This window comes from Eretmochelys imbricata, chromosome 1 (genome assembly GCF_965152235.1).
Source record: "Eretmochelys imbricata isolate rEreImb1 chromosome 1, rEreImb1.hap1, whole genome shotgun sequence".
In the NCBI taxonomy this organism is placed as follows: Eukaryota; Metazoa; Chordata; order Testudines; family Cheloniidae; genus Eretmochelys; species Eretmochelys imbricata.
The window spans coordinates 205,355,411-205,484,620 of NC_135572.1; the positions used below are offsets into that span (position 1 = coordinate 205,355,411).

Here is a 129,210-nt window from a genome sequence, read left to right on the forward strand (position 1 = left end):
ATCCTTGAAGTGCTCCTCCTCCAGCCTTGGAACCCACTACTGGAATCTGAGATACACAGCTTTGCACCAGGCAATGCGCCCCACCCTGAGATCAGTTGAAATGCAGTAATCTCAGTGGTCAGGAGCACTTCAGAGCAGGTGAGCCCATCAAGGGGGTGTCAATACTGATGATCTCATCTCTCCAGTATGTTCTGTTAGAGCCAGTCCCTGCCACAGTGTCAGTTTCCCTAGCTCTGCCAGGGCTTTCCGAGCCAGGCTCTGTTGGTGTCAGAGGTGGGCCCAAGCCAAAGGATTCAGATCCTGATCTGGATATCAACCTCTTCTCCCAAAGATGGGGAGGTCTAGGTGCTGGGGTCTAGGGGGTTGGTTCAGACCCGTCCCTAGTTGATACAGTGATAACAAAGCAGGGTCATGGGGATTGTCAGCAAAGCAGCTGATCTCCCACGAGGGAAGTGCAATGGATATCTGGACTGTACTTCGCAGGGGTTATGGGGACAATTCCCTAGTTGTCCTGGGTTTACTCCCTCTGCCTGTGAGTATGAGGGAAAGAAAGAGGTTCCCAGGTCTCCCTGAGCACTCACTAAATAATGTGCCCATTATAAACACTAGAGATGGGGCTGAGGTGCTAAGTTCAGAACCAGATTTCACACACCCCAGTGTCTTGGAGTGTCTATATCCTGGGTTTTGGTTTGATCTTCACTAGGGATGGGGGTTCAGATTCCAAACCTCCCCAAAGTTTGGGGTTGATAAGATTAAAAAAATTGGTTCAGGTCCCTCTCTACCTGCGAACTTCAATACAGGCTGAAATTAGGCAGCCTGAGAGAAAATGTGGGTAATGACTAAGGGATTCATCCAAAACCCAGTTAAGTCCATGGGAATCTTTCCATTAACTTCAATGGCCTCTGAATCAGGTCCTAAAAATACTAAATCTATTTAATGGGTTGGAGCAGAGAGACCCAGGGGATGAGGGAACATGATGAGTGCCAATAAATCTACTGTAGAACAGTTTAATGAGAGAATAAGAATTATTCACAGCCTTAGAGGGGGATAGAATAAGGAGCAATGGCCCAAAGCCAGGGAGGGAAACATTGAGCTGAGACATTAAGGGAAATGTACTAGCATTAGAAGCAATTGATTACTGTATTAAGCTAGCAAGAGGAGGTACCATCAGTGCAGAGATTAAAGAACAGGTGAGATAAGGTTTTTAGCACAAGTGGGAGGCATTAGAGGATGTGAGCTAGTCCCCATATAAAGTTATTAAACATTTTCTCTTCTTTCCCTATTTCTATTTTTGTCGTCTTTTCACAAAGTCTGTTTCCTATCTGTCTCTTGTCTTGTCTTTTCATTTGTCTCTTGATGCATTGCTCTTCTGGTCCTGATCTGTTTGCCCTTTATTAATAATTGCAAAACATCTTAGTTAAATACTTGACTATTTGATTGTAAATAATAAAATGATCTGAGGGTTTGTGTGTTTTTTGCCCCATCTGTATTTTGAGTCTAGGAAATTCAATCCTTTGAACTGAAGACACAGATGAACAGGGACTCCAGTCGGATGGGAGTTTTGTAAGGGAATAGACAGATGCCAATGATGTACTGGGAGAAATATCAGTCGAAATGCATCAGTGCTCACTCATTGGCCAGCTGCAGTCCTAGTTTTAAGAGTTGGTAATAATGGTAACACTAGGGTGTCACACTGGGAATGACACCTGTCAAGGTTCCTTCCCCACTCTGAACTTTAGGGTACAGATGTGGAGACCTCCATGAAAGACCCCCTAAGCTTATTCTTACCAGCTTAGGTTAAAAACTTCCTCAAGGTACAAACTTTGCCTTGTCCTTGAACCCTATACTGCCACCACCAAGCATGTTAAACAAAGAACAGGGAAAGAGCCCACTTGGAGACATCTTGCCCCCAAGCCCTACACCCCTTTTCCTGGGGAAGGCTTGATTAAAAATCCTCACCAGTTTGCATAGGTGAACACAGACCCAAACCCTCAAAAGAAGAATTTTAATTAAAGAAAAGGTAAAAGAATCACCTCTATAAAATCAGGATGGTAAATACCTTATAGGGTAATTACATTCAAAACACAGAGAATCCCTCTAGGCAAAACCTTACGTTACAAAAACAGGAATATACATTCTATTCAGCACAGCTATTTTACCAGCCATTAAACAAAAGAAATCTAATGCATTTCTAGCTAGATTACTTACTATTTACAAGAGTTCTGAGTTGCATTCCTGATCTGTTCCCTGCAAAAGCATCACACAGACAGACAGACCCTTTGTTCCCCCCTCCTCCCCCCAGCTTTTGAAAGTATCTTGTCTCCTCATGGTCATTTTGGTCAGGTGCTAGCGAGGTTATCTTAGCTTCTTAACCCTTTACAGGTGAAAGGGTTTTGCCTCTGGCCAGCAGGGATTTTATAGTTTTGTACACAGAAAGGTAGTTACCCTTCTCTTTATATTTATGACAACACCATATTTCCATAATTTACTCTCTTGTGCCCCTGTCAGTGTGAGGTCAGGTGAAGGCTTAGCAAGTGTCAATATTTTTGCTATAATAAAGAAAAATTTTCTATAGGTCTCATGGTACATAAGAATCTTGAACCTATACGTACAGAGAGTGCTACAGCGGAGATTAGAGCCCACCAATAAAATTCATGGGACTCTCAGGGCAACTCCAAAAGCCTACCTTGCAGCTACTGCTGGCAGAGAAGCTGATCGTGTGTGTTTGTTGTTTGTCATATCTTCTTTAATCTGTAAACCCTTTGGGGCAAGGGTAAGACTTGTCTGGGGTTTGTAAAGATATTTACAGCGCTACAGATGTAAATATAACCATAACCCTGTGCCACATCCCTCGGTTCTGCTCCATGGAAAGGAGATAAACACATCCCAGCATTCCTCACTTCCAAACCCCTTTTTTGCTTCCACCTTCTTTACATTTGTAACTATTTTGCTAAGATAATAAGGAGAATGTACTAAGTACAAAGTAATGCACGTCGCAAAACATAATCCCAACTATGCATATAAAATGATGGGGTCTAAATTAGCTGTTACCATTAAGAAAGAGATCTTGGAGTCCTTGTGGATGTTTTCAGAGAACTATCCACTCAATGTGCAGCGGCAGTCAAAAAAGCTAACAGAATGTTGGGAATTATAGGGAAACGGATAGATAATAAGACAGAAAATATCATATTGCCTCTATATAAATCCATGATACACCCACATCTTGAATACTGCATGCAGATATGGTTGCCCCATCTCAAAAAAGATATATTGGAATTGGAAAAGGTTCAGAAAAGGGCAACAAAAATGGTTAGGGGTATGGAATGGCTTCTGTAGGGGGAGAGAGTAATAAAACTGGGACTTTTCAGCTTGGAAAAGAGATGACTAAGGAGGGATATGATTGTGGTCTACAAAATCATGACTGGTGTGGAGAAAGTAAATAAGGAAGTGTTATTTACTCCTTCTCATAACACAAGAACCAGGGGTCACCAAATAAAATGAATAGGCAGCAGGTTTAAAACAAACAAAAGGAAGTAATTCTTCACACAATGCACAGTCAACCTGTGGAACTCTTTGCCAGAGGATGCTGTGAAGGCCAAGATTATAACAGGGTTCAAAAAAGGACTAGATAAAATAATGGAGGATAGGTCCATCAATGGTTATTAGCCAGGATGGACAGGGATGATGTCCCTAGCTTCTGTTTGCCAGAAGCTGGGAATAAGTGACAGGGAAAGGATCACTTGATGATTACCTGTTCTGTTCATTCCCCCTGGGGCACCTGGCATTGGCCGCTGTCAGAAGACAGGATACTGGACTAGATGGACTTTGGTCTGACCCAGTATGGCCGCTTTTACATTAATCAAGTGCCAGGCTTCAGGGCTTCAGCTGTTCTTTAGCAGAGATCAGGAAGGAATCCCCCCAATTCACAATTGGCCAGAATTGACCAGATGAAATCAGGGAGGTGGTGTGTACACCCTTCAGGGTAGCAAATCTTGGCCTGGGCTGAAAGCAGGACATCAGTCCAGGAACAGCAATGGTCTGAGGCAGGAAGAGTAAATCCTATGAGCCTAGATGCTTAGCTGCATGCTCAGAGTTAAACTGACCACCAAATTTGGGGTCAGGAAGGAATTTTTCTCCAACTAAGGTTCGTGCAGACTTTGGAAGGATTTTGCTTTCATCTGCAGCACTCAGCAGGTTCATCTTCTAGGATCACCTGGGCCTATTGCACACAACTAGCTTCCTCTCATTGCAGATGCCTCGGGCATTGGCAGCATCTCGGCCCTGCTTGGTTTCCAGCTGTGGCTAAGAACAGTTTTAGTCGCCTGAAGACTCCAAATTTTGCAGAATAATTGGCCCTATTTTGGACTTTATACTGAGAATTTGGTGCAATAAAATTTGTTGGGAAAGATTCTAGTATGATATGTTTTTATATATAGTCATCATTACTGGGCAGCACAGAGTTACTGCTTCAGAGACTAAAGCCACAGAGTCTGCAGCCAGAGATGAGATGGCATTTGCCCGTCAGTGGCTGCTCCCAGAAGAGGCTGGTGAACTAAGGGCACAAAGGAGGAAATGTTTTAATAAATGGATGGAGATGGTGCAGGCCCAGAGCTTGAATACTGGTGACTGGGCCCCCTTACTGCTTTTAGGGGCTACCTCACTTTTGTCTTATGGCCCCTGCCTTCTCACTACCATTTCAAATCAAAGCAAGTCACCTGACATTCAGGGGCCTCCTAGGATTTCCAGCTTTCTAATTGCACAAAACCGAACACCCTTACCCCACCCCCTGCCATGCCCCTTCTCTGAGGCCCCACCCCTGCTCATTACAGCCCCCCATCCTTCATCACTCACTCTCCCTGATCCTCACTCACTTTCACTGGGCTAGAGTAGGGGTGCAGGAGGGCTCCAGCTGGGGGTGTGGTCTCCAGGGGGGTCCAGAAATGAGGGGTTCAGAGTGCGAGAGGGGGCTCTGGGCTGGGGCAGGAGGTTGGGGTGCAGGAGGGGGTGAGGGCTCTGGCTGGGGGTGCAGGCTCTGGGCTGGGGCCAAGGGGTTTGGAGTGCAGGAGTGGGCTGAGGGCTGGGGCAAGAGGTTGGAGTGCAGGAGGCGGTGCAGGCTCAGGCTGGGGGTGCAGGCTCTGGGGTGGGGCTGGGGATGAAGGATTTGAGGTGCAGGAGGGGGCTCTGGGCTCGGGCCAAGAGGTTTGGAGTGCGGGAGGGGGCTCAGGGCTGGGGTAGGGGGTTGGGTGTGGGAGGGGTTGTGGGGTGTGGGCGCTGGGAGGGAATCTGGGTGCAGGAGAGGGTTCTGACCTGTGGCAGGGGGTTCAGGGTGCAGGTTCAGGCTGGTCAGTGCTTACCTCAGTGGCTCCCGGTTGGCAGTACAGAGGGGCTAAGGCAGGCTCCCTGCCTGCCCTGGCTCTGCGCTGCTGCTGGAAGCGGCCAGCATGTCCGGCCCCTAGGCGGAGGTGCGGCAAGGCGGCTCTAGTGCGTGCTGCCTGTACTTGCAGGGTCCGCCCCCACAGTTCCCACTGGCCGCAATTCCCAGCCAATGGGAGCTGTGGAGCCGGCACTGGGGGCAGCATGCAGAACTTCCCTGATTGCACCTGCACCTAGGGGCCGCAGGGACATGCCGGTCGCTTCTTGGGGGCTGTGCAGAGCCAGGGCAAGTATAGAGCCTGCCTTAGCTCCTCTGTGCCACCAACTGGACTTTTAATGGCCCAGTCAGCAGTGCATGATTTGAGCTGCCAGGGTCCCTTTTTGACCAGGCATTCTGGTAAAAAAACAGATGCCTGGCAACCCTAGGCCCCTGTATTTTCCCCCCATGATTTGAGCATGGTACAGGCTGACACCAGGGGGAAATGAGGGACACACAACCCTTCAAGCTCTCCTGAGAGGTGTCATGAAGGCTTTGGTGTGTATCCCTCCAAGAGGCTGCCTAACTGGCAAAGAGGATCCTGTCCACCAGAACTTGAGGTGCTGGCAGAGAAGGAGGAGGAAGACCACAGGGTCAGTGCGCAGCGACAGATCTGGGTAAAGTGAGGGCCAGTAATGCCACAGCCCAGCTCAGCTCTAGGCCAGGCCTATAAGGATAAAGCAAGGATAGAGGGGGAGAGGTGCAGTGTGGTCCAGGCATGGGTCACTTACCAGGGACTGTCCAGGTTGTGACAGGGGCCACTGTGGCAAATTCATAAAGTAAAGCCCTTAAAAAACCCATCTGCCAAACAGAACCATCTCCAGCTGATGCACATGAAAGGGAATCTGGTGCCAGAACTCTGGGACATGGGATCCATGTAGCATGCTAACTGGATCATAGAATCATAGAATATCAGGGTTGGAAGACACCTCAGGAAGTCATCTAGTCCAACCCCCTGCTCAAAGCAGGACCACCAAAATCATCCCAGCCAGGGCTTTGTCAAGCCAGACCTTAAAAACCTCTAAGGATGGAGATTCCACCACCTCCCTAGGTAACCCATTCCAGCGCTTCACCACCCTCCTAGAGAAATAGTGTTTCCTAATATCCAACCTAGACCTGTGGTTTTGGCTTATTTGATGGTGATTTGATGGTGATAGGTGTTGCGACAATGGATGTATAACCAGGACATAGGATGCTATGTGGTGATGCTGTTTTGTTTCATCTGATGGTGCTGGGACACAGCAAGAGGAAGAGAGCAGGGGAAAAGGGATGAATTCTACTGTAAGGTAACCCTGTCTTTAAAAGGTGTGGTTTGAATTATTTTTCAATGGGACAAGTTGGGTGGGAGTGTCAAATTAAAAAATAACAAGTGAGAGGTTGTATGCAAACTTAATGGAAAAAAAATCACCAGCAAGCAGACACTAGGCCAGCTAAATTTCAGCCCAAAGAGTGAAAGGTTTTGCTGCATGTGAAACCCAGAGATTAGAATGCAAACTCTGTAGGATGGTTAACCTCAACATTTCTTCCTTAGTGTCAGCGTATTGCTCCTGTCCTGCTTCATCTGGAACCACACACATCTATGTAACCATGAAGGTAGTTATAGCCTGTGGTTATGTCCCCGAGCCTCCTCTTTTCTAGATTATATCAGTTTAGTTCTCTCTATCTCATTCATATGTCTTATGACAAAACCTTTTGATATGGCAAAGATGCTTGCTCCTTTATTTTGCTGTGAGAGCTGATCACCCAGAGGGATTCTTTTTTGCAACCGCATCCCTCTGGTTTGAGACAGCATGTACTAGCTGGCCCACAAAGTCAACTTATGCTTCCCAAGGCATTTCATTAATTCAATAGATTATGATAGTCAATATTTAATTATTTGCTGCCACTCTGTGGCTAAACTGGTTATTACCTCTTCATTGAGAAGTTTCTCAGGGTATGTCAACACTGCAGCAAAACACCCACAGCTGACCCTCCCATCTAGGGGTCCCAGAACCCAGGCTCCAGTCTGAGCCTGAATGTCTACATTGCAGTTTTACAGTCCCACAGCCTGACCCACAGGAGCCTGAGTCAGCTGATATGGGCCTACTGTGAGTATTTTATTGCAATGTAGACATGCCTTGAATAAGCATGATTCTCCATTGTTTTGCCCCTTGTGCTGTCATTTACGCCTGGGCAAAGTGGGTGTAAATTGCTTCCCTATCATAATTTGCCACTTCTTCTCCATCAGCGGGATCTTCATTGCCTCCCGCAGATAGCAGACAGATTGCAGCTGAATTTTCTGTTGTCATTTTTGAGTTATAGAGCAAACTTTTTTTTTTACTTTTTAAATAAGCAACTCCCTATTTTTGTGGCATCTCATAGTGCAACACAACTTGGTTCCAAGATTTATTATACATTATTTTACAGCAGCAAAAGGTGCTTTAAAGAATATGTAGAGATATCTGCCTTGAAGGCCCCACAATCAAGTCAATGTGGAGGAGATGAATGGAATTAAGCCAAAAGGCTAATAAATGAGCAGCCACATTCAAGACATGTTTTGAGAGTTCCTTGGTTTCTTTCATTTTACATTTTATTTTGTTATTTGTGTTAGTACTTCCTAGGTGCAAGGGAGGAGGACCAGGACAGAAAGGCCTCATTAAAGAAGGGTATATTCAGGAATGAAAAGGGGGAAAGCCTAGAGGGGATAGCTAAAGAAGGGATTTAAGGTATGGGCAAGGGAATGGGAAAGAGTGGGAAAAGGACATGCAGGGAGGAAGAGGAGGTGGTAAGCCATGCAGTTTGGCTGAAGCAAAGGAGGAAAGGAGGGAGTAAAATGTGTAGGCAGCGGAAAGGTTGGTGGGAGTGGCATCACTGGAGTTGCTTCCACTCATACGAGAGCTAAAATTCACTCAGTGAAAAATTTTGTGATCTATTTGTAACTGTTGTGAAGCAAGCACAAGCCTGTTCCCGCTCCCTCTTTTGCCATTCATGCTTCAGAAGGTGTGATAACTCTCCCAGAAAGCATGTACATAACCCTCTGTCCTTCCCATTCTTTGTCCAGCATGTGCAAACCTGCCAGGGCCAAAATGCACAGAGGGATTCAGGGCTGGTCTGCACTACAAAGCTAGGTTGGTTTAATTATGTCACTCAGGGCTGTGAAATATTTCACACCCTGTGCAATGTAATTAAGATGACCTAGGTCCTGGTATAGATACTGCTAGGTCGATGGAAGCATTCTTTCTTTGACCCCTCTCTCAGGGATGTGGATTTACTAAAGTGATGGAAGAGCCCCTTTATTGTTGTAGTGAATATCTACTCTATACTAAAGTGATGCAGCTATAGCATTTCTTATATAGATGTACTCTTGGTGACAGAACTGGGATTAGAACTCCGGACTCCCTTCCTCTCAGTTACCTGCCTGGGCCATTAAACCACATTGCCTCTTATGTTATTGTGCTGCCCAAATTTATACCCAGAAGGCACTCTGACAACGCAGCAGAGGCACCTGCTCAACTGCAAGCAGACCCCGGTGGGCCTGTCTGCATTCCACCCTGGTTCCCTGGACCACCAGGGATATTAGTTGGCAGCTGCTTCATGGAGCCGTGAGCATGGGTGTGTACCTGGTGCAGTTCACTCCCCTTCCTGACACCTGCCCCTTCTGTGGCGTGAGGAAGACTCAGGTGTACATTTATATCGAGAGTGTCAGGTTGCAGCCCCTTTTCTGGTTCCTCCAGAATCTTCTCCTTAGGTTCTGACTGTACCTTTCCCCACAACTCCTCATTTATGTACACCCCATCCGTGGCCCCAGGTGAGACCTCCTTATCAACCCCCTTCTAGCATTGGCCAGGATGGCCGTCCACCATACCAGGAGGAGGATGCTGGATGGGGAGGTGCTCTGCGACTGTGGGGCCTATTTCTGCTCCTCCCTTAGTTTACGTCTCTGGGTAGAGTTCCTCTGGGCCGCGTCCACTGGTTCCCTGGACACCTTTGAGGAGCAGTAGGCACTGTCTGGGGTTCTCTGCTCAGTGTCCCCCTCTGGCTCCCTGTTTTTGACCCTGTGACCATAGGTGCTGACTTCTGCTCCCGCCAGTGGGTGCTCGACCCCCCCACTGCCACTGGCCCCGCCCCGCCTCCACCCCTGCCCCACCCCTATTCCAATCCCTTCCCCAAAGTTCCCGCCCCAACCCCGCCCCGTCCGTGCCCCTATTCCAACTCCTTCCCCAAATCCCCGCCCCGGCCCTGCCTGTTCCCCGCCTCCTCCCCTGAGCGTGCCACACTCCCACTCCTCCTCCTCCCTCCAAGCATGCAGCCAAAACAGCTGTTTGGCGGAGGCTAGGCGGGAAGCGCTGGGAGGTAGGCAGAGGAGCGGGGAAACGGTGCGTTCAGGGGAGGCGGTGGGGGCAGGGAGGCAAGCCTGGCTGCTGGTGGGTGCAGGGCACCCACTAATTTTTCCCTGTGGGTGCTCCAGCCCCGGAGCACCCACAGAGTCGGTGCCTATGCCTGTGACCCTCACGCCTGTCCCTATTTTCTCATTTGTTGTCCGCCGCATTCACTGGGTCCAGTGGCTCCTCCCCTCAGTCTGGGGGAGGGGCCTAAGTGCAACCAGCCAGGTGAGAGTGAGGCCACAGTAGGCAGCAGTAGCTCTGTCTGGTTTTAATGTTGCCAGCTCTCACAACGATATCGTAATTGTCAGGATAATTGGTGTATTTCTTAAAGCTCCAACTGCTGGAGTCACAGAATCACACAAGAATCTCATCTTTCATTTAAAAACAAGTATCTAGCTTTCATGGCTGCAGAGAGAAGCTTGAAAACCGTGACCTGAACACACCCTGAAGGCTCCAAACCCAGCAGGCAAAGAGAAGGAACCCAGCCTAGATTCTTGTTTTTAAATGTCATGATTTGTAAGCAAGTCTCAGAAGGCATTACGGGGCCTGGTGCTTGAGCTGAGTGCTTGGCCTTGGCAATACTGGGGGGTTTTCGTAGATCCTGAAAGCCAGTCCTGGGTGGGTGGCTGTAGAGGGCCGGGGCAGCGACTGAGGAACACAAAGTCTGTTTGTCTGTTTGTTTAAAAATCAGTGTCTGGCTTTCAGTTCCTAGAGATCAGCTGCCTTTGGGAGGCTCTTCACAAGCAGGAGGACTGGGAAACTGCCTCTTCCCAAGTGACAGCTGAGCTCCTGCTGTAGCTTTCCCGGTCCCCCCCTCCCCCCGTGTGGGGGAGGCAGGGGAGGGACAGAGCGGGCACCAAAGGCCAGTCCTGTGTGCCTAAGGGAGGGAATCGTGGGGGGGACGACGCCCCTCAGCAGGCTTTGCCACCACCAACATGGCTCCTCTCCCTGGCCGCCGCCCCTTTCCCTTCCTGGGCCGGCGGCTGCTGCTGCTGTCGCCCTGTGATGAGAGCATCAGCCCTCACTGCCACGTCTCTCCTGGGGAGCAGCCGCCGCCGCTGCAGCTGAGGGGGGGAAAAGGGAGCGGGCGAGAGCGGGGAAAGGTGGAGAGAGGAGGAGTGTGGGGGGGCTGGGCTAGGTTCTCCCGCCCCCTCCCTCCCCACTGCTCCCCCCCCCGGGGAGCTGCTGAACCCCCACCCCCTGCAGCTTGGCCCTGCTGGGCAGGTGGCTGCACCCGTCCGTTTGGCCCTGGTGGGTGCTGGCAGGGTGGGTAGGTGCTAGGCGAGTCCCCCCGCGGGGTGGGGAGCCGGAGCCAGGCTGCCCGCCCGTGCCACCCGGGCACCACGCTGCCCGCTGCTGCCAGGGCTGGGGAGGGACCCCGGGCTCTGCAGCGGCAGCTGCTGGTGTTGGGGGAGGGGGCTAGAGTGTGGCTCTTTGTTGCTGCTTGTGTGAAGGGGACCCTCCTCCTGGCTGATGTCTGAGCTGCACCACTACCTCCTCCATCTGCACTTCGATGTGTGAGTACCGGCTCCTGCGCCTTCTCCAGCCCCTGGGGCCCTTTTCCCCTCCCCCCCCAACACACTGTGAGCCCCATCTCTCTCACCTCCACCCTAAGGCCCTGGCTCCCTTTTCCCGCCCCCTTTTCCGCCATGGCTCTGTCAAGGCAACTTTTGTTCCTTTAATCACGAATTGCTGGGAGTTTGAAATGCATTAAACAGCGAGTTGGGGGAGGGGAGGGTTGGTTTTAGTCCATCTTTAGGGCTTCTGCCTGGGGCTTTCCTCCCCATTAATGGGGTGCTTGTGGCTCTGGGAGGGTTTCTACAAACCCAAACTGGGAATGTGTGAAGATCCTGCACGCTTATCCCAGGGAGTTACTCTTTAGATGCCTGTGGGCTGCAGGGTGTGTGGGGAAAATTACTGCCCCAGAGGAAAGGCTGCTACTTCTGAGGGGGACCAGTAATTCTAATGTTGCCTCTCTTTCTGGCCCAAGTACTCATTGTCTAAAAGAAGCCTTGAAATGCATGGTTGCAGCAGAGCTGATGAGATTTTTTTTAAACTTTATTTCAGCAGCTCTTCTAGAGATAGGCTTAAGTTGCAAAAGTGAGCTCCAGCTCTGGATTTCAGACACCCTGGGGATAGCGGGGTGCTTGGAAAAGAGATGAGAGATGTGCTTTTTGCAAAGTTAGTGTTTGGATTTTAAACACCACAAAGTTCATATGGGCTCATGTTTAGGGTTGGTGTTTTTTGTTTTTTAGAACACTATCCAACATTTTAAATGATCAAGGAAAATATGACAGATTGCGTAGGACATGGGATATATAGAACTGATCACAGCCACATATCATAAATGTTGAAACGTAATTAATCAAAGCCCATATAACCTGTGCTAAGACCCCATTCTCCAGAAGGTGGGAAGTGTGCTGTGCAACTCCCTGTACTCCTAAGAAAGCCCTGTATTGATTATCCTCCATTACGTGGAGTGGCAGTCGAGATGATGACTCTGTTTATTATAGGAGGCTGCATGCTAACTATTCTGGGGTCCCTTTAACAATGAATATTCAACTGAAACAGGGATAGCTTTGTTTCCAATGTATGATAGCTCTTGTGCATGATTTTTGGATGTGAACCGCAGGCCCCTCGTATCGCTTCCATCTGTGGTGACTATACATGAATGAATGAGATGTCCGTACTCCAAAGTGGTGGATTGTGAAGTTCTAAGAGAGAAGGCCTCATCTTAGCTGCCAACCCAGAAGACTGTGTATCTGCTGCCATCAGGAATTTTTGGATAGAGAAACTGTTGTACAGAGATGGGAAAGGGCGCCTCCAAGATCACACAGCATGTCAGTGGCAGAACAGGAAATAGAAGCTAAGCCCCTTACTCCCCATTCTGGTCCCCCTAAAATTCTTGATGTTTATGTCCATTCAAGTTGCTTTGTTGGTGCCTCTTACTCCCCACTCTAGGACATTTCTTTGAGTACTTGTGACACCTTAGAGACTAACCAATTTATTTGAGCACAAGCTTTTGTGAGCATCCGATGAAGTGAGCTGTAGCTCACGAAAGCTTATGCTCAAATAAATTGGTTAGTCTCTAAGGTGCCACAAGTACTCCTTTTCTTTTTGCGAATACAGACTAACACGGCTGCTACTCTGAAACATTTCTTTGAGTGTTACTTTAAAACACATCTTCATGCAAAGCACCATACTGTCTGGCCCTGTCAATACCCAATGGGTAAAATCCTGACTCTACTGATGTCAATGGGGTTTTGCCATTGACTTTTTTGAACCCAGGATTTTACCCAGTACCTCTAGGCCCTGATCATACTGGGATTCTCTAGGATGTGGACATTTCTGCTCGCATCTTGTTCTCAAGCAGCTGTCAATTTTCATTTTGCAGCCCAAACCAGCATATAGGATGGGAGTGCTGCCTATTGTTGAGAGCTGGGGACTAGGGGTCAGCGCTGCTGGTTTTTATTCTTTGCTCTGACACTGACTTAGTAGGTACACTTATGAAAACCAACTGGGTAGAACTTTTTAATAGTGGCTAGCAACATTGGGTGCTTAATTTGAGGCACTTTGGGAGGGATCCACAAAGTACTTATGTGCCTAAGTCCCAGTTTTGGCTCCACTGTGATCTACAAAACTGTTGATGAACTCTGTAGGCGCCTAAACTTGCTCGGTGCCTACATTTTCTGGGGAAAAGTTCCCTAGGAGCGTGTTTCTGCCTCTGGGCATGTGCATTGGTGTCTCTCTCTCTAGGTGTCCAGGTGCCTATCTCCTGCCTAAACACCCAAGTGTTTCATAAACCAGGAGAATACAGGCATTCAGCTGCCTAAGTTGCTTGTGGGACCCAATCTAGCAGGCGTGCTCAGAGGCCACCTGGCGGATCGGGGCCCATTTAAAAACAGTCTGGAGAAGGAGGTGGTGGCACTGCTGTCCTCCTTTTAGCCCAGTGTTTAGAGCACTTGCCTGAGATATGGGAAACTCAGGTTCAATTCCCATCTCTCTGCTAGAGGGGGAGAAAGGATTTGAGCTGGGGTCTCCCTCATCTCAGGAGAGATGCTCTGGGATATTCTGGTGTGCGGCTCCCTTAATCTCTCCTTTTGAAGCTGTTCCACTGCAGATAAATCATGAAAGAGTGATTGGAGACACGGAGTCTTCCGTCTCCCACATAGGTGCTCTAACCACTGGACTGCTGAGCCATTCTCTCTTTCTCTGGGCCAGTGACTACAGAAATCTGTCACTGCCTGGGCCAATGACTGACTCTTCCAGCCAGAGGGAGAGGGCAGAATGACTCTGCAGTCCAGTGGTTAGGGCATTCATCTGGGAGGTGCCTATCTCAGAAAGGGGCAGGCTTATCACACACCCCTATCATCAGCCTCTCCCAATTAGGTAGTTTAGGCAGCTCAGCACCTAGCATCCTGCTTTTGTGGATCCCTGCTTTTGTGTGGTGCGTCTGTCTCCACAGTCACAGTGTAGGGAGCCTGGGTGCTTAGCTTGGCTTTGTGGATCTGATTGTTGTTCCTTTGATTTTCTTGGTGCTTAAAAGTTAGGCACCGTGACACTCAGTGTTGCAATGTCTAAGTCCCTTCATGGATGCTGGCTTTGGGGCCTAATTTTTTTAGAAAGGCTGAGCCACCACAGTTCTGACTGTCTTCAGCTGGTGTTGCAGATGCCCAGTGCTTTTTTGAAAACAAGGTCCAAATTGTCTCAAGTTGAGCACCCAAAATTGATAATTTTGCAAATTTGGGCCTGACCTTCTCTGTGCCTCAGTTTTCCCATCTGTAAAAAGGGGATCATTTTTACCTTCCTACTTGAGCAGGGGTTTTGTGAGGGTAAATTAGTTCTTGTAAAGCTTCTTGAGTTCTTTAGATTAATAGCACTTGCAAGCTATCACTTTTCTAGTGATACTGATGGGATCCTGCTGTAGCTTAGGTTGCAATGTAGTTTCAGTGTAGATGGGACCAGGGTTGGGCATTTGATGGTTCCAAAAATAATTGGCCAATCGACTGGTCAAATATTGTCAAATAATGTCAGATATAGACGAATATTGTAAAGCACTAATTTATTAGAATAGTAACAACACTAACAAAACAGGTAAGAATTTATGGTCTCAAATAGGCTTAGTCTTAAATAGATACTTATGTGTAATTTCAAAAACCAAATTACTTACCTGAGTTGTTTTAACTCAGAAATGCAAAACACAGTGAAATGAAGTTATAAAAAATGAAGGAATAATTATTATTACATTTTTTAGCAATGTTAGGCTAGCATTTAAATGTGAACGTTACTCAAGATTGAATAGTTACAAAAGAAAAAATTGAAAATAAATAAAACAAACACAGAGCAACTATAAAAGGAGAAAAAATCATTTTTAAATCCACTTTTTCTAGGTAGGCGGTAGGCGTTCAAGTAGCTTAATGGCGGTGCTTCTTTCTCTTTGTGCTGGGGGAAAAGGTTTAATGACCGTGAACCCTCATCTCCCTCCCCTAGTCCCTTCTGAATGAATTTCTGTATGATTGTCTAGTCAGTTTAGATTGTATTCTCTTGGGGCAGGGACTCTCTGTCTTATTTAATGTGCGTTGTAAATTGCCATGTACATTGATGTCGTGTTTACGCATAAGGATATGGATACATACAGTATTGTTTCTAGAAGATTCTAGCCTATCAAGAGGCTCAACTTTTAATTAAAAAGAAAAGGAGGACTTGTGGCACCTTTAGAGACTAACAAATTTATTTGAGCATAAGCTTCACGAAAGCTTATGCTCAGATAAATTTGTTAGTCTCTAAGGTGCCACAAGTCCTCCTTTTTCTTTTTGCGGATACAGACTGACACGGCCACTACTTTGAAACTTTTAATTAGTTTGCCCTTTTCCCCCAACAGGTGGCATTAGCATGTAGTAAAGTAAGTGATCAGGGCTTTTAAATAGGGTTGCTAATAGATGGCAATAAAAAAGGTAGGTTGGGCCTACATCAGGGCATTCTTGCTGGAATATTTGGTGGTGGTTAAATGAGAAGTCAATTGACTGGTCAGTTGATCAGCTTGCCAGCCTAGGCCGGGCATTAGGAGGGAAATGTTTGCACTGGTGTAATTACATTGGTATATTGGTATAAATTACTCTAATGCACTGTTTTCTTACTCCTGTGTTTTTTGTGGGAACTTCTGGGCTGAACTTCTCGGAAGATTTTATGGTTTTCAATAAAGTTTGAGGAAAATCCTATCCAGTGTTTTGGATTTAGGAGAGGGTAAAAACAAACCACTTGTGTGGGTGTGTAAAACTCAAAACAGATGAACTTTGATCTATGATCTGTAATATGCCCCATTGAAGTTTCAAACTTCCCCTGAACACTGGACTCCAGAGTCATTCCCATGTGTGTACTCTCTGGCCCAATGACTATTCCACTGTGGAGAAATACTTAAATAGTCATTGGACTAGACAGAGAGAAAATGGGAATGAATCTGTAGTCCAGTGGTTAGGACACCAAGGTGGAAGACTCTGGGTCCAGTGTCCCTGCTCCACTCCTTCTTTCATTATTTATCCAGAGTATACCAGCTTCAACAGGAGAGATTGAGGGAGCCTCAGATCAGACTGTCTCGGATCCCAGTGGTTAGAGCACTCTCCTAGGATTTGAAGATGAGTCTTTCCCATCTCTTCTCCCCTGCTGGCAGAGAGGGGAGAATTGTTCCTGGGTCTTCCATATCCTAGGCAAGTGCTGTAGTGATGGACTAAAAGTTATAAGGTGGTTGCTGCCATCGCCTCCTCCCGGATTGCATCCCACATGTAATTTAGATGGCCAAATGCTTGTCTTCCCCTGATTTGTGAATCGCTCTGGGGCTTAGGTGGGGGACAGGCGTCCAGACACCTTGAGGGAGGCATCAGTGTGCCTGCCCAGAGGCAGGCAGGAACATAGATACTGAAGGAAATGTTGCGCTGAAAAACATAGATGCCGAGCGAGTTTATGCAGAGCGTTCAGCAGCAGTTTTGTGGATCACAGTAAAGCCAAAATTAGGATGTAGGCACCCAACCCCCAGACATAAGCACCTAAGTACCTTGTGGTCCCAAGTTCTATGCCCAGAAATCAGGACAATCTGAAAACTAAGATCGCTCTGGCAGTGTTAAATCAGCCAGCATTACTGTTGTGTATTTATGGCCTAAGCTCAGTTTAGGCATCTAAGTGCACACTAAGGGACCGAAATAAATGTAGCCTGGTATTCAAAGGAGCCAGATACTATGAGAAGCTGGGGGAGCTCAGCTCTTCTGGAAATCAAGCCACTTTTACTCAAGTCCCTAAATGCAGATTAAGGTGCAAGAACCCAAATTTTAAAATTTTGGCCAGTTCCCATCCCACTCCCTCTTTCCCTTGTTAAATGTGAACCTTAATGTTACGGAATTAGTTCAGACTATTGATATATAGCAGGGCTGAGTTAAGGTTGCAGGAACTACTTGAATGCTTGGAATTGGACTTTTTATTCCCTGATCTTGCAACCTTAAGTCTGCAGTAATTTTTTTTTTCTTCATTGTACTTGAATATATTTCTTTTCACAGGCCCGAGTCCTGCAGCCATGTTCTGTTCTGTGACAAAGAGGCTGCAAAACCAACTTAGCTGGCTCCAGAGAAATACCTCCGGACAGTAGCTCTGGGTTCCCCTTCCTGCACAGTCCATAGGGGTGGCTTGAAGGATAGTTGGAATGCTGTGTGCTCTGGTCACTCTGGGCTGCAGAGCAGCCCATTGAGAGCTGCCTTATACTATAGCAGATTCAGTGCCATCTATGTTTTTGTAAAGTGTCTAGCACATTTGGGGCCCTACTGTAATATCTATAAAGATTAAATAATATGCCCCATTGCCCCCAGGCAAATAGAGATTAGTATTTTTTTTTAAGGGGATACCATTCTATTTTTTTTAAAAGTGAATAGAAAACTCTGTTCCTGGTACTCTAAAATTCTTTTACTTTTAGTAAGCTGAGTGGTGTTGTTTACCTAGCACTATAAACTGCTCAGTGCTTAACAGAGAAAGACAAGACAGGGATAAAATTCTGCTCTCAGTTACAGCAGAAGTTTGAGCCCCTCAAACCCAACCCATCTCCACACTGGCCGTGTGTGTAGTGAGCCTTGTCTCCACACATCTCTGTGTCTCTTCCTGCTTTCTTCCAGCTCTTCACAAAGCACTGGTACCGTGGCCTTCTGGGCTACTTTCATGATGAGCATAGGACTTCCAGAGCATGATTGGGGAACTTGTACAATTTCATGCTGACCTCCATAGTTTTAACTTGCTCAGAGAGCTCCCACAGGCTAAGGGAGGGAGGGGGGGTGATGATGCCACGTTTAGCAACCTTCCCCCCGATTAGTCTCTTTGGAGAAATTACTCAACCCCCAGCACTGGCTTTTCTGAACAATACTCCCCACCACCAGATCTGTTGCTCTATGCTCCCCTCTTGGGGTGGGAGTGGGGGAGCATTTTCCTTCCCCCCCCCCCCAAACATTTTATAGTGTGAAACTTTTTAACAGGTGCATTTTTTTTAATAGATGAATCTTCAATCATTTGACTTGGCAAAATCATTCATTAGACATCACAATGCCTCATGAAAGGTTTCCTGACATCTTTAATGGGGCATGTGCATTCTACTAAGTCATTTCCAGCCCTGTTTGACTTTTTGGACTGAACATTTTGCAGGTGGAAGCAGAGACTTCTGGTGAGAAGTAGACAGTATGCATTATGCAACCTGGCTTGTAAAAGCCAGGCAGGCTGGTGGACTGGTACAATACATGCTGCTGCTGCTGCATAACCCATGTGCCTGTGGGGGCAGGTTCAGAATTGTTGATTTAAAACAGAAATGTCAATGGACCTCATGGTCTGTAAACATCTTTAAAGGAGCATGCAGGTAAACTCGGTAGGCCAAATCAGTCCCTGGGTATAACTACCACTTCAGTGGAGTTACCCTGAGAATGAATCCTCTTGACCTGTTGTTGTTTTCTTGGGTGAGATACCCCCCCTTCCTGCCACATGATTTTTGTAGGGTCCTGAATGCTTACTTCCACCAAAGTCAATGAGAGTTGAAGGCACTTGCACCTGGCAGGAGGCATTCATAACCTCACAGGACAAGGTGATTAGTTATAGTGTCTTATATAGTTAAATATTTGCTATCTAGATCCCTCAGAATGTGTGCATATATGTGTGTGTGTGTATATATATATATATATATATATGAGCAATGTATATCTGAGCAACGGCATGCGTGATTGTGTATATACAGGCTCCCTTACACAAATTAAATGTTTAGAACAGTTTTTAAAAATACCTGTCACAATTTCACTGTCTCCATAAGTGTGAATGGACAGTCGCTAGATGTTGCCATTGGATTGATACTCTCCAGCATGAATTTTAGCCTAATGGCATGGAATAGGATTTGGAGAATTCGTCTCTCATTTGATTGCACAAGAAAGCAGGGACATTCAAAGTTGCTGCAAGATAAATTCTGATTTTTTAGATATATTACAGGTAAATTTAACGTCACACACAGACACACACACACTAGAATTTGAAACAGCTTTGAAAGTCTCCAGCTTTCTGATTGGAATGGAATCCCCCAAGTCCTACTGCATGTCCTCAAACAGCAAAGGGGGCAGCTTTCTCATCTGATTTGTAATTATTCTTTATCCTATTTTGAGCATATTAAAAAAAATCCTACTGCTTTGTAATTTGTGTTGTACTGATTGAATTACCTTAAAAATTCTAGTTGGTAAACAGGCATGGACAGGAGAAATGCTGCTTTTGTTTGTTTAAGAAAATCTTGTAAAAACAATTAGCAGTTACAGTAAAAGCTTTTTTACCCGGCATTTTGGGGAAATGGGGGGTACCAGTAAGTGAAGAATGCCGGTTAACTAAGAGGGAGGGAGTTTGGATGCAGGAGGGGGCTCGGGGTTAGGGATGGTTTTTGGGGTGCCAATCGGGGGGGGGGGGGGCATTCACCTCGGGCGGCTCCCATAAGCTGCCACCTGTCCCTGCTGTTCCTTGGTGGAGGCGCGGCAGGTGGCTCTGTGTGCTGCCCCGACCCTGCCCTGAGCTCTGGCTCTGCAGCTCCCATTGGCTGGGAACTGTGGCCAATGGGAGCTGCAGGGGCACCGCCTCTGGGCGGAAGCAGTGTGCAGAGCCGTCTGCCGCGCCTCCGCCTAAGAGTAGCTGGAGCAGGTTGTTGCTTGCGGCAAGCCTCCCAAGGTGAGCACCCCCCAGATCTGGCACCCCAAAACCCATCCTGTGCCTCAACTCCCTTCCCTGAGTCCCCTCCTGCACCCAAATTCCCTCCCAGAGCCCGCACTGCAGCCCCACACCCCCTCCTGGACTCTGAACCCCTTGTGGCCGTTCCTCTGCCTATGAGCAGCAGGGACATGTTGCTGCTTCTGGGGAGCCAGGTAGGGAGCCTGCTAGCCCCACACCAACCAGTCTATAAACCAGACTTTTCATGAAGATTAGAAATGCTGGTTTATGGAGCTTTCCAGTTGGTACAGGGCCAGATAACACAGCTTTTACTGTATATAGTGCTGTACAAACATTAACTACCGCCCTGCAAGGCAAAAAATAATCACTGTTTTACATATTCAGGCCCAGAGAGTTGAAGTGACTTGGTCAAGGTGTCACAGCAAGTCAGTGGAAGAGCTAGAACACAGGGAGTTCCTGGCTACCAGTCCTGTATGTGGGCCAGTAGGCCATGTGTCTTTTGTGTGAGAGGCTGGGTGGGAATATATGGGGCTTCTCAGAGTTTGTAGTAAACCTTGAATTTTTCAGTAGTTAACTTGGCCATAAAAAAATGGCCACTGACTGAAATTAGCACACAGGATCCTAGGTCAGAATCTTTTGTCATGGCTTTAAAAATAATGTTTTTCCCCCCTCCACTCACATAATGCACAATATTTAAATTCTCAGTGCTCCTAGCTGAAATTTCCCTCCCCGTTGTCATGCAGTGGGCAGTCAACCAGAGGGCTGCATGTCTGCTCTTCAGTGGTGGGTGAGTTTCAGTGGTACTGTGTATATGTACAGTTGCTTGCTAAAGTCTGTAGAATGAAGACAATTCAAGGATTGTGTGTTTATATACACATACAGTGGCAATAAATTGTCTCATGTGCACTCTGCCTGCTAATCTATCTTCTCTGGGATTTATTCTAACAGTCCAACCTCTGAGCTGCTTCAGAAATGCCATTTATAAAACTGTTTTTTTGTTTTGTTTTGTTTTTTAAATTTCCCCCAAAATTATTCTACATTGAGGCCTGGGGTGGGTGACATTCAACTCTGGACTAGTGGCACATTTGAGGTCTAAGATCTCATAACTTATCAGGTGTAGAAGCAGTTGTTTTATATCAGTGAGATGAACAGGGGATTACTCATTCCTATTAGTGTATAAGGCTTTTGTTTCTAGCCGTGGTAGGATGTGAGAGATCAGATCTTATAACTATGTCATTATTATGTATAGAAATGCTATTTTGGGTATCAAATTGAAACTGTTTCCAGCTCTCGGATGACAACGCCAAGTGGCTTTTGGGTAACATTCTTAGTTTAGTAATTCCTGTCAGCTTCTTTATTTTAAATCTCACATGCTGGGTGAGACTTGAGCATTGCTGTCCCCTTCTCTTTATGATTGAGAAACATAGGAATTGTAAGACCAAAATAGACCAATGATGCAACTTGTCAGAACTCTTGTTCTAGAACAGACCAGCTCTGCAGTTCTTTCTCCTTATCTTACCAGAACAAACCAATGGTGTCTGTAGTCCAGTATCCTGCCTGTGACAGATACTAATGCCATATTATAAAGGAGGCTGAAGAAACCCACTGTGCCGGTGGGTAATTGTGTAACCCTGTATTCTGGGTGAGAAATTTCTTCCTGACGGTTGGCTGTTGATCAGTTTACACCCTGAGGCATGAAGACTGATGGCTCCTGTAATTTTTTCCGTCCTTGCCAGCATAACTACAAATGTCCTCATTCATGCAATTATTTAATCCTTCATTACAATTTTATGAAGCTGTTTGCTTCAACAGCATCCTGCAGCAGTGAGTGCCACAGGATAATTATATGCTGCTGAAGTATTTTCTCTTACCGCTTTTAAAGTTTTGCTTTGTTTTTCTATTAAGGGAAGGATTCAGTAAGAGTGCCAGACTGCCCCCTCCCACCCACCCACATTTTCCCCTCTACCTTAAAGATGGCCAGGTGCCATCCCCACCTCTGAAAGTCTCTTCTTCACACCCCTCCATTAAGGTGGTCTGAGGGAATGGCTGAGGGGTATAAAATGAGGTGTGTATAGATGTGTCCCAAACTTGCAGCGAGTATGCCCCATGAGTAGCTAAATTGAGCCCCATGCACTTTGCTGTGGGTAGTTTTTTCAGGTGAGATTTTCACAGCCAAACTCCTGTCTCCTGCATGGACACCGAGTGCCGTGGAAGTTTTAAAGAGCAGGTGTTTGTCCCGTTGTCTTTGACCAATACTTTCCCCACCAGTGCCCTTCTTGCCGGCTGTTTTCCTCCTCAGAGATGGATGCGTTTCAGTGGTACTGTGCAGGGTGGATAAAAATCAATGATTTTTTTTTAAAAATCAAAAAAATCTGTTTTATTTTTTAATTAAATCGGATTTTTTGATGCTTTTTTTCCTCCAAAAGCATTTCATCTAAAGATAGTTTTAATTAAGATACATTATAGCTCAAAGATATCTCATCATGGAATAGGGATTATAAATTCTAGTTCTGTAGTATGAGACAATATATTCATGTAATGTTTAAGAAAAGTTTTGTAAATGAGTTCCAATAGTTCATGGATTAGGGACCCAATCTTATGGAGTTCCAGGGGCTTCTGTATAGATTATTTAGGTTAATCTTTCTATCTACCGAATGGGACTCGCTGCTAAGTCTAGAAGATACGATCAGAGATGCTTAGTTTTGCAGTTCTCAAACTGTGGATTTGTGTCCCCAGAGATAACATGCTTATTAACAGCAAAATAAATAAATAATATATAGAGGTGAGAAATAACAGACATCAACTCTATTGTCCCTCTGCAAATTTGTGTACACAGAGTCAGTCCCTTACCTCCCTCTAAAGTGCAAAGTTTAAAAAAGTTCAATGAATAGAAGATTGTTGGGGGCAGAATAGATCTGGAGAAGAAGAAGAAGTCTGGAGATAAATGTGAGAAGGGAGGGACAGGCAGTAGAAACAAAAGTGAAACTGTTTGAGCAGCATATTCCAGAAGTCTTGAGGTCTTTCTGAGTGTAGCCTTCATTGATTTGAAATCTACCATACCAGAGGTGGGCAAACTACGGCCCACGGGCCACATCCGGCCTGTGGGACCGTCCTGCCTGGCCCCGAGCTCCTGGCCTGGGAGGCTAGCTCCCGGCCCCTCCCACACTGTCCCCTCACCCCCGCAGCCACACCGCTGTGCAGCGCAGTGCTCTGGGTGGCGGGGCTGCAGAGCCCGGCCTGACTGGGTGCTCTGTGCTGTGCGGCTGTCTGTCCTGGTGCAGCCGCCCTGCCAGCCACCGGTGCTCCAGGCAGCACGGTAAGGGGGCAGGGAACAGAGGGGGTTGGATAGAGGGCAGGGGGGTTCGGGAGGTGGGCAGGGGCTTGGATAGGGGTTGGGGCTATCAGAGGGAGGGGAGCGAGGATTGAATGGGAGCAGGGGTCCTGGGGGAGGCAGTCAGGAAGGAGAGGCGGGGTTGGATGGGGCGGTGGGGGGCAGTTAGGGGCGGGGAGACTGGAGGCGGTAAGGGGACCGAGAGCAGGGGGGGTGGATGGGGCAGGAGTCCCGGGGGGGCCATCAGGGAGCGAGAAGTGGGGTGGTCGGATAGGGGTCGGGGGTCGGGCCATGCCTGGCTGTTTGGGGAGGCACAGCCTCCCCTAAGTGGCCCTCCATACAATTTCAGAAACCCAGTGCAGCCCTCAGGCCAAAAAGTTTGCCTGCCCCCTATACCATACTGTTCTCTCACTAGAAGGAAAAACCTATAATGGCAGCAGGCCATAAAAGAGACACAGCTTGGTCTCATCTATCTCTAAGTTGTGAAGAATATGTATTAAGGTTATAACAACCAACAAGAATGCACTTTTATGTAGAAATCCATGATTAAATCGAGTCTTCCCGATGTAAATCAAATCCACCCTGGTACTGTGTATATATACAGCAAATGAGGCTTTGTCTGCCTTTCATTATTAATTTCTGCACTTTTCCCCGTTTTGGGTCACACACAGAGACTGCTTGATGGCTTCTTTCCATTTGCCAGTATTGTGCTTTATGGTGGAACCCTGCATTAGTCGGCTTGTTACTTCTGAATTTAAATTTTGAAGGGGAGAGGAATTCTCAGTCACTGATTAAAAATGAATCCAGTAGTACTGATCATGAGTCCCCTGACCCTGGATCTGGAACTGATTTGAAGCCTTAACTCTAAATTTGCTGGCTCAGTGGCTCTAGAGTCAGACCTTGACTATGCTTTATAATTTTTCTCTCCCTCTGGTGGTTTAGTACTCTCTTTATCTGTTGCTTCCGAGTGTTCCATGCAGCGCGGGAACATGGAAAATGTGCTGACTTCAGAGGTCTGCTAACCGGTTATGCCTCCCTGAATGGGGGAGGGGTACAGGGTTCTGCTTCCAGGTGGCAGGTGTGCTCTTTTATTACCAGTGGGAGTTGCAAAGTTGTGTTTTTATTGCTGGGGGCCGTGCAAGCCAAATATTTAGTTTGCAGTCTGACAACCTGTCGGTTATTTCTACATGAAAATGGGTTTGGAAAAATGAAAGTACAACCTCCGTTTTAGCTCTTGTGATGCTAGTCCAATGATGTAGTACAAGTACCATCTCAATTTTAGCTACAACAAAGTGACAAAAGCGAGTGGCGTTATTAATGGTGAGAGCACGGGACTGGGAGGACTCTTACCTTCTGTTCCTAGCTTTGTTATGCTGGCCATGTCACCTGTCTTCTCTCTGTCTAAGCTTCTCCATCTGTAAACTGGGCACAAAGACCCTCTGGTTTCAGAGGGGGTGCAGAGGGTTTAAAGCAAGTCAGAAATTGACCCAAATGTCAGGGCTCGCTGCAGAAGTTTGTTGAAGAGAGAAAAACATTTCTTTTTTTCAAGGTGTATGTAATGTAACTTCACTGATCCTTTAGGCGTGGGATTAGGCTTGTGAGATGAATGGAAGTCTGGGATTAGATTGATGATTGGGGAGCTATAGTCAAGGTTCTTAACATTATTTGTTTGATTTCTGAGGAAAAAATTTAAATAGGGGAGGAAAAAGAAGAGACAGAAATGGAAGGATTGTATATTTGCACAAAGAAAAGGAGTACTTGTGGCACCTTAGAGACTAACCAATTTATTTGAGCATGAGCTTTCGTGAGCTACAGCTCACTTCATCGGATGCATACCGTGGAAACTGCAGAAGACATTATATACACACAGAGACCATGAAACAATACCTCCTCACACCCCACTGTCCTGATGGTAATAGCTTATCTAAAGTGATCATCAAGTTGGGCCATTTCCAGCAGAAATCCAGGTTTTCTCACCCTCCGCCCCCCCCCCACACAAACTCACTCTCCTGCTGGTAATAGCCCATCCAAAGTGGAGAGTGAGTTTGTGTGTGGGGGGGTGGAGGGTGAGAAAACCTGGATTTGTGCTGGAAATGGCCCAACTTGATGATCACTTTTGATAAGCTATTACCAGCAGGAGAGTGAGTTTTTGTGTGTGTATGGGGGTGGGGGGGTGAGAAAACCCGGATTTGTGCTGGAAATGGCCCACCTTGATTATCATGCACATTGTAGGGAGGGTGGTCACTTTGGATAAGCTATTACCAGCAGGAGAGTGAGTTTGTGTGTGTGGTTTTTGGAGGGGGGTGGGGGAGTGAGAGAACCTGGATTTGTGCAGGAAATGGCCCAGCTTGATTATCATACACACTGTGAAGAGAGTTATCACTTTGGATGGGCTATTACCAGCAGGAGAGTGAGTTTTTGTGTGGGTGGGGCGGAGGGTGAGAAAACCTGGATTTCTGCTGGAAATGGCCCAACTTGATGATCACTTTAGATAAGCTATTACTAGCAGGACAGTGGGGTGTGAGGAGGTATTGTTTCATGGTCTCTGTGTGTATATAATGTCTTCTGCAGTTTCCACGGTATGCATCCGATGAAGTGAGCTGTAGCTCACGAAAGCTCATGCTCAGATAAATTGGTTAGTCTCTAAGGTGCCACAAGTACTCCTTTTCTTTTTGCGAATACAGACTAACACGGCTGTTACTCTGAAACCTGTATATTTGCACAGTAAAAGTCATGCCTTGACTTTTATTTGTTATACTCCCAAAAGCCAGAGGACTTTTCCTTGCTCTCCTCTATCCCTCCTCTAGGTAGGAAGCTACCTTTGTGGCTCTGTCTGCCCTATGCAAAACAGGCATTCCAAACAAACCATTGGTTTGGATACACTGAGCTTCTCTCACCTGTACAGCTACTCATGTCCCCTTGCAGCAGCTGTCCCAAGTGTTCTGCAGGTGGTGGCTGTACCATTCGGGATGAAGTCTGTCATTCAGACTTGGCTGAACGGATGTAGTCTTAAAAGGTCTCTTGCCATGAGAATTGCAACTGCACTTGTTCAGCCAATCCTCTGAACCCCATCCCTGTGAATGCAGTGCCCCGTGTTTGGAAATTACACAAAAGCCTCTTCTCCCAGCAGCAGGGCAAGGCAATATGGGGTAGGTACTGGAAGGGTTCTAGCGTGCACGGGTCCTGGTGTGGTTATAAGATGTGCTATGCTGCAGGAATAAATGAGGGGACCTGCCACATTATGTAGTTTACCCCAAGCGAGGGAACTGTCGCAGGGACATCAGAAGTCCCCTGGTCTTTCTCCTCTTCCTTCCTCAGTTGTCTCCAGTCTTCTCTCTGCTCATTCCTTTTCCTTGCTGCTTATCTCCCTTCCCCCACCTTCCAGCACTAATGGATTTGGACACTGGCAGTGGTTCTAGTTCTGGTGACTAGCATCCGGGGGTCCTGGAAATGCTGATAGCGTTCTGTCAGCTGTTGCTGATAGCTCCTTTTGTGCTTACTGCTGGTACTGCTCTTCTCAGTGATTCCACTGGTACCACCTGTTGTGCATCGCTGTGGGAGACGGGGGAAGGGGCATCAGGTCAGCAGTGCACAGCTTCACAGGCATGGCAGCACCCTGGTCGTCATCTCTGCTTATCCAGAAAGCAGGGGCATCCAAGTGGAGAATCACACTCACCTGTGAGTTGTGTATGTACTGTAATGTACACATGCGCCTGTAGGGCACAAGGAGATGGGGTGGAGACAGGAATGTCTATTTAGGGGCTTAGAGGAAGGATACATTTTCTGTGCATGTGATCATGGTGCAGGAGGATAACAGGTGGCCTGTGAGGGACAATATGGTGTCAAATCCAGGTACCTAACAGTCTCAGCAGAGAGAACTGATATCTGCCATTTTTGTTCACTTCTTATGACTGAGACTATATACATGAAGCACCCCTGACATGCAACCACCTGTGGGGTAGAAGGTGGCCAGTCAGGGCACAGCAACAACAAAGATCAGGGGATCTTCACATCTTTTCAGAACTTCAAGTTCATGTCTCCCGTCTCACCAACTAGCATAAACTGCACAATATTGAATCTATCTACCTTGGAAGGACGAAGGGTTGATTTGACTCCTACTGGGGTTTAAATCTGTGGCTGTAGAGAGTGCATGGATTTCAGGCATGAGGACTAGACAATCCCAAAGCCATTCTTTTTAGTAATTGTTTTTTAAGCAACATTACAAGATAATTAAAAATTCTCAATATTCTTATTTGAGAGAGTACATAAGCATATTAGACAACTTTTTTATTGTGCTTTTTAAAATGCAATTCTACTCTGAAAAGTGACTGTGAAAATGGCATCTTGGGATGTTATATTTGTCTCTTGATGACTCCAGATCAAATTACTGTACTCTGTTTACAAGTAAAAGTTTGGTTTTTTTTCCTAACTGCCAGCCCTGCAAACTCAAACTGGGATCTGAGAGCCAAGCTGGGTGCTTTTCAGCTTGCATATCATCACCAGCGACAAAGGCTGTGCATAACAAATACTGCCTTCAATGCGACCCCCTTTTGCCTTGGGTTTCAGAGCTGCAATTGAAAGAAGGTTTTGGCTGTGCATTGGAGCGGTTCTGAGAAACAATTCTCCTGGTGATGCACAAGCCAGAATAGACGCCAGCTCGCTCTCCAGTAGCTGTGCTGGTACTGCAGAGGTAACGAGTAAAGAGTAGAACATACTTAGTTTTGTCTCAGGTGAGCAGCTGGATACACGTAGGGGTCAGGTGTGTTGGAATAAGAGATTATGAGCACTGTTACGCGCTTTTCAGAGTTGAACCATACCTTAAATGAAACAAATAATTAAAAACCTTAAAGATACTATTTTTCTTAAAGGAACACTGGGTTTAAGGCTCAAAATGTAGTTTTCAGTCCAAATTCATTTCTGATGTTGCTGCATTGACTTCCCTGGAGTTAAACCAAGGGTGAATGTGGCCTGTTTGTGTTTATTAAAAAAGTGGGTGGTATGCAAGTTTTACTCTTATTTACACCAGGGTAATTTGAGACTGACTCCACTGAAGTCAATAAAGTTATATCCATATAAATCTTGAATAACAGAGATCGGGGGTGTGTGTGTATTAAAAAGGGTTTTCATATACATTCTTATTTAACAATGGAAACCCTCCAGCATCTGTGCTAAGGTCTAAAGCCAGAAGGTGAAAGTGGCCACTCTGCTTTCAGTGTGCAAGCTGATAAGTAAACAAACTCCATAAATTGCTAGACACAAATTAGATTTGTTAAATTCTTTGCATGAATTATTGAATATGCAATGGATAACACAAGGAAATAATTTTTTTAAGTGCCCCTTTAATGCCTATAGTTAAATTACAGACCCCTGGATATTATGCCCTCTACCATACAGCATTCCTTTAGGGAGAATTAGATGAATAGTTTCCCCAGTTTATAAAATAATCTTGTTTTGCTTAAAATGCCTTTTAAAGTTATTCCTTTAATGTTTTAGAGTCTTCCATCCTTCCTCTTTCACAGTTTATAAGAAGTCTCAGGAAGCTTCAAGTGAGTTCTACAGTATATACTATACCTTCTGTAGGATACATGCTGGTTTGTTATTGTACAGATGCTCATGACTGAAAGTGGTCAGTGGGAAGTCCCCTACATGGCCAATACATCAATTGTACAGAACTCATTTATTAGTGAATTGCCTTACCTAACCTATCACAAGCACAAGTGCTCCACTGAGGGCTAAGTCCGTGGCAAGTTTGAGGTCTAAAAATAATTAGTGCCTTAAGAAAACACAAAAGACAACATCATTTTCTTTTTAAGGTGACCTTCAAAGGACTTTTTTTTTTTTTTTTTTACAGTTGAGCTTGTACCTTCTTTTCCTTCATTACAATAGATTTAAAAGAAAAAGCCTGTGGTTTCTTTTCTGCTTGTATTTTACCTTAAAATATCAGAAACATCAAGTCTAGCCGTCCCTAATTTTGCAGGAGAACTTCTTAAAGGTCTAAAGAAACTACTGCAAGTTTTCATGCATGAATTGAAAAGGCAAAGAGGCTTCCATTCTTCACAATGTTAATTGGTTATTACAGTTCACTTGATATTAACCAAAAAAAGTTTTAAATAAATAACAATTAAAAAAAAAAAAACCTTTCTCTCACAGCCCAGATTGCTCAACTTTCACTCTCTTGGCTGTAGCCCTGTCACCATTTCACTAGTTCTCCAGGCACCATAATTTCTTCCACTCTAGACAAAACTTTGAAATTCTACTGTACAAACATAAACAGATTAAAAAGGGGAGCAGTCTTAGTCCATTTCCCCTCGTTTTTGCAAGCTACCTTTACAGGTGCACATGCAAAATAGTCATCTCAAAAAAGAGCTCAACCGATCTCGTTGAAATTTTATGAAAATTGGCCTTCAGCTGGAGAGTGTGCATAAAACATATTAGTACAAAATGGAAGTTCTTTGAGGACATGTTTAGGGTGGAATGGCTCTTTCGTGTGTCCATGATGACAGTGATGTGACTTGCTCAACATACTTCTTGGCATCTCTGTAACTCTTTAGGATTTTAAAGGAGGTGATAATTGGCTTATAATTAGAGATAGGGGCCATCTGCAAATTTTAAAGCCAGATCCAAATTTTCCTAGAAGTTTGGGGTGTTCAGATGCAGGGCTTTGATTCAGGCTCCGTTCTTGCTCCAAGGTATTGGAAGGTACACTTTCTTGGAAACTTACAAACAGGTCAAGGTGCTTTTAGTCTGGGTTTCACCTTCAAGACCCTGATCCTGGAAAGTTGCCCAACGTGGAGTGACTTGCAGGACTGAGGCTCCAATTTACAGCTGTCACTCACATTTGTCAATCTGTTAACCATCAAATCCCACTAAAATCCTGTAAGGATAAGTCATAGATATATTTTAAAAACAGTAATCATGGAATTAGTGACTGCTGCACCAGAAGTTCCAGCTTTGTACTATTAATCTGAGCTGCACAGTCGGTGGATCCATTTTTCTTTTTTTAAAAGTAAACGCATGATAGTTTTCAGTTTAAAGAAATTAATAAATTCACATGCATTTAAAAAGCTTGCTTTTATAAGGGCAGAGTGTGATAGTAAGACATTCACATCTCTCTGGGGTCATTTTCTTTGCCAGAGTAGAGTGAGATGCTGTTTTGCTAAAACTAGCTGTAAACTAGTCAATGGCTAACACTGTTTGACGTCCAGTGTACACAGAGCCTCATTTTCCACCAACTTCAAAAACTGTTTTCCAACTGTAAATTGTTTTAGAAAATTATGGAGAGCAGTTTATCTTTCACAGTTTCTTACATTGAAGCAAAGAGAGGTTCATTTCATTGCTGTTACACTAGAGCACATAATTCTGCTTTGCTTAGTGACTAGAGATCATCTGTCCAGCTTCTCAGCCAAGAGGAGGTTATACTATTCATTGGCAATTCATTTACACAATCACTTCTTAAAGGCATAGTGCTAATATGTCTTAATGTTTACCTGTAAGCACTGTTCCATCCTATTCATTCAGGCAGACAAGGGACCTAAGATTGTTTTAAAGGGTCAGTGGCCCCAGGGTACCAATATCGGGGTAGGGTATTGGTAGGAGTCCCAGGTTTGCCAGTAGTTTCTGTGCAAATAAATGTGGCTTCTTTCTGGATGGGTTGACCTGGTCTCAACTGTGAGGTGGATCACTGGAGGTTTTCAGCTTAATTAATACCGCTGTTCCTCCCCACCTCTTTCTCCCCTGCAGAGCTGGGAAGGCTTTTGGGTTGTTGTCTGGGTCTCAAGGCAGAGCCTGCTGGAGGCACTGGAAGTGGATCGGTTCCTGGTCATGCCCGGTGGAAGGAGGGGACCCAGTCGGCAGCAGCTAAGCCGTTCAGCTTTGCCTTCTCTCCAGACTTTGGTTGGCGGGAGCTGTGGCAACGGCACTGGTCTGAGAAACAGGTGAGGACAAAACAGTATGGCCAGCAAGACACACTATGATACAGTGAGGAGGTGTTTTCTAATGGTTAGAGCAGAAGCCTGGAAACCAGGAATCCTGGGTTCTGTTCCAAGCTCTGTGAAGCAGTCTTACCTAATGGCTGAAGCAGCAAATTGGTAGACCAGAACCTTGAGTTCTTTTTAGTGGCACTGGGAGGGAGTAGGTCTAGTGGTTAGAGCACAAGCTGGGACCCAGGATTCCTGCATTCTATTCTTGGCTCTCCGAAGGAGAGTGATCTGGTGGTTAGAAGGGAATTCCTAGATTGTCCCCCTGGCTGTGCCACTGACTGACCCATTTCCCTGTATGTCTCCTTTCTGTTTTACATTTTAATGTCTGTCCCAAAGAGAGAAAATGTTCACAAGCATAGCATTCCCCCTGTGTCACTGGAAAGGACAGAGTGATAGAGACTAGGAAGGCACAATTCTCATCTGTTTCCCCAGCAGCAAGATTGGGGGCCATGAATCCTAGAACTGTGGAATCCTGTATCACTGTAATGTGTCAGAGCATAGGCGTGATTCTCCCTCTGCTGCAAGGTGGGAGGAAAGCTAGAACAGAAGGGTGTATAAGGGGAGATGCGCTGCCACTAGGGTATGAGGTTGGGAAAGTAACTTCTCTTCTTTATGCCTTAGTCCTCCTCTGTGAAATGGTTATAATAATCCTGGAGAAGTTGAGAGGTATCTATGGAAGAGGCCAGGGAAGAGTGTTGACTGTGTTAAGATGAGCAGGGAGCATCTACTTTCCCTGTGCCAGATGTGTGAATGATGCAAACTCTGGTCAGCAGGGTTCTGCTTTCCTTAATCCCATGCCCCCCGCACCATTCAGTATCACCCTGAAACCTTAGGGAGGCAGCTTGAGGCAGCACAGGATGCTGACCCTACAATTAATGGCGTCTGTCTGTTTCAGGAATGGTAGTGCTATCAGCCTCTCAGCTCCTCCCATAACGGCCCTGATCACCCCAGAGCCTGTGCGTCACTGCCGGATCCCTGACCTGCCACTGGACGGGAGCCTTCTCTTTGAATTTCTCTTCTTCATCTACCTGCTAGTGGCGCTCTTTATTCAGTACATCAATATCTACAAGACTGTCTGGTGGTATCCCTACAATCACCCTGCCTCCTGCACCTCTCTGGTGAGTTCCCCATTGTGACGTTCCCCTGGTGTTATCTGAACCGGTGATCTGCTAGGTCACTCCAATCCTCGACTCTGGGAGCCAGTCTTACCATGCTCTGCTGTGAGAACCCCCACTCCCGGGCTGTTCACGCACAGCCTCAGGCATGTAAACTGCTCCCAGCTACTTGAGTGAGCACTTTTGGCCGACCGCTGCTTGGATTATGCAACCAAATGATGCTAGCCAATATCTCCGGTCCCAGACACAACCCTAGGAACCTCCATCTTGCAGTGTACAGTTATGTCAGCTGGACGCTACAAGCTTATATGAGTTCGTCAATTTAGCAAAGAAATTGATATGTACCAGGCTTGTTATCCCAAGGGGAGTCTCTGACATGCTTCAAACCAAACACACTGCTTCAGGTAGAATAAACCAACAAATTTATTAATTACAAAAGATAGATTTTAAGTGATAAGTCAAAGCACAAGTCTGATTTGGTCAAAGGAAATAAAAGCAAAACACATTCTAAGCTGATCTTAACACTTACAGTGCCCTTTCAAATGTAGATGCTTCTCATCACAGGCTGGCTGGTTGCCCTTCAGCCAGGCTTTCCCCTTTGATCAGCTCTTCAGTCGCTTGGTGGTGGTGTCTGTAGATGGAGGTGGAAGAGAGAGAGCATGGCAAACATCTCTCTCTTTTATCATGTTCTTTCTTCCCTCTTGGCTTCCCCCCCCGCCCCACCCTTCATAGTCAGGTAGCATTACCTCATTGTAGTCCCAAACTGACCAAGGGAATGGGCGTGACTCACTTGAGAGTCCAACAGATTCTTTTGTTGCTGCCTAGGCAAGTGTCCTTTGTTCCTGTGAGGCTGGGCTGGGTTTGTCCCATACATGCCCTGATGCGGTGTGAACTGCCCCTCTGCTCCTAGAGAGTTTTGCCTGGGCTTGTTTTAAGCCATGAGGACACATTTTCAGCCTCATAACTATATACATGAAATTACAACCTATAACATTACTTCAACAACAATGCTCAGTGCATCATGAGCCTTCCGAAGACATCCAACATGACAAACTTTGCATTGGATACCACTCAGTTCTATTATAAGGATGAACATGGGGGTGCAGGGCATAGGTGCCGACTTTAGCTGGCACTGGTGGGTGCTTGCGCCCCACTCAAGCTCCCCCCACGGCCCTGCCCCAACCTCCCCCCCCCCCCCCGGCCCTGCTCCAACCCCTGTCCCATTCCAACCCCTTCCCCAAATCCCCACCCCTGCCTCCTCCCCTGGGCGTGCCGCATTTCCCCTCCACCACCCTCCCTTCCAGGCTTGCACGCGGCAGGCCTGGGAGGGGGAGAAGCGGAATGGCAGCACGCTCAGGGGAGGAGGCGGAGGTGAGCCCAGGGGCGGGGCGCGGGGAGGGCTGTAGGAAGCAGAGGTGACCTTAGGGGCGGGGGGTGCAGAGGAACCGCTCCCTGCCCCAGCTCACCTCTGCTCCGCCTCCTCCCCCGAGCGTGCCACCGCTCAGCTTCTCCCCCCTCCCTCGCAGGCTTGCTGTGCGCGAAACAGCTGATTCGTGGCAAGCCTCGGAGGGAGGGAAGGGGGAGAAGCGGAGCGGCGCCGGAGTCCTCAGGGGAGGAGGCGGAGGTGAGCTGGGCGGGGGGGAGCTGCTAGTAGGTGCTGAGCACCCACCAATTTTTCCCCATGGGTGCTCCAACCCTGGAGCACCCACGGAGTCAGCACCTACGGTGCAGGGTGTTCTCCTGAGGTACAGAGCATCACACCCATCCTCAGAGAGCCTGGGTCTCCTCTTTACGTAGCTTCTCCTCGTGGCTCCTTCAATCCAGAGATCGATGAGCATTTGACATAAATGAGTGAAATAAGCCCCACAATCTGCCAATCCGGTAGGGTTATAGAGGTGAAGAGACTTAGTCCCTTAGTTGACCTGCAAGGTCCCTTAGCGGAAATTGTAGATGAAAATGTTGATCTGATATTTACCAGTTCTAGTCCGCACCTTGGTTCTGGAACGGAGCAAAGGGTCTGTTAGACTCCTGGCTCGTGGAGTGGCTACTCCTGTAGTCAAAACCAACTGAGACCAACAGAAACCAATTGAAGAAGATAGCTGGAATTTCCATGAGAGCCACAGAGCAAATCAGCAGCAGAGTTACACTGATATACAACAGCTGAGGATCTCCACTGACTTCAGCTCTCCTGAGTTTAATGTAGGCCTTAAGCACCGACATTGCCTTCCTGAGTCACACTGGGTTGGGCCAGCAAGGTGAGCATCCTGCCTTAGGGTGGTGGCTTATGCCTGATGCTTCCAAATTGGACAAACCTCCTCAGAATGCACTTAGCCAGTTAAGCAGTACTGCATATGGGGTGGGCGGTAATCCTTCTTCGAAGCATGAGGTTTTGATTTGATCTCTCAGTATTCATACCTATAAACATTATTGGCAATGAAATTATTTCGCTGTTCTTTTGAAATTCAGCTACAGTACAGGCCTGATCACTCTTATCTGTGAAGAAAGAATGTTCTGTCTTAGATCTTCTCTGTGAAATCTACCTTAGTTATCTCATCTCTGCCCCTATCAGAAGCCAAATGTTCTCATTCACTCGAGGAACTTCCAGGTACTAGACACAAAGTTCAGTGGCACCCAGGCTTAGCCCGTTGGACAGCTGTACTGGCAGTTTCCAAGGACCCCAAAAGCTGTATCTAATTTGATACTACTGCAGCTGCTGCCAACTTTAATACAGAGCTGTGGCCTGTGGAGATGACAGTTCTCAAATCAAGCTGGAGTATTGCGTGCTGGAACTTGTGGTCTCCACAGCCCATATTGCTGCCTAAAGAACAAGACAGGCTGCCTTGTTCTGGGAACTGCATTTTGGAAACCCCTTTTCTGGTTGGTAATGTTACCTTTCCAAGAGAATTTGTGTGCAGTGCTCCTCAAGATGCTACGGACTATAGATCTGTCTTTGGCTCAGGGTTTTCTTTCTAAGCTGTAGTTGTTAAGGGAGGCGGGACCTGTGTATGGTGCATGTCTTGCTTCCTCACTCCCCGGGGGGATCTGGTGTGACAAATTTGCTAGCTTCTCTTCCCCCCACAACTGGCAGACTTGATGCTTGCTCATCTGAGCTCCTGGTTCTCCCCACTCCAGCCAGCCGAGCAGCCCCACCCCCGCCAGGTAGGTTTCACTGGTGCCTTCTCCTGGTGAAAACCTTTTCTTTTTCCTCCTTTAGAATTTTCACCTCATTGATTACCACCTGGCAGCGTTCATCACGGTGATGCTGGCACGGAGGCTGGTGTGGGCCCTCATCTCCGAGGTAACATTCTGCAGTTGCTTCCTCTACCACGTCTAGATACTTGTCCTAGAGAGGTCTTTAGTGAGCTGAGTTAATTCATGTTTGGGGAGGAACAGCCCAAATGTCCAACACCTCAGTATGGCTGTGAAGGGCTGAGCACGCTGCTTTGATGGTGCCCATGGAACTCCCCCTTTACCTCTGGGCTGTGCTCTGCTCCCTGGCTCCCACCTGCCCTGTAGCATTCAGGAGCATCCTGGCCTTTGTGTTCTCTCTTTGAGAACTGGAAGGAGGTGAAATGGTCTCACTTCCTCTGTGGGAGTCATCTGGCTGCTGGCATTTGGGAGGAGCAGCGAAGGGAATTGCAATAGTTGAGGCAGTGAAGGAAAGAATAGGTTGCTCAGCCAAGGCTAAATTCTGATGATATTCTAGAGGGGAAAATAAGAGATTTCCAGACAAGGGAAATGTCAGAGATTCAAGGGAGTTCAAAGTCATGGTTAAAATGGGTATAAAATAAAGGCTGAGAAGTTAGTGAAATAGGAAGCGTGCATAGCTGGTAGACCTGCTCTTCTTCAGCTCTGGTTGCTTTTCAGAAGCCTCCCAGGAGCACAACATTCCTTGATTTTACTGAGAATTGTGTCTGTGTATTTGAGGGCAGAAGTGGTCCAAGTTTGAGCTGGGAAAGATCACTTGGGCCGCCAACAGTTTTGCAAATGAAAAGACAAGTAAGTGTTGGAAGCTCTAGCCACTGGGATAGTTAAAGCTGGGACAGACAAAACATTGGAAAATGTACAGTAGGGAGCAATCCTGCCCTGTTCAGCAGGAGACTGGATTAAGTGGGACCTCAAAAGCTCTTCTCCGTCTCTGAGTTCTATCTTTTCCACTTAAGATATCGTCCTCAGTAATGCCTCCCCTAGACCATTCTTGGATTTCTATGATAATGGGGCCTTGAAACCCCTTGCTGAGGAATCTCTTATATGGCCTGCTCAATTGCTGACTCCTAAGAATTTTTTCTTAATGTAATCTGCTCTGACCTCTTCAGAGACCACAGATAATTCCTTTATTGTAATCTTGAATGCATCTTCTCTTTGAAAGACTGCAGTCTGTAAATATACTGGAGTAGGGGGAGAGAATGTTCAAGATGCAACATGTGTCTCGTCATCATGGAGCAATAAAGGGCTAACAAAATATTTGTTCCCTACTTTGCAGTTCAACTTTAAAAGGCCCTGTTCTAGGAGTAACCTAGCACAGGGGTCATCAACCTTCCACATGTGGCCCATCAGGATAACCAGCTGGCGGGCCGCGAGACATTTTGCTGAAGTTGACCATCCGCAGGCATGGCCCCCCGCAGCTCCCAGTGGCTGCAGTTCGCTGTTCCCGGCCAATGGGAGCTGCGGGAAGCTGCGGGCTGCAGGGACGTGCTGGCCTGTCACTTGCAGTGGGTTCAGGCTGGGCTCTAAATAGTCACTATTATTTTGGATTATCCCAACCAACGAATGGGCTCGAAGAGCTACCTCCCAACACCCCTCGCCATCTCTGTTCCTGGGGAAGAGGGCAGCAGTTACTCCACTTCCAGCTGGAATCCTGCTGACCCTCTTTCTCCCCATCAAGTGCCTGCCACGTAGTCATACCATGGCACTAGGTAATTCTTTCTTCTGGGTTTTGAATTTGCAGGCCTCTCAGGTGGGCGCAACGTCAGTGATTCACTACATGGCACTGATTATGGCACGCCTGGTGCTGCTCACGCTGTGCGGTTGGGTGCTCTGCTGGACTCTGGTCAATCTCTTCCGCAGCCATTCTGTGCTCAACCTCCTCTTCTTGGGCTACCCGTGAGTATTGCCCTTACCTTGGGGAAAGGACAGGGCCATGAGCCCCAGTGGAGATGGGAAATGCGTGGCCTCAGCCATGCTGGGAATGTTGTACAGAGAAAAACTGCTGACGTGTGACCCATGTTGGAGGGGTGTGTGGTTAGAGGAGCTCCTGGCTTCTGAACTCCAGTTGGGTAGGAGTGTGTGGGGGAGAAGGTGTCTGAAGGAGAGGAGAGCCATTAGCTCTGGCGCCATGGAGAGAAGTGGTGGATGTACTGTTAGTAGTAAGTGGGTTTATTGAACCTCAGATGTGGGCTCACGGATCTCCTAGCCAAGAATTTTAGAGAGAGAACTCTGTGCCACGCAGAGGCTCCGTTTCTTATAGGGAGGAGACCATTGGGCTCTGAGTATCAGACAGCGCTGGCTTCCGTGGAGTTTCTCCCTGGAGTGCGCTTGTGTCTGTTCAATGATGGCACTTGGTCTCGCGTGTGGTCAGCAGCAATCTCACCCTCCTTTCCCACAGGTTCGGTGTCTACGTTCCCCTTTGCTGCTTCCACCAAGACAGCAGAGCGCAGCCCCTCCCAACGGACTGCAGCTACCTGGTGCAGGATCAGATGGTGGATGACGGGACCTCAGGCATAGGCAGCCTGGTTAAACCCAAAGACTTCCTCTCGCTCCTGCGGGAGTCCCTGAAAGAACAGTTCAATAACCCTACGGCCATCCCCTCACACAGTTGTCCCCTCTCCCCGGACCTCATCCGCAATGAGGTGGAGTGCCTGAAAGCGGACTTCAACCGCAGGATCAAGGAGGTTCTCTTCAACTCCCTCTTCAGTGCCTACTATGTGGCCTTCCTGCCGCTGTGCTTCGTGAAGGTAGCTGTTGTCCACCTCCGGCGCTCTCCCCGGCTCTCCCCCTCCTCGCTGCTGCCTCCTCAGTTTTGCACGAAATCGTTGACGTGCCAGATTACTGGTTAATCCCCCTTTTTTCTGTCTCCCCTTTTGGCAGCCTGGATGGTGGAGTGTGGCTGCATCTGGAATGCACTAGTACCGCTCCTGGTTGGCGGATAGGTATTGCCATACACGTGATGCACCCGGGGTCCCCTCCCCCTGTTTACTAACCCCCATTCTCTTCCCCAGACCGACAGATAACTGTGGTCACGCCACAAGTGGGCCCTAGCTGCCATGTTCACCTCCCAAGTTTCGCCAAAGGTTGGGGCGCGTGTGTTTGGATCTGTTTTGGTTCGACCTGTTGTAGAACAGGGCCAGCAGGGAAGTCTGGACCTGAACCAAAGATCTGCAGTGTTGGTGCCAGGGCTGTGTTTTGGTTCTAAATTGTGCCGGGCTCAGTGCCTATGAACTAAGAAATCGGGGACTTTCACCGTCAGCCCAGTTTCTGTTGTCCATTGTTGTGCGACTGGAGCTTGTTAAGATTGTCTGATCATTAATCTGCTGCAATGAAGGGAAAGGGCTCCACAATCCATGGAGCAACCCTGGTCCATGTACGCTCCATGGCTCAGCTACCCTTCTGGTATCAGCTGCTGGGGGAGGAGATGCACAAGTACATCACAGGCTGCATCATCCCCTGCCCATTCTCCTCTAGGCCCAGGAGAAGGAACTCTGAGGTGTCTCCTAGGAGGTAACCCTCCGAACTCACTGGCCTGGCAGTGCATGCCTGTGAAGTCTGGAGCTGGTCTGCTGGTTGTACACAGCACCCCCCTATGCTCTCTGCTGTGACATGCCAGCGGCGCTAACCTCCCGTCCGGTCTCTTGCAGAGCACCCAGTACTACGACATGCGCTGGTCCTGCGAGCACCTCATCATGGTGTGGATCAACGCCTTCGTTATGCTCACCACGCAGCTGCTGCCCCCCAAGTACTGCGACCTGCTGCACAGATCAGCCGCCCACCTGGGCAAGTGGCAGAAGCTAGAACACGGCTCATACAGCAACGCCCCACAGCACATGTAAGTGCAGGCTGGGAGGGGTCAGTGCGCTCTCCCCATTAAACGAGGGCATTCTAAGATGCGGCTGCTGGGTTTACAGTGAGGAAGCGTCTCCATCCTTCCTAGGATTAGAAGGAAAGGTCATGGGTGTTCTGCTCTGTCTGCACTGCCAGGGCCAGCACTGCCCACCCTCTGAGCGCTGTCAGCTTCCTCGTGGCAGTGCCCTGGCAGCAGTGGCTCTTGCTCCCCTGGAACTCTCTGTCACTCTTGCAACCACCCAGAGCAGTTAGTTCACACCGACCGGGTGGTGGGATGTTTGCCTAACAGCCCCACTGCCGCCAATGCAAGATGCTCTTGGTTCTTGTGGTGGGAGGGCTGACTTTTATTAAAAATAACGTGGCGGGGAGGGCTGACAGGGGATGACTGAAGCCTGGGGAGGAGGATGAGAGCCCAAGCCCTGCTGTGGGGAGGCCCAGCACCTGCTCGCTCAGGGCTCCAGGGTCCCCCTGCTGCCTGCGGCAGCTTGGAGCTGCATGGCTGGGAGCTGTTGGGGGGTCCCCTGAAGGCTGAGAGCTCCGGCCGTGCTGCCCTGGGGCTGAGGTGGAAAATGTCACGAAGTCACATTTTGGAAGTCACAGAATTTTGGAAGTCACAGAATCTGTGACATCTTATCCTTATTAATGGGGCTCTGCTTGGTCTTATTCCTGACTTCGTCTTAGACTCAGTCTGTGATCTTGTCACTACTCCATGTCTCTGTTTCCCTGAAAGGAATAATGATACTTACCTGCTTTTGGCAGGTGCACTGAAATTCTCTCACGAGACATGAGCTCTTGAGCTGATCAAGGGAACACCCCACCGTTCCCATCACCACCCGCTACCTCCTGTAGGCTAATGGCACGTCTTTCTTTTTCTCCTCAGCTGGTCAGAAAGTACGATCTGGCCACAGGGCGTGCTGGTGCGGCACAGTCGATGCCTGTACAAGGCCGTAGGGCCTTATAATGTAGCAGTGCCTTCAGACGTCTCCCACGCCCGCTTTTATGCAAGTATCTCTTCTCCTGATATGTCCTCCTGGGAGGGGGAATGGGAGGGGGGGTTGAGCACTGCTGCAGCAGAGCAGGTGGAGATGAGACTGAATTGAAAGTCAGGCGGAAGGAATAAATTGGATTCTTTAATCCAGCAAAGCCGGGGCCTGGTCCCCCCTTTTTCTTAATTTCCTGCTCTTCATCTCAGGGCCCTCTAAAGTTTTCTAATGTGCATTGCAGACTGGCACTCGATACAGAGCTCCATTTCTGCCATGAACACATACTTCATCGATTTGTTGCACTCTTGGTGCTAAACCTCTTACTGAAACAACTGCAGGGTAGTGACTAGCGAAGAATAAGACTTAAGGTGGTTGGACTGCTTTTAGTTTGAGTCCCCAGAAGGCCTGGCTTTCTTTCCTAATTATAGGTCCCCTTTATTTTCTTTTCTCTCGGTTCAAGTAGTTTTGTTTTAAATATATGACCCCCTGTAGTTTTGCAGACATTTAATTCGAGATGTGGCCCAGCGGCAGCTGCTGCTGCCCTGAAAGTTGAAAATGGCAAAAGAATTGAAATGCAGAGTTGCTCTGGTACTTTGAGGGCAGAGTGGGAGGGAAAGATGGAGCCTGTATTGTCCGTTGCAGTGTGCACCTAGGTTCGTATGCATGTGTTTGGGGCCTGTGTTTAATACACTGGTGAATCTCAGTTCAGCTCCTAGGAGTAATGTGGCTGTGTCCCAAATGGGTACTCTTGTTGGCAGTCACAGCAAAAAGGCCAACGATTGAATGAGCCACAGAGAGTGAACTCTCCTATCAGTCAGGGTGAGAAGGGGAAGGGATTTCAGCCCTGGGTAATTGCTTCTGCTGGTTCTGGAGAGAGGGGCTTTCCACTCACAGTGCTCAGCTAACCGGAAAGCAGTGTCAAGTCCAGAGCAGCAGCACGTGCCCCTTAGCCATTCTCCAGAATCGCTGTAGCATTGTTGCCCCGCACAGTAACACATTTCAACGCAGGGAATCCAGATTGCCAGGGCATTTTTCTTGGTTGCCGGCTAGCAGCTGATCTGGACATTACGGAGTATTTACCCCAATGCCCGAGGCCCTACAACTGCTACAAAAATACTCTGTCGGCTTCTTTACCAGAGCAAACCACAAATATGCTGATTTTTCTTTTCCCCCCTGCAGTTCCTCTTTCACCGTCCATTACGGCTGCTCAACCTGCTTATCCTCATCGAAGGCAGCGTCGTCTGCTACCAGCTGTACTCCCTGCTGCGCTCGGAGAAGTGGAACCACACCCTCTCCATGGCCCTCATCCTCTTCTGCAATTACTATGTCTTATTTAAGCTCCTTCGGGACCGGATAGTATTGGGCAGGGCCTACTCTTACCCCCTCAACAGCTACGGACTCAAGGCACATTAACCTGCCAGATGCACCAAGGGGTGGGGGGGGAAGGGGAGGGAATCTCAGAAAACCTATTTTCGTACAGTTCTATTTTTTTCTTGCGCTGTTTATAAATATTTAAGATATTTTATATTTTGTATACTATTGTTTTGTGGGGTGGGAAGGGGGCAAGTGGCAATTAAATGTCGCTTTATAAACAAGGTGTTATTTTATATATATCTATCAAATCAGTGTGTATATACCGTATTATCTATATCCATACATACAGTTATGTGAAGCAACAGGCTTGTGCGTGTGGTCACTGTGTCTGCTTTGCTCACACAATCGCACCGCCACTGTCTCTTAAGCCCTGTCTTGGGGAGCAGGAGGAGTCTGTTACCAGGTAGAGGACTTGTCTCCTACTATGGAAGTGTGAACAAACCCAGTTGTGGAGACTAATCAACAAAGGGAACTAAAAGCAGGGGATTTCCAGAGGAATTCCTCTGACTGCTTAGTATCAAGAGCCTAGTGCACAGGCACATGCTGCTCTGGGACATGCATGCCCCTCTGGCGACATAAAGAGAAAAAGCATTTTGCTCTAGCAGGTCAAGGTTAGTGGCAGGGCTTAGCACAGAAGCTAGGACTAAATCCACAAAGGAACTTAAATTCAGCATTGCACTGCCTAACAGGTGCTCGGGTGCCTAGTAGAATCCACAGCCCTGCATTAGGTGCCCAAAAATGGGATCCATAAGAGGCAGCAAGCTGAAACAGTAGCCATCGCAAAGGGACATGAGCACCTCTTTCCAGGTTGGAGGGAAGCACCTCCCTCTCATCATGACCCTTCTCCTTTAGTTAGGCGTCTAGCTCATCACAAAAAACAGCGATAGTGGTGCCATATTAGCCCTGGGGTAAGAGCACTTAATTGGGATGGGGGAGACCCAGGTTCAGTATCTCCCTCTGCCTGATGGGGAGCAGGGATTTGAACCTACATCTCGCACATCTGGGATTTTATGCTGTTGGTCTCTTGCCATACTCCCTGTTGATACCATACCACTTTGTACAAATAATGGACTGGTCAGTAAGGCCAGAGAATGAGTGATGCTAGTGTTTAACAAGTAGGGTTGACACCACTGGATTTTTCTTTTTTTCTTTTTCCAATGTCACTGGATAATAGTGATTGGTTTTTTTTAAGCACTTTTATCTATTTACATTTTCAGAGTTGTGCAAAATTATGGGGGGTGTCAGACAATTATTTAATAAGAGTTGCTGTTGATTCAGAAAGTTGAAGCTTTTAGGTGTTCACACAAATTGTCAACAGCACCTGTCAAAATAGAGTAAATAGCCTTCAATCAATCTGCTAAATTCAAGAGATTTTTCTTACTTTGCCTATCTAAATTACAGTTCTCATCACTGGAAGTATTTTTTTAATCAGTGTGTGTGTGTTGGTGAAATTGAGATTTACCAATAAGTCTAATTTCCCAAGGCTATCCAGAGCACTCCTCTGGGACATGGGAGGCCCAAGTTCCTGTTCCTGCCCACCTACTATATCAGGCCGTGCAATCAAGCCAGGGGGGTAATACCTGGTTTGAGGAGCCTCTTGGGGCTCTGGTGCCCAGATTTTTAGATGCCAGGGGAATTTGGGCACCAATAAGGTTAGGAGGTAGCTGAGTGAGGCTTTTGAGGATCTAAATTTTGGATTTTAAGTACTTAAAGTGGCAGTTAAGCATCTAAATCACTCTGTGAATCTAGCCCTCAGTCAGTGGCCACTTGCAAAGGCTCCTGTGCTTCATTTTCTTCTAGAGGCTGAGGTAGGGTGACCAGACAGCGAGTGTGAAAAATTGGGACAGCGTTGAGGGGTGGGGAGGGGAACAGGAGCTCCTCCACATCAACGGGTTTGATTTTTCCTCTTCAGAGCAGAAGAGGAGTTCCCCTGGTTTAGAGAATGGGCCAAACTCAAACCAGGTCTTGAACACCAATGGCACTGGAGTGGACTTGCAGCAGTTTAGGTCCCATCTGCCCCACAGGTGCTGCTGGCAGTTTATAATATGCCTTTAGAAGGTTCCCATCACTGGGGTCTTAGGACATTCTTTACATGAATTTGAATTAGAGCAAATATGTTTCCAACACCCCCCCACCCCTCTTCACAGCAACCTCTTGAGGTTACATCTGCCACCACTGCAACTAGGGACCCTCAGTCAGCTACGAAAAGCAGAGTTAAAAGAACAAACTTGTTTATTTGAGTGAAAATACATCATCCACAACCATCCCAATGCAGGACATTCTGGTAAAGTCTCCTTGTGCCTTTAGGCAATACACATACACTTGCTGCCCCTCCACAGAAATGTACCAAACTAGAATTAAAGTTACAGTAGGGAAAGTACTCATCGATCAGTGATAAGTGATAAGGCAGTTGCTCTTCAGCAGAAGATACCAGAGCCTAGTTCTCATTGCTTAGCTAGGTAGTTACAGTAAAGAGGAACTGAAAAACAGTCAGAGACCCAACGCTGTTTCACTATCTCAAACTGCCCATGATGCTAGCAATTAGCAGTGGCTGCTGCTGTTTCCCAGCAGGAACTGAAGACAGATGAGACAATAGGGTCCAGTGTGGTGCTTTTCCATTTGAATACCATGAAACCCACAGTCTTAATCCTTTTGAAGATGAAAATGGATTGAGGGTTGTTTTTGGTTTTTTTTTAAACAAAACTTCCCTGGGTTAATTGCAGTGAAAGCTCCACCTTTCCTAGTCAGGGGAATGGGAGCATGGCTCTTGTCCTACTCTGGCACAGCAGCAGCTTCTGCAAACAACTTTACATTTAAAACCTTCTGGAAGTGAGGGTGTAGCAGGAAGAATATATTGAACGAATCCAGGAGTTTCCCTCTATTAAGTGCATCTGTGGCCAGTGTTAGGGAAGAGGGTACATAAGGAGCCTGGTCTCTTTAGTCTCTCAGCTGGAAGCCCTACCACCTACTCAGATTTAGTGCTAGGCCTTTTCTTGCTCTGATAAAGTGACTGAGCTGAATGCACTAGTGCAGGAATGGGCAGGCACAAGCCTGAAGCCATCCCAGGGGGTAGAGGAGGTAGGCACCGATGAGAGATTAAAGGCAGGTGGTTTTCCTATAGGCTGTGGTCAATGGCCAGGACTGGCCTTAGGGCCTAGCTCCTTCATGGAAACAAGAACAGTGACTGAATGTGGTAAACAGGGTTCACTCTGTGTGCTTTTTTGATGCATGACAGGGTGGACCAGTAAAAATCCTTCCTAGACAGGGACAGCTGCCATCTCCTTGTTCCAGAGTTTAGTTCCCCTTACAGTGCTTTGACTGCTCCTCTTTAGCGAGTGTCTTAGCAGGAGGCCCTGGCTGTTAGGTCACAAGGGCTGGGTAGTTCTATCCCTTCTCTTACCTACTGCTGTGCTGCAGTTAGACGTGCTTGTTGGGCTTCTGCAGTTCTGTGCACCCCAACCTCAGGCTCTAGGAAGGGCTTAGTTCCTAACATTGCCCAGTTTCCCAGGGAAAACCCACACTAACAATGAATGCCAAGTTATGCTGCCAGCAGAGATGGCAAAGCAGGAGAAATCTAAAAGCAGCTTTAAAAGACTTCACTTTCCTATGTTCCTGCAGAGTTGTGTTTAGTTTCTTTAGTTATCACATACACTGCAAGAGAGACTGGTCCTATGACGACACTTCATATGCACCACCTATTTGCTCCAGGAGCAGACAGATCCTATTAAATTATCCTGAGTGTAAAAACTCTCCTGCTGCAGTGGGGATACTGCCTCCCCCACCCAAAGATCGCCCCCTGCCCAAACAAAACAGAAAACACAACACGCAGGAAAGTGCAGTGTTTCATTCCCCCTTTCTATAGTGTAACTAGGGCAAAAGGATTTACTCAAGGACCATGGGCTGCACTGGGCCGGGGATGTTCTCCCACCTCCCATGGAAGGCTGTGGGAGCTGAGTACCCATCGCTGATTTTTACTAGTGCAGCCCATATGGAGGAGGTCATGCTGAGCGTGTCCCTGGCTGGTCCTATCCATGTAACACCTCAAACCTAACCTAACTACAAAAATAAATGGGTGTTTCTGCACCCATCCATTAGCCCCATGTCCATATATAGACTGGTATCCTCTTACAGCCCCTGCACCTGAGGGCAGCATTAACCCTGGCTGGGAATAAATATCATCCTAGAACAAACTACTATTCCACTACGTAAACAGCCCTGCTTCTGCCACCGCCCCACGTTGAGATCAACATAAAAAGCAGCCACTCCGTTCCCCAGTAACACTCAGTCGGATCAGACCAGAACAATCATAGCATCTCCTTTCTGAGGCTCCCATCATGCAAGGATGTCATAATAAATGGCCGGCTTCCTGGTCATGTCACGGAACTGCTCCAGCTTCAGGCCAACCCGGAAAAGAACGGCCTCGTCCCACCACTTTGCCATGACCTGCGAGTGGAAGAGACAGTCACCGTCACCCGCAGGGCTTTAGAGCACTGCTTGGTAAGAAAGCTCGAGGGGTGGCTTCACCAGCAGGAATAGCACAGACACAATGAATAATCTTGTAACCCTCTCAGCAACGGGGTCAGGATCCTGCTGAAGCCACCCTCTGGAATCTAGCTAGCACCCAGCTGAATGACACCTGGGAATCACAGGTCCCAACACTGAAAGGTTACCACCACCAGGGACATGTGGGGAGAAAAATGGGAGCTTTCTAGAGGGACAGGCTGAAACAGACAGAGGATGCCCTCTCCTGGGAGATGACTGGCTTCCTAATAAACTGGGTGGTCCCTGGAGGAAAGTAGGCTTGTGGCTGCAGGGAGCAGGGCTGGCCCTAGGTGTTGCAGTTGTCTGCTGGAGGTAACAATTACAGGGTCCCATCCAGCTCTTTCCCAAAGACTGTCCCTTCCCGTAGCCCCTGTTTCTGTGCACCATGATGCCTTCCTAGCTGTCCCCGTGCTTCTGACCTCCCTTGGGATGCAGGAATTCCCACACCCCCTTGTGTGTGAGGCTCTGAAGCCCGAGGACCTTTTACATGAATGGCTCAGGAGGTGGATTTGCTGAGTAGGGGAAGGCAGGTCAGGAACTCGGCCTGTGCCCGAGTCAGATGGGACTGTGACTGGGGAACTAGGGATGATGCTCCGGCTGGCGGGTCAGGTGTGTGCTTCTGGTGTGAGGCCTCTGAAAGAGCGAGACCCTATGGATGGGAAATAGGGTCAGGTAGGAACTCCTTGTAGCTAGTCTTGCCTGGGCGCTGCCAACCCCATACCAGGAACCACCCCTCTCTCTGGCCTGTCCTCCATGTGCCTGCCCATCCTCAGAACAGAAGCAGAATGGAAGCACCTTCACAACGCAGCGGGGGCCACTGGCATGGGGTTCAGAGAGGCTGGACAGGAATAGGTGTAGATGGGCAAGGAGCCAAGGAACAGTGAGGGATGGAAGCAATTTAGCAGGAGGAAGCACTAAGTACTGCAACATGAAGAACCACCACAAGGCACAAGCCTCCTGTTAACATGGGGCAGGGATTAGACTGCAGTCCTGGCTGAGAACCCCAGCTGGTGCTGCCGCCTTACCAGGCTAAAAGGCGCCAAATACCAGCTAGTCTACACCATCTGCAGCCCACGGCACATCCTCCCACCTCTGCCTCGGAATGGCTCCCCACTTGATTCCAAATCCTAGCTTCCTCCTCCTCCTCTCGCAAGCAATGTGATGGGTTCTCTCGGTTTTCTTTTGGGGTGGGGAGGGCCAGCAGGGGACCTGTAGTCACAGACAACCAGCCAGCCAAAGCAGCAGGCTGCAGTTGACTGCGATGAGGCTAGAGTCTCCAGCAGTTTCTTGTTTTGAGCAGCATGAGTTGCAAAGATGCTAGAGGGTCTGAAGACACCCATGCTAATACCAAGGGACACTGTTCCCACTGGTTTCAGGAGCCCTCCAGCACATGTCAGCCAGCTCTTTGGGGCAGGGACCATCTGTTCGGTGTTTGTACAGCATCCAGCACAGTGGAGTCCTGGTTCCTGACAGGGGCTCCTAGGTGCTACCCCAGTACGAATAATAGCACAGTGTAATTCCAGTTATCCAAATTCCCTTGATCCCAAAATTCCTGCTTACCTGAATGTGCAGGGTGACCCCAGCTAGCCCTATGTTACTTAACAGCATTTCTGTTTCTCCCAACACCTGGTTATCTGCAAGTATGGGATGTCCCGCAGGCCATTCAGAGGAACAGGCGTGTACTGTAAATAATATGCAGAGCTGCCCCCTGCTCTGCTGAGGCAAATCCCTATTGTGCAGATTGGAATGGGGAAGCAGACCCTGTACAGCTTCATGCCTAGACTAAAAGTTTATGTTCGCTCACAACCATCTCTGCTCCCTCCTGTCACGGTCTTTTCCTCCTCGCTCCACCCAAGACAACAGAAATAGAATCCACAGCAGGACTCTTGGGAGCATGGCCACAAATCCATCTAGCAAAGGTACTTATGTGGCCCCCAACCACTGTAGTACCTGAGCACCTCACATTCTGTAATGTATTTATCCTCCCGACACCCCTGGGAGCTAGGGCAGTGCTATTAACGCCATCGTCACAGATGGGGACCCGAGGCATTGAGAGGCTAAGGGACCTGGCCAAGGTCACATGGGAAGTCTGTGGCACAGCAGGGAATTAAACTTTGGTCTCCCAAGTCCTAGGCTAGAGCCCTAATTAGTGGGCCATCCTTCCTTGTCAGATTTTAGAAGCGTACCCCTATATATCCCCCAGACACCAGTCGCTCATTTCAGTGGGGAAGGCGCCAGAACAAACTGTGGGGTGACAGGAACGTTCGGGGGGGCCATGTGGTAGGGCCCAGGCCAGCCTCCATGGTAGCGGTGAAGGAGCACCCCCCGCAACCCAGCTCTGGCCCCAGCCCCAGCTCTGCTCCGCCCCGTTCCGCTCCCAGCCCAGCTCTGCCCTCACTCTCTGCCCCCAGGCCAGCTCCACCTCTAGCCCCAGCTCCTCCCCCATCCCCGCCTTCAGCCCAAGCTCCTCTGCTGAGTGGACTGCGCAGTAAAGGAGTGAGAGCGTGGACACATCCATTACTGGTAAGGGGGGAGCATGACAGGAAAAGTTGGGGCACCTCACTGCGCTAGAGACAAATAAAGGGCGCAGCGAAGGTGGGAACAAGAGAGCAAAGGGAGAGGAAGCAACAGGAATGGGAGAGGGACAGACCCCAGGAGAACAATCGAGGAGGACATGGGGAAGTGAAGGGGGATCCAGTGTTTTCTGCTGGCCCCTGGGCTCACATTCTCCTGATGACCCAGAATACATAGTTCTGTATTAGATCTATTGACAAGAGCAGAAGCTTAGACTTTTAGGCACCAAATTCCACCCACTTTATAAGCTGGCTATGGGGACCCAGCACGAGACACCTGTCTACCTGCAGAGTAGTGTGGTCTGGGCAGTTCTCATACTAGCATTAGCAAGGGGATAAGTGTTTACCTGAAAGCTGATGGGAAGCCCAGTGGCAGTGTACCCGACTGGCACCACCAGACCCGGGATGCCTGTAAAGTTTCCAAGCTGCATGTATCTGCAAGAGAGTGGGGAAGAGTCACCTGCACGCTCACTGTTGGACTGCAGTGAAGTCATTTCTATGTGAAGAGGCAGAAACTGGAGCAGCTGCGATCTCTCTTGCTCGACAGCCAGTGCTCCTGTAGCCACTGCAGGTGGCAAAGGCAGGGACGGAGCAGCTGTGAGCTTCCCCAGCATTCTCCATACAGCCTGACCACAAACACATTTTACTGCCCAGCGCAAACAGCAGAGTTCTCACCTCATGGTCCGAAGTGTCGTTAGAACGTCATTGTTCCCAGTCAAGAGGTCAGCGTCGTGGATTCTTGGGGCAGTGCAAGCGGTGGCTGCATGAGAGAAACAGGCAACCAACAATCACCATCTCCTGCAGGCACAGTTCAGCCCCCTTGTGGCTTAAGCCCCCTTAAGGCACACGTTTGCTCTACCTCATCCCTGGAGTCAAGCCAAGTTCTTTTTGGTTTGTGCATCATCAGGAACAACTTTCCAACTAGAAAAGGAGTTTCTTGATGATGCACAACAGAGAATAGGTTTCAGAGTAGCAGCCGTGTTAGTCTGTATTCGCAAAAGGGAGGACTTGGGGCACCTTAGAGACTAACCAATTTATTTGAGCATAAGCTTTCGTGAGCTACAGCTCACTTCATCGATTCCTACTCCCTCCCTTGTAACCCTGCAGAGCCAGCACAGCTCAGTTAACAGGAGAGTTACAATTCCTATTTTAGTCAGCAAAATGAGAAGTTCTGACTGTGAAACATACAGGGAGCAGGTCTGCAAAGCAATTTTAAAGTCACATTTCCTTAGAGCTGGGGCAGAGCAAAGTAAGAATGTTTGACTCACGGTAGGTATAAAAGGGATACTTTTGCAAGTTCACATGGATTAAACATTAACCCCGGAAGCCAAGTGCATCAAACATATGTGCACATTTATGCCAAGAGTCTCACTCCAGGCCACAGTAAATCCCATGCCCAGCCCACAGAGCAGATACCTGGGGTGAGGATACAGTTCACGTTGGCAAAGATCTCTCGCAAAAAGCTCATGCTCCGAGTCCTCTGCCGATTTGCCTGCAAAGAGAAGGAGCTGGTATCAGTGCAAAGGTGGGATGTACCAAGAAGGCACCAATTTACAGAATGTACAGAGTCCTTTAGCAGTGCCTATCTCTGTCACCGGGGGTCACAGCCTCCTTCCCTGATAAAGAGCCAGCACCACCACAGACTCACTGATCGGACCCTATGCAAGAGGATGAGACCAAATGACTCCTCCCCATCTGGGTCCCTCTAAGCTTACGTCGGTTCTCATGCAGAGGACAGCACTGCTGGGTAATGTCTCTCCATGGCTCTCTACCTGGGTGCAGAGAGCTCCCAAGTGGGCTGTCTCCTCCACACCACCTCACCAGGCTAGGAGAAGCCTTCTTTGCCTGCCTTCTCCCCCTCTTCCACAGCATGCTCCTCACCTTAATATAATCCAGAGCTGTGAACTGGGAAGCCAGAGCAAGGTTGAGCCGAGTCTCCAGATTCTGAAACACAAAGGAACTGTGGGTGAGGGCTGTGCACTCCAGCTGGTTTCCACTCCCATGCAGGGCAAAGGCTGAGAAAGCCCCAGATCCCACACACCATGAGCCCATCCACTCATGTGTAGTAGTGACTGACACAGATGGCTTGATACAAGTAAGGCTGATGCCAACATCTGCCGCTTACCATTTGCTGGAAGTGGGCGTTGAAGTCAGGCTGCAGGTAATCCCTCATCTCGCTGAGAATGCAGATCACATGTGCCACCCGCACCTCCTCCATCTCCGACAGGGGCACATCCACCACAGAGGCACCTAAAGCCTGCAGGTGCTCTACAGCTGAGCACGAAGCAGGAGGAGCAAAAGGAATGCACTATTCCTCGTGTTCAGAAGGCTACAGTGAGATGGCCGAGATTTAATCTCACATGACAAGAGGCTCTTTGCTCATATGATCACACAGTGCATGGGCAATAACACACCTGGCTGCATCTAGTTACAGGAAAAAACTGCAGGCCTTTTGTCCACTAGATCACAGCTACCCACATGACAGAGCGGGCCCAGGGGTGAGGACTCAAGGGTCTGCTCTCAACTCTGCCACTGGCTTACTACATCGTGGGTAAGTTGCTTGCAGCTCAGTTACACAGTCTGTAAAAAGGACATCATAATGCTTCCCTGACTTTGCAAAGTGCTTCCAGATCTGCTGGGATGAACAATGCTAGACTAGTGTGAGGTTGCTATCAATGTTACTAGTCGGAGGCTCTCATCCAAAGACCATTCAGAAAGGACAACGTGAAATTGAAGTCAAAGACTAAATCAACATGATGCTGCAAATTGAGTGGGCACTAAGTGGTTGCATGTATGTTGGTTACAGACACGGAATGAGGAGTTGGGACTCATGAACCCTGTCCCTGACTGCTGCAGCCTCACTACAGGACCATGACAATTCACTCAAGCTACCTGAGCCTCAATTTTGCCATCTGTAAAATGAGGATAAGGCAATTTACCCGCCTCACTGGCATGCACACATTTCAAATATGAATTGGTGTTTGTACAATGCTATACAAGAGCTGAATATTATTAAAACATCTGACCTGCTTTCCAACCTGTAGTAATGTAGGTGGAGTTTGAGTCCCTCATGCACTCAGACCAACTCACAGTGTGCATTTTAATTAATATACTGACAATTTGCCCCCAATGTATGACAGCAAAAGACATCTCGAGGCTACACACAAGGGAGCAGGCTTAAATCTGCTGTGGGAAACAGCTCTGAATTTCCTCGTTTCTGGGTAGCTAAAACTCAATCTTGATGCTGCATTTAATTAAGCAAAAATTCTTTGGTATTTTGAAGGAGTCTGTCATCTTGGCATCCAAGTATTGAATGCCTGTTATGAGGCAGAGGGGGGTCCTGAGGACTGCAAGGGAGAATCTGAATTCAAAATTTACAGGGAGACACTGCAATAGTATTTATATATACAGTCACAATAGGAGTTGGAAATAGACAGGATAAATGCACTCAGGACAACAACAAAAACTCCGGAGGAGTTGGTCAGCAGCTAAACTCTGATGTGTGGATGACATATTACACAGGCCATGGTGAGGTGTCTCCTCCACTACTGACAAGGTCCATCCTTGCTTAGTTTATAAGATTTGAGAAGTCCCCGCCGCCCCAAAATACTATCCCTGCAGCACAGCTGATTTGGCTGTAGTCTAGGAAGTCCCAAACAGTGGGTTGACAGGAGCAGGACTCACACCCACATCTCCCACGCAACAAAGCACTAACACTAGGCTAGCAGACCACGCAAACCTAGAAAGGCTTTCAGAAGACAAGTCTATATGATTATATTGTAAATATGGTGGCGCATATGCTGGGTTATCCAACAGCAAAGGAACAAGCAGCCTAGAAGGCCAGCTTCAATGGTGGGGGAGTGGGCAAGGCTCCCATTTGAACTAAATAAGCCCAAACCTACTTAGCTTTAAAAGTCCAGCAAGATCAAGGTTATTCAGGGCACCATGGCCACTACAGCCAGCCAGCGGGAGCTAGGTTAGCCAAGGTTACAATTCCAAAACTCAAACGTGAGCTACACGAACAGAAGCACCCCTCAAGTGAGAGACAAGAGAACACGATACAGTTTGAGTGATGGTCAGCTGCCCCCAATAGACAACACATTTATCCTCCAAACTAACAAGGCTGCAGGCTGCCACAGGTTGGAGCCTCCGGGGCCTTTCCATCCTTTACTGCAGCTTTTTATGGGGACATGGTGGAGCAGCGATCAGAAATGGAGAAACATTTGCTCTACCTTTTTGGCAGACTTTCAAAATTTCTGCATCACAAGCCTGAAAGACAAGACAGAAAAAAAAAAAATCAACCAACCAACCAACCGAAGGCCTTTATCAATTGTCATCCCCTCCTCCCCCTGGCTGAACCCAACACCAGCCTCCCCACCATCCTGAGCACTAAATTAAGGCCACATGCTCCTCTCCTCCTTGAAACACAGTCTTGGGCGTAAATCCAACACATCCCACGCCACGGCTATTTTGAGGGCCCCAGCTCCAAGACCACACAGCCCTGCATTTGCTGCTCTGGAGGAGTGGGAGGAAAATAGAGCCATGGCACAGCTAACGCAGCACATGAACCCTTCCTTGCAGCATCAAGCCCAGTATACAGCCCCCCTCCGTCTGGCTTGGGTGGAAGGAACGTGACCTCAGCAGTCTTCTGGAGACAGGCAGTGAGCGCAGGGTAAAGCTGGCTGGAAAACGGAATTTCCATCCTGTGAGAAATCCCCATATTTCAAGGCTTGTTTTTGTCCCGAATTGGGGTGAAAAGCTGAAATACTGAAGTTTTTCACCGAATGAAGCGTTCTCACAAATGTCAATTCAGAAGCATAACGCAAACGGAAATGCTTCCTTTCCTAATGTTGATATTTCCATTTCTGCCATGGTATTTTAAGCTAAAAACTGTTTAAAAAAAAAAACAACAAAATGTTGCCATTCAAAATGCTGCTTCAGTGAAGTACAAAGTTTCATCCTAATCAGTGTTTTCTTCTGGAAAATTTCAATTTCAGTGGAACCGTGTTTTCCCTCAAAAAAGATTTTCGTTGTGAAGTTTCTGACCAGGTTGTAGTGTTAAGGGCAGCAAGGAGAAAGACCTCGGCAATCAATCCTTAGCTGGCAGGCTAGGGGAGAGGATGGCTCAATTGAAGGAACTCCAACAGCTGACACAGTGCACCATAAAGAAAAGAGACAACAGGCACCTTAAAAAAAGTCCAGTTCACTCCCAGTTTTAAGCCCTTGAGGTCAGGGGTGAGGATTTCAGACAGGGATGGTTTTGGCTGCTGTAGTCCTGCAAGGGACAAACAAGAAGATCCCGTCAGGCAGGGACCTACCCACAGTGAGATATCTAACAGGTCATCAGCATGGGGGAGGCAGGCAGGGAGAAGGGGGATAATGGAGAGACATAGGCTCACTCACCATATGGGTACAGTGGATCTGGCTCAGCTAGGATGCTGAACGCAATGGCTGCATCGGTCACTGACGTACAAATGGGGCCTGTCCAGAATAAATGAAATGGTTACAAACATGACAAGAGGTGAGCAGGACACACCCACTCCCAGTGACACGCACTCTCATGCGGGGGCTTGCAACTGCTGTGGGTCTTCCCTATGCTTGCACACGTGTGAAGTCACAGCGGTGGCGCGAGAGCCCTCTTACCAAGGCTGACGGTGGAGTAGGAGAGTGGAAGGCAGCCGTGACAACTGATGCGCCCAAATGTACCTTCAAGCAAGACAGACACAGAGGTCAGATGGAGGAACAAACAGTATTAACTGGAGACAGACCAGTGCTGGGCAGCTCGGCAGACCCAGTCTTCCTAAAGTTCCTTGTTTGGGATCTGGGTTTTGGTTCAGGTCCATCTCTAGTATTAACCTACAAGGGGATGAGACTAAATACCCTCAACCCTCCTCTTCTTGTGTGCCTCGAGTGAGATGGCATCAGTCCCGCAGAGCTCTAGACTGGATTTCTTCATCAAGTCAATCAGGTTCAGAACCCTTCACAGAGGAGATTCCAAAGAATGCAAGGGGTGTGTGTTTTGGGGGGCGGGGGGGAAGGGGGGAGGAGACACGACACTAAATCTTTGGCTTAGGATTTGCTTCAGCTAGAAGCTAGCATTGATTACAGCACAAACATTTAAGAGATGGAAGAGACCTACAGTAGGACGTTCCATCCTGCCACTCCCAGATGGCCCACAGCAGGGCTGCTTTCCTAAGTCTGGCCTCCAGTCCAATTTTCAGTTAGGGAAGAGTTTACTTTAGGGGAGGGACCAGTAGCGCATGTGCTCAGGGGGAAGTAGAACTAACATTTTGGAAACCAAGCTCTAGATCCTTGGGGAGCCTTTACAGAGCAGAAGTGACTAACCCCCACCTTTCTACTAGGAACCAAGATCCTTCTGCAAACACGCACATGCTTAACTTTGAGCACATACGCAGTCCCAGTGAGGTCAACAGGACTACTCATGCACGTGCTTAACTTTATTTGCCAGTAACACTGCCTTCCTACTTAGCAGTATTCCCTACCCACTTCCGACAAGTTCTGCCATAACCTGCTACACATGCCCCCTGCCCCACCTGAAAAAGGAGTACAAGTTCACTTGGGTTTACTAATCCAGTGGTAACTGGTGCCCTAACTTGAGATACAGGGCTGGGGTGACCACCTTATTCAAAACTACAGAACTCCTAGGTTGGGAAAGATTTATTTACAGGCTGTAAATCAATCCTGGGTATTTGCAGAAGATCTCCAACAGAGGTAGATGGATTTACAACTTGGTGATTCTCTGCCCCCTTAGTTCTCTCCTCTGTGGAGTAGTACAGGAAAGAAGGGGCAAATTCAATGCTTGCGGAGGGAGACAACTTTCATGGTGTACATTCCAAACCCTTAACAGGATGGGGCCCAGCAACGTCATGTCAGAGATGCCTCTGGACCCTGAACCCAGAGCTAGTGGGGCTCATGCTGTGGCTTCCTTCCCTTCTAACCCCTTCCCCTCCAAAAAAAAAAACAAGTCCCCACTCTCCAGCTCAGAATGACATCTACTTATTCCTGCTCCTTCAGCCAGGGCAAGTCACTGTGCCGGGGCTAGCAGACAAGAGGGGCTAGAGTACAGAGTGATCCAATTGTCATTTGGGCTCATGGAGACGTTTACTGCTTAGCTGGTATGTCCCCGTTTGGCTGCAAATGATTATTTTCATTTTAATTAAAATCCATAAGATGCATGGTCACACAAGCTCTAAGTTTCTGAACAACAATTTAAAGTCACAAGTGAAATACAAGAGATCTCAGAAGTCAAACCCTTGTCACAGTTTGTTACAGCCACACGCTGAACTGGCCCTATCATCCCCACCCTGCAGAGGGCTGGGGAACAGTTTCATGCTCAGGAGGGTATTGGCCTTTGTGTGGGCTCCCACCATCCCCAAGGAAACGCAGGATCCCCAGCCAAGTAAAGGGGGCAATACCTTTCAGCCCCACGACACCGCAGAAAGAAGCGGGAATCCTCACAGAGCCGCCTCCGTCAGTGCCAAGAGCCAATGGGCAAAGACCTACAGAGAAATGTGTCTTTGCATGGGACCATAAAGACTGTATACAGCCCTTCCCACACCATTTTCCCAGCATCTTTAACAGGAAAGAGAGGGCATATGGTACATCTGAAGCGCCCATCTCTACGAAGGGCAATACCCACTGACTTCCAAATCCCCTTACAGAGGCCCAACCACAAACCAGCAGCTTCTACACCAGACAAAGCACTGCATGGAAAGCCTATTTCCTCCAGCTGGCTTTTCGTGCTCCCAGGCCCCTCCCCTTGGATTCTGCCATCTTCTGTTCTCTGCCCGGCTCCTAAAACACCCCTGATGCATCTATCACAGGCCTCTTTCCACCCACCCACCAAACTTCTGCCACATCCCAGAATCTTCCCCAAAGGCTCCAGCAACTTCTGAAGCGGCCCTTTCCGCCGGCTGGATTCAGTACATCTCACCTGCCGCCACAGCAGCAGCTGAGCCGCTGGAGCTTCCACCAGTGAAATGCCGGGGGTTGTATGGGTTCCTAGTGGTGCCATGGAATCTGAAGGAGATAAAAGGACAGCGTAGACGCTCAAAAAGGTTGGACACACCTTAGGGCAGGGGAGGAACCAAAATCACGTCTCAGAAGAAGCCTAGCTTCCCCCGCACCAGGCATATTGCACTACTCTCTAGGCATCTCGCTGCCTCGATTCAGACCCCCCCCGACCCGTCAGGCACTCAAACCTTCACACGGCTAAGATGCTCTCCTTGCCGCTGTGCGGGTGAGATGTGAGAATGTTCAACAGCTGAGTTACGTGACTGAGGGGTTTTTAAATTTACCTGAATGACCAAAAAAAGGAGGGATGGGGGAGTGCGCGTGTGACTTGTTTACCTGTTGGGGTTACAGCCAGTGGTTCCAGTCCCTAGTTCATGCATGTTTGAGACCCCAATAATGATCGCTCCAGCCTCCCGCAGCTTCCTGGTCACTGTAGCATCTTCAGTCTCTGGCTCTGTCCCAAGGTATGCTGTTCCCGCTCGGTGGTGGTAAGGCACCTTAGTAAGAAACAGAAGAGTGCATTAGGTGTACTGAACACATAAGATCCAGCAACTTCTTCTCCCAACAGCAGAACAGAACTCTAAGGAATCAGTGCCCATCTAGCCCAGATGCTCAAGGCATTATGGTGAAATCTGAGCTGGGCCAGTACCATGGCTGCTTTTAGCCTTACCGCTAGGCAGGGTACTGCATTCCTTGTGCTGGGGCTCTCTCTGGGGGCTACTTGAAATCAGAAAACCTAAAATCGAACAGTTACTATTTCCCTAACTGCTCTGTACAGGCGCTAGTTAGATATCAGGCTGGGGAGAGTACTAACACTATGTAGACAGTCAGGTAACAGTGACCCAATTTTGAATAAGGCTTGGAAATCTTTGGGTGGAGAGCGCTATAGAAGAATCAATGATAATTCCAACCTGCTGGCCAGATGGCAAACGATGGCTCTGCCTGGGCTGACACTGTGAAGCCAGGAACCTGCCAGTTTCCAGAGCCCTGGCTCCCACTGGGGCTGGCAGACGCCCCGTCAGAGCTGTGGAGCTTGGAACACCAGCAGGTTTCCAATGGAAACATACTTGTGTTTGGCAAAACATTTTGCTTCAGTGAACTAGCATTTTCCAACGAACTCAAGTCCTAACTCCACCCACCCCCCGCAATGTTAAGACTCCAATTGCCAGAGTCTGGCCAACGCTGAGAACTTTTGGAAATCCCATCCTCCAACTCTAGGATTAAGTTTACTGACTTTCTGTTTTGTCAGAAGTAGTAGTATCTCTTTTCCTCCTCCAGCCCCCTACCACCTCCTCCACGCTGTTAGAAGTTACGATTCGAATACCAGATATGGAATATGCTTTTTATATGCTCATATTCCAGGGCTGGTCTTCCTGTTTTAGTCTAGCTACTGTAACTGCAGATTCTACTCTTATTCCCATAAATGCGTATACCTTTTTTCAAATATCTTACCGAGATGTTTGCCTTAACAACAACAACCTGAAGCAGTGAGATACTTCAAAAAAAAAAAGTGATTGGCCTGTGTAACACATTTCCTTTTATGCATTTTAAACTGAACTGCTTTTAAGTTCCTTTGAGTGTCCCTCAGCTGGAGGATACACAAGTGCTTATAGCCTTACACAGCGTGAGCTGGCCATACAACACTCCAACCATGAGGGAAACTCACAACTTTAATCTCTTCTTTCAAGCAGACTGGGATTCCATCCAGAAGAGAAAGGGGGCATTTATTCCTGTAACGAGTAGTGGAGGCTTCAGCCATCTGGAAAGAGAGAAAGATTTTCTTAACTGGACAATGGGATATGCCTGAGAAGACGGACATGATCAATATTGCAAACTAAATACAACCCAAAGAGATCTCCCCATGATGGGCCCGAGCCCTTCCACCATGGGCGAGAGGGGAGAAGCTACTGATCGATTATGTCTAGGTTTGGAGGTCATGGAGCAAAAGGAGACACAGGGTGGGAAAAATAGTGTGGACACCAAAGAAACACATCCTGGTTTAAGCAACATTCAGTAGGAACTGCAACTGCTGTAATATTAGTCTCCCCCTAGAGTAACTGAAATCGAGTTGTTTATGGCCCTGAGAGGGAGGGACTGAGGAAAACAGGGGAGAAGGGTGAAATATTCACACTTCATTCCAGCAATCACAACCCAGGATCTGAGAACATCTATGCAGCAGATGAGAGCAAGAGCCTTAGTCGCTCATATCCTCTTCTGCAGGGAAAGTGTGCCCATTCAGGTGACCATTGGCTGCTATCACTCTAGGGAGGAGGAAGCCCACTCCCACCAAAGGCAGACATACCTTCTGTATCTGCTCCCGGTCCCACTGCACAATTGCTCGGAGAGGGGGGCTGGATTTCTCACAGTCCTCCAGAGAGGAGATAATATTCTTAGCAACCTGGAAGGGCGTCAACTCCCCAGTCCTATAAAATAGGAGGAGAGTTTAGAGATTGGGATCCTATTACAATTCCCACCAGAGGTGCGGACTTTCTGTGTTCTCAGGTCGTGCTCGACACCCACGCTGCCCCAGGCCCCACCCCACCCCTTCCTCCAATCCCCCACCCCGCCCTACTTCTTCCTGCCCCCTTCTGCCCCCCTCCAAACAGCTGATCGCAGCAGGCAGGAGGCACTGGGAGGGGGAGGAGTTGATTGACGGGGCCACTGGTGGGCTGGAGGCGCTGGGGGAGAGGGGGAGGAGCTGATCCGCAGGGCTGCTGAGCACCCACGGAGTCAGCGCCTGTGATTCGTGGGATGGTTCTCTGCTTTCCAGACATAGTTCTGAAGGAAAGCATCCTCTGGCAGGAAGGTGTTATCCCATCACCCTTTGGGCAGAGAACTGGATAGGGATCAATCAATCAATTAGGAGCTGATCAGTGACACTCCCTAGACAGCTAGTTCTACTGAGCAACATGAAATGCCTCCTTCCCCATGAGAGCTTGTCTCCACAGCACTCCCGGCCCCAGAGAGAGAGACAGGAGCTGGAAACCCTGTCTGAAGCCTGGGAACACCAAGATCAGCAGGAGTGTTGTAGAGGACAGAGCTACGGGCAGAACCATTACACTTTCTTGGAGAAGGGTCCAAGGCAGCGGAACTTGCTTTGGCCAGAGGGTGGGCTGAACTCAAGAGCACAACATGGAAGTCAGCTTTTTGTGCAGGTCTCCTACTGATGATGAAGGCTGCAAACAGCCTCACAACATCACCTTCATGATCAACCCCCAAAAATGAGCCTTCAGAATGTCAATGTACCCTAAGGGGGAAAGGCTGCAGTAACACTTCCAGTAATTCTGGCTCTTAGATACGAGGTTGATGCATACACTTGAGATGCACAGACAGGTTACAGGAGGTTAGGGCATGCAAACGCACGCACACACACACCACAAGCCATGGGGTGGGCCCCACCTTTCCGTTTGTTCTGACGGAATAATTTGTGTGAGCATCAGAGATGGGCCTAAGGCACACAGCTCCTAGAAGTTTGGGAGAGAATTCTGTTCAGGCCAATCTCTGGTCACTGCTCCCTAGAATTGTTTTGACCTTTTTATTCCAGTGACCTCTGGTCTGTTCACACTTACTGGGTGGAACTGTGTCAAATCGGGAGGACAAGCAGCAGGGACAGTAAGTGGAGGTTCTTCAGGATCCTCAAAGGCTCTTCACTGTGGTGACCTTCCATCCACCCATCCAAAAACAACAAGTGAAACAAGGAATCTTCCCCCACTTTCCTACTTCACTGAGAAGACTACAGATAAGCCAGAGAGCTAGGAACTCAGATGTAGGTCCCCCACCTAGAAGCACTTTGAGAGAGTTTGCAATTACTGGAAAGGTGTAAAAACCAATTAGGAAGAGGATTTATTCAGATTAGAGTGAAGAACTAGTAGTGATGGGATGAAGTTAAGAGGAGGTACATGTAGTAGGCCAAATTTTGGGGGAGAAATTCCTAACACAGATCCATTAGGTACAGGGAACCACATCAAGCTATGGAGGGGAAAAGGGAAGACAAGATGCCCTAATATTGTAGGTCTTTCCACCAATCATTTAATCTCACCTACCGGTAGCAGTTCAGATAGTCCTGGATCCCTTTGAAACTGAACCCAGCGTTGGCAGGATGAGACCTGCCAAGAGAGAAATAAAAAAGTGATAGTCAGCCGCCGAAGAACCTTCCTCGAGACTCACAATGCCAACGAGGGTGTGATGAGGTCCTGACCAGGAAAGCTTCAGCTACTACTCTGGATTCCAGTGTAACAACCAGAAAACCTTCTTTGCCAAAATCCAAATGAAATTCAACTAACTGCTTTGGGCCCCTTTGAAAATAACAGCTGAGGTCTTTAGCTGTTAAGAAATCCCTCACTATATAACGGTACAACGGTCTGATGGTATAACAGTCTGAGTCATGGAATTAAGGGTTTCACATCATTTAGGTACATTTGAATATTTTGCCGTAAGTCTTTTTAAATAAAAAACCTAAATACACTGATAGGCACACATTAGAACTGTCAGCAACTGAAATCCAGAGTTTGTAAGAACGTTTAAGGAATAACTTGCCACAGAGAAATTACTATTCGTATTATTATTTGCATAGCACGAACAGTATGCTAGGCATGTTGAAGACTATACAAAAACCATGTTCCTTCCCCAAAAAGCTCACACTTAAAACACATCACAAAGAATAATTCAACATGCCATAAGCCTAAAAAGGATCTAATATATTGCTTTCTTTATTTTCTGGTATGGAATATGTTAGAATATCGAGACACACATGTACAAATCAGTTAAAACAGGTTAATTGGTAAGACAGACAAATCTGCATTTGACCAGTGTATGTTCTAAGCAAACATACAACTTTCCTAAGTATGTGGGTGATTAAGGCCTTGCCTTTAAACATGTTACCTAGTAAGTTGGAACTACGTGCTGTTAAAAACTGTATCAGAACCTAATGTCGACAAGTTTCAACACCTTTTAAAAAGGCATTTCACTGGTCATAGTCAACACAGCTAACATACTCGGTGGGGGGGAAGGGCAGCAGCCCAGGGTAGAGTTTAGGATTGACTTCTATTCGATACTGGTGAGGCCTCATCTGGAGTACTGTGTCCAGTTTTGGGCTCCGCACTGCAAGAAGGATGTGGAGAAATTGGAGAGAGTCCAGCGAAGGGCAACAGAAATGAGTATGGGTCTGGAACACATGACTTATGAGGAGAGGCTGAGGGAACTGGGATTGTTTAGTCTATGGAAGAGAAGAATGAGGGGGGATTTGATAGTTGCTTTCAACTACCTGAAAGGTGGATCCAAAGAGGATGGATCTAGACTATTCTCAGTGATAGCAGATGACAGGACAAGGAGTAGTGGTCTCAAGTTACAGTGGCGGAGATTTAGATTGGATATTAGGAAAAACTTTTTCACTAGGAGGGTGGTGAAACACTGGAATGCGTTACCTAGGGAGGTGGTGGAATCCCCTTCCTTAGAAGTTTTTAAGGTCAGGCTTGACAAAGCCCTGGCTGGGATGATTTAGTTGGGATTGGTCCTGCTCTGGGCAGGGGTTTGGACTAGATGGCCTCCAGAGGTCCCTTCCAACTCTGTTATTCTGTGATTCTATGACTATGAGCAGCTAACATGTTTTTAAAGTTGCTATAAATGGTCTAAAAACATTTAAGTACCTAGCACAAACAGTACTTAATTCAAATGCATCTTAAATCCAAAAAAGAGTTTTTCCCCCTCAGTCTAGACAACGGTTAATGAAGTAAGGGGTGCTTTCGGTATCCGAAGGTGCAGAGATAGCATGGGGAGATATTGAGTAAGGACAAAAACTGGAAAGGAAAGGATGCTGCACATTAGAATTCAGAAAGCAACGATGGGGGGAAAAATTCCTTATGACTGGGGCCACTGTTTAAGACATACAAAGTCCCTTTGTTTTGGGAAACCTGATCTTGTCCAGACTACTGACAATGACATAATGACCCAGTACTCCATTAATACATACATACAACCCCCCTACTCCTTGCACATCATGCTGACCTTGTCTCCATCAACTGCTTGAGAATCTCCAATGTGCTTTTAGACTCAGGCTTTTCCTTTCTTCCCTCAGCAGCAACCTCTGGAATAAACGTGGGGTCTTCATGGATATCAAGATAGTGCATGAGAGTGAAGTTATTCACCCTGCAAGAGAGACAGAGAGTCACTGCTTGAGCATGTAAGCCCCATCCTAACGTTTTCATTCACAAACACTTTGTTAAAAGGAAAATGCTTCTGGAGAGTTCTCCTTTTGAACAATGTGCACTGTTTTGCAGAACTACTAGAAAACAATTCTCTCTCTGTCACCACATTCCTCTGCAGAAGCGGAGCAGAAGGATTACTAGGTTATTCATTAATTTGTACATTCCAAGAAGGGACCACTGTGATCTGACATCCTGTCTAACACAGGCCATAACACTTCCCCAAAATAATTCCTAGAGCAGATCTTTTATATATATTTTTTACGTATCCTCTATAAAGGACAGCACACCACCATGGATTGATGCCCACACAATTCTCTTACTATTGAGAAGGAGGGTCCCAGGAAGAAACCAATGTCATTTAGAAACGAACATCCCCAGTGATCAAAGCCTGCTTCTGCACTCATAGTGGAACACAGTGTGATGACAAAGGAGGTCTTCAATATCTATGCCTTTCTGCAGCTGGACACATCAACGAAAATTGTCAAAGGAGACCTCAGCTTTAACTAGCATTGTAAAGTTCTTCTCACCTGAGAACAGTAAAATTTTTCCTTCTAGGTTGAATAAAATATTTTTCCTTCCAGTGATCACTGTACGAAGACTGAGGCAGATTTTGTGCCTGTCATGAATATTTACCTGCGCAATCTGGCAAAGTCAGGTTAAAGCTGAAGAACAAGTCATGAATGACCACTCAGCCATTTTGTCAAATGGGTTGCAGAGAGCCATACCCTTGCATCCATCTTGTGATGTCCACATGGTATACACCAGTTGTTCTGTACAACTCTCCTCCTCTTTTACAACTTATTTCCTGATCCATTCCTAAATGGTGGGATCCCAGCTACCCCAGTCTGCTTGTTTTGCAATTCCTCCCACTTCCTAGAATATGTCAAGTCCTTAGCCATCAACCTGCAGACGCCCAAATTGTAACACAAGGAAAAATCCTGGCTCCATTAAAGTCAATGGGAGTTGTGTTCAGTCTAGCCAGGATTTCATCCCCAAGACAAAAATAAGGGTCAAAAACAGAAGTACAAGCACCTTCAAGTGATGTGGAGTTAAAAAAAAAAAAAAAATTAACATATATACCATGGCCTACATCCTCAAGCATCAGGATCCCCCATTTCCAATGTTGATAACACACAGTAGTGAAACTGTATTCGCAAAAAGAAAAGGAGTACTTGTGGCACCTTAGAGACTAACCAATTTATTTGAGCATAAGCTGTCGTGAAAGTGAGCTGTAACTCACGAAAGCTTATGCTCAAATAAATTGGTTAGTCTCTAAGGTGCCACAAGTACTCCTTTTCTTTTTAGTAGTGAAACTGAGATATATATCAAGATGAGCATCAAAAGCAGGTATGTGTGGCTAAAACTCAAGACATTTTAGCAATCTGGTAGATGTAGAAAGCCCTTCTGCAATTGGTGCTCCATTTTTTATGCCTGAGAATAAGCAGAACAAGAGGAACTACAATCAAAATCAAAGTCTTTGCAAGGCAAAGAAAAAGGTAATGGCATATAGCTGAAGATAGACAACCACCAGGTTAAGAAGGTTCTTTATATTATGCTTCTTTAGAAATATATCAAAGCCCCTTGTCCTATGCATTCTGTACTTTTTCATTTGGCAGATATGATCCCCACTTCCCCCTTGTTCCTTATACTGGCTCTGCTTTGTTTACTTTTGTTAATCAAGGTTGTCCAACTCTAGAAATAGAGTCTCTCACTTAAGAATCCTGACAGTCTGTGAAGCTGCTCCTGTCTCAAAAATGCCAAAGCATCAGTCAAGCTCCAAGCAATATACTTCCTGCTATCTATAGTCCAGTACGGGATTCCTTTTTTAGGATATGAAGAGGCTTTTCCCCCCCCACCAGCTAAACTCAAACACTCCCATGTCCTTCTTTGTTAGGTACTTCTGTGATGTCAATTCAAATAAGGATTAAATCTGCAGGTGACACTGAAATTGGAGTGGGAGCAAAACATGCAAGGAGAGCAGACCCAAACTGCAAAGTGACTTGGACAGATTATTAGAACACGGAGACCTGTAGGCAGGCAGAGGAGATTTGGTCCTAGAAAGCCCTGCACTTCCAGAGAGAAAATAAGCAACACAGACACAAAATGAGGGCATGTATTCATATTCAAGCAATTGCATTAATCCTACAAAAGAAAGTTTATTTTTGTCTTGTCTCCATAACACCGTCCTAATGTGATTTTTGTGCAATCAAGTACTGTAGATGCCACAGGGAAGGTGAGGGCTGGGAATCAGGAGGCAAATTAAGGAAATGTCCATGAGGGTCCTGATTTTAAGGAATGATCCACTGTAGAAGAGCGTGACAGTTTCTGTCCTTGTTAATTTGCATTTCTTTTGGAGGTATTCAGTATCTCTAGACCACACTTCATCCACTAGCCATCACCTTCAGCCCCCAACTAAACCCCCTCCAATGCATCATCAAGGATCTACAACCTATCCTGAAGGATGACCCATCACTCTCACAGATCTTGGGAGACAGGCCAGTCCTTGCTTACAGACAGCCCCCCAACCTGAAGCAAACACTCCCCAGCAACCACACACCACACAACAAAAACACTAACTGAGGAACTGATCCTTGCAACAAAGCCCGTTGCCTACTGTGTCCACGTATCTATTCAGGGGATACCATCATAGGGCCTAATCACATCAGCCACCCTATCAGAGGCTCGTTCACCTGCACATCTACCAATGTGATATATGCCATCATGTGCCAGCAATGCCCCTCTGCCATGTACACTGGCCAAACTGGACAGTCTCTATGTAAAAGAAAAAATGGACACAAATCAGACGCCCAGAATTATAACATTCAAAAACCAATCGGAGAGCACTTCAATCTCGCTGGTCACGCGATTACAGACCTAAAAGTTGCAATTCTTCAACAAAAAGCTTCAAAAACAGACTCCAACGAGAGACTGCTGAATTGGAATTAATTTGCAAACTGGACACCATTACCTTAGGCTTGAATAAAGACTGGGAGTGGATGTGTCATTACACAAAGTAAAACTATTTCCCCATGAAGAAAAGGAGTACTTGTGGCACCTTAGAGACTAACCAATTTATTTGAGCTTATGTTCAAATTGGTTAGTCTCTAAGGTGCCACAAGTACTCCTTTTCTTTTTGCGAATACAGACTAACATGGCTGCTACTCTGAAACCTGTCATTATTTCCCCATGTTTATTCCCCTTCATACTGTTCCTCACACGTTCTTGTCAACTGCTGGAAATGGCCCATCTTGATTAACACTACAAAAGGTTTTTTTTTTCCCTCTCTCTCTCTCCTGCTGTTAATAGCTCACCTTACCTGATCACTCTTGTTACAGTGTGTATGGCAATACCCATTGTTTTGTTCTCTGTGTATATAAAATCTCCGCACTGTATTTTCCACTGCATGCATCCGATGAAGTGAGCTGTAGCTCACGAAAGCTTATGTTCAAACAAATCTGTTAGTCTCTAAGGTGCCACAAGTCCTCCTTTTCTTTTTATAGACCACACTGTAGATCCTACCTAAAACCAGACATGTTTAAAGTGTTCTTAGCCCTACAGGGAAGAACCTTAAAATGTATTGGGATCTGCAAGATATTGCCCACCAAATTATAAGCAATACTTGTGGACTGCACTGCGAGCTTGAATTACAACTGCCTCTTCAGATTAAAGTGCACACAATTAAGGGCATGTTCAAGACTGAATACACTGAAAAGGCAACTGGAAGGTCTGGAATAAACGAAACCAAAACCTTCGATCTGAACACTTCAAAGAGAATTAATTATCAATTTGGCTCTGACTCTCATGTGACCCATGATGCATTGTACCTCAAAGTAGCACCCTGTAACCCCCATATTCATCATCTGTATATGGTTATATTTCATGCAAAGCATGCATATGAAAGGTCATGATCTGCTGAAACTCATTCTGTCAAAAATATGTACATCATCATTGTATACGGAGTTATACAATTTTGCTATATGGTTGTTATTGAAATATGTTGCAAGTCTGGGAGTCACCCCCTGTTTGTTCTCCAGTGGCATCAAAGGAGATGACCCACACTCAGGTGGGAGTTAAATGACCATCACCGCCCATTGACCAGCAGGGAAATTGTAAATAAGATTTCCAATTCAATAAGAGATAGTTGCACAAGCACTACACAATGATGATTGCTCAACTCTGTGACTTAAGGTCCACTAAGACATGTTTGGGCTAGTGAATTGAGAGTATAAAATAAAGAGCAGTGGCATCATGAGATTACCCTTCTCCTTCCCCACCTACTTTGAAGGCAAGAAGAATGTTTGCAAGAGGAGAGACTTTGAACTGGAAAGATTGGTCCCAGGCTGAGAAGATAATTCAGCCTGCGTATGAAGAGTATAACCTGTCAGCAACATCCAGTGGGGGTGAGAAAAGCTGTTTGATTCAAATCTTACTGAGACTGAAAGTTTAGTATTTAGAATGTGTGTTTACTTTTATTTCTTACATAACTACCTCTGACCTTTATGCCTATAATTTATAATCACTTAAAAAAATCTATCTTTCTGTAGTCAAACTTATTTTAATGTTTAATCCTAACCAGTGAGTTTATCTAGAATGCTTGGGGAATCTGCTCAGATTACAAAGATTGGTGCATGTCCATTTCCTTTGACGAAGTGTCAAACTAATTAATGAGCTTGCATTGTTCAAGAGAAGGTCTTAAGCAGTGTAAGAGGGTACATTTCTGGGGGTACAAAGCTGGGGGGATTTCCTGGTGTCTCCATCTGTATAGTTCATAAGTGGCTTAGAGGGCATTCGTGCAATTTAGCTGGGTGTGTGCCTGTATACTGTTGACTGAGTGATCACAACATCTGGAGGGGTTTGCTGCTTGTCACTGGCAAAGCATCATGAGAGACAGCCCAGGCTGGAGAGTTAAGGGGGCACAGCAGTCCCCCAGTTTCAGGTTGTACCTCAGAGATCTGTCACAGCCCCTTATTGCTCTCCTGCCCCTACTAGAGGTGAACAAAAACATCAGTATAACTCGAACTTTGAGAAAGATGAGATTGCTCTTTAGTAAGAACATATGAGACGGCAGAGAGGCAACCCAAAGGACGTTTCCAAGCATAAGGTTGGCTGTGAAAAGAAAGGGTTAAAATCTTCCCTGATAGAAAATCTGAATATCATCAAATTAGAAAATTTTTTAAAAAGCCAGCAAATACCAGGGTCTCTGCTCAATAGTTCTGCCCACTCTCTTCAGGGCCCTAGGAAAATCCCAAATTACATCGACTTCCCCTTTAAAGAGGTCACTGCTGATACCCCAGATTTGTTAACAATGCAAAACCTCAGAGTGCAGATATGAAACACATTCTTACCTCAATAAAAGCGGTACTACACAAAACTGCCCGAAAGCCTAGACGAGAAAAGAAAAGAGGATGAAAAACAGATAGAATTCGTTTACAGCTAATTCTGCCTTCGCCCCTCTCTCCCGCAACTGAGAGTGCTTGCTGTAGGGAGCTCTATGCTATAAGGAAATTGTAATACAAACCAAAGATATGAGAATTCCATTCATGCAGTACTTAAAGGGAAACTGTCAAACGGCTTCAGGCCATAGATTTGGTCCACGTTTACAGAATCCTGAACATTCCTGATATATGTTCCTTCCATTCACTAGCCAAAATACATCAGTACCCATCCCTCAGAGAGGCACAATCCCAAAAGCCATGTGCTCACAGACAAGAAACAAAAAAGTTAAGTCAGCCACAAGAAATCTGTCAGTTCCATCCACAATCCTTGTAGCTTTCTGCAAAACAAACTCTGAATAAAAGAGTTATGAAGCGTATTGAATCCATTGCAAGGAGCTTTCACAATGCCATTAATACTCTGTTGCCCTGATATACCAGTGAACCTGCTCCCCTTCCTCAAAGGTAGTGATCTCAGTAAAGCATTAGAAATGCAAATGTTCCACACTAGGAACGAAGGCACTCAAACTCCATTTTTATGCCTTTGCTAATGTGGCAATTTTAACGATTCCAGAGATCGGTCATGTTCTGCCCTGATTTAACAGGGCAAGAGTGAGCTTAAGAATTATTGACAGAATTCAGGGTAGGGAAAAATGTGCTGAAATTTTCTACAGGCATCTTATTCCCTGTGTTTAGGTAAAAAGGTGGAAAAGATCAATAGACTAAATTATTAACTTGTATTTATAATAGCTCCTTCCTTCTGAGATCAACATGTTTTACAAATGTAAACAAAGATTAAACCCCTAAGATACTCCTCTGAGGTTTGGAAATATTTTCATTCCCATTTTACATATGGGGAAACTGAAGCACAGAGAGGCAATGTGACTAGCCCGGGGCACACAGAGACAGTGACACAACTGGGAATAGAATCCTGGCTCCCAGTCCTGTGCTTTAGCCATAAAGACAGCTCCATTAAGAAAAATTCCCTGTAGCTAGTTTTCCCTCCCTGTAGTTGTCATGCTCAGGAACAAGCCACACAATTAAACAGGGGGACGGGAGATGTAATTTATGTCGCTCTGGCAATAGCTCTTGTACATAGCTTTAAAAAGAAAGCTGCTACACCAATACGTTATAAAGGCAAAACATGTTACAAAAACCTATTCTGGAGCTGAGGCAATGGCAAATGTGTTCTGTCTGGTCACGTACCAAGATCACCTTAAACTGGGGGTCAGTCACTTATTACTATCAGCACTCTGCTGTGCATGAATCACATGGCTGTGCCAGGATCAGAGAAGAGATCAGGAGCAGCCAGGGAGGTAGGAATAAATCAATGGACCAAGAAAAGCTTAAAAATTCTCAGGAAACTGGTGAGGTGAGATTTCACTGTTTGGACGGTGGATTCTCAGGTTCATCTGCTGAGGGTAAAGTCATAAACAGCTGGAATGGTCATGATTTTTTCCATGTGGAAAGGGGTTTTTATACTTGGCCTCAGCTGCAGGCTTTCCCTAAGGAGTTCAGAATGTATTGTAAGCAAATATTTACCAGTCATGGGGCCCTGGAGAATGCCTCTCTCCACATGGAGCTTTTTTTTTTTTTCCTTCTAAAAGCACCCCACATTATAGTAGTATAGATCAGCTACTGGTGTTTTAAATAAACATGTCCTCTAAACCTGCTCAGAACAGGGAAATGGCCATTCTGAAAGGGTGAAGTTTGTTTTATTCTAAAATGTTTTCACTGACAAACCTTAGGTAACTGGACTGGTGAATTTCCCAGTGCAAATTGGCAATGTTCACTGCTTTGTTTACCTACCAGCACCTGCACTGGTAAAGCTTGATCAGAGTACTTCTCAGACAGTCAACCGGTTAAACTGGCCATTCTTGTTACAGGAGCCTAGGTTTGTGCGATCTCTCAAAGAATCACAGTGCATGAGTTGCAGAAATGGACAAATCCTGATCACTTTTACTCATGTGACTAGCCCCCTGGCTTCAACATGATTACTTGTGTGAGTGATGCTAGCTGGATCTGGTCCCATGCAACAGAGATTCCAGTTTTCTTCTTTCAAGCAGCAATTATAAACAGTGAGGGGAAAATACTGGAGTTTTAAATTGTAAAACACACGTCAGTGTCCTCCCACTGATTAGGTTTAGGACTAAAACATAGAATTTGTTTTAAAAAGAAGGGACATGCAAGAGTTTACATACATTTAAGAAATGGCTTTTCCACAAGGCAATTTTTATTCTTATTCCAATGAAAAAACAAAAACAAACAAACAAAACTTCCCCTGCAGTGCTGGAAACCCAAATGACAACTTTTTGCTAGGCATTTCATAGATGACTGGTACTATATAATCAATCAACAATAGGACATGAGAATCAGAAAAAGTGCAACTGTCAGATGCAGAAAGTAAATTATTAAATGCTTTGGGGGCATTGACCATCTTTTAAGTGTGTGTGTACACAGCACCTAAGTCAATGGGGGACTGATCCCAGACTAGGGTTGCTAGAGGATACTGCAGTGCAAATCATAAATCATATTTACAACACTCTTACAGTTTTAATGGTTTATCCATGTTGTTGGTAACTTAGAGAAAGGATTTAGGTAAATTAGATGTATTCAAGTCAGCAAGGTCTGATGAAATTCATCCTAGGGTACTTAAGGAACTAGCTGAAGCCATCTTGAAACTGTTAGCAATTATCTTTGAGAACTCAAAGAGGATCTGTCAGGTGCCAGAAAACTGGAGAAGGTCAAATACAGTACCTATCTTTAAGGAAGCGGAACACAGAGTACGCAGGGAATTATGGACTGGTAAACCTAACTTCAATAGCTGGGAAGATACTAGAATAAATTATTAAACAGTTAGTTTGTAAGCACTTGGAGGATAACAGGATTATAAGGAATAACCAACATCAATTTGTCATCATGCCAAAGCAAACTAATTTCCTTCTTTGAAGGGGTTACTGGCCAAGTGGATTTGGTGACCCAGTAGATGAGTTATATCTTCATTTTAGTAAGGCTTTTGATACAGTCCCACATCACGTTCTTATAAGCAAACTGGAGAAACATAGTCTACATTAAGTTACTATAAAGTGGATGCACAACTGGTTGAAAGATTTTACTCACAAGAGTAGTTATCAATGGTTTGCTGTCAAACGGGGAAGGTGTATCCAGTAGGATCCCACAGGGGTCAGTCTTCAGTCCAATAGCATTTAATATTTTCAATAATGATTTGGATAATGGAATGGAGAGTGTGCTTATAAAATCTGCAGATGACACCAAGGTGGGTGGGGTTGCTAGCACTTTGGAGGACAGGATTAGAATTCAAAACAACCCTGACAAATTGGAAAATTGGTCTGAAATCAACAGGATAAAATTCAATGAAGATAAGTACAAAAAACTAAAGAAGGAAAAATCAAATGCACAACAAAAAGGGGCTAGATGGTAATACTGCTGAAAAAAAAATCTGTGGGTAAGAATGGATGACAAATTGAGTATGAGTGAACAATGAGCTGAAGTAGCAAAAAGGACTAATATTCTGGGGTGCATTAACAGGAACGTCGTACGTTAGACCCAGGAGGTAATTGTCCTGTTCTATTTGGCAGTGGTGAGGCCTCAGCTGGAGTACTGTATTGAGTTCTGAGCACCACACTTTAGGAAAGATGAGGATTAACTGGAAACAGTATAGAGGAAAGCAACAAAAGTAATAAAAGGTTTAAAAATACCTAACCTATGAGGAAAGGTTAAAAAAAAAAACACAACACACTAGGCATGTTAAGTCTTGAGAAAAAAAAAACTGAGGGGGACCTGATAACTGCGTTCAAATATGTTAAGGGCGGTCATAAAGAGGACAGGGATCAATTATTCTGTGTCCACTGAAAATAGGACAAGAAGTAATGGGCTTAATCTTCAGTAATGGAAATGTAGGTCAGATATTAGGAAAAGCTTTCTAACTTGTAAGGATAGTTAAGCACTGGAACATATTTATACTGGCCTAACCCCCCTCCCCCTTCCCCAACACAGATAGCGCTGTGTCAACCTGAGAGCTTTGCCTGCCATCATAGCTACCACTCGGGGAGATAGATTAACTACATTGAGGGGAAAGCTTTCTCCCATCCTGCCTAGGAGCATCTTCACTTAAGCCCTACAGCCATCTGCTGCAGTGTTTTAAGTGTTGACCTGCCCTACATTGTAGTTCTACAGCTACCTTGTCCTCACTAGGATTTTGACAGAGGTTAGCGTTAATAAAGGTTTTAAAAATGGTCTTCACCCTCGTGAAGACAAAGCTTGAAGGTCTCCTTACTTGGGCTCCTCCCCTCTCTTAAGCAAGCGGGGGTTAATTCAGAGCTGCCTCCCTGGAGAAGGGGAGGCTGTCAGCAATAACAGCTGTAAAGCAGCTGGCAAATGACACAGGTGCCAAATCCCATTCTCACTGGGGCGGGCGGGCGCCTCCCAGCACCTCTAGGGCTGGGGCTCCCGGCGTAGGGCAGGTACTCACCGTGTTAGCCACATGGACAAAGAGGCGCAGCGGGAAGCCGGAGAGCGTGGGACCCCACTGGGGAGAGACAGAGAGAGAGGGGGGAGTGCTGCGGGCGGGGATGGAGCCTCCCCGCCCCGTCGCCCCCGGGGGAGACACCCCAACCCCACCGCCGGGGCGGGAGGCGAAGCCCCCTTTTCCCGACCCCACTCCCCCGCCGGGGGTCAGCCCCCCCCCAGCCCGGCCCGGCGCTCACTGCGTCCCGCGGGGGCTGGTGACCGCTGTCCCCGGCCCGGCCCGGCTCCCGGCGCTGGAAGGCGGCGCGGGGGGTCCCGGGGCGGCGCCGCACGAAGCCCAGATAGAAGAGCAGGAGCGCGGCCGCCAGCCAGAGCAGCAGCAGCAGCGGCGGCGGCGCCATGACGATCCGCAGCAGCCCTGAGGGGCTGGGGGCGGCACCGCGCCGGGGCAGGCGCGGGGACTTTGCAGGGTGGGCGAGGAGGAGGCGCGTCGCACAGGAAAGGGATGCCGAGCCAACGGGGAGGGGTTTACACGGGAGGAAGAGCGAAGGCAGTGGGGCGTGGCACTGGGCGGGGCGATTGTAGGAGGAGGGAGAGAAGGGTCTGCGGCTGGGAGCTTGCACAGTAGGGGTGCACATTGCGCAGGGAAGGGGTGAGGGCATGCACGGGGAGGGGCAAAGGAACAGCAGCGGGGGGTTGCAAAGGGAAGGGATAATAAGGGAGTGCAGCGGGGTGAGGGTTGCACAGGAAAGGGAACGCAGCGGGGGTGGGCTTGCGTTGCACAGAGGGCATATAATACGGCACGGTCCGCAGCACGGTTGCACAGAGACGGTTGAAGAAGGGTGTGACCACAGGAAGGTTGGGTATATATATTGCACAAGGACGGAAAAAATGCAGCGGGCGGCTGGTCATCGGAGGTTGAAGGGGACGCGCGGTGGTGGATTGCACTGGCAGGTTGCAGCGGGAGTGAACGTAGTAGGGGTTTGTAGGGGTAAATGAAAAAAAAAATCCCCAATTTCTCTCCTTCCTGCCGGCACTTAGTACACGCTCACAGTCGATTTCACCGTTTCCTCTGTATAGTCAATTATGCCCCAACCCTTTTGAGGTATACTTGTGTGCAAAACTTTTCATAGCCCTAATCCTTCGATTAACCACCTGATTACCGTTATGGTGTGGAGACCAATTGATCTCAGTGGAACAATTCACATGTATAAAGCTAAGCAGGTGCACAATTGTTAGCAGGCTCAAGGCCCTATCACTTTTCTCCGTTATGTGTTTTTCCCACAGTAACAGGGGAGAGAAAAATCTACAAAAACAGAGAAAAAGGATAGTAAATACAATTGTCACAAAGATTAATGTTTTAAACGTTTTTCCTTGTGACTTTTTTAATGACTAGGTTTCTAGTTGATGAGTTTGGGGATGCTCTGATGGAAAGGGCTAGAGAAATACAGTGTGTTATAAAGCGAGTTTTAATCTCTTTATGTCAAACGTCAGACAAGAAACCTGGAATAGGTGAGAAAGCAGAGAACCCTGGAGCTTTGCAAATTCCCCTCCTAAACAGCTATGTTGTGAGTTGAAGCTCTAACGCAGCTTTGCACATGGGTGCTGAGAGCCACTGAACCAAACTGTAAAACCCTGTATGATGGAAACCACTTCAAGCCAGGGGGAGCAAGGGCACCCCTAGTTCCAGCAGCTATGGTTTTGCACACCTACAAACCTACAAAGCTTGCATGGAAATAGCACCCCAGGCGCTTGTGCCAAGAAAAATACTACAGCAGTTCAGCCACTCATCCAGTCAACAGCTGTGAGCTGTGTCTACCCAATAAGGGAAGTCCTCTTGTGAAACCAGCCAATCCAAGATTGCAGGGAGGAGCTGCATAGAGACTGTGCTTCAATCAGCCAATGACATAATTACTCTTCCCTGCATCCTTCCGGGATCATTCTGCTAGGTCAGAGGGGGTTTCCTGTAACTCCTGCTGGCCTAGGGGGGAAGAGCAGCGCTGCGGGGAGCTAAGGGGGTAGCACCCTAAGGGCGGAGTATTTGCAGATCGCGATGTCTCATTTCTTCCAGGCCCTGTGCAATAAACCCACAGCAAGGACGGGCGGGCCAGGCGTTAAAGAGAAGGACTTGCACCAATGGGGTCTGACAGGTTAGTGGGGATGGCTTGAGCTGTTGGAAGAAGTTACTTGTTCGTAGGGTAAAGTAAGTTAAGGATTTGCTGATCCTGACGGTCTCAGTGCCCTGGGCACATGGTGTGTGAACTGGGGTGAGACTGCAAACAGTGCTTCTCCCTAAAGCAGGGAGAGGTGGCTTAGAACTGGATAGTAATAATACATTACCTGGGGCAGGGTTTGCTGTCAGTTACATTGTTGGAAATCTAAATAAATTCCATTACAGTTAACCAATTAGCCTCTCACAGTTTGTACGGTAACTTCCAACATATCTGTGTATGTGTATATATATATATCTTACTATATGTTCCAGTCTACACATCTGATGAAGTGAGCTGTAGCTCACAAAAGCTTATGCCCTAATAAATTTTTTTAGTCTCTAAGGTGCCACAAGTCCTCCTGTTCTTTTAGCTAACCTAGTCAGTCAGGCAGTGCTGTAATTAAGAACAGAATTCGGTTCTGTGGAGTTATTCTGGGATTACACTGGTGTAAACTAGAATTTGGTTAACTCTGCCCATTTTTATGGTTAAGACTTTTTTTTTTTTTTAAATCAAATAAACTGTACTCTCTTTATCTCTTCCCATGGAAGCTGTCCAGCTCCCTTGAGCTTGGAGAAAGTAGATGTGCACACAAAAAAAGTTTGAAATGTTGCATATCTCACTGAAACACACATGGCAAAATCCTTCCTCTCGCATGGAAGTAAATTTAAAAAGGGGGACACTCATTCATTTTGGCAGGGTGACTGGCTCTAAAAATAACAGCCACGTGGTTTTGTCTTCCTAAAACAATACCCTAGAAAGCAACAATTATTTTTCCACCATCAGCATTTCCAAAAAGAAGATTATTGTAATGTTAGGGAATTGCGGAAATGAAATACATCCACATTTAATATTCCAGTTCTCTTAGTGTTTCTAACAGTTGCTCTCTCTGAAAAAAATAACATCTGCCACAATGCTATTTTTTTTCTTGGTCCTGATCAACTGCAATCAGTTAACACTTACACTAAACTCTTACAATAATATAGAGACTTGCTGGAGGGAGGCTGGTTTGGATATGAGACTTTACATTTGCTACTATTCTCTGTTCCCTACTGTAGAGAATGGTTCCCTTATCCACCTGTTACATCTCTAACCCTCCAAGGTTGTAGTTCATCAACCTGCTTCTTCACTTTCTAGTTAGAGCATAGGAGTTGGAATTCCTGGACTCCACTCTTGACTCTTCTACAATGCTTCCTGTGGACAAGTCACTTCACTTGTTGGGGCCTAGGTTTCCTTATCTGTGAAATGAGGATAATTCTCACCTACCTCAAAGTAGGTGTGGAAGCTTGTTCAACAGGTGCAAGGTGCTTTCTGCTCCTTTGACGGCAGGTGCTAGTGAAGGGATAATCCGCTGCAGAGTAATTCTCCAGTCTGCTTGTTTGCACACTCTACATCACAGCTGGGAGTTATATTTCAATCCATTCTCTGGGTCTTTCGCAGAGACAGTGGGAGAGGTTTCACACATTATAGCAAGGAATTAAGGGGTCACAGTATCCAAGCCAAGACATTGAAGAAAAGAATACAGGCGTCCTTAATTTTTGTTTTTATGTTGTTACTATAAATATAAATTTCTTTGCAGGGGTGGCTACAAAACAGTACTTGCCTTTACTGGGCCCTACCCTCTTTTAAGAAAAGAAAATCCGGCAAATAGCTTGCTTAGAAATGATTAACACACCATAGTAAATGCTGAGACCAAGACTTTCAAGAGTCTAAGCCTGACTTTAGACACTTAAATCCATATGTGAGCCCCTAAATAAATGGCCTGAGTTGAAAACGAGGCTGCATTTTAAGGTGTCTGACTATATATCCGATTACCACTGAGGTGCTAAAATCCACATTTAGGCGCTTAAATACGTGGCCTGACTTTAGGCACCCACTTTCGAAAATCTTGGCCTAGATGTCTCAAGCTGGGTAACAAATCAACTAAGGATCCTGAAAATTGTGTTCAAAGTGACTTTGGCCTATACTATGTGGGGAGTTTCTGGCAGAGTTTAGAATGGAGCCCAGCTCTTCCTCCCCCCCCCCCCCCCCGGTTCTGTGCTTTAACCACAAAATCATGCTCCCTCCCCAATGTAGGCAGGCAGAAAGACAGTTCAATAAAATCACCTTATCAAGAGTCTGTTATATTAATGTTTTCAGTGAGTATGAACAAAGTTACATGTAGCACAATTGATGACTACAGAGGAGGATGCTAAAGAAATCTGGGAGTGTGTGGGTTTATTTATTTCTATTTTGGTTAAAACTCGTATAGCAAGAAGTATCCCTACAGAAAGCTCCAGGTGCTTTTTACAATGCATAAAACTCACAATAACAAAGCACCAGTAATAGTAAACTTACTAGACCAGAGGTTCTCCACCTTTTCCTTTCTGAGGTCTGCTCCCCCTCCCCTCCCCCCCACCCCACATGCTATAAAAACTCCACTGCCCGCCTGTGCCACAATAACTGGTTTTCTGCATATAAAAGCCAGTCAGTGTTAGGGGTTAGCAAGAAGGGCAGTTGCCTGGGGCCCCATGCCATAGGAGCCCCCATGAAACTACATTGCTCAGGCTTCAGCCCCAGGTGGCAGGGCTCAGGGACCTAGGCTTCAGCCCCATGCAGTGGGGATTCAGCTTTCTGCCTTGGGCCCCAGCAAGTCTAATGTTGGCCCTACTCGGAGGTCCCACTGAAACCTGCGTGAGGCCCCCTAGGGGCCCTGGACCACTGGTTGAGAACTACTTTACTAGACTACCCTATTCCTCAGTTTGTTGCCAATAATTATAGTAACCTAAAATACCCCACCTTCAGTATTCTCTCAGAAAACTTCAGTGTGTTCCATCCCCAAACACCAGCGAGAAAAGATGAGCAATATGGTAGGTTAACAGACTGGGGGTGGGAGGGGGAAGAGTTCCAAAGTTGAGGACCCGTCATGGAAAATTCCACTCAAGAATTTTCCTCCTGTTTAATTTGAGGCCAGTTGAGGCATCTCCACTGATCTCAGTTGCAGCAGTTTGACATTTGTAGAGAAGTGATCTACCAAGCCGGCACGTCCCAAATCATTTAGGGATTTATTAGTGAAAACCAGTGCCTTAAACTCCACCTGAAAATGTATTTGCAGCCAATGCCATCGGTGAAGTACTGATGCTATGTGCTCTGGGTTGGCAGGCAGGCATATTCTGCACCAGTTTCAGCTTCTGGATAGTCTCTGGATATAATGCCATGTAAAGTACATTGCAGTAGGATGTAGCTTTACACCATTTACTTTTATTTCTAGGTATCCAACTCCGTTCCTACCAAATGGAAGGACTAAAGTGGCTAGTACAGTGCTACGAAATTCAGCGCGGCTGCATCCTGGGTGATGAGATGGGTCTCGGAAAGACTTGTCAGGTGCATTTTTTCATTACTATGTAGAAAAACAACTTGGCCAAATTTCTGTTTTCCCAGTGATTCCTACGAGAGGAAGAAAAATACCAACGATCAAACCAAGGATCAAATTCTGAAGTGCATACTGCAAGGATTAAAACCTAAATCCTTATTCCTTTAGTGGTTACTCAGGCAAAACTCCCTTTGACCTCAGTAAAGGTTTTGCCTGAGTAACACTCAGTAAGGACTTTATTTATTTTATTTTTATTTTAAGGCAAAATGATCTTCTGTCAGGAGACATTGCATTGAACATTGAGGACAAAAGTAATGATGGCCATACATGAGACCCCCCCCTGTTAAGCTGTAAAAACAACATACTATCAGTGTAATGGTGATGTCATTTTGATGCAAGTCTGGGTAGATAGTTTTATGAAGTTCAGTTCTAGGGTCAGAGAGATAAGTGAAACTTGTAGATTTTTCATATTGATTTTTTGTGACAACATTTTTCAAAATAAGTCTTGCAAGTTTTGGAGAATGAGTCTGACGTGCATGTTAATCTGACAATATTCCATGCATCTTAAATAACAAGTGAATTGTTTTAAACATTGACATAGAGTAGATATTCTTCTGTCCTTGTGGGAGAGAAGATTCTTGTGGGAGGTGATTATTGGGTCTGAGTTGTGGCATTCAGACCTAAACTTTTCCATAGTTTGGAGTTCTTTTGATTTTGGATTTTTATTTATTTATTTATTTTTGGTCCTGTTTTGCTGTAGAGAACCTGCAGGGGCCAGCTGGGAGGCTGTGGGTGTGTTTAGATACAAGGCGATGGTTTGAGTCCATTTCTAGTCATTGGAAAATAATCTTCTCTTTGTCTGTCTATGTGTGTTCTAGACTATTGCTCTGCTTGTTTATTTGACTGGAAAGTTAAACAAAAGGCCATTTCTGATTCTTTGTCCTCTATCCGTGTTGAGCAACTGGAAGGAGGAGCTGGAGAGGTAAGCCTCAGCGATTATATTATCATCTTATATCTTAGCGCTAGGTTTGATCTCGGGGTACAGGTTGGAGGCTGAATCAGGGCTGAGGCTCAGGTTTGGCAAAACCAAAATCTTGCTGCCTTTATATAAGACTTTTCAGCTCAAAATGGTGGAAATCCCATGAGACTGGTAGCTATCACAAGATTTCCCATTTTGAGCATCAGGAGTCATGAGAGAGTAGCCATTCTCATAAGATTTTTGGAATCCTCCAATCAGAACCACAAAATATGATCCAGCCTGGCTCCAAACGCATCTGGGTAGGTTTCGAGTCAGAGACTTGAATCCAAACCCTGTCCTCCAAAACCTCAAGGCATTTGGATCTGAGTTTGCCATTTGGGCCCGTCTCTGGTTTATACACTCTTTGATAGTCTGGGTTCAAAGTAGACTACATCCTTTATTTACATGAAAGTCTCAGCCTAGCTCACTACTTTATTTTTTTTATAATGAAAACAGATTTGCTCCAGGTCTTTCCTATGTGGCATATGCAGGAGACAAGGAGGAAAGGGCCAAGCTGCAGTGGGACCTGAAAGCGCATTCTCATTTCCACGTGCTGCTCACTACATATGAGGTACCTGCCAGCAGGCAGGAGCATTACTTGCTTGCAGGACACAGGTTCATTTTGAGCTGGAGCCTCAGAACAATCACATTTAGTGGAAGCTTCTGCTTGTATTTACCTTCCCCTTCGTCCCATTCAGTGGCTGCTGTAGGATCCTATTCCACATTCCTTACTGAGATAGAACCCTGTTCTCAGTCCTTTTTCTCCAGTGAAACTCCCATTGAAGGTAATAGGCGTCTGAGCTAAATAAGGAGTGCTGAACAGAGTCCATGATTAGGACCCAGTTTTGCTCTTACTGGTGCCAATGGGAGCAGGATTGGAGCCAGCCAGAACTAGATTGGTCTTAGTCGCTGCTTTGGCCTCTCCTGCAGTTATTAAAACAGTGTTCTGTTGCTTAATTATTCCTGAGGGGAAAATAAAAATCTTCTCCATTATAAATCGCTCCTCACGGGAATGATTTAGCACCATTCGTTCAATCCATTTTAAAAAATAAACAAATACATCTACATCAATCTAGTAGTGGTGAAAGGTCCCCATTAGCTTCCACCATCTGATTTCTCTGACCTTCCTTCATTGCTTCTGCCCCTTTGCTTCCCCTGTTTTGTGGTCTCTCGCTTTCTCTTTCCCCTTAGATTGTATCTGTTTGTCCCATGCTGTCCCCTCTGACCCTGCCCACCTTTCCACTCTCGCTCCTCGATCCTGTCTGTGCTATGAGAATACTTATCCCGAGGGCACTAAAGGGAGGGGGACTTTCACACTGGAGCAAGCTTTAGAAAGTCCTACCTATCCATGCATAAATTCACTTAACTAGTATTTCTCTTTGCTTGCTGTTGCCAGTGGTGAGGTCTGTGCTTTTAATAAGGGCTTTCTTCTTGACACAGCCCAGCTTCTCCTCCTTTTTGAAGGTGGACAGTGTGTGTGCTTGTAACATAGCAAGTAATTATGATGCCACAAATTCATCATTATCACTTATTTTAATGCAGGGTCAATGAGGAGGGAAAATGAAACATGGAGGGGAGGTAGATAACGTCACTAGTTCTCAAATGTGGGAAGAAACATTATGTGAGAAAACATGACAGAAGTGAAAAGACCTTGCTGAGAGAGCTGAACATTTTCCCCAGCTTGAGAGTCTCTCTTAATATTTCTTGGTTGAGCTTTTCTGCTTGTGTTTTGTATTGTATTTCCTATGAGACCTAAAACTAAGGTCCTGGCAACTTGTGGTCATTATAGATCCCAGGGCTCTTTCCATAAGAGCAGTTTGGGTGTCTAGGCCAAATTGCAACTCCATTAATTACGTTCCATCCTCTAAATCAGAGGTGGGCAAACTACGGTCCACGGGTCACATCCGGCCCATGGGACCGTCCTGCCTGGCCCTTGAGCTCCTGGCCGGGGAGGCTACCCCCGGCCCCTTCCCGGCTGTTCCTCCTCCCCTGCAGCTGCACCACCACGCAGGCAGCGGGGCTGCGAGCTCCTGCCGCTCTGAGCAACGACTGGGGGAGGTTGGGTAGGAGGTCCTGGGGGCAGGCCCAGCTCTAGGTTTTTGCCACCCAAAGCAAAAAATTTGCCACCCCAAGCTCTGAGAGCGCAACTGCCCAAGCCAAAAAAAAAACAAAAAACCAGGATAGCTGGAATGCCGCCCCTGGAATTGTGCCTCCTCAAGCGTGTGCTTGCTTTGCTGGTGGCTAGCCGGGAGGAAAGGGAGCAGGGGGCGGGGTGGTCAGGAATAGGGGGGGTTGGATAGGGGGTGAGGTCTCGGGGGGCCTGTCAGGGGGCAGGGCAGTCCAGGGACAGGGAGCAGGGCGGGTTGGATAGGTATGGGAAATGTGGGGGGCCTGTCAGGGGGCGGGGGTGTGGATAGGGTTTGGGGCAGTCAGGGGATGGGGTGGGTTGGATGGTGGTGGGGTCCAGGGTTCGGTTAGGGGCGGGGGGTGCCAGGAGAGGGCGGTCAGGGGCTAAGGAGCCGGGGGAGGGGGGGTTGGATGGGTTGGAGGTTCTGAGGAGGGTAGTCAGGGGGGCGGGAAGTAGGTGGGGGTGGGATAGGGGGCGGGGGCTAGGCTGTTTGGGGAGGCACAGCCTTCCCTACCCGGCCCTCCATACAGTTTCGCACCCCGATGTGGCCCTCGGGCCAAAAAGTTTGCCCACCCCTGCTCTAAATTCTTCCTGCAGTTTCAATTCTCTTTCACTTTCTCTCCTATTCTGTTGTGTAGTCTTGTTGTATGCTGTTAAGTAGCTGCCATATTCCACTCAGGAAGCAGCTGCAGTTCAAGGGTTGGTGAAGTGATCCTTGTCTGTGAACTGTTTATATATCAGTTTGTTATATTAGTAAATAACTTGAGGATATCTTATGTTGAGAGGTGCTATGTAACTGTAAGGCATTGTGTGTAACACTGATTTTGTTTGATTACAGATATGCCTGAAAGATGGAGCATTTCTAAAATTGTGAGTTTATTTTTATTTTCCTAGAATTTATATAGTAGGTCTGTCAACAGTCTGTCTAGGCACATTGATATGAGGTCCCAGTTCTGTTGTTTCACATGAGTCATTGCACTCTTCTTTGATTATTAGAATTTTTCTTCGAGCAACATTTAGTGAAGGATCTTTTCACTTTCAGCCACATTGTACATGAGCAATCCTCCCCCCCAGCCGCTAAAAGAACAATTTTCAAGCAGATGAAAAAGTAAATGTTGTGCACTGGTCACACGTAACGGGCATAAAAGGAGCGAGTGGACTTTTGCTCCTAGGGAGCAAGCAATAGCACCAATAGAAGATAGTACATAGAGTAATATTCTGGTAAAAGTGGCTGCATTGGTTTAGATCAGTGGTCCTCAACCTATTTATCATTGTGGGCCGCAGGTTGAGACCCACGGTGCCCCCACAACCCTCCCACAGACCCCTATGCCTAGCGTCCCCCGCCCAGAGACCCCTCCACAGAGTGGAGCCAGGAGGGGAGCCCCAGGTGCTGGGGCAGGCAGCAGGGACCCCGAACCCTGCTGTGTGGGGCCAGGCAGCAGCCCTGACTCCAGACCCCGCTGTGCAGGCCAGACAACCTTTAGCACACAGCTGGGCCGCATGTGGGTTGAGAACCACTGGTTTAGATTACAGATACAAACTCTGACGAAAGTGAATTGCGTTATCATATGGTTAGGATCATAACCTAAACTGTATCACATCACATTGCCAGTCCAGAGGATTCTGCTCTTTGAGTAGTTATTTCACTTTCTGGTGAGATCTGTATTTTATTAGTATAACCAATTAGCGGCAGGTATTTCTGTCGTGATCACAGAAGATTTTACAAAAAGAAAAGGAGTACTTGTGGCACCTTAGAGACTAACCAATTTATTTGAGCATGAGCTTTCGTGAGCTACAGCTCACTTCATCGGATGCATACCGTGGAAACTGCAGCAGACTTTATATATACACAGAGAATATGAAACAATACCTCCTCCCACCCCACTGTCCTGCTGGTAATAGCTTATCTAAAGTGATCATCAGGTTAGGCCATTTCCAGCACAAATCCAGGTTTTCTCACCCTCCACTCCCCCACACAAATTCACTCTCCTGCTGGTGATAGCCCATCCAAAAGTGACAACTCTTTACACAATGTGCATGATAATCAAGTTGGGCCATTTCCTGCACAAATCCAGGTTCTCTCACTCCCTCACCCCCCTCCAAAAACCCACCCCCATACACACACAAACTCACTCTCCTGCTGGTAATAGCTCATCCAAACTGACCACTCTCCAAGTTTAAATCCAAGTTAAACCAGAACATCTGGGGGGGGGGGGGGGTAGGAAAAAACAAGAGGAAATAGGCTACCTTGCATAATGACTTAGCCACTCCCAGTCTCTATTTAAGCCTAAATTAATAGTATCCAATTTGCAAATGAATTCCAATTCAGCAGTTTCTCGCTGGAGTCTGGATTTGAAGTTTTTTTGTTTTAAGATAGCGACCTTCATGTCTGTGATTGCGTGACCAGAGAGATTGAAGTGTTCTCCGACTGGTTTATGAATGTTATAATTCTTGACATCTGATTTGTGTCCATTTATTCTTTTACGTAGAGACTGTCCATAATGCTGCACTTGTACTTGGGAAGGGATTTGGATATCTTATAACAACAATGCTGATGCCTTATAATACAAACACTTAGTTATGAATTCTGGAGGCAATCCCATCTGATGAATGCTTCAGGGACTCAGTCAGAGTTAAAAAAAAAAAAAAAACTGCCCCACCCCATCCTTTCAGCCTCAGTTCATAACTAGTCAGGTGTACGATGGGGCTCCTCTGAAGCACCAAGTATTAGCCACTTCTAGAGGCAAGATACTGGGCTTGATGAACACATCGTAGAATCCATGTCTTGAGCTGATAATTAACACACCATGAAACATTTTGTGTGTATTGTAAAAAAAAAAAAAAAAAAAAAATAAATCCATGGAGAATGCAGTTCAGTCCTCTTCGTTCCAAATGACTTTCTGCTTAATTCTGTACCATTCTGTGTAATTTACACCACCAGCGCAGTATGTAGAGTAAAGAATGTCGGGGGTGTTAAGTGATTTGCCTGTTATCACATAAACATCAGCCTCAGGACCAGTCTCTTGGTTCTCAGGCCAGTGCTTAACCCACAAGACTTCATTTCCCCTTCAAGAACTGTCACTCAAATTCTTTGAGCCTGGATTGTTCCATCTGAAAAATATGGCTAATAATAATAATACTTCACATGTTTTCATCTGTAGATCTCGGAGCACATTAGAGGTGGGTAGGGATGCAGTCCAGCCTGCCTTAAGAGTGTGCTTTACAAGCTTAGCAAAACAAATGATATACTGTATATCCTCAGTGCATGATTTTCAAAGGCTCACTTGGCCAAGTGGAAAGCCGCCTTCCTTCATAACAAGGCTGTGACGTACTTCTCAGTCAGGTCTGTTAACCTGCGAAAAGGCCGGCTTCTACCCCAGCTGTTCAAAAATAGTTCTCAGGAATATTTGTTTATAATGGAAAAAAGGTGTAATTTTTTTTTTTTTTACTCCGTGAAAAGCAGTTGAACTGTTCCCCCATATCCCCACCCTCATTTTATCCCCAAAAGTTCATCTTTGGGCAGACACACAGCCCCGGGAAGTTTTAGGCTTGAAAGGTGACTGTTGCAGAGAGTAATGAGAGGGGAGAATGGAAAAGGTTTTACAACTTGAAATATAGAATGCTATGAGGTATCCATTACACCAAGAAATACACATGAGTGGCAAACGTTAGGTGAAGATCTGATTTCCGCCCTCCGCCCCCTATGATATTCAGAGGATTTTAGATCCTGGGTCTTGGTTGAGGGCCATCTCCAGTATAGATGTAGAGAGACCAGCTAATACTGACCTCTTCATATTGTCAAGAATTATTTGAATTTTAACTGAAAACAGTACTTTCTATTAATTTATTTTACAGGTTTAACTGGGCTGCTCTGGTTGTGGATGAAGCCCACAGGTTGAAAAACCAGAACTCACTGTTGCACAAAACCCTTTCAGAGGTAAAAAAGAGCCCAACAACCTTTTAGCAATTAAAGGACTTTTCTCCCCTTTAAAGGGTACGGGTTCATTATTTATGTCATCACTAGCCCTCATCGTGTTTGTTCATCTGTGGGCCTGATCCAGTTCCTCTCAAAGTCAGTAGATAGGCTCCCATTGTCTTCAGTGGCAGATGGATTGAGCCCTATGCTGCCAATGGATTAGAACAGGGAACTTGTCTCACATTCTGACTCACGTTTGGGCTTCAGAAGTTTGAGGAATGTGAGAAAAGGATTAATATAAAGAAGCCGTAAATGGCGTGGAACTAAATCACAGCCAGGTGACAATCTGCATCAGGAGTCTGTATTTCTGATATGAATTATTAAAAACAACAAAGTGAGGTAACCGTGAATTTGGAAGTCTTGTCCGGTGGTGAGTGCAGGGGACCATGAGTCATGATTCCTCAGGTCTATTTCCATGGTCTTGCTATGTGACCTTGGTTAAGTCACTTCTCTTCATTGAAGTCAGTGGAGTTGTTCTCCATTTACCCAGGTGTGCCAGAACCAAATCTGCCCCAGTAGGAGCACATCCAATATGCCCACGGCAATATTTTCTATTATTTCTGATCAGTTTTGTTTCTAGTTCCAGAATGGTCATTGTTAATGCTAAAAGATAACCCCAATCCCACCTTCATTCTGCTCACCTAGGTCCAATTTTTGAACTTGGTGGGAATTTTGTGAAGTATTAAACTTGCCATAATGATAGCCGTGTTCCCCAGTCTAAGTACAGGGAATGCTGCAAATAGCACAGTGCAGATAAATATCAACATTATGAGAGCTGCTCTGAAAACAGGAAAGCAGAGTGTGGATTTTGTGTAATTTCATTTTGGTGTTTTGATTTTTGTAGAAATGTTCCAACCAGCTCTAGTTATTTAACACAGTGCACATGGTTTGTGCATATCGTGCGACAGAGATCAAGAGTTTAATGGCACCATATTTGGCCTTCATTCTTCCCTTGCTCATACATGTTTTGTGGTCTGGTGTCACTCCATTAACTTCAGAGGAGTTGCACCTGATTTACAACAGAGTGTTTGAGAGGAGAATCAGGCCCTGTAAGTTTGTTTATTACTCCAGATCTTGAGTTTGCTGGCTTCCACTGAAGTTGCAGAGTTCTGCAGGTACCTCTCTACTAACTGTCAGATTTTGGTTGTGTGGGAGAGTAGTGAAGGGGGTTTGTGTGGTAAGTGACTTTTCATTCCACTTGCATGTTGCAGTTCATTTTACTTTGTCTTTGCTTATTTCAGTTTTCAGTGGGCTTCAGTCTCCTGCTCACCGGCACTCCTGTTCAGAACAGTCTCCGTGAGCTGTACTCCCTGCTCAGTTTTATTGAGCCTGACATCTTCCCTAAAGAGCAAGTGGAAGAGTTTGTTCAGTGTTACTGTGGGATTGAAAAGGAGAGCAAGCCAGGCAAGTAATGAGTCATAAAACGTACTTGAGGGTCAGTGCTGTAAGCTGGTTAAAGCAGGGGATTGGGTGTTGGGACTTTGGGGTTTGCTTTCTCTGAAACTGATTAGCTATGAAACAATGTGGCCTACATCAGCATGTAGGTGCTTTCATATGTGTTTAGGTACCTACCTTTAGGCAGCCACGTTTGCTTCAGTTTCTCCTTCTATAAAATAGGGAAAATACTTACATCGCACAAGATGGGGTGAGGTTTCATTAACGTTTGTATAAAAAATAAAGTGCTAGAGACATTCCTTTACACTTAATTCATTTATTGCAACGTTTTTTTCCAAATAGCCAAAGAATTGCACAGTCTTCTGCAGCCCTTCTTGCTTAGGAGGGTGAAGGCTGAGGTCACGGCAGAGCTGCCTAAGAAGGTGGAAGTGGTTCTGTATCATGGGATGTCAGCCCTGCAGCGAAAATACTACAAGGCTATTTTGATGAAAGATCTAGGTAATTAGAGCATTTGGGGGGTTGGACCTAATCAGTTTATTTAAAAGCAAATTAGTTCCCTTTTGTAAATCCATGCGCTCTTGTAGTGAAATAGGAGATGCATTAGCATGCTCTGAATGATTGTGCTGAGTTCAGTTTTCTGAATGATCATTTGATAAGCAAGTAATATTAAAATTGGGGATTAGTCTGAGCCTCAAAATTTAAAGACTGCTGCAAACTTTCCTAAGGTTCATGGCTGTTTTGATTCTGGGCTTTTGGTTTGGTCCACTGGTATTTGGATCTGCACTTTCCCAAAGTGTGGAAGCAGTCAATCTCAGGATTCCGGTTTGGGCCGACCTCTAATTAAAATACAATTAAAGATCTTCAGAAATATCTTTAGTATCACCAGTTAAACCATCCTTCAGTCACATGTGTTAACACCCACCCAAACACCCTTGTAAATTCTTCACCTTCATAACAAACTCCCTTGTACTTCTAATATATAACCAATCAAAATGAGCACACCATTTCTGCTAAATTACACTCAGATGTTCATTCCTTATTCTGATCTTATACACTTTCCTGTGTGAATGCTACATTATGCTGTGAGGGACGAAGGCGCAGGAGGTCTGGCCTAGCGGTTACAGCTGGGCTGAGGTCTGCCCACCAGGGACGGTAGTCGACACGCAGGAGGTGGAGGGATCTCAAGAGCCAGATTCAATAAGCAAGAGTCAGGGTCAAAATCAGGCTGGAGTCAGAGGCCAGGGGTAGTACCAGGTTAGAATGGAGAGTCAGGAATCCAGGTCAGAGTCAGGCTGGAGTCAGAGACTGGAGACCGGGAGATCAAGCAAAGTCTGGCATTGCAGCAGGGTGAAATCCATGTGGTTGTCCAGACAACTTCCCGGGGGAACCCCTGGGGTTAAATAAGGTGCTGGGCCAGTCAGGGGGCTGCAGGGTACCATCACTCTGGGTCTCTTTGGCAGCACTTCCTGCGGTGCCTACTCTCCATAGTGCTCCCAGGCTGTACCTCTGCATGGCCTCCCAGTGGCACTGTGGGAATATCAGGTGTCCCAGGCTCTGCAGACCCAGCTTCTAGTCCCTGGGTCCTTATATCTACAAACTACCAGCATGCACATGTCTGCAGAGGCTATCTATTATGTAGCACTGGAGAAGCCCTTGCTTGTCCTAATGACCTTGCAAAGACACTCCGCTCATCTGGTGCTACTGCTTGGCACACCAGAGAGCTGAGGCCACAGTGCCAGGGGAGCCTTTCAAGTGCTGATGGGGAGTGCAGAGGGAATGTGTTTGCCCCAGGCCACCCCTGCAACAGACACGCACAATCTTCTTCCCCTTCCACTCTTAGCCTCCTTCATACATCCCCTTGTAACCTCCGCACAGCCTCCCCAAAGCCCCGCTGAGCATCACTTCTCCCTACAGGCCCACTCATTCTTCTGGCCCTCATCCTCATAGTCTCCCTATGGTTCTGCTGTCAAGAGCTGAGACAGCAGCACCAAGCTTCTTATGGAAAGCTCAACATGCCATACCCTCTTAGAGCCTCGCCTCTTTCCCCTCCTCCGACCAGCCTGTCTCTCTGGTCCCTTGCAGACTCTGAGCAGAGCTGGGAAGTAAGGTTGGCAGCACCAGAGAACACAGGTGGTGGCTGTGCAGATCTTGACGCTGTTGCCAGCTTTTCCTTCCAGTACCCACATGCGTTATACCAAGTAACTTGATTTGTTAATTTGGAAAATGTTAAATCCCTGAGCTGTGTGAAGTGGCAGGGACTGTGGCTCTCTAACTGGGGTCTCAGGGAAAAATTTCCAACAAGATATCACTTTTCAGTGTTTCCTCTGCCAAAGTGGGTAAATATTTGACCAAGAAAATATGAGCGAAAACTCAGTTGGTGCATGAAGAGGGAGTGTGTTAAATTTGGAACCTAAATTTGAACAGTAAAGTGTACCATTGAGACTTTTCCCTGTAGAGCTATGCTCGGTGTCCAGATAATTCCAATCACTACATTTACAGTGTATCCCCAGAGCTCTTGTTGAATGGGTTTGCCATTTCATTTTTGTGTTTCAGATGCATTTGAAAATGAAGCAGGGAGGAAGGTTAAACTTCAGAATGTCTTAATTCAGCTTCGAAAGTGTGTAGCCCACCCATACCTATTCAGTGGTGAGAAAGAACTCTTCTCTATTTGAAAGTAACCAAAAATTATCATAGGATATGAGCCAATTTTCTTCAAACATGGCTTGTTTTGTAGATTTCATTGACACTTAAAAATTGAGTCAAGCCTGAAGATTGTATGTAAGGTTGTATGATAAATTACAATCCATATTAATTGACTAATAGTGATATATAAAGGGGACTCTGTTTCAAGGATAAGCCTATGTCAAGGCTGAGCTTTCAGCCTTAACTCTGCAGTTGTTTTCTTTTGAGTGCTTAATTTCTCAGCCTTAGCAATGCATTCACACTAGTTTGTTGACATGGAATCATTACTATAGTGTTCCTACTAGATAGCAAAGCACTGTCAGTTTTGAAGCCGGAATCCAGGTTATTACCTAGTTCTGTTTAGCCACAGATGTGCAAATTGTGAATTACCATACATGACACTGGGGTAACTTGGGGTGACCCTGGAGGCCCTCGCTATCGTTGGTCTGCTACTGGCACTGCTTCTGAGACTTTCTTCCCTTCCAGGTGTTGAACCAGAGCCCTTCGAAATTGGAGACCACCTCATCGAAGCCAGTGGGAAACTGTGCTTGTTAGACAAACTCCTTTCTTTCTTGTATGCTGGGTATGTGGTTTTACTGTGCTTTACTTGTGGGAGTCTAGATAAGCCTTACTGGGAAAAGCAAACTAATTTATCCATGACTGTTACTCACATACACCAAGAAATGAACACTGCAGTGTTCCAGTTAATTGATGCTGAATTACTGACCTCTCTACAGAAGTAATTACAATGTTGCAGCTACATTAAGGATGACCAAGGAACCTTAAAAGGTTTGAAGCTTCCTTTTAAAGAGCCCAGAATACTGGCTGCTTCTCTGTATTTATTCAAACCTCTTCTGTCTTCCAAGTTTGGGCTGGAAATCCTGGAAGAACAAGTTATCTTACATGATGTCTGATGCTTCTGTTTTGGCCACAGATTCCAAGAGAACAGACTTTCATGCTGTGCTTCGGTTCCTCTGGGCCGAGGAAACACAAATATGCAGTCAAAATGAAAAATAGTCATGGGGGGGGGGATCCCCAAACCTAAGAATTGGGACAAATCAAAGCCTGGAAAACACACATGCCAAAGATGTGGGATTTAAGATCCTGACCCAGATTCTGGAACTTAACTTTGGTGGCTTCAGAATCTGGAATTGAAGTTTTAGATACTTGCACCATCTCCCAGGAGAGAGCTAACCAAACCAGGACACACTTCAAATCGCCTTTTGGTGCAGGATGTGAGACAGTTCCTCCTCCATGATGCAGAGTGATACCAAACAAGAGAATCTTAACTAGTATGCAGTTCCCCTCTGACAGCTTCCTTAGGAAGTCCTTAAACAGACATTTTAAAGCAAAAATGAAACTTTTAAAGTGGCTGGGATGATTTTGCTTCTCTGCTGTACAGCAGTGTTGGGGAGCGAGACTGTGTGTGTGTGTGCGTGCGTGTCTCTCCGTCCCTGGGTCCTGTGCCACAAAAACTCTCAGGACCCATGGGCCTGCTGCACCTAAAAAATGATGCTAGACAGTATCAACTGGCTTGAATAGAATGCTGTCACAGTATAAGGCACACGGTACAGGTCTGGAAGTCAGGAGACCTGAGCTCCAGCTCTGCCACTAACTCATTCTGTGATCTTGGCAAGTCATTTTACATTTGAGGAAACTGAAATCACACAATGCTTGGATTAAAAATACTCCTCTATATTAAACTAAGCGAACCTTGTCTATCCCTCTGCTACAAAAGGTACATTGAAGTTACGGGATTTCACTTTATTTCTGCAGTGGTCATCGGGTCTTGCTGTTTTCTCAGATGACTCGGATGCTGGATGTTCTGCAAGACTACATGGACTATAGAGGTGAAATACTTGTATTCTTGGAGCAGCTGTCTTGGCATATTTGTCTTTTGTCAGCTACAGTGATGCTGTACCCGACTGATCCTTGCATGACAGAGGAGGGACCATAATACTGGGGACTTATTTCTAGTAGGCAGAAGGAGTTTTCTTGCTGTGTCTGACTGCTTGTGTGACGTTGGGCAAGTCTCTTTAGTTCTCTCTGCCTCGGTATGATAGGCACCGATTCTGTGGGTGCTCCAGGGCTGGAGCACCCATGGGGAAAAAGCAGCCAAGCTCCCTGCCCCAGCTCGCCTCTACCTCTGTCTCCTCCCCTGAGCGTGCCGCATCCCTGTTTCTCCTTCCAGCGCTTGCCACTGCAAAATAAGCTCCGGCGGGGGCGGGGGGGAACACGGCACATTCAGGGGAGGAGGCGGGGCCGGGGCAGGGATTTGGGGAAGGAGTCCAATAGGGGCAGGGAGGGGGCAGAGTTGGGGCGGGGACTTTGGGGAAGGGGTTGGAATGGGGCAGGGGCAGGATGGGGCGGAGGGTTGAGTACCCACCGGCACCAGGAGAAGTTGGCACCTATGCTATTGCCATCTGTGAAAACAGGATAATAAAGATGTTATGAGGTTCAATGAGATCAGAGAGCTTTGAAATCCTTGAATGAAAGACAAGCGAAGGCCAAACCCTCTCCCTCACTCCCCCATCCTCTTTGCTATATGATTAGGGTAAGATTCTGCTTTCTAATACCTTAAACTAAATGAATGCAGGTTTAGTGGTCATAGGATATATTCAGTCCTTGTGTCAGTGAGTGCAACACTGTTAATTTCAGTGGAGTTACAGCTAATTACCCAAGGGCCTGAACTTGGTTTATAGCACCCTGACATTTCATGGTGATACAATGCTATTTGTTTTACACTGTGCCATGATGCAAAAGTCATCCTGTAGTGGTGCTGGCTCCGAAGAGCCCTGTGCTTCAGGACTCTCGCATATGTTCTGATCTTAGCTGCAGAGCTATAAATCCAAACTCCAGTGAAATCAGTAGATGTATTCCTGATTTACACCACTGTGAATTCAATAAAAAGCAGGTCATGTAGCCTACACCAGGAAATGAACTTATTGCTGAAAACCGTTGTTAGCAATATGTCCCCTTGAAAATCATGTAAGTGCAAGGGTAAGCAGGATCCCATCATTTCTGGCAATGTTACCAGACGTGTTCTTGAGACATGAGATATTTTCTTTCATTTCAATCCATGAGGCTTTGTGCCAGGGGTCAGCAGCTTTTCAGAAGTGGTGTGCCAAGTCTTCGTTTATTCACTCTAATTTAAGGTTTTCCGTGCCAGTAATACATTTTAACATTTTTAGAAGGTCTCTTTCTATAAGTCTATAATATATAACTAAACTATTGTTGTATGTAAAGTAAATGAGGTTTTTAAAATGTTTAAGAAGCTTCATTTAAAATGAAATTAAAATGCAGAGCCCCCTGACCGGTGTCCAGGACCCAGGCAGTGCGATTGCCACTGAAAGTCCGCTTACGTGCCGCCTTTGGCACGCCTGCCATAGGTTGCCTACCCCTGCTTTATGCCAACTCTTTCTCATGAGAGAGGCTTTTATTTAGCGTTTCTTGCCATAGACAACTAATAACGTAGTCTAAAGCTGAACATGAGGCCAAATCCTGTAGTCCTGACTCAGAAAAGCTGGCATCGAAGTCAGTGAGAAAGGACTGTATGCTTTGGCCGATAATGCGGGGCCAGTTGCCAAAGTGGCCTGATCTAAAACAGGCCATTGTACCAGCGCTCTTCTGCTTTGGCTCGGAATTTTTCTACTCTGCTTCCAAGCAGCAAACTAAAACACAAGAGTTTCTGCTGCACATTCAGTTCTGGTGGCCCCTGCACTCAGTGAGTATGGAGTAACTCCATTGCAGTCAGTCTAATTAATTGGATTTACATCAACAGGGACAGAATCTGGCCCTTCATTTCTGTAGTGCTGGTGGAGCATGAGGGAGCAACAAAGCTACTAACCCCCCTGCCCCCTGAGAGTAGACTAGCAAGGAGCGAAAATAGGAGAAGGTAGATGAAGGAAAGAAAGCCAGAGAAAATCTGGGGAGAATGGGGAGAGCATGGAGAATCTGAGGTGTGGGGTGTTGGTGGAGGAAGACTAATAACAGGGAAAGCAGCTTGTAGAGCAGGGAGCAGACCAGGAGGGCTGGGAAAGGAGAAACCAGCCTGAAGGGGGATAGGGTCAGAATAGTGGTTTCTTGACCAGATGCTGTTCTGTCCCTTTGGAAAGGTTACAGCTATGAGCGGCTGGATGGGTCTGTCCGAGGGGAAGAGAGGCACCTTGCCATTAAGAATTTTGGACAGCAGCCCATCTTTATTTTCCTGCTGAGCACCAGGGCAGGTAAGGCAACTGTGGGAGAGACAAAACTGGAACTATAATCAACCCCTTCCACAATCTCCTGGCCTTTTGCTGTCTTCAGGGATTGACCGGACTTCGGGAAGGTCTGAATTCTTTAGAGAACCCCAGTTTTAATATTCAAATAGGATTTCATAAGGCTTTTAAATAGCATCAGTTAAAAACCATTTAGTCCGTGATAGAATCTGTGTGGAGATTTTTTTTAATTATAGTTTCAGATGATGTGTTTGAATGTGTCTTCTGTGCTCAGGCTGAGACCCAAGTTCAGGATCCTGAGGCCAACATGCAGTTTACAGTGCAGCCCATTGCACGACTTGCTCAGCCCTGGCAGCCCTCCTTGCGGCAGCTCCCCGCCGTCCCCTTGGCCTGGGGAGTCCCCCCTGCAGCAGCTCCCCGCTGCCCCCTCCCTCCCCAGGCCCAGGGAGCCCCCTCCGCGGCAGCTCCCCACCCCAGCTCACCTCTGCTCCGCCTCCTCCCCGAGCATGCCGCTGCTTCTCCCGCCTCCCAGGCTTGTGGTGCCAATCAGCTGTTTGGCACGCAAGCCTGGGAGGGAGAGAAGCAGAGCGGGGCGGTGCTCAGGGGAGGAGGAGGAGCAGAGGTGAGCTGGGGCGGGGAGCGGTTCCCCTGTGCGCCGCCCCCACCCCGTTACTTGCTGCAGGCGGCCCTCCCTGCGCCCCCCTGCCCCAGCTTACCTCCACTCCACCGCCTCCCCCAACCACTTGGCGCCCGAGGCAACTGCCTAGTTCGCTTAGTGGTTGCACTGACCCTGCTAGGAAGGAAGGTGCGTCTCCTGGATAGAGGCAAATGCTCCTCAGCATGTACCTCCTCTTTAGTGGCAGTATATATCTCAAACCTATATTCCGGTTTAACTTGTCTTTTCAGCCCATGAGAGCTAGCACTTCAGAAAGCAGTGACGGGCAAATCTCCAACGTTTTAGTTTGGATAAGAACCCAGACTGTCCACCATCCTCGGGCTTGTATTATTGTACTTGACGTTTCCAGTTTCTGTGACAGAGACACTGGTCTCCGCCAGGACTTAGGGAGATCCTTTGTATTGACACTAGGCAGCCCAGCTGTGTTGGTTGGTCTGCCAGCTAGAGAGCACCATCTGTGTCCAGCAGCCTCAACAAACAATCCTCTTCAGATTGATTACACCTGATTGCTTTTTAGTGCACTAAACAACACGTCTGTTATGAGGCCTGGTGGAAAGCTGGAAGCATAGAAGTGCAAGAAAATGAAATTCAGAAGGTTAACCAAACTTTTCTGAGCCTCATAAACGATTCAGTGTTGGTTTGAGGGATGGAGCAAGGTTGGGTTTATTTTTATTTTATCTGAACTGATCCACCCTTTTGTAGTCTAAACACCGTTTCTCCCTTTATTTCAAGTTGCTAATGTGTGTTACTGACCATCCCCTTTGTTTAAAACTTTTTTTAGGTGGAGTCGGCATGAATCTAACTGCAGCAGATACAGTTATTTTTGTTGATAGCGATTTTAACCCACAAAATGACTTGCAAGCCACAGCGAGAGCTCACAGGATTGGCCAGAACAAGTGAGAAATAGGAACAGAACTGTTTCTTGTGGTGCATTTTGCATCTGATTGCTCACCCTCTCACTAAATGCCACACTAATGCTTCCCTCCCACCCGCAAGTTCTGACAGCAGAGGAGACCTAAGCAGAGCGGTTCGGATAATTGTGGGCGGGGGGAGAGAAAGAGGAGCCATGGGTCCTCAGCATAGTTCCACCTCTTCCCTTCTTTGATCCCATGCAGTCCTGGCCTCCCCAAGTCTCCAGAATCTGGAATTCTGCAGTTATGGAGGGGGGATAGAATGGGAGGTTGGCTGCTCTCTGCAGTGTCCCCTCCTCCTTTTGACCATGGTGGTCGGGTCAGCATCTCCTTCTGCAGCTCTACACGTGCTTTCTCTTAGCTAACTGGGCACCTCGCTGGGTCAGGGCTGACTGCCAGGTTTGGTCCCAGATTCAAGGAAACTGTTCTAATGCAATATAAATGATTAAACTGACTCTCTTCAATTTTGCAAGGCCTGTAAAAATTATCCGCTTGATTGGACGGGACACTGTAGAAGAAATAATCTACCGCCGAGCTGCATCGAAGCTCCAGTTTACAAACACGGTTATCGAAGGGGGGCAGTTTGCTCTCGGAGTACCCAAGTGCCAGGAAGCAGCAGACATGCAGGTAAGATGATCGCTGAGCATGACTTCGACAGCATCATCCCTGAGAAAAGTAAGAGGGCCCCATTCTGGGTGTGTGTTCAAGATGGGCCTGATCCAAACACCATTGTCTTTGGGGAGGATTGGAGAAGAACATGGCATCTGAATGCATCTCTTTTATGGAGCAAGCCAAAATGCCAGATCCAAACACCACTGAAATTTGGGGACAATCAGATGCTAATTCTTAGGCTCAACCACTGTCTAACTAGGGCATGTTTTCCAGAGGGGTTTTCTTTCCTTGTTTTTGATTTTAATAGATATTTATATGAAAATTGCATCGTTGCTTCTAGGAGTTCATTTGTTTTGCCTCCTTCTCCCACACAAACAGAACTATACCATCAGCACTATGGTAGCTTTTTGTTACTAACCCGCAACTTGTCCTAGGCTTGCAAAACTTTCAGACAAAATTTACACTGAGCTCTAGGCAAATTGGAATCCTGGGGTGGGGGGATTTGTGATTAGGAACTGAAAGCTGAGTTTTGCTTTGAGATTTTGGGACTTAAGAGCCCTAGGGCCCTACCAAATTCATGGCCATGAAAAATGCATCACAGACCGTGAAATCTGGTCTTTTGTGTGCTTTTACCCTATACTATCCAGGTTTCATGAGGGAGACCAGCATTTCTCAAATTGGGAGTCCTGATCCAAAAGGGAGTTGCAGGGGGGTTGCAAAGTTATTTTAGGGGGGATCGTAGTATTGCCACCCTTCCTTTGGCGCCGCCTTCAGAGCTGGGCGGCCAGAGAGCTGCCCAGCAGCAGCGCAGAAGTAAGGGTAGCCGTACTGCAAACCCTCCTACAATATCCTTGTGACCACGCCCCCCCTCCCCAAACTCCTTTTTGGGTCAGGACCCTTACAGTTACAACACAGTGAAATTTCAGATTGAAATAGCTGAAATCATGAAATTTACAATTTTTAAAATCCTATGACCATGAAATTGGACCCTGAATTTGGTAGAGTATAAGGCCAGAAGGAACAACCAGATCATCTTGTCAAACTCCAAACTAAGTGAAATGTAGGGGGACGTGAACTCCATGTAAAGTGAAACAGTGAAAAGCTATGGCACAGCCCCTCTCCTTCCCTCTTCCCCGCAAATTTGTCTGAGCAATGATGGCTTCCAGTTTGAGAAATTGGACTGAGCCCGTGCGTGGTGATATGCCATGCTGGCACTTTTCACCCCACTAATTTCTGCAGACATTTAAGCATTCTTGTAAAAAGAAACAAAAGTTTCTGGCCTTTCTGATTGTGAAGAAAACCTCTTGAATGTGACCCAATGCAGAGCTGTCTGCCTGAGTCTGCATGTAATCTGAGTAGCTGTCTATGCAGCTACTAGTGACCCATGTCTGTCAAGATGGATATTGCTGAGCATGATTTGTTACTTGGGTCTAGTTAGGTGGTGCATAACTGGTGAGGGCAGAGTGAAAATAACAGCTGACAAAGCATGAGTGTTTTGTGGGGTGACATTAAGTGTCTGATTTCCATCTCCACAAACTACTTTCATTTCAACCTAGAGGCACAGAGGGCTAGGAGTAGCATGAAATATGATGGTGACGTTAAACTTCATCCTTTTGTTCGTTAAAGCTGAGTGAAATCCTGAAGTTTGGTTTGGATAAGCTGCTCTCATCAGAGGGGAGCATCATCCAGGATGTGGAGCTGGAAAATATCCTTGGAGAGACAAAAGAAGGAATGTGGGTAAATGATGATGTGCTACCAAGTGAAGAAGAAAGCAGAGAGCAAGATACAGAAAGTAAGTTCAAGGATCCTAAATGCACACAAAACACACTCAAGTCTGGATGCTATTAGAGGAGATTTCAAGGGGTTATACTGTGTTTTTCAAGTAACTTTGGAAGGAAGAAAGATGGGTTTGTGGTTAGAGTAGGGGACTTGAAATCAGGAGACATGAGTTTTATTCCTGGCTCTGCCACAGACTTGATTTGTAACTGTTGAACACTCCCTTCCTACTTTTGTGCCTCAATTTTCCCATCTGTAAAATGGGGATAATAATAACTGATTTGCCTTTCAGGGCGTTGCGAGGCTAAATTCATTAATGTCTGTGAAATGCTTTGATATGCTTGGATGTAAGACTCTAGGGAAGGCTCAAGTATTGTATTATAATTGACTTTATTCACAGAGAAAGATCCATCTTAAGATGAAGTTACAAATCAGGAGCTTAAGGGTAAAAAACATCATAGGGATGTTGTAATTATCCCCAAAACAAGTGTTACGAACCCTGGAATTTCACTTTAAAAAATCCAAGCATTAGGGAAAGAAATGCAGAGTTAGGGCACCCAAGTAACCTTAACTCTGTCCTGTGGCGGCAGCATGCAATAACCATATGATTAGGATTAAGGCACGTTAGTGTGTGCAGTCCCAGACTGGATTAAACTGATTTTTAAAGATCCTTTTTTCACATATTTTCCACTTGTAGTGTCACTCTATGCACTGTATTCGATCCATAATCTCTGCTTTAAGTGCAAAATGGAACTCATCCTTAACTATGGAATTGTGACTGGGGCTTCCATAATATTACAGAAATGGGATCCTATAAAATGGGCCTTCAGTCCCATCCAGTGGCTACTGGTAATAAGTTACCATTTGCCAACAGTTACCATGCAGTGGTATTTCCTATTGTAGACTGAGAGAAGAACTGTGGTTTCTCAGATCCCAATGTGTGGTAGCTGTTGAAGAAATTTCTGATCTTCAAGGAGCCAGGATTCCATCTGTATTGGATAGTGCCAAACAAATTCCACTTCAAACTCACCATGCGTGTAATCCTCGCTGAGGATTAATGCCTTGACAGAAATTTGGTTTAGTTGTCTCAATGAGATGTTTATGTTTTTCCTCACAAAACTATCCCAACAGTTATCCCTGTTAGAACAGGCAATGGTGTCACAAAGAGGGTGTGAGTTCAAATTACTTACTTACTGTAACTTTAATTATTACTTGTTACTTATTGTAATTTTAGCAGATACCACTGGCCCATTGGAAGACCTTTATACATTTTAATTTTTTTTTTAAGATCATATGTACGTATATGAAGGCAAAGATTATTCGAAAGACCTGAGCAGAGAAGACAGAAGAGCATTTGACCAGCTTTTGGATCTTCAGAAAGTCCTTGAAGAGACCAATCAAGAAGGAAGAGCCCTCCGAAATAAAGCAAATGTAAAATGAAAGAAATGACTCATATGATGCAGTCAGTGAGTCATTGAGCATGAGGCAGATTTTAATCTCCATCTTGTGGAGGAAATATTTAAAGACTCAATTACAAATATCTTGAAATTAATTAAATTAGTAGAATCTGAGGACTGGATGACTCAGGGGGATTGGGAACGGATCAGAGATGAGCATTAAGAGGTTCAAATGCAGGTCATTGCAGTACAGGTCACTGTCGTTAGCTGATGGTTTGGTGACCTCCTTGAAATGAGTTGAGGAGTGTGATTCAATCAGACAAAGCTCTGGAGGAATAGACTGTAGGGAACAGATACGGGACATTGGATAAGATGGTATCTGATAGGAATTTGAGATGAGAAATGTCTGTTTACCCGCAAGTCCCCTTCCTTTTCCAGGTACTTGTCACTGGTCTTCAGGAGGTGCCTACAAGGAGGAAGCATGCACTGAGCCCAGAAGAGCTGGAGGCCAGGAGGAGGAAACGACAGGAGGCAGCAGCAAAGAGAGCACGGCTCATGGAAGAAAAGAAACAGAAGAAAGCAGAAGCTGAACACAAGAAAAAGTAGGATTGTGCTTTGTCTGCTACTAAGCAGTGTGGTGTCTGTTACAGTTAGCAGAGAAACTGGCTATGTCAGACTGATAAAAACAAGTCAGGAAGCTGCAAATTCTGATTACTCTTGCAATAATGGGGCATTTGGGACATGGGAAGGGGTGAGGAGGAGACGTTGGCTGCAGGTCATGTCTAAAAGGAATCACAGCTGGACATTGGTTTTTCAAGTGTGTGCTGAAATTGCAGGATGTAGAGGTGTTGATGTAGAAATGACTTTTGACACAGCGGTAGCATCAATTTTTGCTAACTTTCATAGAGGTGGGCCTGAATACTACACAAGGTGGAAACATGTTTGCTAAGGATTTGTACAAAAGAATAGCACAAGCATATGGGGACAAAATCAGAAAGACTAAGGTACAAAATGAGTTACACTTAGCAAGGGACATAAGAGGTAATAATAAGAGGTTCTATAACTACATTGGGAGCAAGAGAAAGATGAAGGAAAGTGTAGGTCCTCTACTTGATGGGGAAGGAGAGCTAGTAACTGATGACATCAAGAAGGTTGAGTTGTTTAATGCCTGTTTTGCTTCAGTCTTCACTCAAAAGGTAAATTATGCCCAGATACTTAACACAATTAATATTAACAACAGGGGAGAAGGATTGCAAGCCAAAATAGGGGACGAATAGGCTAAAGAATATTTAAATAAGTTAGATGTAATCAAGTTGGTAGTGCCTGATGAAATTCATCTTAGGGTGTTTGAGGAACTAGCTGAAGCAATATTGGGATGATTAGCAACTATCTTTGAGAAGTCATGGATGGCAGGTAGGGTCCCAGAGGACTGGGGAAGAGCAAACATAGTACCTTTGTTTATATGGGAAACAAAGTGATCTTGGGGAATTACAGACCACTCAGCCTAACTTCAGTACCTGGAAGGATACCTAAACGAATTATTAAACAAATCAATTGTAAACTCTTAGAGGATAATAGGGTTATAAGGAATAACCAGCATGGATTTGTCCAAAACAAATCATTCCAAACCAATCTTATTTCCTTCTTTGAGAGGGATACTGGCCTAATGGATGGGGGAAATCTGTAGATGTGATTTGTCTAGATTATGATAAGGTGTTTGATACAGTCCCACACAACATTCTCATAAGCAAACTAGGGAAATTTTGTCTAGATCAGGGGTCTCTAATTCAATTTACCTTAGGGCCAGTGCCAGTCCTCAAATCCTCCTAGCGGGCCAATAATGTCACTCATACCGCCCAGAACCCACCCCCCAAAACTCCGCCCCCACCTGCCTAAGACTCTGGGAGGGAGTTTGGGTGGGGAAGGAAGTCTGGGGTAGGGGATTGGGGTGCAGGCTCTGGGAGGGAGTTTGGGGCTGGAGGTGGTATGTGGGGAGAGGGTGGGGATGCAGGCTCTGGGAGGGGGTCAGGGGAGCAGCACTTACCTGGGGCTCCAAGGCGGGCCGGGCCAAGCCGGGGGGCCTCCATGTGCTGATGCCCCCAGGCACCGCCCCCGAAGCTTCCCATTGGCCGCAGAGGCACTCGGGGCGGGGGCAGCATGCGGAGGCACAGCCCCGCCCCTCTTGGGGCCGCAAGGAGGAGCCGGCAGACACGTGGAGCGAGCAGGCAGGCGCTGCTCAGCTCCACTGCACTGCCGGGGCCCCAGGCCATTGTAAATCGCTTGCTGGGGGGAGCGTCCGGTGGCGCCAGGTGGGGCCAAGGGAGAGATCCGGCCCCAAAACTGCTGGAGCCCCACAGGCCACAATGGGGAGGTTCGCAGGCCGCAGATGGCCCATGGGCTGGGAGTTTGAGACCCCTGGTGTAGATGAAATTACTAAAAGGTGCGTTCAGGACTGATTGAAAGACCGTACTCAAACAATAGGTATCTATGGCTTGCTGTCAAACTTGGAGGGTGTATTTAGTGGGGTCCCACATGAGTCTATTCTGAGTCCCGAACATTAATGACTTGGATAATGGAGTGGAGAGTAGGCTTATAAAATTTGAAGATGACCCCAAGCTGAGAGGGTTTGCAAGCATTTTGGAGGACAGGATTAGAATTCAAAATGACCTTGACAAATTGAAGAACTGGTTTGAAATCAACAGGCTAAAATTCAGTAAAGACAAATGTAAAGTACTACACTTAGGAAGAAAACAAATCAAATGCACAACTACAAAATGGGAAATAACTGGCTAGGTGGTGGTACTGCTGAAAAGCATCTGGAGGATCTAGCCCGACTCTACTCAGCATTGGTGAGGCCTCAGCTGGAGCACCGTGTCCAGTTCTGGGTGCCACACTTTAGGAATGATGTGGATAGATTTGGAGAGAGTCCAGAGGAGAGTAATAAAAACGATAAAATGTTTAGGAAAACCTGACCTATGAGGAAAGGTTTTAAAAAGAGGATCTGTTTAGTCTTGAGAATAGAAGACAGAGGAGGCACCTGATAAGTCTTCACATATGTTAAGGGTTTTTATTAAGAGGATGGTGATCAGCTGTTCTCCATATCCAGTGAAGGTAGGACAAGAAGTAATGAGCTTAATCTACAGAAAGAGAGATTTAGGTTAGATATTAGGAAAAACTTTGTAAGGATAGTTAGCTCTGGAACAGGCTTCAGAGAGAGGTTGGGAATTCCTATCACTGGAGGTTTTTAAGAATATTTTGGACAGACACCTGCAGGGATCATCTAGGTTTACTTGGTCCTGCCTCAGCACAGGGGGATGGAGTAGATGACCCCTCAAAGTCCCTCCCAGCCCTCCATTTCTATGAACAAGAACCCCATCGCTGACCCTGCTCAGACTTTGGGCAGCTCACATTCAGATCCAGATTTGACACTTGGCCCTTTACCTGTACAATGTAATTTGGATTTGAACTTTCTGGTTGAGCCTATGTCCAAATTTTATCTCATTAGTTCTAGTTGTACCCCTTTGTGCCATCCTGGCAACTCCTCCCCCGCCTCTGTAGTCACATCCTTCATGTTTCTATAAATGGTTATCGCAAAGCTCCTTTCCCCTTCTTAATCCCACAAACCCACCTGTCGTAATAGTATTTGAAACAAGGCAGGGCTTCTCCCCAGCTTCTAAAGGATCTACTGTGACAGCCACAGCCTCTCTGAGGCAGTTTTATTGTCCAAACATATACAACACAAGTTCCTCCCGTCACCCTTTGTATCTCAGGCTTCTCACTGCCTCCCCTCCTGGGGGATTCAGGCAGTCCTGCTGCTTCCAGCAGCTGCTGAGTCCTCTCTCACTGGGACTCCCCCAACCCTGTGTAGCCCCGGGTGCAGCCATAGACTCTTCATTGGCCCAGCTGGGAGCACCTGCTCTGGCACAGGGGAGTTGGACCTATTTTAGTCACCCTGTGATGCACCTCCCCCACTTTTCAGAAAACAACTGCCTCTTTCACAGGCACGCTCCCCGCCCCAACCCCGCACACCAGCCTGTGAGGCCCCATCTGGATGGCTCTCACCCCTAAAACAAAATACAAAAATTTCCATACAGATTCATACACATCAGTATTCCCCAAGTCCCCACAGTCTTTAACACCAGGCGTACAATTTACATCTTCACCAGGCACGCTGAGTGACTTTAAAGAGTAATTCAGCTCTCACTCGGAGTTCCTTTTGCATGCCTGGATTTATGTTTCAAATCCCACTTGCTCCTCCTGCAGGAGCTCAGTCTGGCACTCCAGCTCTTGTTGGTCTTTCAGCAACTCCTTCTGTCTCTGGGCTTGCCCTCGGCCCTCTTCTAAGGCAGCAAGCTCCACCAAGCGCTTTTCTGCCAAGGAGAGCGGGCCTCTCACATTCTCTTCTCTTAGTGCTGTAACTGTGGCTTTAGTAGCTGTAAGTTGTGACTCCATTTTCTTCCTGCAGCCTCCGTGCCTGTGCCCTTCTCTCACTTCTCCTCTGAGGCCCTGTCTAGCTCCCTGATACAGTGTTTTGTCTCTACTGTGAGCTTCTGCTTCCCAGTACCCGCCTCTGCCTGGGGAATTATTTCCCTCCCCCTGCAGAGCTCTTCCCCTCTCACAGACACTATTCTTCCCAAGTTCACTCTTCCCAGTGGGTGCCAGATATGTGTCCCATTTCCCCACACCTGAGACAGTCTGGCTGCCTCCTACCCCTCCCGATCTAAACCTCCCAGTGATTACACCGGCACCCAAGTCTTTGGCATCCAGGTTTCTCACAGTTTCCTTTTTAAGTGGGGCAGTGCCTTCTAATATGTCTCAGCCCCCCACAACAAAAACACACAACCCCTGGGAAGCCTCCTGTCCTGGCCCCTTTTTGAGCCACAGTAACAAGGCAGGATTCCACCCAGAGTCTCCTGGGTTTGTTCTGTGCTCTGCACAGCTGAGCCAGTCTTAAAAGCACAGTTCACATAAGGACAGTCGCTTTTTATAAGCCGCACTTGCCCATAGGCAGAACATTCCCTCTGTTGGCCCTCACGGATCTCGAACCCCTCTTTCCTGCTTTGTACCTGCGCCCACCATCCCTTCTCTCTGCAGAATCTCTAGGAGAGTTGCTGCTGCTCCTCGAGCCTGGTTAGTCACTTCTGTAGCTCCAGTTGCACCTTCTGCTGCTTCTCTCATCTGGCTGCCGGCGGAAACTGGAACGGGAACTCTAGCCGCTGCTGTCATCCTCCATGCACCAGCTTGGGAGAGCAGAGCCTCAGGCAAAGCAGGATGCCACATAATCTGGCTCCATTAATTCTGGGTCGCACCTATGAGGTGGGGCAAGTCAATGACAGAGGCTTGTCCTTTGTCGTTTCCCTTTGCACCAATGATATTCCTTACTCTCCTCTTGTATCAGCAGCTGACCAAAGTGCCTACATGAAATAAGGCAGGGCTTCTCCCCAGCCCCTAAAGTACCCACTGCCAGACCCACAGTCTCTCTGAGGCAGGTTTATTGTCCAAATTTAAACAAAACCAGCTCCTCTTTACATCTCAGGCTGCTTCTAGCTGCCTCCCCTTCCAGGGGACTCTGGCAGCCCTGCTGCTGCTGCTTCCTAGCCCTGCCTGAGCCAGATCTCTCTCATTGGAACGCCCTCTGACCCGTTTTAGCCCCAGGTGCACCCACAGACCCTTCATTGGCCCAGCTGGGAGCGCCTGCTCTGGCACAGGGGGGCTGGACCTACCTCAGTCCCAGGGACCAGCCATCCTGCGACAGTCTGGTTTCCGAACTTGGGGAGGGGGGGAATTGTGGTTCTGGAGCTGAGCATTGTCTCTCGCGACCCCATCTCCCACAATTCATGATGATGATTTAAAGCAGCAGTTTGGCTTCCCAGTTTTCATTGGCCTGTTCTTCTTTTGCCTTGTTTGTTTCAGGATGGCCTGGTGGGACGCAAATCACTACAGATCCCCCTGTCTGCCCTCAGAGGAGAGCGACTCAGAGGATGCCTTTGAGGAGGGGGAGGACGGGCTGGTTGTGGAGTTAGATGACATGGACCCAGAGCTGAACTCCATCAAGTATGTGATGGGTGACGTTACCCACCCCAGAGCCGAAGAGGAGGATGCGATCGTCGTCCATTGCATAGGTAGGACTGGCAAGAGCAAAAAGCCTTCCTGGGGATAGGGCTGAACTGTGCCTTGTAGCCCGACGGCTGAGCAGGAGGAACAGCGGAGTGGCACTGGCCTGGTGCAGGTGCAGTTAGACTGTCGCAAGGAAGGAGTGCGGGTAGCACGCTCCCTAGCATGCAGCCCCTCGCTTCAGAAGGTGAAGTGTGACCTCCCTCCATCCCAGTGGGCCCAGTAAGTGGGCAGACCCGGGCCCTGTGCGTCTGCAGACTCAGTGGGGCCGTTTGGCCTTGAGTCCCATTCAGAAGGTTTACTTCCCATCCAGATGGGCTGGAAATATAACTTAACCAAAAGGTGACATTTTGCAGAACACATTGAAATCTGCAAAGACCCCCCACCCTAAATCTGTGCTGAAGTGCGGAATTTCTGCAGGGCGTGTTAACACTAATAAGGTCCATTGCCTGTGGACGAAGATGTGTGTAAGCCCACCCAGATGGCCCAGTAGTGGTGGGGCAGGCCCTGTGGGCCAGCAGCAGAAAGTAGTGTCTGGTTTGCACCGTAGATAGCAGAAGGTGGGTATCTGCTTAGTCTAGCTGGGCAAGGGCATTGGCAGAGTGGAGCCATGGGGCGAGTGTGTTTTAGCTGAACTCTGGGCATTTAGTGTCTGGGCTTCAATGTTGCTTTGTGCAGAAAGAGCTGAGGCCCTTTGGGAAGTGAAAACACAGAGATGATGGTCCTAGAAAGACTGCCTGGCACTACGCTGTATGTTGTGCTGTATGCCTAGGGACAAAGCTGCCACAACACTCTGCTGCATGGGATGCCCATGAAGGAATTAACTTGTACAGGGCTCCAGCTTTCCCGGTCTGCCAGTGTCACGCCGCCAGAGTCTGAACAGCCAATGGTTAGGCTAAGGCAATGTCTCCGACACGATGTCCTGCTGGAGAGGACAGTAGGGGCTAGAACAAGGATTCCCCTGCCTGTGTGGTTTGCAGTCAGCTCCTCTGAACTTATCTCTCTCTCAGAGCAAAGTTATTTTTCTCATTCTCCTCTGTACTCGGAAAAGCTATGGGCCAGCCCACACTGGGCCCTTGCATGGAGGGGAGGGATGGAGCCTAGTGCTAGGAACAGTTGCAGTCCCTGGATTCCGTCCTGCCTCCTATTTGAATTCTATGGTGAGCATTTAACCTCAACCCCTGGAGGGTGGGGGAGGCAGACACATGCACCTGGAAGAAGGACACGTTCCTCCTATGTTACGTGTAGCTCAGGGGTAGGGCAGTGAATTGTGTCTCCTGAGACAAAATCCCCTGTTGGAGCTTCTCCTGAGTGGGGTGTTAAAGCCGCAAGGTGATGGCTGAATGCCTAGATTGTGGCATTTATTTCAAACTCAGCCAACATGTTCTGTTTAAAAGTAAAAATACACAGGAGGAGGCAGGGAATCCTCTGCCTTCTGGAGGTGCAGGAAGCATCTGAGGGGAAGTAATGGATGACTTCAGGACCAGGTTACCAGGATGCAAATAGGATTTGATGACTAATGGCATGTGAACAGCCAAGCTGTGGGGTGGGGAGGAATTTCCCTTGGGATGGCTTGGCAAGGATCGTGTGGGAGGTTTACTTTCCGGAAGTGCTGAGCAGGGATCCTCTTTTAGGATCATGTGATCTGTTTCCGGCACAGAATGAGGGAGCTGCATTATTGAGGGATTTTGTGTCATCTCATCTTCCATGTCTGTTTCTAATAAGTCCTATGATGTGCAGTGAGAACATGTCTGTTCCCTGCAGAAGGCATTATTGGCACAGATATTCTTGGCAGCTCATCTCTTTGGACACGGATCTCAATTTAAAAAAAAAAATCTAACTTCTAATTTTGTTTTAGATGATTCCGGCCGGTGGGGAAGGGGAGGGTTATTTACAGCTCTGGAGGTTCGTTCTGATCAGCCCAGGAAAATATACGAGCTGGCAGGAAGGATGAAAGGTAAAAGAGAAAAATATAATCTTAGTGCTTGAAGCTGATGGTCTCTCCTTTTAGTCTGGTACTTCCTACGTGTGGTGTTGGAAGTGACAATACAGGAAGACATTTTGACCCTGACCTCTGCTCTGGAGTGAGAAGATTCTTCATAGAACTCAGTTGTTTTGATCTTTTCTTGGGGAAAAAGATCTTGTTCTTTAGTCATGGTATTTCTTCTCTCTACAAGGCAGTGTTCTAAACCTGCAGTTCAAATGTCAAAATGATTTTAAGAGGAGGAGGTGGGTTGGAGCAACTTCAATATGTGTCTAGCCAGGCCATGGGCTCTCTCCAGTACCCCTTGTTCTCCTATGTGCACATACGTACGAGTGATCTTAAACCATTAAGGAGCTAGTGAAGAACAGATTAGACCTTACTGTAGACTGGAATTTTATTCTCTCAGTCTCTCTCTCTCTCTCTCCCCTCATGTCTTTTGATCATTTTCTTTCTCCGTCTTCTCACCTCCCCCCTCTGAAGAAAATGCCTGTGTGGTGCACAGTGTCAAGGAGAACTAGAAAGGATGGTGTAGAAGCCTATAACAGCCAGCATTGCATTGACTTACCTTTGTTCTTCGTGGGATTGAATGTTTTCTTACGTTTTTTGTTTTCGGACAGACGTGGCATTGGGAAGAACCCTCTTATTCCCCATTGATGATAAAGAATCCAGAAATAAAGGCCACGACTTGGTAACTATAAGAAGCCCCTTTTTATGTTCTCTCTACTAAAGTATTTTTGAAACAACAGGAAGTGAATGTTACATGTTACACAAAATAACAGTGACCCTAATATAGCGCAGGACAGGCTTGAAATAAGTGTTAACAAAGACCAGACAAGGGACAGCTTTTTTTCCAGCCTATAAAGTGTGTGTTTAATGTTGTTTTCTAGCAGCCATCGCTGCGACTGCCAGTGTACATACATCCCATGTTTTTCTTCCTAGTTGGCCCTGATTGTAGCACAGCACCGGGATCAGTCCAACAACTTGTCTGGCATTAAGCTGTCCGCTTTGGAGGAGGGCTTGAAGAAGATTTCTTTAGCAGCCAAGAAAAGGAATGGTAAGTGTGCATCTGTCCATCTGTGTGCATAGGCGCCAACCTTTCCAGGCGCCAGTGGGTGCTCACCCCCAGCCCTGCCCTGACTCCACCCCTGCCCTGCCCCATCCCGCCCCCATTCCATCCCCTTCCCCAAAGTCTCTGCCCCCTCCCTGCCCCAATTGGACTCCTTCCTCAAATCCCTGCCCCAGCCCGCCTCTTCCCGGAGCGTGCTGCATTCCCCCTCCTCCCCCCTCTCTCCCTCCCAGCGCTTGCCGCCACGAAATAGCTGTTCTGGGAGCTAGGGGGAGAAGCGGGGATGCGGTGTGCTCAGGGGAGGAGGTGGCAGTGAAGCAGAGATGAGCTGGGGTGGGGAGCTGCAGAGCACCCACCAATTTTTCCCCTGGGTTCTCCAGCCCCGGAGCACCCACGGAGTCGGCACATACGTCTGTGTGCCTTTGAAATGGAAAGAATGATGTACCCCAGAGCTCTGCATGTAATTCCACTTAAAGATTCTTGCAGGGCCACAGAATGGAATGATCTAGTTCTGATGGGTCTCTTCCATCTCTTCTGCGATTGACTTCTGAAATGGAAGGGGAGACGCATTTACCCACTACAGCTAGAACATTGTGACACAGGCATTTCTTCTGCCATTGAGTGGAGCTTAAATGGCACATCCATTTATTTATTTTTAATGCATCAGGCCCTAAAGAGCTTTTATGCTGTCTCTTCCAGCAAGCGTCCATCTTCCACGTATCGGACATGCAACGAAGGGATTTAACTGGTACGGTACTGAGCGGCTCATCCGAAAATATTTAGCAACGAGAGGAATCCCCACATTTATGTATCCTTTGAAGCATGGTTATTTTATTTTGTTCAAATCAAAATGACTTGTCATATCTGCAAATACCAAAATGTTCACTGTAAGATCTTCATGGATCCACTGTGGGCTATGGATATCATACTAGGACAGTTCAACTCCAAAGTGTGTTGAACAGATGTCTGATCTCCCTCTCATCTAAGTACACATTACATACTGGATATGATGATATTTGTTTGTATGATGAGGTGTGTGTGTGTGTGTGTGTGTGTGTGTGTGTGTGTGTGTGTGTGTGTGTGTGTGTGTGTGTGTGTGTGTGTGTGTGTGTGTGTGTGTGTGTGTGTGTGTGCGTGCGTGCGTGCGTGCGTGCGTGCGTGCGTGCGTGTGTGTGTGGACTAACGTCCCAAGTTTGTAGTGATATGATTGAAGTTATAGAAACAATTTATCAAACTGACCCAGACACAAACAATGAGCAGATTAGGAAAAGCACATTCTAAAGAAGTGTGTGTGTAAGAGAGAGATGGGGTTTACTCAGCACTGGGACACCCCTTTGTGGCTGCATCTGGAGACTAGCTCTGCCCGGTCCGATGCCACTTTCCTTTAGTTGCTTGTGCCGTGGTCCTGCCTGTTCTCTAGGAATTGCAGTGCTTCCTCTTTGTGGCTTGGCCCTCCAGGCCGGTCGCTAGACTGGTTTCCCCTTCTGGCGTAACAAGTCTCACCAGACCAGCTGTCCAGGTGCCATTCCAGGGTGTATTCCCATGACTGTGCCACTTTCCCAGTGGCTGGGAGGAGAACCCAGACCCACCCACTACTCCGGTTTCCAGCCCAGGGACCCTACAGTCAGCAGCCAAGTCTGCACCATCTCAGCGCTTGCTGCAGTTTCCCTGGGCATCTTCCTACAGTGCCCTCTGCAGGTTTTCTTCTCCACCACCCCTCTGTGTGAGCCCCTGCCCTCAGAGTCCGGATCCCAAGGCTTTTGCTCCCCAGGTTTCCTCCTCCTCTCCTCACTAGGCCCGGAGAGTGACTGCAGCCCCCTTCTGCTCTCACTTCCTGGCTTTATACAAACCCCTGCCTACTCCTGCCCAGATGGACTCCATCCTTAATAAATGCTTGTCAGTCAAGCCAAAGTCTCCCCCCAGGTACAGCCTCCTGGGTTAATTAGCCCCTTCTGAGCCACCTTTACCCTTTCGGGGCGGTGGGGAATGAACACCCATTACAGTTTGGTGTGTGTGAGAGTGAGGGGGAGGGATAGCTCAGTGGTTTGAGCATTGGCCTGCTAAACCCAGGGTTGTGAGTTCAATCCTTGAGGGGGCCATTTAGGGATCTGGGGCAAAAATTGGGGATTGGTCCTGCTTTGAACAGGGGGTTGGACTAGATGACCTCCTGAGGTCCCTTCCAACCCTGATATTCTATGAATACACACATGTAACAAAATAGCATACACTTTCATAGAAAGAGAACAGCGTATGTGGAAAAAGTGTCACTTTAAGGGTTTTATGGCCATATAACTTTCCTTCATATCAAAATATAAAAGGTACTGCTTTGCTTACCACACCTTCATTTCACTGAATTAGCTCACCAGTGCATGCAATTATGTGTTGTACCATCACAGGTCACGCAAGATGGAACAATCAGTGAGTCAGTAAACATCAACTAAAGGATTGTCTTTGAGGGAGATGGGGGGGGAAAGGACCAGTAGCTCCAGGATATTTCACTTTATAAACTATTGGCCAGGTGAAAAGAAAAGGGACACTTATCAATTTCAAATGAATATATTTTAAACCAATGTCCTTATCTACATTGCTACTGACAACTTTTGATTATTAAAACTGGGAAAGAATCCTACAAACCCAATTTGATTTTCATTGTGTATGCTGTTTGTTCAGTTTCTCTCTGTCTTGATGTGCAAAGCAGAATAGAATTCAGCTGACTCTTCCATAGGTGAGTAGGTTCTGCAGGGCTGGCAGGAGTGAGAAATGTTAAAACTATATTTTTCGTCACTTCTTGGGGAAAATGCAGCTGCTGTATAATGCCAAGTTCAGCAATGCTGTGAGAGAGACAGAAAATTAAGAACAAAGGTGTAGAGCAGTGGTTCCCAAACTAGGGGCGCTGCTTGTTCAGGTAAAGCCCCTGGCGGGCCGGGCCGGTTTGTTTACCTCCCACTGGCTGCGGTTTGCCGCTCCAGGTCAATGGGGGCCGTGGGAAGCGGCGGCCAGCACGTCCCTCGGCCTGCACCACTTCCCGCAGCCCCCATTAGCCGAGAACAGCGAACCGCAGCCAGTGGGAGCCGCCATCGGCCGAACGTGCGGACGCGGCAGGTAAACAAACCAGCCCGGCCCACCAGGGGCTTTCCCTGAACAAGCGGCGGCCCTAGTTTGGGAACCACTGGTGTAGAGTATAGTGAGTATTCTACCTCCTTACCTCTTTAAGTTAATGCCATTAGTACATATTTGGTTTGAAATTTTAGAGTATTTCCTTGACCCTTCTCCTTAGATACTACTTCCCTAGGAATAAAGCCTCTTTCTCTTCTTCACAACCATCTACAACTTCAGTGGCAACCTCAAACCCTTGAAGATCCAATGATTTAACTCAGAAGTGTTAATCTCTAGTGATCTCTAAAAGCCCATGATCTCTTCAACATCACATCTACAGCCAGCCTGTAGCTATGTCGCTTCTCTGAAGCAGATCCAAAGTCACTGTTGCTTTTCAGGTTTCTATACCTCTATAGTTCAGAGTGGTTTTTATATTAGTTATGGAACTGAGCTGCATTAAAAGTTCTTCAAACTTCAGGAGATCCATGCATTTGGGGTGTTTGTTTGGGCCCATCTCTAGTTTTTAAGATGGAAAATTAAACCTTCACTGGCGACCAATCATAAGCCCTTATTTTAAGCCACCATCTTAAATTATTCTCAGGGTTGGCAGTACAGTTTTGTTTGACTTTTGCTTCAAAACCTTATCTCTTGTTTACAACACTGATTTTTCTGCTGGTTGTTTGGTGGCTACTTGAGACAGTTTGGGTGGGTGGGGCTGTAGCTATCCCTAACAAATATGTACACACACACACACACACTCACACGCGATTGTCTCAAGCAGCCGCCAAAGGGCCAGCAAAAAAATCAGTCATGTAAACCACAGATACGGTCTAATGATAAAACTTCTTTCTTTGGTGAGGGAGGTGTCTGCAGTAAAAACTCAGCATAACACACGCTTAATGTAAACAGCCCCAACTCCAAAGAAACCCATTTTAATGATATTTCTTCAAACAGAAAATTCTAAGTTAGATCTAGTTGCACAGTCACCTGTTTGCAACCAAGCAGTATCCATCTAACCTAGAGATTCCCAAACTGGGTTTCACAGAATGTTACAGGGGGTTCGCCAGAAAAATGTCACTCATGGCGGCCAGAGGACCCCGGGCATTGGAGGCAGCAGATGGGACCCGGTTGCAGGGCTGGCAGCCTGAGCCCCAGGGAGAGCGGGGCTGGGCAGTTTGGGCTGGCAACCCAAGCCCTGCCCCCGTCAGTGGGGGAGCTGGCTGCCCAAACCCCAGCGCTCCATGCGGGGCTGGCAGCCCGAGCCCCAGGGAGAGCAGGGCTGGGCAGTTGGGGCTGGCAGCCCGAGTCCTGGCGGTCAGCGGGACCTGCAGCCCGAGCTCAGTTGACCGGGGTGGTCAACGGGATCCATCAGCAGGAGCCGTGCAGAGGAAATTTAAACTTAAATCCCTGGAAATATTCATTTTTAGGAGGGGGTTCACGAGATTTCACAATTTAGTGAAAGGGGTTCGTGGACTGTTAAAGTTCAGGAACCACTGATCTAACCAATATCCTTTGCCAGGACACACAAGTCTGACAAAATCTGAGGTGGTCTTTAAGAGACACCTTTCTTCCTCCCACCACTGCTCTTTATTATAGAATGCTTGGATTGTTGCCGCTATCAGGCAAAGCTGGTTTCCTTATGCTGTTCTAAAGGTTTTGTGATCGCTTGATCCAATTTTTTTTAAAAAAGAATGCAAAATGTTGTTTTATTATTGGCTTATCTCTGTATGGCACAGTAAAATCTTTGTGACTAATGTTTTTGGCACCATGTAACGCGCTTGCTGGGTATAGCCTGTCAGGAGTAGCGTCCCCAACAAATGATTCAGTCAGAGAGGCTGTGAACAGCAAACAGGCATCCCTGGTGATCTGTCTGGCTTCTAAAAGAAAGTGCACTGCAGCCAACGGAAAGCATGTATTTAAATATGTTCCTGCATATATACGCTCTGCTGAATGTAACACTGTAATAGCACCATCTGGTGACTCAATAATATTACTGAGCCTGATTCTTGCACCCTTCTTCCCATTAGCTAGTACTTTCCTTCACAAGCAGTCTTACGGAGATTTTACTTATGTGCATACACATACACACGATATTGCCAGAACACCTTCTCTCCCCCCGGCTCCCCTCCCCCCGAGATTCTGATCACTCAACTCCCTTTAAAACCAATGGGGGTTGCAGGAGCTCAGCACCTCTCAGGGTCAGGCCTTTAGGAACCAAACCTACAAGCTCTTATGTGAACAGCCCTTACTTATGTGGGTAAGAGTTTGCAAGATCAGGGCCTTACTTTGTAAAGCTCTTGGAGATGAAAGGCGCCATTTGCAGCCGATGAAGTGAGCTGTAGCTCACGAAAGCTCATGCTCAAATAAATTGGTTAGTCTCTAAGGTGCCACAAGTCCTCCTGTTCTTTTTGCAGATACAGACTAACACAGCTGCTACTCTGATTTAAATGTGTGTTACCTTATTTTCATTGATATGAACCACTGGCATTCTCTGAACTGGCCAGCTGGTGGCACTGTTAACTGTCTTAAGCAGCACATGTTGCTGTTAGGCTGGTTTCAAAGAACCGGGAAATGTTCTGCTCCAGCATAGAAAAATATTCTGTTCTGCCCGAATTAAAATCTTGTTTTTCATTTTTATTTACCAATTTTACTCAACATTTAAAGTGAAATTGCAGTTTAAAGGCAGGTTTCAGAGTAACAGCCGTGTTAGTCTGTATTCGCAAAAAGAAAAGGAGTACTTGTGGCACCTTAGAGACTAACCAATTTATTTGAGCATAAGATCTTCTACACTTTCCACAGTATGCATCCGATGAAGTGAGCTGTAGCTCACGAAAGCTTATGCTCAAATAAATTGGTTAGTCTCTAAGGTGCCACAAGTACTCCTTTTCAGTTTAAAGGCACAAGACTTTGCTCCTCCTCCCCTCTTTCCCCCTTACTTTTGTTGACAGCTTTTAATTGGTTGAATTTCCAATTGTTTCTCCTTTCAGCATGTGCCAATGTTTTTCACAGCCTCACAAACACCTACAGCCAAATCCCTCCCGGCTGTAAGTCCTCTGGCTTCGACACCGAGGATAAATTTGCTCTGTCGGGTCTGTTGCTCGAGTGCTCTAAAATAGATTGAAGTTTATTTACCAATATTGAGTCAGCCACTGGTGGCCGGACATGGGACTCAACTTCAGACTCATGAGGCCAAATGCTGAAGTATGTACTTGTGGCCTCATATACTCTTCTCTTCTTCTGTGAGCAAAGGGAAGCATGCACCCCATGGCCAGATAGGGGGAAAGCTACCTCCATAGCATGGTCCTACCTCCCCCAAACCTCCAGGAGCTCCTCCATGAGATCTCTGCAAGGATCCAGATACACAGTTTGGAAATAAGAGGGGCAGCCATTGCTTGCACTATATTTCATACCTCTCGGGCAAAGCAGGCCAGCTTCTGATCTCAGTTCCTCTTCCACTCTGTAGACCTCTTACCCCTTGGAGGTAGCACCTACCTTAACTTTGCTCCTTCAAACTTTACGGGAGAAATGGTTACGTAGCTTGTTTTTAAAATATTATTACTGAAATCTGCATTAGAGATGGACCAAAACCAGGCATTTATCTAAAACATATACCTCCCACCTCCAAATTTTAGGAAGTTAGGAGAAATGGAAATCAGATCCCAACTAAACCCAGGTTTGGTTTTGCAAAACCCAGCCAGCGAGCTTGTGCAAACCCAGAGCCCCCACTCCTCATCACATAGAATTCTTTATTAGATTATTTAACTCTATAAAGGGTTGTGGGAGATATTTTGTGTGTAAGTTGCTATGTGTTGTGCAGCTTGTACTAGTACACGCTGCTCCACTTTCCCCCTTTTCAAATAGCAGCCAAGCCATAAGGCAAAGAATTCCCCATATTCATCTCTCTCCAGCCCCATCTTCTTCAAAACAAAACCTCCTGCCGTGTGTAAGCTAAACCAAGGTTCTTCGAATGCTTGTTCATGTCATTTCCAATCAGCTGTGTGCATAAGCGCCGACTCCATGGGTGCTCTGCATCCCCAGCAGCCAAGCTCCCCTCACCCCCCAGCCCATCTCACCTCCCCCCCCTGCTCTGAGCACTCCGTGTCCCCACTCCTCTGCCTACCTCCCAGCACTTCCTGCCGCCAAACATCTTAGGATTTTCCAGGAGGGAGGGGGACTCTCCCTCTGTAGTCCTGGCACTGTTGGGGTTGACATCAGCATCCCGGGACCCCAGGCACCGTGGGTGCGGAGGGAAGGGAACAGCCAATTCTTCCGGGGTTTTCATCCTCTTTCTCACCAGATGAGGTGGTGGCAGGCACGGCTGTAGCCCCGGCCCTAGAGGACAGCAGAGTTCTGCAGCAACTGCCGTGGCGGCGGGCTGCCCAGGGCCTGGGCATCCAGGCAGAGGAGGTTGTGGAGGAGGCCGATCCCACGGTGGATAGCCTCTCCTCCTCCGGGCCTGCGCGCGTTGCCCTGCCCCTCATAAAAACCATCTCTGACACCACAAAGACTTTGTGGTGTCATTACCCCCTATGGCTAAGTGCAATGAGAGACGCTATTTTGGGCCATCCAGGGGCTATGAGCACTTATACACCCACCCTCCACCAGATTCCCTGGTAGTGGATGCTGCTAATCAACATGAGCACCAGAGCTACCAGGAACGCTCCTCGAAGAATCGGGACATGAAAAGACTCTACCTCTTTGGGAGAAAGGTCTACTTGACTGGCAGCTTGCAGCTCCATATTTCTAACCAGCAGGCCACTGTTAGCAGGTACTGCTATAATATGTGTGAGTGATAGCTAAGTTTATGGAGCTGCTCCCGCAGGACTCCCGTGCCAAAGTTTCGGCTCTGGTGGAGGAGGGAAAGCTTATCTCCTGGACCTCACTGCAGGCCGCTCTGGATGGGGCAGATGCGGCCACTTGGGTTATGGCCACAGGGGTTGCCATGAGAAGGAGCTCCTGGCTACAGGTCTCCAGTCTGCCATATGAAGTCCAGCAGACTATCCAGGACCTCCCCTTTGAGGGTTCAGCTCTCTTTTCTGAAAAGACAGCTAAAAGGCTGCATAGCCTAAAAAACTCGAGAGCCACACTCAAGTCATTGGGCCACCATACCCCTGCCACCCAGCGGAAACATTTAAAACCACAACCTCCACCATGGATCTACCAGCCACAGAACTGGCAGGACGGTTCCCGGAGGAGGAACAGGAGTGGCAGGAAAAGACAGCACCCATCCTCAGGCCATCTTTGGGCCAGAAACAGGCCTTTTGAAGGTGCACACGAGAGCGGCGTACCAGTGCATAAATTGGATCCAACCCATCTTACCTTCTCGTCCCGACTATCCCCTTTCTACCCTGCGTGGGCCCGTATCACACTGGACCGATGGGTGCTCCGCACAGTAGAAAGGGAATACACACTCCAATTCTCGGCCCTCCCACCCCCCTTCCCTGTCTCTCTTCAGGAACCCTTCTCATGAGCAACTCCTCATGCAGGAAGTGCACTCGTTCCTGTCGCTGGGGGCAGTGGAAGAGGTTCGTCAGGAGTTGAAGGGCAAGGGCTTCTATTCCTGGTATTTCCGAATACCAAAAGCCCAGAGGTGAGCTCAGGCCCATCCTAGACCTGTGAGAGCTCAACGGGTTCATGAAGAAACTCAAGTTCCACATGGTCACTTTGGCCTCCACCATCTCTTCCCTGGATCCAGGGGACTGGTACACCGCCCACAACTTGAAGGACACTACTTTCATATAGCAATTACACCGTCCCACAGAAGGTACCTCAGGCTCGTGGACAGCAACAACCACTACCAGTTCATAGTCCTCCCGTTCATTCTGTCAGTGACACCTGGAGTATTTACCAAGTGCATGGCAGTCGTGGCCATGTTCCTGCGTGGGCGGCAGGTAGAAGTATTCCCGTACCCTTGACGACTGGCTGATCAAGGGCCCCTCCAGGGCCCAAGTGCAGGCACAAGTTGACTTCATAAGAATGACGTTCGACAGACTGGGCCTTCTCCTGAACGTGGGAAAATCTACACTGTCCCCAGTTCAGAGGATAGAATTTATAGGGGTGGTTCTGGACTCGACGCAGGCCAGGGCATACCTCCCGGAAACAAGGTTCTGGGCTCTGGGCAATACCATTCAAAGTCTCAGGCAGTTCCCAACTACCACATCAAGGAATTGTCTGAAACTCCTGGGACACATGACTGCTTGCACCTATGTGGTGCAACATGCCAGGCTCGGACTCCAGCTGCTCCAATCGTGGTTAGCCTCAGTGTATCGGCCAGGTCGGGACAGTTTGCAAAGGGTCGTGACTCTGCCTCACCTGATCCTCAACTCTCTCCTGTGGAGGCTTAACTTGCAGGTAGTGTGTACAGGGATCCCCTTCACCAGCCTTCAGCCATCCCTCTCGCTAGTGACAGACTTGTCAGCCTTCGGCTGAGGGTACACCTGGGAGACCTCAGGACACAAGGCCTTTGGTCTCAGGCAGAACTCGCTCTCCACATCAGTGTCAGAGAGCTGAGACCAGTCTTTCTGGCATGCCAGACTTTCCAAGCCCACTTGGCAGGGAGATGTGTATCAGTTATTACAAACAACACCATGGCAATGTTTTACGTCATCAAATGGGGGTGCACGTTCCTCTTCCCTGTGCCAGGTAGCCCTCAGGCTGTGGGACTTTTGTGTGTAGCATTCAATACGCTTGCAAGCTTCATACCTCTCTGGAGTACAGAACGAGTTGGTGGACTACCTAAGCAGGTCATTCCACGGCCACGAATGGTCCCTACGCCCAGATGTCGCAAACTCTATTTTCCAACAGTGGGGCTTTCTCCGAATAGACCTGTTCACCACGTGATGCAACAGGAAGTGCCAGCAGTTTTGCTCCTTCCTGAATCACAGCCCAGGCTCCATCGCGGACACGTTGCTCAATCCATGGGGAGGCAGTCTCCTATACGCATTCCCGCCCATCCCTCTTGTTCACAAGGTGCTCCTCAAGATACGGAGGGAAGAAGCTTAGGTGGTATTGATGGCTCCAGCCTGTGCCCCCCAACACTGGTACACATCTCTCCTGGAAATGTCTGCAGAAGCCCCAGTCACTTTGCTGCTCTTCCTGGGCTTGATAACTCAGGCACCCGACCCTCGAGTTGTTGCACCTCACAGCATGGAAGCTCCATGGCTGAATCTGATGGAGCTCTCCTGCTCGGACCTGCTTACGCAAGTCCTCTTTGGCCGTAAGAAACCCTCCACCAGGGCTACCTACCTACCTGGCCAAGTGGAGGAGATTTTCAATCTGGTCGGCGCATCGCTGTCCGTCTCCGATGCTCGCCTCTATACCACTTATACTGGACTACCTTCTCCATCTTAAGCAGCAGGGGCTGTCCATGTCATCAATAAAGGTACACTTGGCCGCCATTTCTGCCTTCCAGCCAGGTGCAGCGGGCCAATCAGTCTTTGCCAACTCTACGGTCAGTTGTTTCCTGAAAGGTCTTGACAGGCTTTACCCTCACGTCCGACAACCAGTCCCAGCCTGGGACCTTAATCTAGTCCTTTCCAAACTGTCGGGGCCGCCCTTTGAACCACAGGCAACTTGCTCCTTGCTCTATCTCTCGTACAAGGTGACGTTTCTGGTAGTGATAACCTCAGCCAGGAGGGTGTCTGAGCTCAAGGCCCTAACATCAGAGCCTCCTTACACGGTGTTCTGTGAGGACAAGGTGGAGCTCAGGCCACATCCAGCATTCCTCCCAAAGGTTGTCTCCCAATTTCACATCAACGAGGACATCTTCGTCCAGTGTTCTATCCTAAGCTGCATGCAAGCAGCAGGGAGCAGAGGCTTCACTCGTCGGACGTCCGCAGAGCGTTAGCCTTTTACATTGAAAGAATGAAGCTGTTCTGGAAGTCCATTCAACTGTTTGTGGCCGTGGCAGACAGGATGAAGGGTCTTCCAGTCTCCTCTCAATGAATTTCTTCAGGATCACGTCCTGCATCTGGGAGTGCTACAACCTGGCAGAGGTGCATGTCCCTCTGCTCACTGCCCACTCCACCAGGGTGCAAAAGCATTTCTGACGCATGTTCCCACCCAGGAAATATGTAGGGCAGTGACATGGTCCTCAATACATACTTTTACATTGCATTATGCTATCACCCAGCAGGCCAGAGACAATGTGGCCTTTGGTAGAGCAGTCAGGTGACATCTGAACTCCGACCCCACCTCCGGAACTTGGGCTTGGGAGTCACCTGATTGGAATGGACATGAACAAGCACTCGCAGAAGAAAAAACGGTTACTCACCTTCTCGTAACTGTTGTTCTTCGAGATGTGTTGTTTGTGTCCATTCCAATACCCACCCTCCTACCCCTCTGTCGGAGTAGCTGGCAAGAAGGAACTGAGGGGGTGGCAGGTTGGCAGAGCCCTATATTGAGCACCATGAAGGCGCGACTCCAGAGGGCACCCAGGCCGACCCAATGGATGCTGCTAGGGGAAAAATCTTCCGGCTGCCGTGTATGCGGTGTGTGCACACACCTGCTTGGAATGGACATGAACAACACATCTCTAAGAACAACAGTTACGAGAAGGTGAGTAACGTTTTTTTCCTTCTGCTTATCTGTGGACTCTATATACACCTAAGCAGCTGACAAATCCCACTGAACAGAGGGGGCAGGGGTGTGCATGCTCACACAAACGAGCCACATAGGGATCTGATAATTTAAACAAGCAGCTCTGACGTACAGTCTGTGAGAGGGTAACAGTCTTTCACACACGAGCCAATCCACTCCAGCCTATAACACAGGAGACAGCAGGCTGGAGACATGTGAAAGAGACTAGTAATTCGAACAAAGTGTTGTTGGTTTCACTGGCCAGGCCCCTTTATTTTGTTACTTTCTGTTCTGTCTCAGGAGAAGCACTACATACCTTGCTAACTTTGGCCCAGCCACCTCTGACTCGTAAGCATAATCCACCCAAAGCAATCAAGTGTTAGTCCAGGTAAATTTATGACTAATAAGGAGGTTATTCATTGTCATGCAGTCCTCTTCTTTTGTATGGCATTTGAAAAGCAATGGGCTGGGATTATAGTTGAATCTTAAGCTTCAAAAGACATTCTAATGCTTCTGGGGTAGGTAGGTGGATCCCCCTTCTGCCACCACTATAAGTGTCAGTGGGCAGTTGCCCATCATATGTCACATGGTTTGTACCTCACCATGGTCACAGTTTGGTGATTATTTGATTTTCCATTTGTGGAGCAGATATCGAAACCTTCCATGTGTTGTTTGAACGCAGTTGAGTGCAGTCCACTGCCTATAAGGAAGCAGACTCCCCAAGGCTTCTTTAATTGGATCTTCAATCAGGTCTTTGTTTGGGACATCACAGGTGACCCACAATTCAAGTCAGCCAGTGCTGGCGTCCCTTCCGTTGGCCTGTAGCATTGACACATGGATCCAGAAAGGCTTCCTGGATTGGAGTCAGGAGGGTGGCAGTGAATGAGATCTTGGTTTATCGGCAGGTCCAGAGTGGCCAGGCTCTTATTGTACTCTTGGACCACAGCAGCAGCTCACCTGATGTTGGCTGATGCGATGCCTGCCAAAACTGGGAGCCCCGGAATTGGTGTTGATTTGAGAAAGCCTCTAACAGTCCTGAGCGCGGCATTGATTTCAGTGTCAATGAGATTGGTGTGGGAGCTGTTGCACCAAACTAGCGTGCAATACTCCACATGTGACAAAACTAGGGCTCATACTGATATTCAAAGTGTACATGCATCACATCCCCAAGATGTGCCAGTGAAATTCTGAATGATGTTGACCCTTGTTTTAATCTTTTTGGTGTTGTCAAGATGTTGGCGATAGCTCATGTCCAATCATGGGTAACTTCAATGTACTGTGGATTGTGGTCATGGGATAAAGGCAGACCACAAAATTCCACTTTCAGAGGCACTTTGGCTTTGTGGTTGTTCAAGTTGATGGCATCTATAAGTGTTTTTGAAGCATTGAGTTTCAGTTGCCAAGCTTTGAAATATGCCTCAAGCATCCAGAGATTGTTGTTCATGACCTTTTCTGTGGCCTTCAGAGAGGATGCTTGCACTATTCTTGCACTGTTCGCGCAGTAATCATCTGCATAGATGAATTTCCAGGATGATGTGGGTGACCGGAATGTCGCTGGTATAGAGACTGAACAGTGCAGATGCTAAAATGGATCCATGTGGGAGGCCATTGTTAAGTCTCCATGATTTGCTAGCAGATTCACCGAGGTGTAGGGTGAATCTTCTATTACTCAACAGCTCAGTGATGAGTCTAATAGTTGATTGGCATGGGAAAGCTAATGATAATTTCTACAGGAGACCTTTGTGCCATAGAGTATTGTATGCAGAAGAAATATCAATTAACACTGACACTGTTTTTAATTTTTGCTGGTAGCCGGATTCTGTGTAGCTGGTGAAGGCCAGCACCTGGTCACAACAGTTGCGAATGGTCCCAGATCCAACCTGCTTTTTGGGAACCAGTAGCTCCAGTATCATTTGTAAACTTTGAAGTGGGAGCCACTCCAACAGTTTGTAGCAACAGCTCAGGAGGCAGATGGGCCACTAGCTTTTTGGATCAGTGGTCTCTTTTCCGGGTTTCACAATGCTATGATCTTAGCTACCTTCCACTCTTGGTATTATTCCAGACAAGTGGATGTTGATAAAGAAGTCTGCCAGTCACCTTCTTGTCTTTGGGCCAAGGTTCTTCAGGAATTCTGGATATATTCTGTCCATTCCTGCCACTTTCTTGGACTTAGTGTTGGAGAAACCCTTGTCCACTTTACATACTGTGTAGAGGGCAGAAAGGGGTTAAGATAATTAGTACTGGTTAGTGTGCAATAAAGTTGATTGTGGACTTGCTGCCTTATGTTTTATCCACCAGCACATGGGAGTTGGCAATTAACTGTCACAGAGATGGCATCTGCACTTACTTGAAGTGGTTTGTAGGCTTCTGGAGTCCCACTATCTAAAAGACAGAAGAGAATCTAGGCTTTGTGGCTTGACCTTGGGAAGTCCAGAGTTGTCAGGGTTTCATACCACCTTTTTCATCTTGCTGAATTCAGCGGCTCAACCAATGCTGTAGTGGTTTTGGGGCGTTTGTTGGCTTGATATTGCTGGAAGAGTGCCTCACTCTCTTCTGATGAGCAAGGAGTGAAGAATGCTTTTCTGAGGCCCCTTGTAGTGCTCAATTTGGAGGCCAATAGTTGGCCTACAGTGCAGTGGTAATGAGCCGGTTATGGTGGGATCTGGCTTATTGCGCTCTGTATGATCACCGCATAGCAGGCCAATCAGCAGACTGTAAATTCCAGCATGGTTTCAGAAGGGATCAAATGGGTGGAACTTCTAGACCTACACAAATTGTGACCATGCAGAGATGGCTGTTGGGAATGTCATCAAGAACTGACCTTGTAGATGATATTGGATGGCTGCTAATATTGTGCAACACAAAGCAAAGGTCAAAAGTGTAGCATGTCCTCCGTTGGGCCAACCTGAATGTGCCAGGCTATTTGGCATTGTAAAGCAGGTGCTGGTCTTCAGTGAAAGACCAGGATGTCAGATGTTCTATAGCATGGTCATTCTTGTTACAGGCAGTGATGAGCTGCCAAAATCTTAACAACGGGTTCCCTCCTCACCCCACGAGGGGGTTGTTGCCCACCCCCGCCCCCCGAGACTCCTGCCCCATCCAACCCCCCCACGTTCCTTGATGCCCCCCACCCCCAGGACCTCTGCCCTGTCCCCTGACTGCCCCCAGAACCGGGCAGGGGGGTCTCGTGGGCCACCATAGTGGGTGCCCACCCCACCCCTAAGAGCCAGAGGGACCTGCCAGGGGGCAAGGTGGGGAGTCCCGGAGGTGCTTACCTGGGACAGCTCCCAGGAAGCATCCAGCAGGTCCCTCTGGCTCCTAGGGGTGGGGGAGCGTAGCTGGGGGGAGCAGGGGGAGCGGCTGCTCCCCCACCGATCACATCAAAAGTGGCGCCTTAGGCGCCAACTCCCTGGGTGCTCTAGGGCTGGAGCACCCACAGGGAAAATTTGGTGGGTGCAAAGCACCCACCGGCAGCTCCCCACCCCGCGCCCAGCCCCAGATCATCTCCCCTCCTCCTCCTCCTCCTCCCCCCCCCACCAAACCCACCACCCCGCTCTGCTTCTCCGCGTCCCCGGCTTCCCGCGAATCAGCTGTTCGCGCAGCAGGGCTGAGAAACAGACGGCGGCTTCCCGCTCAGGCCGAAGGTGGCGGAGGTGAGCTGGGGCGGGAAATGGTTCCCCTGCGTGCCCCACCCCCGCCGGGTTACCTGCTGCGGCGCGGGCGGCCCTCCTCTCACCCCCCGCCCCAGCTCCCCTCCGCCTCCCTGGGCCTGAGCGGGAAGTTGCCGTCTGCTTCTCAGCCTGCCCCAGCTTCCCGCAAGAACAGCTGATTCGTGGGAAGCCTGGGGTGGGGTGCGGAGAAGCAGAGCGGGGCAGCGCGTTCAGGGGAGGAGGGGGAGGCAGAGTGGAGGTGAGCTGGGGGTGGGGTGGGGAGCTGCCGGTGGGTGCTCTGCACCCACCAAATTTTCCCCTTGGGTGCTCCAGGGCTCTAGCACCCATGGAGTTGGCACCTAAGGTGCCACTTTTGGCCGGTTAAATTTAGAAGCCCTTTTAGAACCGGTTGTCCCTCGCGGAACAACTTGTTCTAAAAGGGCTTCTAAATTTAACAACCGATTCCAGCGAACCGGTGCGAACCGGCTCCAGCTCACCACTGGTTATAGGCTATTGAAATCGCTGATGTGGATGGTAGGATGGCATGGGGTTAGTAACACTGGACATGGCCATTCCATTGACGGAGGCTTGTACGTGTTTATGACCATTAGACTGATGATCTTGATGGCAATTGGGTAAAGCTTGGGGATCTGCATGACCTGAATGGAATCCTTAAGGTCTTGTTTTACGTATGTCACGAGTCCATATTTGGGGTGATGGCTTGCAGATACGAGGATGCATCCGTCGGTCTTTGCTCAGTGGCCTTCGCTCTCCAGGTGTGCTGTCGGTAGCACAGACACATCGATATTTTGAGTCCCCAGAATCATTGTAATACAATCGCCCTTTGCATTGCATAGGCCCTCAGTGTTGAGCTGCTTAATTGCAATGATGGGCCTATTGGAAGGAAGGTTTGGCCCAGACATGGGCCATTATTGACGTTGCTTTTCTGATCGGGAGGTCTTTTAAGGTCATTCGGCACTCTGCGACCAATTGTCCTGCAGTATACTAAGCAACAGGAAAATGGGAAATCAGTCTTGCTTATAGGCCCAAAAAGACCTTTGATTTGGTCAGCTCGGGATGCTTTTCCATGGTGCTGGGATAGATGGAGCCTGGGGTCAACTTTATTAACTGAATGACAGGTTTCAGAGTAACAGCCGTGTTAGTCTGTCTTCGCAAAAAGAAAAGGAGTACTTGTGGTTAGTCTCTAAGGTGCCATAAGTACTCCTTTTCTTTTAACTGAATGAAAATCCCAGAAAGATTTTTGGAAGAGGGAGAGCAGAATCAACATACAGCAGCTCCCAACTCAGTATCTGACAAAAATGACCCAGGGATTCCCACGTATGTCTCTTATTTTACCAGGATGGCAGAGAATCCAAAATCTGACATGAAAATATAACAGAAACAAACAAACAAAAATAAACAGAAAAAGTTGGGCTTCTTTAAAACAAATCAATAGCTTAGATGCTGCTGGGAAAATAAGAGCAAACTTCAAAGCAAAGAGACTACTTAAAAGGAAGCTTAAATCTCTAGAGTTCATGAGAAATCTTAGCCACCACTAAACAATTGATGTCCTAGAGGAGAACATTTAAAAAGTCTACTTAGCAAGCTTAATAAGCTGGCAAGTGTGTCACCTGCCATGAGCAGCATATCAAAGTGCTGGCACAATGACTCAAACCACTGACGAGTTCAGTACAGGAAGAAGAAATGTGCATGCTTCTCACGTGCCCCTCATTCTAGGTCCAGATTATCTAAATTCCACACACACTTTTCACATTGCAAAATATTTACAACAGAAATGCAGAATCATTTTAGACAGTTGTTTACACCAAAGGAATGTATCCCCACAGCATTTCCAGTTGCCTTCATGAATTGTTCTTTGTGTTCCCCATTCTGGAACTTTGACACATATTCCGTCCCATATTTGGGCCTTGGAAGATTGCAAGGCATGGGGATGTGTACAAATACCAATCTACTGTACCTGTGGAAAGACACCTAGAGCAACCCTCACAGATGTTGGGTGCAACTCCATTGCCCTTCACATTGATAACCCCTTGATCTCCCTTGCTTGCAGGCATCAGTGGGGCTTTTTTTTTTTTTTTTTGCTGACTCTTATGCTTGAAATACCCTCCCTCAATAAAGTCTCCCAAGCCAGCTGCTTCACCACAATCAAATCCCTGCTTAAAACTTACTTCTGCCATCTTGTTTATGAGAAGTGAAAGGGAATATAGGTTAAAACAGAAAGGAACTGGCCTATTGAGATGTTTTCTCACGTGCCATTGAGGGTGCATACTCCTTGGGGCACAGACTGTCCTCATGGTTTGGGGAAGCACAATTTGGGGGTCAAATTAAGAAATAATGATTTTATCTCAATATTCAGTGCTATAAATATGCACAACACTTTAGAAACATCCAAGCCATGCTCCTAACCAAAGAGCTCAACTAGTGCCAAACATTTCATTATGCAGGGCCGGATTAATGCAGAGGCTTTAGGGACTGCAGCCCAGGGCCCCGGGCTAAGGGGGACCATGGTGCAGCAGGGTTTAGGCAGGCTGCCTGCCTACCTCACACCCCTTCCTGCACTCCAACCCCCTGCCCCGGGTCAGAATCCCCTCCTGTACCCAAACTCCCTCCCAGACCCCGCACCCCCTCCTGCACTCCCTCCCAGAGCTTGCACCCGTCACTGTCTCCTGCACCCCAACACTCTGCCCCAGTCTGGAGCCCCCTCTTGCATCCAAACTCCTTCCCAGAAAGAAACTAATATAACAGCTGTTCTAAGGTAAGAAGTAGGTTATTTTAAATTAACTTAACTATATTCTACATGTTTTAAGACTGAAATGTAATCACAGAACGGCTTTATATTAATTAAAAGGCAAGTTTAGTATAGCATTAATAGCCTTGATGCCATAATTGTGATCATCTTGTTTTAAATTAGGAAAAAGACTTGTATATAGGGACCCCACGGAATCTAATAGCCCCGGGCCCACAGGAGAGGTAATACAGCCCCGCCCCTGTGCTTTAAATGGTGAACAGTAAGTATATAACCAATCCTAGGTCAGCATGTAACCATGAACACATCACACATTTCATCTACCAGAGTAGAGGTGGGCAAACTATGGCCCGCGGGACCATCCTGCCTGGTCCCTGAGCTCCTGGCCGTAGAGGCTTGCCCCTGGCCCCTCTGCTGTTAACTGCCGTGTGGTGCAATACTCTGGGCAGCAGGGCTGCAGAGCCCGGCCTGGCCTGGTCCTCTGTGCTGCGCGGCTGCCTGTCCTGGTGCAGCCGCAGCCACCAGTGCTCCAGGCAGCATGGTAAGGGGGCAGGGAGTGGAGGGAGGGGGTTGGATAGAGGGCAGGGGAGTTTGGGGGGTGGTCAGGGACATGGATAAGGGTTGGGTGGTCCCAGGGGGGCACTCAGGAAGGAGAGGAGGGGTTGGATGGAGCAGCGGGGGACGGAGCAGGGGGGTGGATGGGGCAGAGGTTCCGGGGAGACAGTCAGGAAGGAGAGGGGGGGTTGAATGGGGTGGGGGGGCAGTTAGGGGTGAGGGGTTCTGGGGCGGTCAGGGAGAAGGGGTGGTTGGATGGGGTGGCAGGGGCAGTTGGGGCGGGGGGTCCGAGGGTGGTCAGGAGACCGAGAGCAGGGCAGGATGGATGGGGAAGGAGTCCCAGGGAGGTCGTCGGGTGGTGAGAAGTGGGGGGGTAGGATGGGGGCGGGGGCCAGGCCATGTCTGGCTGTTTTGGGAGGCACAGCCTCCCCTAACAGGCCCTCCATACAATTTCAGAAACCCGAAGCAGCCCTCAGGCCAAAAAGTTTGCCCGCCCCTGTACTAGAGTCTGCCTGGGAAGAGTGGACCCAAATTACCATTGCCCTGTGTTACAAGTCACCAATCTGTTATGAGTCCACCCAGTTGCTGGGTCCCACAGGCTTCCAAGTCAACTGAGTCTGGGTAGAGCCTGGTCACTGTTTCTAGTTCTGGGACTTTAGGACACACTCCCTTGATGGGACACTGCCATCCCGCTGCCCTAGACCCCCCAACCAATGTCAGACCTCCCAGTTGCTTACATACACTCCCCCAGAGTTCCACCTGGGCCATGGGTACACTGGGCTTCTCGTTTAACCCTTCTGGGAGACCGTGGCAGGAAAGCCAGGGACATGGGCTTAGCAAAGGAATTAGCCACAGAAACCTTGCTGTTAGAGCACTGAGAGTTACAGGTCTTTGAAAACAACCAAAGGCCTGAGACCTACTGTCCAAAGTTCTGCATGCAGGCTTGTTTGGGTGGGCCACTTCTGCCAAACTGGCTTTCCTCTATTTAACACAGATTAGGCCAGTTTATCAACTTGACATAAAATAAATCAAGCAGCCCTTAAACCCTCAGGCTTGCAGTCTATCGGTCTCCTGAAAGCAGCTTGGTGTAAGGCTGTTGCCCCTTTGCCTTCCCTTTCTCTATCTGCTCTCCTTCCTTTATAGCTGGGTTTGCTTTCTTTATTGCTCCCAGCTGTGGGTGCTTGTCTCCATGGTTGGCAGTTCTGGTAGCTGTGCTGGGGTATGGTCAACTTGGTTCTGTGAGCTGGGGAAGGCTCTCTTCTGCCTATGTTCTGTCTGGGGTTTGTGTCATGGAGTCACTGGGCATGCTCTTAAGCAGGGTCTCTCCTCTATGCCATATGCTTAAACTGGGAAGCTCCAACCCCCTTGCCCCTTTGTTAAGCTTGCCCCACCTGCAAACCCTGGCATAGAAAAATCATTGTTCTATGGGAGTGGGCCAGTACTTGAGTTCTTCACTCAATATTGCTCTGTGATGGTCCTTCAGCAAAGTGTTATTCCAGGGCAGAGCAACTAGTCTGGAATGCAATTCAATATGCTGCCCTCAGGCAAGTTTAGATGTGTGTTCCACTCATCATATAAAATGGAGTTAATAAATTGATACTCTACTCATGTTATACCCTGCACACACCAGTGCAAAGTAGGTATAGCAAGCTACCAAATCAGAGTGAAATGAAAGTTTAATCTCTTAATCAGTTTTGTGCCTTTGTTCTATTATAAACCAGCATAAGATATAGATCAAATATACAGATATTGCAAATACAATTGTGACAGTGCTCAGGGAAGGGGGGCAGAAGAGGGTGCAGGAAAAAACACATAACCCAACATCCCCCAACTAACACTACAATAACCTAGTACCCTGCATTAACATATAACATGAAGAAACATCTTAAATATCTGCTTCCTTTAAAGGACAGAACATTTTCTAGTAGTTAAAGGACAAGACAGGAAGCCAG

General features: G+C 47.2%; 3 protein-coding genes across 8 annotated transcripts; 2 read left to right on the forward strand and 1 right to left on the reverse strand.

Annotated features, from left to right (window-relative positions):
• The first annotated feature begins 10,921 nt into the window (after positions 1 to 10,921).
• Positions 10,922 to 42,048, forward strand: TMEM39A (transmembrane protein 39A). Of its 4 annotated transcripts, XM_077822568.1 has the most exons (11): positions 10,922 to 11,291; positions 27,884 to 28,007; positions 28,811 to 28,863; positions 31,058 to 31,251; positions 32,192 to 32,414; positions 35,626 to 35,709; positions 37,360 to 37,514; positions 38,017 to 38,365; positions 39,266 to 39,453; positions 40,351 to 40,471; positions 41,633 to 42,048. In XM_077822568.1, exons 4-11 carry the CDS (start codon positions 31,139 to 31,141, stop codon positions 41,864 to 41,866), a joined length of 1,467 nt encoding a protein of 488 aa, XP_077678694.1. In that variant the 5' UTR covers positions 10,922 to 11,291; positions 27,884 to 28,007; positions 28,811 to 28,863; positions 31,058 to 31,138; the 3' UTR covers positions 41,867 to 42,048. The 4 variants fall into 4 exon arrangements, with proteins under 4 accessions (XP_077678694.1, XP_077678686.1, XP_077678712.1 ...); XM_077822560.1 differs by lacking the exons at positions 27,884 to 28,007; positions 28,811 to 28,863; XM_077822586.1 differs by lacking the exons at positions 10,922 to 11,291; positions 27,884 to 28,007; positions 28,811 to 28,863 and adding an exon at positions 18,352 to 18,463.
• Positions 42,049 to 44,041: 1,993 nt separating this feature from the next.
• LOC144268048 (uncharacterized) lies at positions 44,042 to 73,583 on the reverse strand. Its single transcript, XM_077822598.1, has 20 exons — positions 73,339 to 73,583; positions 73,104 to 73,160; positions 68,525 to 68,562; positions 62,980 to 63,120; positions 61,020 to 61,082; positions 59,279 to 59,399; positions 58,643 to 58,735; positions 57,313 to 57,473; positions 56,897 to 56,982; positions 56,379 to 56,462; positions 54,586 to 54,648; positions 54,346 to 54,423; positions 54,129 to 54,217; positions 53,175 to 53,211; positions 51,068 to 51,216; positions 50,824 to 50,886; positions 50,359 to 50,434; positions 49,618 to 49,702; positions 49,290 to 49,377; positions 44,042 to 46,270 (listed from the first exon to the last, which is right to left on the reverse strand). Exons 1-20 carry the CDS (start codon positions 73,498 to 73,500, stop codon positions 46,160 to 46,162), a joined length of 1,845 nt encoding a protein of 614 aa, XP_077678724.1. The 5' UTR covers positions 73,501 to 73,583; the 3' UTR covers positions 44,042 to 46,159.
• A 1,491-nt stretch (positions 73,584 to 75,074) lies between these two features.
• Positions 75,075 to 113,463, forward strand: CHD1L (chromodomain helicase DNA binding protein 1 like). Of its 3 annotated transcripts, XM_077822611.1 has the most exons (23): positions 75,075 to 75,249; positions 78,560 to 78,672; positions 79,540 to 79,643; positions 80,136 to 80,250; positions 82,646 to 82,677; positions 85,663 to 85,744; positions 87,025 to 87,187; positions 87,521 to 87,676; positions 89,732 to 89,824; positions 90,347 to 90,443; positions 91,637 to 91,710; positions 93,976 to 94,086; positions 95,535 to 95,649; positions 96,138 to 96,291; positions 97,903 to 98,068; positions 99,341 to 99,483; positions 99,888 to 100,051; positions 105,363 to 105,571; positions 107,422 to 107,520; positions 108,165 to 108,235; positions 108,487 to 108,601; positions 109,313 to 109,421; positions 111,891 to 113,463. In XM_077822611.1, the coding sequence occupies exons 1-23, from the start codon at positions 75,153 to 75,155 to the stop codon at positions 111,967 to 111,969; spliced, it is 2,661 nt and encodes an 886-aa protein (XP_077678737.1). In that variant the 5' UTR covers positions 75,075 to 75,152; the 3' UTR covers positions 111,970 to 113,463. The 3 variants fall into 3 exon arrangements, with proteins under 3 accessions (XP_077678737.1, XP_077678752.1, XP_077678745.1); XM_077822626.1 differs by lacking the exon at positions 93,976 to 94,086; XM_077822619.1 differs by lacking the exon at positions 89,732 to 89,824.
• The last annotated feature ends 15,747 nt before the right edge of the window (positions 113,464 to 129,210 follow it).

Excerpts from the sequence above, each read along its gene's own strand:
- LOC144268048 (XM_077822598.1), bottom strand. The coding sequence starts at position 73,500 with ATGGCGCCGCCGCCGCTGCTGCTGCTGCTCTGGCTGGCGGCCGCGCTC. Across the intron at positions 59,400-61,019 it reads GACTATCTGAACTGCTACCG|GACTGGGGAGTTGACGCCCT; the intron begins GTAGGTGAGATT and ends CCTATTTTATAG. Across the intron at positions 54,218-54,345 it reads AGATCCACTGTACCCATATG|GACTACAGCAGCCAAAACCA; the intron begins GTGAGTGAGCCT and ends TGTCCCTTGCAG.
- CHD1L (XM_077822611.1), top strand. The coding sequence starts at position 75,153 with ATGTCTCATTTCTTCCAGGCCCTGTGCAATAAACCCACAGCAAGGACG. Across the intron at positions 75,250-78,559 it reads GCACCAATGGGGTCTGACAG|GTATCCAACTCCGTTCCTAC; the intron begins GTTAGTGGGGAT and ends TTTTATTTCTAG. Across the intron at positions 99,484-99,887 it reads CCCTCCGAAATAAAGCAAAT|GTACTTGTCACTGGTCTTCA; the intron begins GTAAAATGAAAG and ends TTCCTTTTCCAG.
- TMEM39A (XM_077822568.1), top strand. The coding sequence starts at position 31,139 with ATGCCCGGTGGAAGGAGGGGACCCAGTCGGCAGCAGCTAAGCCGTTCA. Across the intron at positions 31,252-32,191 it reads GGCACTGGTCTGAGAAACAG|GAATGGTAGTGCTATCAGCC; the intron begins GTGAGGACAAAA and ends TGTCTGTTTCAG. Across the intron at positions 37,515-38,016 it reads CTCCTCTTCTTGGGCTACCC|GTTCGGTGTCTACGTTCCCC; the intron begins GTGAGTATTGCC and ends CCTTTCCCACAG.